This window comes from Pseudonaja textilis, chromosome 1 (assembly GCF_049901715.1).
Source record: "Pseudonaja textilis isolate UNSWEBS1 chromosome 1, rPseTex1.2, whole genome shotgun sequence".
Lineage (NCBI taxonomy): Eukaryota > Metazoa > Chordata > Lepidosauria > Squamata > Elapidae > Pseudonaja > Pseudonaja textilis.
Genome location: NC_141990.1, coordinates 57,992,509 through 58,136,687, shown reverse-complemented (window position 1 = coordinate 58,136,687; position 144,179 = coordinate 57,992,509). Strand labels below are relative to the sequence as shown.

The following is a 144,179-nucleotide window of genomic DNA, read 5'->3' as shown; positions in this document are numbered from 1 at the left end:
TTCAAATCCAATAACATTAATGAATTCTAAATCAAACCTGTAAATCCACCCGAAATATAAACCTAAGTATTATGTCATGCAAACCTTTCCATAGATAACAGGTCCGATTATTCTTCCTCTTAACATTGGATTTATATTTAAAAAGGAGCTTAGCAAGCAGAAATAAAATGTAGTTTTCCTGAAGAGCTATTGTTCGACAAAAGAAAACTGCTATTTCAGACTGATTTTGTTGCTTTTGTTCTCATCAGAAAAAAGCAGGTACTGTGCTATCCAATTTAATACACTAAGTGGAAAGTTACTATGGATACTCAATACAGTCATCATGGACTTCAGAAAATGATTAATTTCTCGATCCAATTGACTAATTTGCATTAGGAAATCATATTTATGCTACCAAGAATTTTTGAAGAACTCAAATAAGAAATATGCTCTAATATGGATGAAAGAATGGCTTCTGTTTTCAGAAGACTGAAAAGGGAATCAAAAGCAGTCATTTCTTAAAGCAATCAAGTACTTTAACATTTAATCTGAGTAAACTGAGGCAAAATCGGTTTTAAATTATCAAGCAAATAGAAGTATTATTCTGCTTATAAGATAAGGAACTTATATAAATGCAATAAAATTATACAAATGACCAAGGAACCAGGAAAAAAACAATTTAGGTCTGCAGTGCAATTCATAGAATGGAAGAGAGATTGGGAAACAAGGAAACACTTCACACACTACACAATCAAACAACAGAATCTGTGACACAAGGGATGAGTGAATGAATAAACTGAGGTGACTGAACAAATTTGGAACAAGCAGTGAAATGGCTACACTGCCACCACCTGTATTTGATTTGATTTGACTGGACTATTATCCTGCCATTCTGCCTCAGTGAATACTGAAAGTAACCAATAAAATTGAAAACAGAAAAATTTAAATGTATAAATTAACACAGAATACTAAACTGGCATATAAAACCCTGGCAAAGCATATGTTTGTGTTTGATTCCTATTCTCAGGAGTTTAGACAATATGAAGAGAGAAGACATCTCTCTTCAAACTTTAAACTGTTTAGGATTTTATTGGTCAATCTTAACACTAGTGAGCAACCAGTAACTAGTGTAGATTTTTTTTAGTATTACCATTGTATGACCCTGTACCTCACAGCAGATGGCAGCTTAAAGGCAATATGCCACTCAGTACGAGTTGTAGGAGAAATATAAGAAAGGTGCTATATTTGTCTTAAACATATGATTGGTCATTGTGGGAAAAGAATTCTAGCCTAATTAGGATTTTAAACTGAACAGCAAGGTTACTCATCTGTTTCCCAAGATTTATATTTACAAGTCTACAAAGAAAACTGGTGTATTTTATTACTAAGTATTTATCTAAATTAAGAGATGTTATAGTAGTTAAAGGCACGAGACTAAAAACCCAGATACCATGAGTTCAAATCCTGCCTTGGGTTTAAAAAAAACCAACTGGGTCACTTGGGCCATTCACATTCTCTCAACCTAACAAAGAAAGAAATGGCAAAACCACTTCTGAAATCTTGCCAAGAAAACTGCATGGCCTTATCCATATAGTCACCAGGAATCATGACAGATTCAAAGGCACAAACAAACAAATCCAAATTAGAGGTAGTTCTTGACAATGGTAATTGGGACCGGAAATTTTATCACCATGGTCCTTATGTGAGGCCATTTCCTGCCAGCTTCTCACAATCAGTGGGGAAGCCAGCAAGAATATGTAAGTCCCAGGCCAGCAAGCAGGTAAGTCTCTGCTACTAGGTGATGGAGAGAACAAGGAAGTTAGTAGAGAAGCCAGCAGGGAAGTTTGCAAATGGCAATCACAAGTTCATAGAGCACTGAGCAGCCAGTTGTGCCAGATCATGATCACATGATCATGTGGTTGCTAGGATGGCTAGAACTCTGAGGACCAATTCATTCAGCACTGTCATAACTTTGATCAATGAACAAAGGGTCGTAGGTACAGGACTACCTATAAATGTATCCACATTTATTTGATATATTTAAGGCTTAAATTGGTATTGCATGAAAAGGATGCTCATACCACTTTCAAAAAGAATGCCTTTAGAATTGGAAATCTCAATAGCCTTGGAGAAAAAAGTTTGGTCACGTATAGATACTGATTGGAATGATAATATTAAATGTCAGTACTACACACTTGGTCTTGGTTAAACTTGCTCAATTTCAAAAAAATCTTACCATATTAATCTAGGATGTATGAAAATTATACACAATATCCTATCAATGAGACAAATACAAATGAAGAATTTCTATATAGAGCTGCTACTCTATTGCAGAAAAGCTCAATTGTTGTCAAATAAAGCCAACATTCAGATTAAATCAGAAACCAGTTTCCTTTGTAAAGGTCAAAATGTAAAATATTCTTGTCACATCCTACTTATTTCAAAAGATACCATAATTAGATGCAAAACACTAATATAAATGTGAAGTAAACCTTCTGAAATCATGGGGTTTCATAATTTCATAATTTGTGAACTAGCCTGGATTAAAACCTCTTGTTCAAAGTCAAAGAAAGTGTGTTGAATAATCTGTTTTGTGAGAAAATGGAGCAGGCAACATTTTTGAGATTTTTGAGTTCTTCAATATCCTAACAATTCTAGGTATCCTATTATTTCCAAACCTGCTTCTCATTAGAAACATTCAAGCATCTATTTGGATAAGCTTTTCTTCATTTTATTTGTCTATCCAGGTGATCAAAAAGTTTAACAATGGATGTTTGACTAAGTCTTTACATAGTCTCCTTTCTCTTAACACTACAAAAACAGAATTCACATCTTCAATGTTTTTTAAAAATAAAAAAATATCACAATACATTGAACAGACAAATTATTCTCTGTAATTACACGGGCAGGTTAGGCATACAATAATGAGTTTTAGTCCTATTTATCTCTCAATTAAAGGCCGATACTGTAATTCCCTCTCAAACTGTTCTGCTGTGAGAGTTCCTTGGATAGCCTCACAGCCAGGATTAAATACAGAATATGCACTTTTTTCTCCAGGCTGCCTTTCCCTAGGACCACGAGTTCCTACATAGATCCAATAAAACATAGACAGGACAAAATATGGCAAACCAAACTCCAGTTCCACAAACAGTCCAAGTAGGACCAACCAGAGAAGAAACTTGAGAAAGAGTTCATTCTTTAGTACATAATGGATCCACCATGGCAGAGGAGAAGCAATGATTTGGGCTTCATGGTTTTCTGATCTTTTACCAGATTCCTAGGAAATAAAATAAAAATAACAGGATTGTACATTTGGATTGTCGTGACCTTGCAGAAAAGCATAATAAAAACATACCTGCAACTTTCTCAGTTTTTGCCCTTGCTTTTAATTCTTTCATTCTTCCTTCAAATAATTGTTTTCCAATGGACCTTACTTCGGTTTCTATACAATCAAGCCATTTCATAATATTGTTTTTCTACTGGTCACTCAATTTTATATTCTAAAGTTGTTTTGCTAGATCTTCCAAGATGCATGTCTTCCATATGCCATCATCAGCTACCAGATGAGCAAACAACTACTGACCTCTACTGCCCATCAAGCCATTCAGTTCTTTATATAATATTTTTAGGAATAAACCAAGTTACCAGCCTTAAACACACCTAACATCATTTCTTGCTCATTGATAGCTATTACTTAGCAATGAACTTTAGTTGTGTTCACTAACACCAAGCATTGGAAGCACATTATATTATGCTACACAGGCCCTGCACTGGCTACCAATAAGCCTGTGGAATACTACTTAAAATGCTGGCTTCAACCTATAAAGCCCTCCATGGTTACTTTCAGGACTGCATTCTCCAAATAAAATCACCCCAACCTGTATTTGGGGGCGTACAGAATCCCTTTCATTTTCTCCAAGAATTCCCACAAGCCCTATCACTGGAAAAGTACTAGTAAGATTTTGTTCCATTGCTAGCCACAGTTGTTGGTTGGTTGGCTACTGTCATTCAAGTTTGATAGGTATATTCTGTGCTGTTAGGCCTTTGCAATGAATTCTGTAAAGGGATGGCTTGGATTTTTCTTTTCTTGAAAAAAATTAACAAAATAAGGGCTTTGGTGTTCTCATAGCATAGTTGCGTGGGTGGATTTTAATTCTACCCTATGCAAAACTGGTTCCACTTTTAACCCCAGGAGTTGAGTTGGCTGGGCTAACTGACCCCTTTTTGGTGTTCCCATGATACACTGATCACTTCACTGACGCAATTTTAATATGTTGGAGGAACAAGGTCAATGCATGGAATTAAACAAAAGTAAGGCCCCTCCTAATATTTATTTATTCCATACAAGTGAGTGCATGCTACTGGAAAATAGTCACGTTCGTTTTTCTGAAACAGCACTTATAAAAAAAAAATATCCTGAGAACTTCTTAAAACTGCACCATGGCTACAGTGTTAAATTGAATTACTACTTTCTCCTACAACTCTGAGATTAAAACCTTTTCTTCCATGGCAGAATAAATATTAAATTCAGCCTCGTTTTACAGGAAGTACTGGAGCTTAGCTAGATTACCAAGAAATACCATTTTCATTAGTAACATTTCATTAGAAATATATAGTACTACCATTAATTAATAACATTTCATTATAAGGAAATATATTGTATTATCATTATAGTATAATGAAAACAACAAACCTTAGATCTGATTCTTACATGCCTGTTCAATAACCATGGATTATTTAAATGGCCATGAGCTCTTTTGTCAAACAATGGTTACCTAATCAAGTACAAGGCTAAATTTTTATTTCTAACTATTCAGCATCCTTTCAGCCACAATATTATGTAGTAGACTATCAGTGCCTATAAGCCTTTCACAACTTTTGATTAAAAATTTTACTAGCTTGCTTTCCAAGAAATTATCACCTGCAGACTGACAGCATGATGCATGATGCCATTTTGAACACATGTCATTTTTTGTATAATAGTTTGGCTGCTTTGGAACCTAACATCTATAAAAACTATATAAAACCAGATCATCTAAGACAGGGCTGAAAAAGAAACAAAATCAAAAGATGTTAGCAGAAGAACAGAGGAGACTGGAATTAGAATTACAGAAAGAACCAAACAAGAAGATTCTAAAAAAACCAAACGGACTTAATAAAACATAAATCTATTTAGATAAAGAATTGGCACAAAAAATCAAAAACGCTAAACAGAACTTTTTTGAAAACACAAATAAGTCAGGAAGATGGTTGGCATATAAATTGAAAACAGAGAAAGAGAAGAAATTGATACATAGGCTGGTAGATGAGAAAGGAACTTTATGCTACCAAAATGAGAATAAAAAATAATGATTCCAGATTATTATGAAAAGCTGTATGAGCAAGAAAAAGTTTCAGAAGAGAAAATCAAAGAATATTTGGAAAAAGCAGAACTAACTAAAGTATAAGAAAAAGTAAAAGCTATGTTAAATGAATGAATATCAATGATGGAATTGTCAGAAGTGATCAAGAGACAAAAGAATAATAAAATGCCAGAACCAGATGGGCTGCCAGCTGAACTTTAAAATGTTTACAAGATACTTTAGGCCCATCAATGTTGGAAGTCTCTAATGAAGTATTAATTGATGCGAAGGTATCAAATTCGTGCATTGACGCAAGTATTACGTTGATTCCAAGAGAAGACTCAGATTTAATCTAGATAAAAAACTATAGGCCCATATCTTTACTTAACACTGACTATAAAATATATGCTTCAATAATGGCAGGGAGACTAAAAAGGTTCCTAAATGAATTTATACATTTAGATCAAAATGGCTTCTTGCCTAAGAGACAGATTAAAAATAACATGAGAATGATTTTAAATACATTGGAACATTATGAGCACACCTCATAATACAAAGGATGTTGATCTTCTTAGATGCACAGAAAGCATTTGATAACGTAAATCAGCAATTTATGTTGTTACAATTAAAATCTATGGATTTTGGTGAGAAATTTATGAACATGATAAAGGCAATATACCATAAACAAATGGCAAAGGTGATGGTAAATGGGAGATACGACAGATAATTTTAATATAAAGAAAGGCACAAGACAAGGATGCCCACTATCTCCTTTACTATTCATATTGACGTTGGAAATGCTAAATAGAAATATTAGGCAAGGTATAGAAATAAAAGGTATGGAAATAAAAAAAGAACAATATAAACTACAGGCATTTGCAGATGATTTGGTCTTTATCTTGGAAGACCCACAAGAAAATGGACTTAACTAATTAGGAAAATAGAATATGGTGAAGTTGTAGGACTGAAAATAAATAAAGAAAAAAACAAAGTAATACTTAAAAATGTTACAGATATACAGAAAAAAGAACAAGGAAAATAGGTATACAGATAGTCAAGAAAGTTAAATATTTAAGAATCCAACTAACGGCAAGATGTGTAATGATTAAGGAAGATAATTATTATAAATTGGTGCAATGAATTAAAATGGATTTGGAGAAGTGGAAAAATCTACAACTATCATTGATGGGAAGAGTAGCCACCATAAAAATGAATATCTTGCCAAGATTACTATATTTATTTGAAACAATACCAATAAAAGTGGGGAAAAATATTTTGAAGAATTAAATAAAACAATATTAAAATATATTTGGCAAGGGAAAAAAGCAAGGATAAACTTGAAAATGTTGCAAGATTCTAAAAACACAGCTGGTTTTGGGCTACCAGATTGGGAATTGTACTATCAGGCTTCAACATTTACTTGGGTAAAAGAATGGATTGAATTTAGGAAGAAAAGGCTACTGACCTTGGAGGGACATGAACTTGAACTAGGTTACCATGCTTTTTATGGCATAGAAAAAAACAAAATACATAGTTATTTCCAAAGACACTATGTTAGGAATGCATTATTATTACTATGGGAAACTTATTTCCCAAAAACAAAGAAAGGGCTGTCAAACTCTCAGTCCACAGGTCGGATGTGTCACGTGCTGGCCACACCCATGCCCGGTTTAGTGAAGGGGAAAAAAGTCCCAATACGTCACATGACAATGCTGTGACACCGTGAGTTTGACACCCCTGATCTAAGATGTCTGGGCAAAAGGCCTCATAGCAGGTATTAGATCAGTTTCCCTTAAAAAACATGCAGGAACTATAGCCTGCAGCTGATAAGAATTACCTGTATTCAGTGCCAGAAATCCCAAGGAATTACAGTATGCAACCTAGCTGTTCTTGCAAGTATACATGGTCTCAATGCCTCTCTTTCTTACTATAACGACATACATTTAATAGCTAATATAATGAATGAAACATAGCTGCACCAAAAAGATTCACTTCTGACCAAGCTGCTAGGCCACAGGCAAATTATTAGCAATCAAGCCTAACCACCATCATAGAGACAGTGCGCTGTAGATGTAGTCCCAACAAAAATGCAAAAGGGAAGAAGAGCATCAAACTCTTCTTGTATCTCTGGATGAAATGTAGAAGCCCCTTTGCAAGAAAAACAAGTATATGTTCATATGCTGAAGAATTAAAAATTGCAAGTTTGCATGACCTTTGACCTAGCAATATCCAACTAGAGCTTTTGCAGGGACAATCATCAACATTTTTACTGGTATTGGAGAAATCCACAGAGCAAGACAATTCAAAGGTCGCAGTATCTGGTTGACCTCTACTAATCCTGAAAAAATAAGCAAGGTTAGACCTGGTTAGTTCTGAAGATTTTCTCCAGGAAATCAAAGATGACTGGAAACTGGGAAAAAAAGGCCCAGCAAAAATGTGTACTATTGTCTACCTGCCCATTATCAAGTACCTGTCACCAGAGCTGGTATTTAGCAGGTTCTGACCAGTTCTGGAGAACTGGTAGCGGAAATTTTGAATAGTTCAGAGAACCAGCAAATACCACCTCTGATTGGCCCCACCACCATCTATTCACTGCCTTCCAAGTCCCCGCTGATGGGCGAACAGAGCTGGAAAGCAGGTTAGTGGGGTGGGAAGGGAATGGGGATTTTGCAGTATCCTTCCCCTGCCACACCCACCAAGGCACGCCCACAGAACCGGTAGTAAAAAAAATTGAGTCCCACCACTGCCTGTCACCAAGCACGGGAGACTTTGAAGGCAGAACTAAGGTATTGGGGTTGGGTGGGGGGGTTAGACAAGTCAGGGCACTGTATTATTGGATTCCCTCCAGGAACAAAGTTCTAGCCTAGCATTATATGCAACATCGCTCCCTCAGGTAGACAGAAAAGGTGCAATAGTAGGACTAGCTCCGTGGCACGGAAGCAGCTGCTAAATGCGCCTGGCTCCGTTGCTCAAATCTGCGGGACTGGGGGGAAAAAACAGCAAAGGGAAAGTTGGCAACCACAATTCTCGGGGCGGAGAAACGCACCGACCTCCGTCGGAGCCTGGGCTGAGGCCCGGTCCCCGGTCTCGATGGAGGCAGGTTTTTCCGAAGCCGGCGCAACGCGAATCGGGGAGCTAGAAGCGCGGCGATTCGCCCGGAACTCGGCCAGCCTGTGCTCCATCCCGCCGAGGCAAGGAGATCAATTGCCGCTGCCTACAGCCGGCAGCGCCCTGTCGGCTTCGCCGTGGTTTACCGGCGGAAGAGGCGGGGAGAGCCAGGCGGGATGGCCGCCTTGGAGAGGACCGCCCCTGGGCGGCTCGGAGACTCAGCGGAGGGGAGAAAAGGGGACGGGCCGCCCGCCAGCTGCCTGTTGTTTGGCGAGCTGGACGCAGCTGTCCCGCCCGAGAGTGAAAGACGGAACGCTCGGAAGCGGCGGTGGGTTGCCCTTGGGAGAGTAGCTGGTTGCGCCTCTTCTGCCTCTCCGCTTGAATAGCAACGTGGCCGCCTTGCGACCGATCCCGGAGGGACGGCAAAGGAGTAAACTGCTGCTGGCCTTACTTTGCATTACTTGTGCGCTGTCCCTGGAGTTTATCTTTTTTAAGGTTACCCTAGTTCAGTTTTCAGAAAGAGGCCGGTCTGCACTGCAGAGATATTTTCCTCCCTCGAACTCTCTTGTAAATAACAGTAACAGCAAAACAAAGCCTCAGGGGATATATCTTCGAAGGAGCTCCTGTGCAGTAAATGTCAGTGTTGCACAAAAGTGTGTGCCTATTATAGAGTGAGTTAGAGATCCAGAGTAGTAAGGTAACGGTTAAGGCATCAGACTAGACCTGAATTCTAGTCTACCATAGGCACAAAGCTAGCCGGGTGGGCCAATCACTTTCTCTCAGTGACAAACCACTTTAGAAAAACCTTCCCAAAACACCCCTGCCAGGACTTGTCCAAGAAGTCACTAAGAATCAACACTCACCTGAAGGCACACAAAAAAGGAAGATAATGGATGGATTATTTGAACCGCAAAGTTTTTCCATCTTTAAATGTCTTTGATCCATATTTAAGGGTCCATATAGATTTAGAGACTTACCTTCATTGTCATTATCAGGTCCTATGCAGAGCACATTGGGCAGCAAGTATTTTCCAGTGGTTCTGATCATTTGTGGCATCTTCAACATTGTCCCAAGGGACATTAACAGATAACAGATAATCAGAGTGGGAAAGGACCTGTAGGTCGTCTAGTCTAATCCCCCGCCCAAGCGGGAGACCTTACACCATTTCTCTTCCAATCTCTCTCGCAGTCCAATCTCTTCTTGAAAGTCTCAAGTGATGACGCTCCCACAACTTCCGAGAGCAAGCTGTTCCATTGGTTGATTGTTCTCACTGTCAGAAAGTTTCTCCTTATTTCCAGGTTAATTCTCTCCTTGTTCAGTTTCTATCCATTATTCCTTGTCTGGCCTACAGGCACATTAGAAAATAGCTTGATCTCCTCCTCTCTGTGGCAGCCCCTCAAATATTGGAAGACTGCTCCCCTGGTCCTTCTCTTCACTAGACTAGCCAAGCCTAGTTCCTGTAACTGTTCTTCATATGCCTCAGTTTCCAGTCCCCTAAACATACTGGTTGCTCTTCTCTGTACTTTTTCTAGAGTCTCAACGTCTTTTTTATAATGTGATGACCAAAACTGGATGCAGTACGCTAGGCGTGGTCTTACTAGGGCTTTATAGAGTGGTATTAGTACCTCGCTTGATCTCGATTGTATCCCTCTGTTAATACAACTTAGGATTGCATTAGCTTTTTTGGCTGCTGCTGCACATGACTGGCTTATATTTAGCTGGTTGTCCACTAAGATTTCAAAATCCCTCTCACAGTTAGTGCTATTGAGCCCAGTCTATATGTTTACTTTTGGTTTTTCTTGCCTAAGTGTAGGACTTTACTTTTCTCTACATTGATTTCATTTTGCTAGATATGGCCCAGTGTTCTAGTCTGTCAAGATCCATCTGGATCTTGAGCCTATCTTCTTGGGTGTTAGCTATTCCTACCAGCTTAGTATCATCTGCAAATGTGGTAAGTTCCCCTTCGATTCCCTCATCTAAGTCATTAAAGAAGATATTGAAGATAATCTTAAGATCTTTTTTTAAGTGTTTCGCGCCAAATTTTCCGAGGTCAGTCACATTTCCTCTTTCCTTCAGGAAAGAGATTCTAGGAGGCTAGACTATTTATCCGATTGATATTGAAATAGTATTTCATGCTATGTTCTTAGTCTCTTTGCTTTGGAAGATACATTTGTTTTTCTTATGTCTATCTGTTTCCTTTTCTTTGTAAAATTAAAATAATTGGACAGAAGCTTAATTGAATTAATTGGAAAGTACATGGATATACTTCAGATGGGCAAAATAGGTAGAATTCAAGTGAGAAGATTTTGAAATAAGTAAAGTATACAATTCTGCATCTATTTGGGGCTATGCATCAAAAACTACCAAAAAGCTTGGGGTTTGACAAAATGCAACCATATGCAGGTGGATCAGGGGAAGGTGACATAAAGTAGGTTAGGATAGTTAGCAGGAACAACAGGCCAATGTTAGCAGACACAGTCATGGGTGAACTAAACACCTTTTTTTAGTGGTAGTGGTCCCTTGGCGGCGCGCCGCTGGGTGGCGCCGCCTGCGGCTGGCAACGCCGAAAAGGGTGAGTGAAGAGCGCATCCTGTTGATCCCAGGGATACAATAAAGTCCCTGGTAGATCCAGGAGAAGCTCTTCTTGCCAGTGTCAAAGAGGCAGACATTAAAGCTGCTGAAGTTGGGACAGCTCCGAAACGGAAGAGAGCAAAAAGAGAGAGAGTGCCGGTTTGGTGAGAACTTTTTTTTAATTCTAAGATCTGAAAGGACACCCTAAGGAAAAGAAAGAACCTGTAAAAGTTTTGACAGAAGTGATTAAGTGGCGATTTTAAACAGGAATGTCAAAGTAATGTTTTTTTTTCCCTCATCGCTGGATTTTCTATATATGATCTTGTATTTTGAAACTGGACTGTTTTTTTCATTTATATCTATTTTTTTCTTCTCCTTTTTGATTTTGTAATATTTTAGGCTAGAGGCTCCCTTTAGTTATTTCATTTTTTAAAAAAATCTTTTTCTTTTTTTATTAATTCTTATTATATCCTGCTCGGAAAAGGAGGGGAAAGTGAGAGCAAAGAAACTTTGTAACACTTCCAACTAGAGGCTTGAAAATATTCTATTTCCCTGTGACCAGACAAAGCTGAGAAAGAAAGAACTGAGACTCTTTTTCAAGGACATCGCTATTTGATAAGATAGAGGGAAGAGCATGGGAGAGTATTATTGCAGGTGCTCTTCTGGGTTTCTATCAACAGCTGGAGTCTGGTGTCGAAATGTAGGGGGAAAAAGGTTGATAAGTTTTTGGAGAAGAGAGTTATAATAAGAGCCTTGGATAATTAAACAAAGTGCAGTGTGCCCTTTTTACTTTTTCTAAGTTGCGCTATCCGTCCTCATAAGCTTTATTGTATTTCTTTTTATCTTTTTTTTATTGTAATAACTATATGGGTTTTTGGCTTTGTTGGAGCTTGTCTTTGTTTTTCTTTTTTTCTCTGGAAGTCCAATCTCTACGTTTGCTTTTTATTTTAAAGGGAAAGCCTTAAAGCTTTTTTTTTCCTTTCCTGGTATTTTTGTTTTTTCATCTACCTTTCTGGTTTATTCTGGTTTCTGGTAAATTAGAGGTGCTAAACAGAACTACTTTGAAGATGCAAACAAACCAGGTAGTTGGTTAGCATACAAATTGAGAAAGGAGAAAGAATCAAGGAAAATATTGCAATTAATAGATGACCAAGGCCAAGTTTGCCATGGTAGCAAGGAGAAGAAGTAAATCATTCGAGACTTCTATGGGAAATTATATATGCAAGAGAATGTTGATGAGGAAAGAATTAAACAGTACTTACAGAATGCTAATTTACCTTAGATACCTAAAGAGACTGAAAAAATGTTAGAAAGCAATATAACGATGATGGAGTTAACTGAAGCACTCAAGAAGCAAAATAATGGAAAGGCACCAGGCCCAGATGGACTTCCGGCAGAATTTTACAAAACATTACAAGAATCGTTGAATCTTCCACTGCTAGAAGTTATAAATGAAGTTATGTTAAAGAAGAAGATACCTAAATCATGGTCAGAAGCCTATATTACACTTATTCCAAAAGAGGAAGCTGACCCATTACAAATTAAGAACTATAGACCCATTTCTCTACTAAATGCAGATTATAAAATCTTTGCTTCAATATTTGCAGAAAGACTTAAAAATATTTAAATAATTTTATCCATTCTGATCAAAATAGATTTCTGCCAAAGAGACAAATTAAAGACAATATGAGAGTAATCTTGGACAGCTTGGAATGCTACGAGGCACATCCTGAAAAACAAATGGCTCTGATATTTCTAAATGCACAGAAGGCATTTGATAATGTGAATTGGCGATTTATGTTATTATTGTTGGAACAGATGGATTTTGCTAGAAAATTTATTCAAGCAATAGAAGCTATATACTATAAGCAAAAGGCAAAGGTAATGATAGAGGGAGAACTGACAGACTCTATCAATATAAGAAAAGGAATAAGACAAGGGTGCACACTATCACCTTTGTTGTTTGTATTAACTATGGAAGTGCTAAACAGAAATATTAGAGATGAAAAGAATATAAAAGGAATGAAAATCAAAAATGAAGAATTTAAGCTGTAAGCATTTGCGGATGATCTGGTTTTTATCTTAGAAGACCCTTTGGAAACAGCATCAAAATTGATAGAAAAGATAGAGACGTATGGAAAGGTGGCTGGTCTGAAAATAAATAAAGATAAGACAAAGATTTTGACAAAGAATATGCTATTAAGACAAAAGGAAGAACTGGCAGACCTATTGAAAATTCAGGTCACGAACAAGATTAAGTACTTGGGGATATATTTGACAGCAAGATGTAGTACATTAAAAGAGTTGTTGACATTAGAAGGACATGATTTGTTGTTGGGGTGGCATGCTTTTTTATGGTACAAAGGAACTAAAACACAGGGGTATTTTAGAAGACATTATATACAGGAATCTCTGTGGTTAAACTGGGAGAAGATTAAAAGACAATGTTATTTGAAAATTCCAGTCTGGCTATCGACTATTGAAGCTTTTTCTTATCCTATAATATACAAAAAGGAACAAACAGTTAGATATGGTGAAATATTGAATGAAAAGGGTGAACTTAAATCTATTCAAAAACTAGAGGAACAAGGTATAAAGATGAATTGGTTTTCATAAGCGCAAATACACTCAAGGTATGATAAAGATTCTAAAACAGAAGGTTCCTATGATAAACTGTCTGACTTAGATAAGATTTTGACAGGTACTGATGAAAAGGTGATTAAAAAATTGTATGAATATTTATTAGAAAGTAAACTAGAAGAAGAACAAGTTAAAGAAACTATGATTGCTTGGGGGAAGAATTTTGGATATGGGATCGATTTAGAGAAATGGCAAAAATTTTGGTCTCAAAATTATAAAATTACAATGTCAACAGCATATAAAGAAAATTTGTATAAGATGTTTTACAGGTGGCATTTTCCCCTGACAAGAATAGCAAGAATGTTCAAGAATAAATCCGAAAAATGTTGGAAATGTCATCAGACACCTGGCTCATATTACCATGTGTGGTGGACTTGTGCGGATGCTAAAAAATACTGGACTAAAATCCACATGTAGTTGGAAAAAATGACAAAAAAACATAAGGACTTGAAACCAGAGATATTTTTATTGGGAATTTTACCTGAAATATATAGTAAAGACTTGAAATACCTGATTGTAAATGTATTAACAGCGGCTAGGATTGTATTTGCTAAAAACTGGAAAAATGAGAAAATACCATCACAGAAGGAAATCATTAAGAAAATATTGGAATGTGCTGAAATGAGTAGATTGACATTTGAAATTAGAGGACAAGAGGATAAACAATTTTATAAAATTGGGGATCTTTTCTATCAATGGTTAGACAATAAAATACAGTAATGAAATATGTAGACTTTTAGAAAATAATAAATATATAAAGATGTACTTCTTTCTTATTATATCTACAAAATGATTTTAGGATAGATTTGGGATGATAACATGAACTGTTATAAAATAAACTAAGTAAATTATGATTATCTTGTAAAACATGAATGAATAAAAGTATAGTCAAATGATTGATTAATAATGATACTAAGTTATTTAATTTTTGATTGACAATATGAGATTATATGCAATGTAATTGTAATTGAAGACTACGAAATGGAAGCACAAAACAATCTGTAAACCAACCGGCACACTGTATGTACACCTATGGAAGATAGCTTGATGTTTTTATGTTTTGTTTGTTTATGTTTGTTTTTAAAAACCAATAAAATTTTAAAAAAAGAATGAATCACATTCTTTTTAAATTATTTTATTTCAGTACTAGGGAGAATGGAAGCACCAGAAATTTTTGAAGTTCATAGAATGGAAGGGAAGGGAAGGGAAGGAATGGAATGGAATGGAATAGAATAGACTAGACTAGAATAGAATAGAATAGAATAGAATAGAATAGAATAGAATAGAATAGAATAGAATAGAATAGAATAGAAATCTTTATTGGCCAAGTGTGATTGGACACACAAGGAATTTGTCTTGGTGCAAATGTTCTCAGTATACATAAAAGAAAAGATACATCATCAAGAGTAAAAAATCATAAGATACAACATTTAATAATAGTCATAGGATACAATAAGCAATCAAATCATACTAAGAAACAGTCAATATAGATCGTAAGGATACAAGCGACAAAGTTACAGTCATACAGTCATGTTTGCATTATTCTCTGGCTTTTTAATCTGTTGGAGTAGTTTGAGCAAACCTCTAAGTTAGGTTCAGCTGACATTGTTCTCCACAAGCCGATTTCACAAGGAAGCAATGTATTTACTTTTTGTGTACTGCTTTGGTGAGCTTTTAGCCATTTAAGTGCTGCTATTTTGAAGCTCTGAGGATAACATATGTTAGCTGTTCTACCCAATTTTGGATATCAGTTGGTTATGGAATAATATTAATGATGTGAGGAAATTTCATTTGTTTTCTTCAGGACGGATTGATCCATTTAATATTTTAACTCTTTCCTCTGAGACATATATATCACTATATTTTGAATTCTTAAATGGTGCTAATAAAACAATTTGGGGCAATCATTCTCTCTCAATCCAACTTACTTCACAGAACATAGGAAGAGAAAGGTGTGTTGGATGTGTTTCACCCTTGAATTATTTGCAAAAATAATAAAGGCAGGATACAAATAAATAAATAAATAAATAAATAAATAAATAAATAGAGCTTCATTTGGCTTTCTCAATTCTGAATTCAGAGGAGCTGAAGGAATGAAATCTACCTTTAGAAAAAATTTATGTTATAAAAAAGTTGTACGTTCAATTCTGTACTACAAAAAACCAGAAATATCAGCACTTTAAAGAAATTGTTTTAGCATAAAAGAGTTGTTACATTTTTGAGAAAATATTGTGTAATGAAAGTATTACACATCTGTGCGTTTTACTACTATTGCTAGGAGTGAACATCTGATATTATTCTTTTAAATCTGGCAAAACTAAGAGGAAGAAAATTATTGAGCTATTATTTCTTTAAAGAATGACATTCCACAAACATATTTGTACTCTGACGCATTTCAGAAAGCAAAATGCTGCAAAGTGCCATAAACTCAAAAAGCATTTTCCATCCTTTTGGATGAAATGGTGTATTGAATAATCATTCAGGAATGTAAGTAAATATTATTACTACTATTACAATGACCCCTTTGCACCTAAAAGTATAGTTTACAATGCTGCTTGCGTAGAGATTTAAGTGAAGTAAATGAGATAGTTACATGGTATGATATTTCTTCAGGTTCCTAATAGGCCTATTAGTCATATAGGTCTGACAGATTTTGGAATAGTAAACCCTTTCCTGCACCCACTTCTGCTACCAATAAACAAATTAAAAAAATCCCCAGATGATTCTGTTGATTTGGTAAGTTTACTTCAAACAACCCAGTCCTATGGCAAGGTAATAAATAATAATAATAATTCCAAAATGTGTCAGTATTCTGTGTTTTCATTGAGAACAACCTAAATATTATCACCAAAGTGCAAAATCTGAGTTTTCCAAAATGCTTCATGAGATGAGAGTTCAAAAATCAGAGAAGTAGAAAAGTTAATATATTAAACTATACGATTTGTGGTTTAAAGTCTGTTTTAAAGTTTCAGTTGTGTATTGACTGCTTGAGATGTGGATAACATATTACACCTAGCATTCTGGAATAAAGCAGAAAAGGGTCCCTCACATCCACCCATCCTTGGCCTGTTCTTATTCATAAATCCAACTGTATTTCAGATCTGTATTTTATTCTAGACAATATATGCAGTGTTATGGTCTGGAAGAAACCAAAAAATACCATAACGACAATTAATGTTAGCAAAGCTGGAGATCAGCTTTTGCAGGACATGGGCTCTGAAGACAGTATTTCTATTGTAATAGACTTCTGGCCCAATTCTGCTATATACGTTTCACATCCAGCCTCTTCTTATTGCAGGTTTATGGCATGGGGAAAAAGAGAATGTCCAAGAGAAAGAAAGAATGAGGAGAGCAAAGCCCCAGGCTTCTCATCTTGACTACTATAAATAATTATTGCTCTTTGGTGGCAGAGGTGAGCATCTCAATTATGCTTGGCAAGCAAGAAGCTGAGTTTGCCTTTTCTTTAAGTTAAGGTACACTTGCCATTTTAGATTTATGTTTGTTCTAAGAAACAGTGCTTTACAGCAACCAAAAAGTTATTCTGATTTCTTAGAAAAGTTGGATATAGGGAAAGATGGCCTGTATTGGCTCTTTCCTGAACAGTTGTTATGGAAAAAACATTTATCCTCTCATATCAGATTCCAATATATTGAGGAGAGCACATTACTACCAAGGGACTAGGACAATTTGTACAGACTTTAAAAGTTAAAACTTGTTCAAAAATACATGTTTCTGTTCAGTGGCATTTCATAACAAAACATTTGGCTACTCATTCCTTCCTGTTGGAAATCTGAGGCATAATTCTGAAACTAGAAATTGAACTGGCCTGAAGTCTGGAGATTTTTGCAGGGATTATTTTGAACCAATGCATAATTATATGTTGAATATTAATGTTTGTAGGGGAGTAAATATCTCACATTTGCAATCTGCAAACAATTATGTTAAAATTTCAATTGATTTTCAGAATATTGGAAAACTCTGGAAAGTGGATTTTCATTCTGTCTTTGGGTTTGGGCATTGAAAAATTTCTTTTCATGGTCCACTTTGGCTCCAAACACAAATACATTCTGAAAATGAATTGTGAATACATTCTGAAAATGAATTATGAACATTGCATTAGAAGAAACCTATTTTATTGTAAAATAATTCTTTTATAATTTACTTTGAGTTTTATCCTAATCTCCCCAGTTTTAAAAAGAGAGAGAGAGTTTCCTCTTCCTCCATTCAGAAGGTCTGTAATGATTGATGTTTTTCATAAAGACAATTTTATCAAATGAATATTAACATGTTATGATTTGACCCTGATAGACCATTTATCATAAGGAGGATCTGAATTCAAGACTAGCAAAGCAAATCAAGCTAACACTTAGCATCACCATTTTTAGAGATACGAAGATACAACAGGTTATCAAATAGATTAATTCTAGTTTTCCTGCACTATTCCAAGAAAACCTGACGTTCTGCACTTGCACCTTATTAAGTATTGAAGCATTCCATTCATATTGCATAGTTATATTATGTAAGAGTTGGAAGGGACAATTGGGCCATCAACCCCAATTCACTGCTTAATCAACGAGTCCAGATTAAAACATCTCAGATTAATGTCTCTGTGGCTTTTCACTTATATGTAGCCCATCAAAAATGATTCCACTGTTGAAATATACTTTCTCCTGTAAGTTTTTTTTAATCAATAGGAATATGCCTTCTTGTACTCATTTATCCACTGTTCTGCACATGTCACTAAAAAGAGCATGTCTTCATCTTTTATGTGAAATTTTTAAACATCCAGTTCCATCAAGCTAACCTTGTTGTTTTTCTCTGGGCCTACTGCAATTTCTCTGAATCCTTCTTAAAGTACAGTGAATTGTTTTGTGTGTTTTGAGCCATTCCGGTTACTAAGGCTTTAGATTTTAGTTGTAACCTTGAATTCGATTGTAGAGAACTATTGTATGAATTTATTGATATTATTTTGTACTTTGCCTGTTTATAGGCAGATGAAAAATGAAGCAACTAATATTATTGCCCATATAAAATTTCATTCCATTACTTTCAGCCAATTTCCCAAACCTCTCAAGTTCTTTTTTAATTTTTCTTCATACCATCCAATCTTACATCATCTGCAGATCTAATATACAACAAATCATTAATAAACTATTGCACAGAGGGCTGGAAAGTGTTCCTTTTGACCCTTCCCACTTGTTTCTGCTCAGAAATATAGTCAGATGGGGAATCCCTAATCTATGCAGATGCCTTGCTCATCATCTCCTGCTTTGTGCATGGTTGCTTGGTTAGCAGCAGAGATCTGCCTTCCCATTGCAAGACTTGCTGCCCTTCCAGGGTCACATCGCGATTCCAGATATTCCTGTCAAAGCACCTGAGCTACGCCCAAGAGTTTGTGCAGGGACCTGGGAGATGGTTAGGGCACATATGGCCACAGCTGAGCTGAACAGTGCAAGTGGGCATTTGTCTGTGTGCATTAGCACATTCACAGAACTTTAGCTTGGGAAGCCCACCCAGGTCAGACAACTGCTCAGCAGTCAATATGAGACAAACATTTGTTTGTTTAGAAATAGGGTCCTGCACATGAACCCTTGGCTGAGTCACAGATCCTCTGGTGCATACTGGATAGGTGAGCAGTTCATTGCATTATTGCTTCCTATTCACCTGGCAGATTCTCCAAGTGTCATGGCCAGACAATTGAAGGATGAAGGATGAGCCCAGGGGGAAAGGGTGCCCCTGCCAGTCTCTGCAGCTTTTGTTCATCTTGTCACCTATGCCCAATTGCAGTTAATGCCATCGGGGGTGCAGGAACCTCCTGGATAGACTGTGGTGCATGGCCTTTCCCTTTAGATCATTTCATATTGACACATGCATCTGTGCAAATCCATAGTACCTTTGCCTTCAGTGGAACTACAGGTGTGAAGAGCTTCTTGCATCTATGATCATTTTAAAAATTCTACTGATGGCAAGTCTAACTGTTGAAAATTTGGAGGAAACCTTGAGGCTTATCTCAGGATGTGACATCAAATATTGCGTTCTGGTAAATGAAAAAAAAATACTGACATCTAAGTGGCCAAAATGAAATGATGAACAATCTATCAGCGTAATTATTTTTTATTTAATAAGCTTATGTTCATGATGTACCATCATGTTCTTCATTTTTAACTCAGATTTTTTCACTGATCTCTGAAAAGGTTTCAGAACCACAGCCCTTGAATCTCATGCAGCCCTCGATGGTTTTAATTTGAGACCCTTACCCTCAAAGTTGGCAAAATTTTGTAAAGTTTGCAGAAATCATCAATATGGGAGAAGGAAAGTTACATCATGAATTTCATATCCACAACAGCATTGAGATTGTTACTGGGGGATTGTGTGTCTTCAAAGGCATAGACACTTGATTCAGCCTTTGGGTGGTGAGGGAGGGCTGAAGAATTAAAAACCAGATGGGAAAGAGTGAAATGGAGTAGTTAAAAAACTGAAAATATAGATATAAATATATAGACTGGGTGAAACAAGGCTTAATAGCAGTAACTGTGAGAGGGATCTTGGAGTCTTAGTGGACAACCACCTAAATATGAGCCAGCAGTGTGCAGCAGCAGCCAAAAAAGCTAATGCAATCCTAAGTTGCATTAACAGAGGGATACAATCAAGTTCAAGTGAGGTACTAATACCACTCTATAAAGCCCTAATAAGACCACACCTAGCATACTGCATCCAGTTTTGGTCACCACATTATAAAAAAGAGGTTGAGACTCTAGAAAAAGTACAGGGAAGAGTAACCAGTATGATTAGGGGACTGGAAACTGAGGCATATGAAGAACGGTTACAGGAACTAGGCTAGGCTAGTCTAGTGAAGAGAAGGACCAGGGGAGACATGATAGCAGTCTTCCAATATTTGAGGGGCTGCCACAGAGAAGAAGGGGTCAAGCTATTTTCTAAAGCACCTGTAGATCAGACAAGGAATAATGGATAGAAACTGAACAAGGAGAGAATTAACCTGAAAATAAGGAGAAACTTTCTGATAGTGAGAACAATTAACCAATGGAACAACTTGCCCTTGGAAGTTGTGGGAGTGCCATCACTTGAGACTTTCAACAAGAGATTGGACTACCATTTGTCATAAATGGTGTAGGGTCTCCCACTTGGGGAGGGAGTTGGATTTGATGACCTACAAGGTCCCTTCCAACTCTGATTATCTGTTATCTGAAAAGCCATAGGTATATGTGGGAGAGAAGACAGATAGTATTCAGTGCTGTTCCTTATTAAGAAGTGAGCCTGGTTCCATTTGCACTTTTTTTTTGGACAAGAAAATAGGAAGGGAGCAAACACTAGTATGACTCCAAAGCATTTTGCACAATATTAAACATCCACTTACATTTTTGTTGTTAGAACATAAAATATATAGTACTGATTTCACGATATAATCTTTGGTTCTATGTACCACATAAACGGTTGGATACTAATATTTAGCATCTGAATTAATAGACCATAAATCTGGTCTAATTTGACTTTGTTGCTTGATGGTAAGTTTCGCCATAGAAGGAAGTGATATTACTTGAACAATAAAGCCTCTTTGTCAAGGATATCTTAATGTTTGGCATGTTTAATCAAGCAATATTGTTTTTTGAAGGGATTTTAAAGACTCTTTCTCTCCCTTCAATTTTAATGCATTCAGTGCATTCTGCAATCTTTTAAGAAAATTTGTATATAAGAGCTTAAAATGCTAGTTCTAATGAAGTTTTTGAAAGCTGAATGCATTCTGTTTCTGCACAGGAAGTGACTTTGAAATATAAGTATTGCATTTGGATTTCAGCAAAACAAATTGATTGTGCAACTGAGGCTTAATAATAAATTAATACCAAGGACAATGAAATACAATGGAGATGCACTCATTATTCCACTGCTGCCCAATTTTTAGCTTTATCTTATCGACAGGAAAATAATAGCAGTTTTCCAGGTGTTATATTATTTGAGAGGACCAAATTAGTAGGTTAATTTTAAAAAGCTGTCAGTTTAAGTCCCAATAATGTGGTTTGTTATTCATTGTTATAGTTAATGTTTTGATATATAAAAGTTTAAATTGGGGGGGGGAGTTTCTCTTTCCCCCTTTTCAAATATCTTGAAATAATTCTGCAAAACAAATAGGTTGCCTTATTTTTCCTGGGCCATGCAGTTTGTCCTGTGAATGTTGAAAGAAACCAATGAGGAAAGGAAGCTAGTGGTGGACACCCCCCCCCCCGTGATGACCCAGAGTGTAACATAAATGTAACAAAATCCAAAATGTAAATAAATGTCCTTTAGTGCCTCCAATTTGGTCCCACTGTTCAATAATACTCTAAAATAGTCTTCAAAAGAAAGCAATACAGTCCGAATTTAATGAGCAGAGAGAGGTGAAATAAAAAACCGAACAAACTACAATGATGAAATTTCCACAATGGAACAAGAGAAGTATTTACCAAATTCAAGGAGATAACAAGGCACAGTCTGTTGGAAGGACACCAACCAAGATAACTTCAGACCAAAATAAAACACGCTTTGTTTCCAGCGTTTGCCAGTACACAGGTCCAAACTCTTATTCATTTGTCAACCTGCATCCCATGAAGAGGATCAAGGCCCTCTCCTCCCGAGGAGACCACGTCTCTCCCTTATCCTCTCCTCCCTGTGTGCCCTAGGATGGATAGGGGATGGGCCTGGGTCCCATCTGACTGCTCAGCCGGCCTCTGCCCTTCCCCAGCCTCCTCCACAACCTCCGGAGGGACACTTCAACTCCCTGTTGGCTGTTCCACCTCTCCCTCAGAGTCAATCTCCACCAGGGGCATGACATTCCCACCCTCAACACAGAGAAGGGGAGGCGGGAGATGTTGTACAGGTAGGCCTAGACATACAACCACAATTGAGCCCAAAATTTCTGTTGCTGAGTGAGTTTTGTTATGTGAGTTTTGTCTCATTTTATGACTTTTCTTGTCACATTTGTTAAGTGAATATTACTGCAGATTTTGCTTGTCAGAAGGCTGCAAAGGGGGAATCACATGACCCTGCGACCACTGCGACCATCATAAATATGAGTCATTTACCAAGTGCCTGAATTTTGATTCTGTGACGATGGGATGCTGCAACGGTTGTAAGTGCAAAAAACAGCCATAAGTCACTTTTTTCAGTGCTGTTGTAACTTCAGTCACTAAATGAATTGTAAGTCAGTGACTACCTGTATTCCATTGTGATGTGTGTTTTTCAACCCAAGTGCCTTAGAGCAGGGGTCTCCAACCATGGCAACTTTAAGCCTGGAGGACTTCAACTCCCAGAATTCCCCAGCTGGCTGGGGAATTCTGGGAGTTGAAGTCTGCCAGGCTTAAAGTTGCCATGGTTGGTGACCCTGCCTTAGAGCTTCTCCAATAGGAAAGTCTATTCAGTATGGCGTGTAGCATAGATGAGAAGAATTTCAATGGAGGCTGAATCAAGCTCTATTTTTTTTTTAACCCTTAGAGATATTTATATTTTGAAGTTTCAGTAATACATGAATATAAAAACTCCCTCAGGTATTTTTGGCTATCTAGTAAGTTCAGGACTTGGTCATTCAAAAGTAAAGGTATTTTATGTTAAGGTTGCCCACAAGGTGGCAGTGGTAGGATGTTGTAGCAGCTACAAAGTTTTCTTTATAGCACTGCTGCACTTGACTTACTTTTGCACCTTGGCTTTCCTTATTTACGTAAATCTCTTGCTCTCTTGGGTTGCAACTGTATGAGTTAATTGAATAGGCACTTTAAGCCAGATTCAGGAAGTGTCTTCTGTACTAATACTACTTCTGATTTTCTCCAACAAATCTTGTAGAATATAGCCAACAGGTTTGCAGTATGCTTGACTACAGTATGTTCAAGCATAAGATATAATTCCTTGATAATAGCATTGTAATCAGGTCTACTTCTCTCTTAGCTCTTCTAAGAGCTGGCATGACAGAATAAGCTTTATGATTAAATTCCAGACTCTTCAACTATGCGGCTAAACTTCTGTAGCATTGCACTCAATGTACTGAGGAAGTTAAAAATAATGTGGCATAAAATAGGGAGAGTTTTAATAGCTTTTACTACGACTAGGCTTGCCATAACAGATGGATTCAAAGTGGGTTTTTTAGCTACATTTACCATCTACAATAAGGAGATTGCCTTCATTAATTTGGGATTAAATGTCATCATTATGATGGAAGTGTTATGGCTACAGGCTGTGCTATGTACTATGATGGGCAAAATGGTCTATGGCTGAATGCTGGCAAAAAACAGAAGCCTCTTCCACCTATAGCTCTTGAGGTGTAGCAGTTTCCCCAAAGGACCTAGTATGCAGTCTGAGGATTCTGGTTTTACAGTTCCTGATGGAGTACCAGGTGGAAGCGATAGTCAGAAAATCCTTTCGGCAGCTTCAGAATAGCAGTCTTTCTTGGAACAAAAGAGGATTCATGCCCTTGTCATCTTCAGACTACTGCAACTAAATTTACTTGGGCTGCCCTTGAAGATTACTTTGAGGCTGCAACTGGCACAGATTTAGTGACCATGCTGTTGCAACCCATCAGTCATCAAAACAACACCAATTTTGTTGAAACTGCATTGGTTGTCAGTAAGTTCCTTGTGCCAGTTGCGATAAACAGAGCAACAATTACAAGGTTGAACATCCTTATTGCCTGGTCATAAACCTCCTGATAGAGGCAGAAATTAGGTAACTTGCCAGAGAACACTTAAGACTTGGAAAGTTCATTGAATCTGTTACTTCTCCCTTTTGTGATCTGCCAGGATCACAGGAGAGAGCAAAGACAGAGACACAAGAGTCCTGGATGCTGGTGCCAGAAATCCCATTAGCCAGTCCAAATTCAATCCTAAGGTCTGAATGCAGGAAAGGGGGCAATGGAGCCAGAGAGTACTTTTCACCAGAACGGAAAGGGCCTGGTGGTGCTCTATATAGTCGCAGCTGCTGGCTTGGCTTGTTTTGTTGCTTCCTTTCCTCTCGAGGAGTGTGGTAATTGTTGAGACATTCTTCCAGAACCTTGATTAGGTTCATTGAACCCTGGGATTGCCTCCGGTGTCAATGGCCTCAGGCTGACAGTCTACCTGATGTGATGCAAATGAATCATAGGAGACCATAACAGTAAGCTTCTAGCCCTATTCAAGGTGCTAGTGATTGCCTATTCAGCTTTATATGACCATTGTTACATGCAGGAGCATAATCTCCAGATGGGATCTATTGTCCTTACATGGTCTAACAAAGGAAGAATATTCTGGGGTGCCCACCCTTTTACTGATCTTTTTCCTGAAAATGAAAAAAAATGTTAAATGGTGATTTCTGGATTTGACAATTGAAAAAAATTAAATAAGGGGCAGAGAAGATTATTACAATGTTAAGGAGGGAGGAGGGATAATGAGTTTATAACTGCTATAAAAATGGAGGGATTTTTACTGCATTTTTTCTTCCCCCTTTTCCTCTTCTTCCTTCCTATAGTTCTGTATCTTTTAACTATGTAAGAACTTTAAATAAAAATTAGAAAAAAGAAAACATTCTCCTCTTTTCAAATATCCATGATCTTTCCGAAAATTATTGATTTCATATGTCAGTAAATAAATAGCATGAGATAATATGATCCAAAATAATGTCCAAGAATGTAAAAATATGATTAGTGACTAATTCATGTCCAGGGGCTTCCAGTCTCAGCTCATTTTATTCCCCCAAGGAAAACATGACTTCTATTGTCGAGGTCCGCAAGATCCCACAGGATATTTGTTCCTGACATAATTTCATTTTTTTCTTCCCATCCCTTTAACATTTGCACTGGACTTTTCAATCATGTGCTTCCCTCCTTTTACAAACAAAACAAAGCAAAATGAAAAACTTTGTATTTACTTTGACTCATCTTTTTGGTTTATACTTTTTCCCATGTCCCTCATCTAACTTATTAAACAATCTTTCTTGGAGACAATCTATTTTTCATAATTTACAATAGAGCATATTAGATTTTCATTTGTTTTTGATTTGGGTGAAAACTTGAAGTTTGCCCCATAGTCTCAGTGGTATTTCTCTTTCAATATTTGACAGAAGGTGGCAATATTTTCAACTTGTATTTTTATAACCTTTTAATTTATTTTGAATGATTTATTGTGATGCTATCTTAGATTTAATTATGAACACTTATGTTAGTGGTATGGACATTTTTATTTCATTCCATATTCTTCCAAAAACGCCTCTTTCTTTTTTTACACATCAGAACCAGATGCTCTATTGAAGAGCATTGCCACAGGGCATATATTTAAAAAAAGTAGAAGAGAGGTAAACATCTGAATTTGTGTCATTTAACAACAACTTGGATTTTAACTAGTGCTGAACCCAACTCAGTTTTATACCATTTGATTAAAGAGTTTTAGGACCCTCTGCTCACTGTTGACCAATGACATCATAATCACAGCAGTGGTGGAATTCAAATTTTTTTACTACTGGTTCTGTAGGCGTGGCTTGGTGGGCATGGTGTGGCTTGGTGGGCGTGGCTTCGTGGGCATGGCAGGGGAAGAATACTGTAAAATCTCCATTCCTTCCCCACTCCTGGGGGAAGATTACTGCAAAATCCCATTCCCTCCCCAGCCCACTAACCTGCTTTCCAGCTCTGTTCTCCTGGGACTTGGAAGGCAGAGAATAGATGAGGTGGGGCCAATCAGGGGTGGTATTTGCCAGTTCTCTGAACTATTCAAAATTTCCGCTACCAGTTCTCCAGAACTGGTCAGAACCTGCTGAATACCACCTCTGAATCACAGATAATTATGACTTTGATGTAGCCTTCACTTTTAATAATATAAATCACAAGTTTCTTAAAGTTTCCTTTCCAAAATATATAACTAAGACAAATTCTACTAAGTAATTCATGGTATATGTTTATTATTCCTATTTGGTGCAAAAATTATAATAAAAATAAGTATAATTAGAAATCCATAAGCAAAGAATGCTACTTAATGATTGTGATATCATCCCTGATATCAGAATTTGATTTTCATGACTTTTGTTTTTGATCAAATATTATCTAACATTTTCATAATGATTTGGAGGAAGAATTAAAAGATTGTATATTTCAAAACATAAGCACATTCTAATTTTTTAAAGATGGCTGTGAAGGCATGTTTTTTAAAATTCATTTAATTCATTTTAAAAATATTATTTCATAAGAAGTTGAAGACTTTTTTCCCTCTCTGTTTCTAGAGCTTATCATTTCAGAATGGTGCAGCTGACTCAAGCTAGTTTGTACTCCTGCTTCATAAATCTGTCCAGTGATTTTTCTAATTAGAATAGAAGTAATGATGCTCCAAATACCCATATTCTCAATTTGAATTCAGGGGGGAAAATGTGTGGGTGTGTAATTTTTTTCTCTTTCCTTTCAGCTAATCAAATATAATAGCCGGGTCAAAATGATTTGACGTGGGACAGAGGGAAGCTGTCATTTTCTTGAAATGCACTTGATACTATTTGTTGACAAGTAAGAGATAACAGACTTTTCTGTGTTTCGGCACTGCATTGTGTTTCTGTAGCTATTGCTAATTCTCCATGGTGCTTTTCCCTATACTAGTCTGATTTAAAGTAATTTAATCAAATGTATTGAGTCACATCCAGTGTTAACTGGGTATCCTCTTGCATCTTCTAATCTGATTGAAAAGTGCGCGCGCACACACACACGCACACGCACACACACACACCAATATGTAAAAGACAGTAAATATTTTGTCCAAACTCCCACTACTTCCGTTTATTTTGAGGGACAGGATTTAATAATAGATTTATTTAACATTTCTTCTAATTTACATTTAATTAAATCTGATAATTAGTTAATTTGCCTAATGTAAAAGGATACAGTAGTATATTTAAGAAATAATTTCTGGAGAAAGGAATGTAATTGTTGTATTTAGTCATGGAGCCATGGCATCCTCAAGACATATTGCTGATGATTAGGTAGATCAATTTGGTTTTTTTGGAAGAATATGAAGAGGGGGGACTCTGGGAATTGTTGCCAAAAGTAGACCATTTTGGACACTGCATTTCCCCAAATCAGAGCAGTCTCTCGGATGATCAAGAGAGTGAATGGAAACTCCCAATTCTAGAAAAAAATGTTCAATCCCAAGTTAAAGTTATGATGTCCCAATTAGAGTTTTAGCTTTTATCCTTTAACACAGAACATAAAGATAAAACTTATACAAAATGCTGCAAAACTTATTAAAGTGTATTTCCTGCATGCAGCAACATCCAATAGTAGTTTCCAAAGCAGCTGCCATAATTTGGAATCTTGGTCCCCAGTCAGAGTTGGCCTATAATTTGAGGATGCCACTAGATTCATAACTTCTCCTCAAAGTGCAGGTGGCATTCCTAGATAAGAGAAGCATTGTACCAGTTTATTCATGCATCACGTTTTTTCTTGGGCTAGGAATTCTTGCTGATGGTAACTTATATTTAGCTGTCTCCCATTTCGACTATTGGCTATCAATGGAGCTGACCTTGGAAAGCATTCAGAAGTTGTGATTGATTCAGAATGCAGTGACACAGGCACTGTTTTTTTTTTTTTTGTTATTATTATGTCCGTATAACATAATTGCCCCAAATGTTGTTCTGGATCCCTGTAAGGTTTTGGATATGAATCAAGGTGCTAGTTGTCACCTAGAAAGTCCACCTAGCATAGGGCCAGGCTATTTGCGAGATTACCTATGTCCCATTATCTCTACCTACTTCACTAGATTTAACACAGAAAGCATGCTCCAGATCTCTTCCATTAAAAATTTTCATCCCTTTTTTGTGACAGAGAGGTCCCTATAGAACAGCTTCTCTCCATGAATTCAGTGAATTGAGTTGTATTATCGTTAAATCGTTTTTAACTTTTGTACACCACTCAGAATCACTCTTATTTACACAATTTATATGGGTGAATGGATAAATAAATAAATTGACGTTTTACTTTCCTGCTAGAGGAAACAGTTGGGGCTACCATTAAGTTCTGCCATTTTTGGTCAGACCATTTTTGCCAATACTGAATCTTCCTCTGCTCAGCACGTTTCAGAAAGATATTGACAAAGTGGAAAGGAGCCAGGGCAACAAATACAATGTGAGAACTGGTAACTGAAATGTATGAAGAATGTGGGAAAGAGTTAGATGTTTAGTCTGGGGAAGAAAATATTAAGGGGAGCCATGAGAATAGTCATTAAATATCAGAAGGGCTTTCTTTTTGGCAGAAAAGCAAAACAGTTTTTAGCAGAACATTAGGAAAAACATCTTCCCAATTGTGGGACCTGCTTGTAGAACAGATTGCATTGCTTGATGTTGGGACATTCCTTCACTAGAGGTATTTCACTAGATACTGGATGGTCTTTGGCCAAGAATGCGATCACCAAATTAGTTGTGCATTTGAGTTGTGCATTTCTGTATTTCCTTACCATATTCTCATAACAGTCCTGTGAATTTAGGCTGACACAACAATTTGCCTAAGCTTGTTTCATAGCTAAGTGAGGATTAAACAGGTGGTTCATAAAATGTAACCAATAAGTCTAAGAATATGGTAATTAAAAATACTTGGTGGTATAATATGGTTCCATTTGGGTACTGTCTTTATATCAGAAGCACCTACAAAGCTAACCAAAGAAGGCTAAAGAGAAACAAAATACAAGTAGTCCTTGACTTACGACCACAATTGAGCCCAAAAATTCTGTTGCTAAAGTGAGACATTTGTTAAGTGAGATTTTCCCCATCTTGCGATCTTTCTTGCCATAGTTGTTAAGTGAATCGCTGCAGTTGATAAGTTAGTAACATGGTTGTTAAGTGCATCTGGCTTCCTCATTGATTTTTCCTTGTCAAAAGGTTGCAAAAGGTGATCACGTGACAGCAATGGTCATAAGTATGAACCAGTTACCAAGCATCTGAATGATCATGGAGAGGCTACCAAGATCGTAAGTGTGAAAAATGGTTGTAAGTCATTTTTTTCAGTACCATTATAATTTTGAATGGTCACTAAATGAACTGTTATAAATCAAAGACTACCTGTAGTGTTCCATTTTGGCCTTCTAAGTAAATACATGCCTCAGTATTCATATTTTTAGAGGGTGCTCTTTAGATATGTCTCACTCCTAAGATCCAGGTAAGGCTTTTCCTATCTCATTCCCAGGCTGTGACATTTACACCTAAAGGAGGTCTACTTAAACCCCACTATTTCTGCATTCTAGAAAAACGTGCTTTCTCATCCAGGTCTTTTCAACTGTTTTTATTGGATTTTAATTGTTTGCATTTTTTCTTTTTAATTGCCAGGTACTTTAGATCGGAGGATAGTAGAGATCAAAGGGGACATCAAGGGCCTCAAGTCTATCCCTCTGCTCAGTGCAGGAAGCCAAAATAGAGCATCCTTGGAAAAACAGCTAATGAAAAGGAAGCCACATTCATCCAGGTATTAGGACTGCAATACTGATTAAAAGTTTAAAGTATTTACTAATACTAATATCATAAAAAATGTCTTTTTTTAAAAAAAGGATTTACCAGAGCACGGTTGCATCACAAGTGCTCATTCTTATGCATTTATGGATGCTTCAGATTCATTTGTCTTTCTGTATGGGAAGCTGTTATGTCACAGTGCTCCTCATAACTCTCTTTAATTACTGGAAAATTAAATATTTAGGTAATATAAATTAGAAAGCTGAAAGCAAAAGCTTTAAATCAAACAATCTAAAGATTAACTGTTTCTTTATAAACAGTTTCTTAGTTCTGCAAAGCAACTGAAGTCTGAATGACATTTCCCAGTTTACAACTCAGATTGACTTCTGGTATTTGGTTTGCTTTAAGTATCAAGACTGTCTTTTTTTTAAAAAAAACAAAACCATTCTGCCCAAACTGTTTCACATGGAAAAAGTTTCCATTCTTTGAAGATAAACAGGTTAGCAAGCTTTTCTTTAAAAGAAGAAAAAAGTTAATGAAGTAAGGCTTGAAGAATATTTCTCCATCCAGCATAAACAGTGATTATGCTAATATCTCAGCCTATTGCAGAATAGCAATCATGAACAGATCTCAGCCAAGATGCTGTGGGAAAAAATGGAAGACAACAGCTGGAAACATTTGGCTCCTACAATTAAGATGTTAAACTCTTCAGATGAAGAGTTTGACAGCTGATGTTTCTGGGAAGTCCAATTGTGTGGGAATCTGAAGGGAATGTCTCAAGGTAGTTGGACAATTTGGAGAATACATGTAAGCATCTTTGTTGAAATTTATAGACAAAAAAGAATCAACAGACAATTTTATTGTATTACACTATTATGATTCTAATATAACCTTGACATTCTCATCTATGTGTTTGTCTGTCTGTCTATCTAATCCAGTGGTTCCCAAACTTTTTCAGTCCACCGCCCCCTTGGTGCTACAAACTCATCCTCCGTGCCCCCCACCCAGGGGTGGAATTCAAATTTCTGTGGGCGTGGCCTAATTTGAGGGTGTGGCTTGCTGGTCATGCGACTGGATAGGCATGGCTTGCTGGTCACGTGACTGGGTAGGCGTGGCCAGGTGACTGGCAAACAAATACAAATGGTCCTTACTTAATGGCCGGTTTTTTAGCAAGTGTTCTAATTTAAGACTGGACTCCCCAGAGCTACTTGACCTGTTTTGGGGAGTTTTGACAGCCATGCACACACATACACACACACACTCCCTTCTAATCCTGCTGGAGCAGGTCATTGCACTAGAATCGGCAAAGCATCTCTGATTAGATTCTAGTAGTGAATAAAATCTAATCAGAGATGCTTTGCCGATTCTTGTTGATTTGTTTTATTTGTATTTCTTTATTTTATGTTGCTGAATTGCATTGACATGTGTGTCCCTTCTTGTGCACAACCCAGAAGCTTTTGTAATTCTTTGCAGCAAAAATTACTGACCTCTGGGTTTGCTCGACTTTTCAAACGTGCAGCCATTGCCGCATTTTAGGTGCCAGCCTGCAGGTCCACCCCATTGAGCCCGCTGCACCGGAGGGACATGCCCAAGCAAGTCCGAGCAAAGCAGTGTACCAGGTCAATGGGGTGAGCCTGAGAGAGGGAAAGAGAGAGAGAGAGGGAAAAAGAAAGAGAGAGAGAGAAGGAAGAAAGGAAAGAGAAAAGGGAAAGAAAGAAAGAAAGAAAGAAAGAAAGAAAGAAAGAAAGAAAGAAAGAAAGAAAGAAAGAAAGAAAGAAAGAAAGAAAGAAAGAGGGGGGATGGAAGGAAGGGACAGAAAGAAAAAGAAGTAAAGGAGGGAGGGAGGGAGGAGAAAGATAATGAGATATCTATTCTAGTCCAATCACCTGCTCCAGCAGAGTTAGAAGGGAGTGTGTTTGTGTGTGTTCTCCTTGTAATTTACCAGTATATTTTGGTTTTGTCTTCTTTAGAATTGGCACTGTAATACATTGGGGAAAAGTAATTTTTTTAGGGTGGAGATCTGGTACAATAGATCCTGTTTAAAGCCTCAACAAAATGTGAGAGCTTTCTGACCATGTTTTGTCTTGACCATATTTCATCCACAAAAACTTTAATAGAAGCCAAAGATGTTTCAATGTGGAAAAGGGCCTCAGTCTAAACTAGGCCTCATTTCAATCTGATGCATCAGGTCTCTCTCTCTTTCTCTCTCTCTCTCTCTCTCCCTCTCAGACTGGCTTTGCTCAACTTTGCCAATGTGCCTTCAGGGCCGGCACTTCGAACATGGATGGAGAGAGGGAGGGAGGGAGGGAGGGAGAGAGAGAGAGAGAGAGAGAGAGAGAGGTAAGTAGGAAGTTAGATATATAGAAGCTTAATTCCCCCCTCTGGAAAATGAATCTACTCATCATCTAGAAGACCTTAGCTGGGTAGCAATTTTCCAATCCACTATTTTGCCTGCAGCTGAGCAAGTCCAATCATTTGATGGTTTGATACATAGCTGAATACATAACCAGTGACTGGATTACAACAATTATATGTGTATTATTATTATTACATTGATATATTATACCAGTTTCTTCCAGGATAGATGTATAAGAGGATTTATCAAAGAACAATATGCAAGAAATACTCAGACAAAACCTACCAATTAGAGTTTGAATTCAACGATTTGTTTGAATTCAATGATTTGTTTAAATGGAAACTGATAGACTTGTATGCATTGATCTTACTTGCAAACAATACCTGGATTATATATATTTCAGAAAATGCACTATCTGCTATTCTCTCTCCACTCACTCCTACCCTGCAATTCTGTTATCCTTGGCTTTACAACAAACTTTTCAAGCCTGGCATCCTTTAAATATGTTGGGATTACAATGGCCACAGGTCCTTGTCAATCAGTTCTCTAGAGACCAACTAGATTGCCTTTCTTCATCAGCAGTCACACCCACATTTTAAAACTAACTAAGGCATGCTTACCAAGCATAAAACCATGGGTTGAATTTGATCTTGTTTATACTGATTCTGACTTTTGATCTCAATGAAACTTAATTCATTTAGTCACCATAAATTTTTTCCTACCTCATGTAACAGCATGCATTTTCTGCTTCCAATATATCTAAAAATGAAAATGGAACTTTCCATGAAAGAAATAACAATCTAGGAATTGGATTGAATGCTACCAGCTGTTACTCTGAATAGCAATGGCAGAAAGATTGAGCAATTTCCATAGCAGCATTTTAATGTGTGCTTTCCCCGGAATTATTTCCCCTTAGTTTTCTGTAATGTTCTTTGTTACCATACTTATTACCCATCTAGTAAGATTTAGATTGTAATCACTCTGAGGCAGGCTTTTGCCTCTTCTACTCTTTATGTTTTACTCTTACAACTGTGAGAGAGTCTTTCTATTATGATTGTAAGTCAGTCATAAAGCAGGTCAGCACATGACTGACCCTATTTCATGATCTTTTTTTTTTTTTTGAGGTGGTAATTAAGCAAATTGTTATGATCATTAAGTGAATCAATCATTCAATGAACCCATGATTCGCTACAGGATGTTTGTGCTGAAAACAGGAAGTACATACCTGTTTTCAGCAAAAATGTTGTAAATCGCAGTCATGTGACCAGGGGAAGTTCCAAATGGCTGCAAATATGGGTTGGTTGCCAAGTGACTGAAATGTGTCATGTGACTGCAGTGGAGGGCAGCCACTGGAATATCAGAATGAGATCATAAGTACCTTTGGGGCGGGGGGGAGCATAACTTTGAACAGTTGCTAAGGAACCGGTCATAAGTTGAGGACTAGCTGTAATCATTTGATCACATAAAGCAATAAATAATCCTTCTTCAGCCTATGCCCATCTAATCTATGCATGCTGGACTTGATTATGTGGCATCAAAGTGGCATTAATTATTAGGGACCACAGGGATAGATATTCTCCAGGAGCAACTGTGCATTCATTGCCTCTCTGACTCCATCCACTTTGCTGCTGGTTGTCATCATTTTTCACAACTTTATAGACTTCTCTAGAGGGTTAGATCTTTGTACTGAAGTAAGATAATTTGAATCTGATAATTTACATCTATCCAAATTCAGGTAACTGTAGCCTTCTCCAGGTTTGGAAGGCTGCAATATGCCCTCAAAATTCATACATTCAGTGTATCAATATGCAGTAACTTTCATGGTACAATATGGAAATGTGGAATGAGAAACTCAGCAAGAGAGGGGGAACACCACACCGGAATAGTTGCTTCTCACTTCAAGAATAGTTAACTATTGAAATGCAGGGATCCCCAAACTTGGCAACTTTAAGGCTTGTGGACTTCAACTCCCAGAATTCTTCAGCCAGCTATGCTGGCTGAAGAATTCTGGGAGTTGAAGTCCACAAGCCTTAAAGTTGCCAAGTTTGAAGACCTCTGATTGAAATGGGTCTGCTCTTAGCTTATAAAGAATCCAGGCAATGTTCTGCTCCCATGATATCATCATATAACAAGATTACGAGAGGGCAAAATTATTCGGGACCAGCTCTTTAAATGTATTTGATACAATATTTAAATAATAACTTGTGTTCCAGGCTTTAGTTTGAATAAACTGTGATATGTCTTATGAAATGTTCCAAGCTATTAAATAAATAATCTTGTAAGGAAAAAAAATTGTCTGTATAAACAAAGGATGGAAACTTTGTCAATTTGCCAGCTGTGTTTTGTTTAAAAGGAAATAGAATGCAAGCTATTGACTTGGTCACTTATTCCATTACAAACAAAGACACCATAAATAATCAAATAAAGGGCCAAATCTATGAAGTAAGGACTGCAAACTTGCTTTTGTGTGTTTTTATGAGAGTGGTACATCTGGAAATGCATAGCATAATTTTACAGTAATGTTTGGTCTCAGTTCCTTGATCAGAAATGCCTAGGATGCTACTCTTTAAACAGTTCTTGAAAATATGAAGCATAGAAATATAGAATTATTCAAGATCTGTTAGGTCAGCAAAATATAAATATGAAAAATAAATGATTTAAATGAGTTAACATCTGCTTTGAAGTTTCTCTGACAGATTTTGTGAAAAAGCCCTCAAAAGATTTCATATTTTTCAAAAACCTGGACCAAAAACTAATGTAAATGCAGTGGGTGAGCTGTTGGTATTAGTCAATCTTTGCTTATCCTGGTTATTGTTTTTGTTACTATGATTAGTTGCACAGTCAGCCAGATATTTAGACTAGAATTGATATTTTTATCCACCTATTGATTCGCAGGGACATATAGGTCTGTTGTTTGATGGTGTTAAAGATGTTGTCACAGGATGTAAACTGTACCAAGTAAAGCTGCCTTTTGAAATTCACCAATGATTATTTTGTCATTGCCAATGATGTTCAAGTGGTTTTGGAATTGCACTCAAGGTGCCTATTACTATTGGTAATATCTTTGGTTTCTTTTACCACAGTCATTCTACTCCAATTTGTACTTTGTGATATTCTACAAAACCCCTGCCTTAAATGAATTATTGGCTATTGTTGTTTCCCGGTGTCAACAGCAGCTAAGATTGCAGACTCCACAGGCTTAAGGAGCTAGTATTCTTTTGCCTAGTCTAAACAAAGTCCTGTGCATTTTTATTATTTTGACATCCATGGAAAATCTTCAAGAATAAAGAAGAATTGAATAGTTACTTTTTTGCAGGTTAAAATGTCCCAGGTAATAGCTAGTTAGCAAAGGGTTAACCAGATTATTTACTGAGAAATTTTGAAGTGATCAGTGCTAGAATTTCACTATCTCATTCCAGCACAGTAGGATAAATTGTCCACCATTATTTTGGATACTTTCCTATTGGTTTGTTGCTTTTCCCCCCCAAAATTTTGTTTACTCCCAGTAGTTGTGGGTTCCCATGGGATACACTATATTCAGAGCTGTTCTGGGATAATCAAGATGGTAGCTGCTGAAACCACATTTCTTGACATTTTTCTTCTTAGTGCCAAGCTGATGCAACAGTAACTCTACATGATTAAAAAGACACAATTGAAATGCACATGTAATTATGCAATGGATAAAAATATAAAACATACCTGTCAAACTCAAGTCCTGAAGACCACATCCATGCTCTTTCTTGGAAAGTGGCTTGCCATTATAGATAGTACTTGCTGAACAATAGTAATTGGTACTGGTAGCTTCATTGCTTAGTGATGCGGTCAAAAAGCACAACCTCATATGACTGCACCTACTAACAATGGTATTTACAATTATTCTAGCTGCTGTCCTTAAGCAACTCCCACATGACTGTTAAGCACAATGTCATTTGATCGCCATTTCCAACCTCCTTCCAGCTTCCCCATTGACTTGGCTTGTTGGAAGCTGGCAGTGAAGGTTGTAAATGACAATCACATTTACAGTGGGGATGCTGCAATAGCCAAAACTATGAAGACCAGTCATAAGTCTCCTCGTTCAACACGGTCATAACTTTGAATGATTACTGAATTGTTCAGCAAGAGTTACCTGTATCTTCCTCCAGAACTTCTTCCCGATCTGACACACATCTTTGAAATTCCTTGGTAGCTTTCCATTCAAATGCTATCCAGGACCAATCTTACTTAGCTACTGAGAGTAACCAAGATTAACTACCTGCTGAGGCAATATAGCCTAGGGCAGGCATCTTCAAACTTGGCAGCTTTAAGACTTGTGGACTTCAACTCCCAGAATCCCTCCTCCAGTCATGTTAGCTCAGGAATTCCGGGAGTTGAAGTCCACAAGTCTTAAAGTTGTAAAGTTTGAAGACCCTTGGCCTAGGGATTGTCCTATAGTGTGCAAACAGTGGGAAGTTAATTACATTGATCTTTGTTATTTTACTTCAGATTTTGGGTTTGTAGAATACTTGATCTTACAATATTCATAACTTTGCAGATTGGTTTTTAATTTTCCTGTGTAAATCTCATTGTGCTGAATGATGCACAGGTTCATCACTCATGTGTCTTTCCTCCTATTTCTGAAAATAAGATTTCTGCAGGACATTGGGGAAGGCATCTTATCCAAGGTATTATTTAACAAACTGTCCCATTGAAAGTGACAATCAGTCTGGTGATAACGAAATCACATTCTGCATTATTCAAGTATATGCAGGATTCTGTTCTTAATTCACTAAGTCTGCAGTGGAAGAAAAATTATAGTTAAAGGGAAGGTGGGGCTGATCTTGAACATACTTTCTGTTTTTTGTATCAAGAGGCCCTTGGATATCTTGCATCATACTTATTTGTCCCTCTTACACACACACATACCCTTCTCCCTCTCTCCCTGCACTTTCTCTCTCTATACCAGACTTTTAAACATTTAAGGCTATATGGAGACTTAAGGGAAGCTTCTGTACAATCTCCCTTTTTTCATCCATCTCCAAAAGTGGGTTTTGGAAAGCTGTTTAGAACATGCCTGCCTGTTTGGTGTTATCTTTCAGCTCAATCATGGAAACTTTTCCAGGCCAAGGCCAAGGAGCAAAGAGTGATCGCTGTACCAACTGAACTTTCACAAGAAAAATAAACGGAAAGCAGTGCAGAGCCTGTGTAACCTTGAAGATGACGTGTTGGCACTCAATTAGCTGATCAGGAGCTGAACTTTTAAAATGGATTGCTATGCGATGTTATGTCTGAAGTTCAAAGTACATATCATGTGGCAATCTGTGATTTTTTTTTTTATCTTTGGAAGTTTTATTTTCATCGGAAGCCTTTTGTGCAGGCTGCAAAGTAGCATCAAGGAAGAACACTTTGGTGGAGCTGATTAATTATTTGCTTTCTCTTTCAGCTCGATATTATTATTTTTTTCCCCTACAAGACCTGTCACTAGAGGAGGACACTTGTGGCAGTTACAGCATTCCCCTCCTCAACAATGGATGCCTGCAAAATGGGAGCTAAACTATCTCCTGTTCAGATGTTAATTTTTCATATTCAGGGATACCTGTGCTGTAAGAATTAATCTAATTAATTCTTGGCAATCCTTTCATGACCAAGAATCACACATCAGCTTTGGAGGATAGTGTCCAATTGGCAATAATGCAAAGTTATCCTCTATGTCACATAGAGCTGGACAAAGTCAAGATTTTCTGGGTGGTGGTGGTGGGGTCTCCTTGAAGTTGGAAGGACCTCTATTTTCTGAGGTTTGTGGATGGAAATGAGGGAACCTTTTTCTGGAATGAGCTGTTCTATTTGAAAGAGGCAGTCTGGAAGATATCTGGAAGCCAAGCTATGTAGGGCTTTATATACCAGGGGTCTCCAACCTTGGTAACTTTAAGCCTGGAGGACTTCAACTCCCAGAATTCCCCAGCCAGCTTTGCTATTCTATTATTATATACTATTAGATCCAGAAGCCTATTGGAAGCAAATGGTTCTTAAGGGAACTTAAGTATTATAAGGTTTTACTGAAGTTATATCATAGGCATTCTATTCAATGGGTGCATAGGATACCTATGATCATTTTTGAAAACATATTAAACCAAAGTAGGCCTAAAAAGCCATACATTTTAAGCATTTCTATTTATTGTCATCAAGCCAAGGAGAATATCCTTTGTCATGCTCTGCATTTATATCTGTGTATTAATTCTTTAGAAAGGTTCCCATGTATTTGATCCTAGGAAGATTTGTTATTTTCTAATAAAAGGATGTATGTCCTCCACAGGGCTATATTATGGGCACCAGGTTGCCTGGAAATATGGTGCAAATGCATTAAGCTCATTTTTCCAAATTTCAAGTTTGTTATCTGATCAGACATTTTTTTAAAAATGTATGAATCTGATTATTATGTCATTCTTCCTTCTGCTTATCTAGTGGAGTAGTGTGTTCCATTGACTGATTGCTTTTTAGGACAAGAGGTTCCTCTTGACATCTATCTCTACTTTTTAACCCATTGGTTCCAGTAAAAGAGTGAGTAGAGAGTAAGAAAGTCCATCCCCTTTTTAGTGAGATAGCCCTTCAAATATTCATCTCTATTCTTATTTCCTGTAGCGTAAACATACTCAGATCCTTTAACCATTCATCATAGGGCTTGCTTTCTTATCTTGGAAATCGTCCTCTGAACTCATTTTATTTCATCTATTTTTATCTACAGTATCCAGAAGTGGACCCAATATTCTAAGTATAGTGTGACCTAAGTGTAGTGAAAAGTATAGTACATTAGAAGTTATTATTTCTTATGATCTGCTCTCTTAATGGATTCCAAGATAGTAGCCGCACTGCACTTCTGGCTCAGGTTTAACTTGTGCTTGATTGAGACACCAAATTCAGGACTGTGTTACTGTTAGATCAGATCTTTACCATTCTATACTTATGCTTTTCATTTTTCATAAATTTCCCCTTGTTAATTTCCATCCTATTTATTTCAGCTCACTGCTCAAAGGAATCCCAGATAACCTTGCAAGAGACTTGTCCATCTGGTATGCAACTTAGAATAAATACGAATAACACCAATTCATACTTTCTGACATACACCTAGCCCCTTCATTCATAATTTGATTTATACTTTCACTTTTATTTATTTTATTTGTCAATCGCTTACAAGATAATACGTATAAGTATAAACATGAGTAAGAATACAGGAAATAGGTACATTGTAGCAAATAAATGTGGACAATAGGACAGGGACGGGAAGCACAATGGTGCACTTATGCATGCCCCTTACAGACCGCTTAGGAATGGAGTGAGGTCAATAGTGGATAGTTTGAGGTTAAAGGAGTGGAGGTTTGAGGATGTAACAACAGAGTCAGGTAGTGCATTCCAGGCATTGACCACTCTGTTGCTGAAGTCGTACTTTCTGCAATCAAGTTTGGAGTGGTTAACATTGAGTTTGTATCTGTTGTGTGCTCTTGTATTGTTGCGGTTGAAACTGAAGTAGTCATTGACTGGTAGGACATTGTAGCAGATAATTTTGTGTACTACACTTAAGTCCAATCGTAGGCGGCATAAGTTCAAGATTGTCCAAGCCCAAAATTGTAGTGTAGTACTCTTCTCGTGAAATACTTCTGGACTCACTCAATTGTATTAGTGTCCAATATATAGTGCAGATTCCAGACAGATGAGCTGTATTCGAGTATTGGTTTAGCAAAAGGTTTGAATGCCCTAGTTAGCAATTCAATATTTCCAGAGGAGAAGCTTCGTAAGATTAGATTTACAACTCTTAATGCCTTTTTGGCAAAGCTGTTAGAGTGAGCTCTAGTGCTTAGATAATTTTATTTATTTTTATTTTATTTATTTTGTCAAGTGATTATAAGATAACAGGTATAAGTATAAACATAGTTATGAATACATGAAATGGATACATATAAGAAAAATAAAAAGAAACAATAGGACAGGGACGGTAGGCATGTTGGTGCGCTTATGTACGCCCCCTACAGACCTCTTAAGAAAGGTGTGAGGTCAATAGTAGACAGTCTAAGGTTAAAGTTTTTAGGGTTTGGAGAAGAAACCACAGAGTCAGGTAGAGTATTCCAGATTCATTAGATATGAGTACTCGAGGTCCTTGCAGAGTGAGGGTCATCCACAAGGTCATATCCGCCTAGCTTGTATTTGGTGAACTTATTTTTTTTTTACCAATGTGTAGGACGGAGCATTTGTTGGTCGAGATTTGGAGTTGCCAAATGTTTGACCATTCAGACACATAATCAAGGTCACTTTGAAGGACAGTAGCATTGTCGGTGGTGTTGAATAGTTTTACATCATCCGCGAAGAAGACGCAGTTACTAAAAAGGTGATCACAAAGGTCATTTATATAGAGTATAAAGAGTGTGGGTCCTAAAATGCTGCCTTGGGGGACACCACTGTTGACTGGAGCAGGGTTTGATATAGTGCTCCCTATTTTTACTATTTGTTGTCTGTTTGACAGGAATGCAGTAATCCACTTATGAAGGGATCCAGAAATGCCATAAGAGTTTAGTTTTAACAGTAGTTTGTCATGTGCCACTGAATCAAAGGCTTTGCTGAAGTCTATGTAAATTGCGTCTATTGCTTTACCCTGGTCGAGTAGAGTAGTCCATATGTTTTTGTGGTGTAGGAGTTGTAGGTTGCAGGATAATTTTTTCCTGAAACCAAATTGTTTTTGGGAGAGTAGGTTGTTTGACTCTAAGTGGAGGGTATGTATGTGTATTTATCTTTAAAAACTCATGATTTCAAGCTGCAGATGGAGTTAGAACAAATTGCTTTGATTGCTCCAATACGTACAGAATTGGAATAATTTACCATCAATTTTAATTCATTACACTGCTGTGCATTAGAGAATCTTGTCATATACATATTAGTTTTTTTTAATTGCTGAGTCTTAAGAGAAACTAAGGAAAGAAGATTCAAATTGATGCAGTGTCAGGACTTCTTTTCTGTTAGCATCTGGATGACAAACATGGGCAGTCTCAAAATAAAGACATTGCGAAGGTCATTATCTCCCAGTCATCCATTGATCTTAACCTAAACATACAGAGAAAGAGAGTTACATTGCCTCTAAGCCTAAGCAGTTCAAACGTACATGCAATATTTAAACGATTTTCCATGCATTCCTTTAGAGTTATGTCATCAAGGCTTTCTGAACTGTCCATATTTTAGCCTTACCATAAACACTACAGACACTGACAGTTTCTTCAAAGAAGCAGGCACTGTGGAACAAACAGAAGGCATCCCACCCTTATGGCACAGTTATCCCCAGTGGAAAACAGGCCATGGAATGTTTACTGTTGCTGAGATTCTGGTGATATTTTGCTTCCTGTCCTGTCCTAAAGTTCAGCTTTATAAACTGTCTATGTTCTTTTGAAATGTTTGCCCCAGGAACAGCCGGGACATTGAAAAAGGCAAACGGTGATAGCCACAAATCACAAATTCAGATTAGATCCACCAAAACCAGCTACATTGCCTTAACTTTGGTAATACATGAAACACTTTCAAGTAGTTATTCATTCAAATGGTACGGCATCTTTCAGGGGCATCTTTAATTATGGAAACTAATATATTCTTGATGCAGAACATATTTGTTTAGTAAGATGCACATAAACAGGGACCAAAATAGAATTCTTTATTGGTCAATAAATTGGCCAAGTGTGATTGAACACACAAGAAATTTGTCTCCGGTGTATAAGCTCTCACCGTACATACAAGCAACAAGTGATAAATCATAATCATAAAATACATTCATCATAAATCATAAGATACAACACTCAGTGAAAGTCATAGAATACTAAATAAGCAATCAACATAAATCATACTAGCAAACTAAACAAAACAATATAAATCATAAGATATAAGCAACCAAGTCATAGTCATAAGAAGCCATACTAGGTAGTGTGGTGGAAATCGGTTGTTTAACAGAGTGATGACATGGGGGGGGGCTGTCCTTGTGTCTAGTTGTTTTGGTGTGTAATGCTGTATAGCATCATCATGAGGGGAGAAGTTGAAACAGTTTATGTCCAGGATGTGAGGGATCTGTAGATATTTTTCCAGCTGTCTTTCTGGCTCATGCGGTATACAGGTCCCCAATGGAAGTCTGGCTGGTAGCAGCTGTTTTTTCTGCAGTTCTAACCATCTGTTGAAGTCTGTATCTGTTTGGTTTAGTTGCAAGTACCAAACCAGACAGTTATAGAGGTGCAAATTTAATAATTCCTTTGTAGAACAGTATCATCAGTTCCTTGGGCAGTTTGAGCTTTCTGAGTTGGTGCAAGAAGAACATTCTTTGTTGTACTTTTTTGATTATATTTTTTGATGTTAAGTGTCCCTTTTAAGTCTTGATATATTATACAATCTAGAAACTTGTTTAAATGCAGAACATGAATTGAACTCCAATTCACTCAAATTAAGGCCTATAATATTTGGATGTCATGGGTCAATGCTGCATTATATTAGAAGAAGTATCAAATAAGAAAATGGATGTCCAGGGCTTTACACACAGCAAATCTTATTTGTGTCTACAGGAAGTAATGACTCATTACAAATAATGGCTTTTGAGGATGCTGAACTGTAGTAATCAGAATGGCCAAAAGAAATATTTATTTATGAGTTGGATTGTTATACACACAATAATAATAATATGATAATATGAGTTCTGAGTGAGATGTACAAGAAATTATGTCTTGAAAGACAGCATGATCTTCTCACTCAAGTAATTTGTTTCTACGGTTTACCTTGATATCAGATTCTTTCAGGGTTGGGCCATCTTTTCCACAAGGCAGGAAAATCTTGACCCAGTGGATTAAGTAGGCATGGAACATTTACATTTAATTTGTCATTTCACTGATAGCAGGAGTAGATGGATTTTAAATTATAGTTTATAGATACTTTATTGCAGACTGCAATCATGTCATATTTAAAGGAGGCCCTTGTCTCTCACTGGAGTCCCATAGAGTCCAATGGGAATTGCAATCCAACAAAGAGGCTGAAAGGCCACCTGACAAGGACACTATAGTAGCTGATTTCTGCACTTGGCAGTGGATTGGATCCCATCATCTCGAAGATCCCATCCAACCCTTACATTCTATGATTTTGTGACACCTGTAGGTCATCATGTTAGAAAATCCTTGATATGATGATTGCAATGGCCTCAAAAGAAGATAATTCTACATTTGTTATTTATTATCAGAAACATTCTACATGTTCTCTCTGTAATCACATCCACCAGTCCCTTCAGGTGCCATGAAGAAATGTCATTTAAAAACATAATTAGGAACAAGACACCCTAAAACTGAAGATTAACACATGAAAATTTCAAAAGGTTTTTGGGGAAAGTATGTTTTTATTACTATCAAATTATTTCAGTGAGCTGATTTGTTCAATAAACATGGGCAAAACAGAATTAATCACTGATGTCAACATAGTCATAATCACAGAAGAAACCGCTACAGTTGTCTTTCTGATGATATAACAGTGCAAGGCAGACTTCAGTAGATATAACTTGGCAGTCATGTAAGGTGTGTCTTGTACTGTGCTCAAAAAGCAATTAGCAATCAGAGAAGAACTTTCAACACAGAGTTAAGTGATTCTCAAAGGAGTGTTGCTTACCACCTGGGTTAGCTGCAGTTTTTCAGGTAGTCTTCAAGAACACGTTACAAAAAGCTAACCTTGAGGTTATCATTGCAACTCACTAAAGCTAAGTATCTGCCAACTAATTTATTTAACATTCATATTATATACCAAGGCTCTCCAACCTTGGCTCTTTAAGACTTGTGGACTCCCAAAATTCTGGGTGTTGAAGTCCACAAGTCTTAAAGTTGCCAAGGTTGGGGACCCCTGTTATATACAGTCCAGAATCACCTGAAACCCAAACTACAGAGATGACAATATTTATATGCAATTATGAATGAGTATAGCAAGTCCATGAGTACTTTTCACACTAGTATTGTCCAGATATATTAGTAGAAAAGTAAGCCATGTTTTCAAAAATTCTCCGAAAAGGCAGCAGGTTGTGGGGAAAAGTTATTTGTATGTCTAGTGCTTCTCAACCTTGGAAACTTTAGGATGTGTGTATTTCAGCTCCCACTATTCCATAGCCATTCTATGGTGGGGAATTCTGGGAGTGAAGTTCAGACATCTTAAAAGTTCCCAAGATTGAGAACCAATGTATATCATAGGATTGAGGCTATCATTACAAGTCACTAAAGCTAAGTATCTGCCAACCAATTTATTTAGTATTCATATTATATACAGTCCAGAGTCACCTGGAACCCAAACTACACCAATGTTTACAGAGATGACAACATATGGCGTATTTAATTACATTGTAGTGATCTATATGCAATTATGAATGAGTATAGCCAGGCCATTAGTATTTGATAGACTTGCTAGCAGGTACAGAAGTACCCTGAAGGATTAAACCAAAGATTCATCTAATTCATCATTCAATGTCATGCCATGTATATCCAGGGAACTCATAAGTGAAACACAAGATCAATATTCCTCTATTCTTGCTCCTTGAGAGTTGCTACTGAAAGATATTTTTGCCTTTGAATTTAGAAATAATTTACTGTCATGAGGATTAGATGCAACTGATAATTATCTGTTTATTTGTACATTTTAAACTATCTGAATTAGTTTAACTTTGGCTGTTCACAGCATATTTCAGAGCTTAATTGCATATTGTACAAATATGTGTTTCCTTTTATTGCTTCCAAATCTTCCCACATTTAGCTTTAAGGGATAAGCTCAAAATTCTAATAGTACAAGAAACATACGAAAAAAGAGAATTAATGGATTCAGAACATTTCCGTCCCCAGCAACCTAAAACTAATAAGGATACCAGTGCACGCAAAATAGATGTTTGTGCAGGTAAGATTATCAACCTTGATGCCAACCAAAACCAAGTATTTAATAGTGAGTGCCATACCAAGTGCATTAATCAAACAGGTAGCAAGAAAGTAGGGGCAGGCAGGCACAACACAGGTTATGGAGACAGTAAACACTGTGTCAGACATAAAGATCTCAAGTGCTATATACAAATGCACAAAGTCTGGGGAACAAACAGGGTGAACTCAAACTAAGAACACATGAAGGTAAATATGATATAGTTGGAATAACAGAAACTTGGTGGGATGAAACCCATGACTGGAACATACTGGTAGAAGGATACAAACTATTAAAAAAAACAGACCCCATAAAAGAGGAGGTGGAATTGCGCTGTATGTAAAGGACCACAAAATTGCTACAGAAATGCATGAAACCAAAGATGAAAACCTCCTAGAATGCATATGGGTCAATATAAAAGAAAAAAAGAATGACATGGCCATAGGTGTATATTATAGGCCACCCAATCAAGCAGAAAAAATAGATGTCCTTTTTGTGGAATAGATGGACTCACAACTGACTGTCAAACCGAACTCAACAAGTAGTCCTTAATGGGTCTAAGTCTACATGGAGGGAAGTAAGCAGTGGGGTGCCACAAGATTCAGTCTTAGACCAAGTACTCTTCAATATCTTCATTAACAACTTAGATGAGGGAATAGAAGGGGAACTTACCAAATTTTCAGAAGATACTAAGCTGGCAGGAATAGCTAACACCCAAGAAGATAGGCTCAAGATCCAGATGGCTCTTGACAGACTAGAACACTGGGCCATATCTAACAAAGTGAAATTCAATGTAGAGAAAAGTAAAGTTGTTCTATATTAACATTCTCCAAATCCTGAGTTCTGATTGGTCCACGCGGACCGCAACCCGATTGGTTAACTAAACAACTGTGATTGGTGCACTATCACGGGAAATTCAAAGCGCTGCCATTGGCCGCCAAGCCGCCGGCCGGCTGAATAAAGCCAAGCGGTTCACAGGTCCTGGACTGAACTGTATATTCAATAAAGAGTTGAATGTGCACTTTGAGTCTCGCGTCTCTATGCGACCCGATCTACCCGGGACCGATCTCCCGGACTTAACAAAAGTCCTACACTTAGGCAAGAAAAACCAAAAGTACACATATAGACTGGGTGAAACCAGACTCAATAGCAGTAACTGTGAGAGGGATCTTAGTGGACAACCAGCCAGCAGTGTGCAGCAGCAGCCAAAAAAGCTAATGCAATCCTAAGTTGTATTAACTGAGGGATACAATCAAGATCAAGTGAGGTACTAATACCACTCTATAAAGCCTTAGTAAGACCACACCTAGAGTACTGCATCCAGTTTTGCTCACCACATTATAAAAAAGATGTTGAGACTCTAGAAAAAGTACAGAGAAGAGCACCCAGGATGATTAGGGAACTGGAGGCTAAAACATACAATGAACGGTTGCAGGAACTGGGTTTGACTAGTCTAGTAAAGAGAAGGACCAGGGGAGACATAACGGTCTTCCAATATTTAAGGAGCTGCCACAGGGAGGAAGGGGTCAAGCTATTTTCTAAAGCACCTGTAGGCCAGACAAGGAATAATGGATGGAAACTGAACAAGGAGAGATTTAACCTGGAAATAAGGAGAAACTTTCTGACAGTGAGAACAATCAACTAATGGAACAGCTTGCCCTCGGAAGTTGTGGGAGCGCCATCACTTGAGACTTTCAACAAGAGATTGGACTACCATTTGTCAGAAATTGTGGAGGGTCTCCTGCTTGGGCAGGGGGTTGGACTAGATGACTTACAAGGTCCCTTCCAACTCTGATTACCTGTTATCTGTTAAGCTCTCTTCAATCTATACATAAGTGTATTAACAATGGTCAGTTTCTGTATTAACAATTGTCAGGTCCAGTGGCATCAATGGGAAGAGAAAGACAAAATTGACAAGATGGTGAAGGGAGTATAGTATTTTGATGTAAGTTCCACTCTTTTCAACATGCATGCAATATCAGCATTTGTATAAGAGGACTGTTGATTAAAACACTCTGTGCTCCATATTGCTTTCTTTGACATACATGTATCTCCTAGTAGGTCCTCCATTACCCAGTTCTTTTTAAGACAGACAGCCTCAGCCCCAGATGTTGAAGTCATTCCTTGCTGAAGAGATAATTTAGGTTTATGACAGTATGTGTGTGTGTTTCACAGGGTCTGATGGGACAAGCTTTGAATTGAGAAGTGCAGTTATAAATACAGCTTCATGTGATTAGTTAATAGTAGTCTTTCTCACACTAGTATTCTCCAGATATATTAGCAGGAGCCATGCTTTCAAAAATTCTCAGAGAAGGCAACAGGTTGTGGAGAAAAAAAATCTTTGTATGTCTAGTGTTTCTCAACCTTGGGAACTTTAAGATGTGTGCATTTCAATTCCCACTATTCCCTAGCCAGTCTATGGTAGGGAATTCTGGGAGTGAAGTTCAGACATCTTAAAGTTCCCAAGGTTGAGAAATGATGTATATCATAGGATTGTGTTGTATGCATACAGCGGATAAGAATGCTGGAGAATCTGATATTGCACTTAGTATGAATTTAGAAACTTTAGTAATCTGAGTCTGTATGAGACTTGTTTTAGATATTCATTTCAACTGGACTTTCTTAATGCTACAGGAAAGCTGAAAGTGCTTTCTAGGAGGAATTTTGCTTAGAAGGTTTAGGAAAAAATAAGGCTGGTCTCAGAAAAAGAGCCATAAATGAAAATCCCTTTAGCTAAATGTTCTCTTGCAGATGAGAGAAAATCAGCAATCTGCATCCCCAAGTGCCTGTCCTTCTTTCAATAAAGGAAGTGAGAAAAAAAAAACATTTCTAGAACCAGAAACGTAAGCACAATATCAGGAAATAATAGTCAGGCAATTGAATCCTCAAGGGAAGCAAACTTGCTGATAGACTGTGAACCATTTTGTTCTTGAGCTGTCTACCTTCACATACAACGCGTGCCTATTAAAGAGATGCCCGATTGCTTGAGTGTAGGAAAAAGTTGTAATTTGTAATGGAACTGTACTAACACTTATCCAGCTTCCTCCATACCAAATGCATGCTTGCTGTGGAAGAAAAAGAATGAGGATTGGTAGAAATGGGCGGAACTGAGGCTGTTTATAGACTTTAGTAAGGACAACTAGTATCTGTGTGCCATTCGGAGTGGGCTGAGGAGACAAAGCTTGAACTGAGAAGTGCAGTTATAAGTACAGCTTCACCAGCTGTCATCCTACCTATCTTTATTTTTTTTTCACTTGTCTTCAAAGCTTTGTAAAGAGAGCTGAATTATTATAAAGAACAGCAAAGGGTTTTATAAGGACTTACCAGGGCAGAGGCCAAAGTCAACAAGTGTCAACCTTTTAGTTAGCCAAATGGGCATCTATGCTGGAGGTGGGGAGGGAGGGGGGTCAAAAGTGTCACATTGCATGTTAGAAGGTGACAGAGCTTTGATCCTGTAGTTGCAGTTGACAGTTTGACTTTTTTTAACACTCTCCCCCAAGATGTTCCCAATTAGCCATTAACCTCAAGACACAAATCCCTGTCACAAATGTCCATGGAGATTCTCAGTCATCCATGGTTTTCCCAAAAGTTATTTTTCAAAAGGCAACTGGACTCTTTCTTTCTTTGTTTACCCTAGAAGTTTCACTTCTCATCCAGGAAGCTTCTTCAGTTCTGATTGAATGGTGGAGAATGGAAGGTTTATATTCCTTGCAGTCAATCTGGTTGTTAGCACTCTCAGAGTCATTGAAGCCACCTGGAGGGTTATCTGTGCCCTGGGGTCACCTGAATAGTGCAAATGGATGCAGAACCTTCTTAGAACTGCTGAAATAACTTTGTGTTGTAAACAGGAGATGGGTGGTGTCATATCCTTCCCTCACTTTTGAGAGAGGGCTGTTCAATTTTAACATAGATGGCCTCTTTGACCCCCTCTTTCAAATCAGCAGTCCTCTCTGTCCAGAACGGCCATCAGAATCTTCTTGGATAAAAAGCAAAACGTCTTCAAGGGGAAAACATGTGAAAGTTCAGTTGCTTTTTGAAAAAGCACCTTTGGGAAAATCCACGGTGGATTAATCCTCAATGGATGAAGCTCAGATACAGGAATATCTGAGGATAGAATCTGCCCAAGGCTGGCTAATAGAGCCTCAGAAGTCTAAGCATCTGGTCCCAGACTCTGATGTAGTCCAAATAAATGATTAGCTATACAAGCTCCTGAGTGTATAGAAGCTTATGAAGACAAAGCCCGGGAGCTGCTTAATGGAGATATGCTTATCCAAAGAGAAGACTAATGGATTTGCTTGAGAGCAATTGTTTATTTATAAATGAACTGTCTAATTATCTGAGTTGAGTCTGCATTGGACATTGCAAATTGGAATATAATCTTTCCCTTTGCAATAACCTAGTGCTGAAATAAGAATTATTGTTCTGTGTTTGGTACCTATTCTGTAAACTGAGACCTTCCTGCATTACAGTATTAGACTTCTACTAGTTTGAGTCTAGGACAGACTTTGGATCCACATTCCTGCCTGTGACTTTGGTTGAGTTCCAGACCTGCCTTTAGGCTTAGCTGCCCAATAATGTACTGGGTTTCTTTTCTTCTGTCCTTTGCTTTTGGCCTCACTGCCCAAGAGAACACCTGAGGCTACTTCTGTAGCATAAGAAATCCTGTAATTATTACTTACTAATATGAAAATGGGAAAAATGTTTTTCCCCAATGGATTAGTTGATTCTGCTGTTTTTTTGCTGATGAATTGCAGTTGTATCTTCAAAAAGGAATGTGAAATTGGTGCAAATGACTAGCAAAGCAATAATAAAAAAGATAATTTCTGAAGGGTGAGACTTGTCCTTAGAGTCCTTGTCATAAACAGGCCCAGTTTTTCTTAGCAATAATTTTCTGATTAGACAGTTTCACTGATTATTGGGGAATTTGTATAAATTGGCAGCAGAGACTGTTATTTGGCAAAAAAAGAAATCTTGAAATTGGAGACTCCATGAGTATGTATTGTTGCTGTCATCACCCCCATTCTCTTTATGTTATTTTTTTTAACGTTATAACTCTAGATATACATTAGTATATGCAATCCTTTCCTAAGTCCAGAGAGGAATGGGTGAGCCCTTTGCTTCACAACCTTGTCCATATCAAGTCAAAGGAAGGAAGGAAGGGTTTTTCTATCACTGCTTTGCACTTGTTCATGGCTCATCAGTGTCTGAAAGCTAAGGACCAGGACTCCATCCTGTCTTCACCTCTCACTATGCATGCTTACATTGGCCTTTTTTTTTCCACTTTCTTTCTTTCTTTCAGATGTCCTGCCTATGACCATGGGTATTCCAGTTAACTAACATGGCCACCAGCTGTTGACAAATCTATATGAATATTGTCCTATCTTTGTCTAAATGCATATTCTAAGAAATATACGTCATTGCAAGAATATTGAAGTAATGCAGTTTTCTGGGAATTTACATGGAGAGCATCTGGCATTCGGACAATGCCTGAGAATGGTAATAGGACTGTTTTCACTTCAGCATAAACATGTGTAAGATTGGACTCTGCAAAGTAAGATAAGCTTTGCGAGCATTAACACTGTCTGAAATAAATGAATGTTTAGAACTGACAAGAACAGAGCAGGTTTGCAGGCCAAGTGTGTTGTGAATTGCTAAGCTTTTATTGATGAATGTGTATATCAGCCAGTTACCTCATTGTACCCTTCGGTAGCTTTTATATTCAGGAAAGTTAAATGACCCTCACCTGGTAGACAGATAATTAAAACTACATATGAAACTCCTGTGCCATGCTCAGTTTTTCATCTTGTCAATCTTGGGTTGCCAACTCAAGTTAAAACCTTCTAGAACCCAATCCACTAAATGTGAGATAAATGATAGATACCCACATACATACAATAATTGCAATGAATCAATTACTTATAAAATTACATCTCCATATACCAGACATTTTCTTTCGTATACACTGTGTCCCCTTCAAAAGGAATATATGACAGACCCAACACAACTCTCCTTCTAATGGAGATGGGGGGTCACACCCTGAGAAAGAAAAGCAAACGTGTATGTGAAAAACTGGATGGAGATGAGGCAAAGGGAAAAGATAATTAGAGATAAAAAAGAAAAGAGAAAGTCCTGCTTAGATCTTACAAAAATTCATCAGACAATGAACTTCTTCCATGCCTTCATATCAAAAGATCCAGGCTTTGTTGCCCAAATATCTATCGTCATTTGCACCGCTTATTCTTATCAGCAGATATGAGATAATCCCAGCCCCTTCACAAGTTCTCATTTGAAGAAAATGTTTTGTCTTCCTATAGACTAAATGCAACAATTGTACATTTTAAAATAATTCTTCTTCTCTGAGTTTAGCACTGATAGATTAGTATGTTGTGCTAGCGGTAGCTTTTTTAGTTGGTATCGCAATATCACCTATGACTTCAGCACATCATCCTTTTCATATCTATTAAATCATTAGTGAGATTTCATTTGTGAAATAACTGATTATGCAGACTTCGTTGAGGTGACATCCTGCAGATATATTTCACAATAAATTAATATGACTAATGACTATAACGAACTGGGAACAATCGAACTAAAGTCCAACACAAACTGAGAAAATCTGCATGAGGTATTTTAACTATTTTTTAAGGCATATCTAAAGGACTGGGAACAATTTCTAGAGAGCAGAAATGATTGCTTATCAATCTCTATGAATCTATTAATTTCCCATTCACTGTCAAAGAAGCTCAAGGCTTGTTTTCAGCTATTCTTCCAATATATATATATATATTCTTCCAATATATATATATTTTCCATAGTGGAAAAGCATTTTTCAAGTGCTTCTATTCTTTGGGATATGGAGACTAATATAGTAGATCATTGGCTACCTTGTAGATGAAGAAATATCTCCTCAACAAAGTGAACACTTACAATATTCTCTAATTGTTTAGAAAGGAGCCTTTTACAATTAATTCTCTAAAAGCACAATGTTCATAACATGTGCCTTGTTAATAAAAGCTTGTTGGTTTGAAATACAGCAAAATATTTTATTGATTTTCTTTCTTTACTAGCACTCATTACTTTTCACATTACCTTTTTTAAGCCCAGTGGAACAGTGTTTTATCATTTTTTTTTTATTCACATGAGACAAAAGAGAAATCATTATTCAATAGGGCTATGAAAATAGGGCTGTAAAAATTCTTTAAAAACAACTGCTTTGCAGTGCGAAAGAAACACTTTTCTTTCAATCATTGAATCAGCCAACTTGGGACATTCATACAAATGCATATAAAGTAACTTCTTTGAACTCTTAAGATCTTTTACAGGAAGATGATTCACAATTGGGTGTGTTAGATCAGGGGTATGTGCTCTGTTGGAGCGCGTGGTTGAGGGTGGCCTTATAATCCCCGCAGATTCTCACGGACCCATTGGTTTGATGGGGGTGACTATAGGGGTCTCCCACCGGGCGTGATCGATCGGCTCCAGCACCCCTTGCGCGATGAGCTTGTCTAGTTGCTCATCTATCTTGGGTTTGAGTGCAAATGGCACTCGCTGCTGCTTAAGGCGGATTGGGGCGATGATTGGGTCTAGATTAAATGCAATTGGGGACCCCTGGTACTTGCCTAAACTGTCGTCGAAGACTTCCCGGAAATCCCTCATGAGTGCCGCTTCCCAGTCCGCCTCATCGATGTGGTGTATGCCGGTCACCTCGATGCCCAGGGGTGTGAACCACTGCAGTCCTAGGAGGCTTGGGCGGTCTCGGTCGACAATTGTTAGGGGCAACACCTCTGTACACCCCTTGAATGAAATTTTAAAGTGTCCTATTCCAACTACAGGGATGCGGTTTCCATGGTAGTCCTTGAGGGTTAATTTCTGGTCTTCCAACTTGCGGCAACGGATGGTGGGTGCCAGGCGCTTGATTGTGCACCAGGAAACCATGGAGAGGTAGGACCTGGAATCCACCTCCATCTCGCATGGTTGGTCCTCGATACCCACCGTCATGGTACCTTTCTGGCGTCGATGGTGGAGGAATGGCCGATGATGACCGTCTGGTGGGTCTCCTCCCTCTGCCTCGCCTCGCTGAGTCGCTTGCTCCAGCCCTCTCGGCTCCAGCGGCTTTCCATGTGGCAGTCTCTGGGCTTGGTGGCGATGCCATCTCACCATTGGGGGCTGCCATCTTGGCGTCGGGGGCTGTAGTTCCTTTTGTTCTGGCGCACTTTGGCGATGTGCCCCCGTTTTTTGCAATGCCAGCAAATGGCATCGAGGAAGCAGCATTCCAAGTGGGGGTGATCGCCTCCGCAGCCGGCACATTGGAACCTCGGCTTACATCTCCTCGGTTCCCGCTGATCCCACACTGACTGGAGCCGGTGGATCTCCTCCTCCTCTTCCTTGGTTTCCGAGAAGGAGTCGATGTCGCCGTGGAGGGTGGTGATGGATTCCTGCTGGCCGGTCTCAGCGTGCTTCTCCGGTGTCAGGGTCATCTCGATGGCCGCCGGTCGGTCTGCTGTGCTCGTTTGCCGCATCCGGGCCGCCAATTTGTGGGTCGCCTTGGCGGCAGCAGCCTCAACAAGGGCATCGGCGAGGGAAATGTCGCCTTTTGCCATGAGCCGGCTCTGTAGGATGGGGTCCCTGAGCCCTAGGACGATGCGGTCTCGCAGGGCCTCGTCCAGGTCAGTGAAGTCACACAGGCCCCCGAGATCCCTCAGCGCCGCCACAAAGTTGCTGAGCCCCTTGCCCTCGCGTTGGTCCCACCGGTAGAAATCGTGCCGCCGGATGAGGGTGGGCACGGCGGGGGCATAGTGGTTTCGTAGTTTGGGCTCGAGATCGGCCCAGTCCATCTCCTTGACGTCGGCCGGTTTGGCCAGGGCTTTGGCCATCTTGAACACTGCGGGCCCACAGTGTGTTAGGAATACGGCCGTTTTCTTCTGGCCATTGGCATCCTTGAGGTTGCTGCATTCGAGGAACATTTGGAATCTATCGGTGTAAGATTCCCAATCCTCAGCAGCAGGGTTGAAGGGTGTGGGTGGCGAGGTACTGCCGGCCATGCTGTCAGTCGCGCTGTGCCGCTTCGCCACGTGCTCGGTTGGTCTCTTGTCTCATGATCCCACTTCGTCGCCAGTCTTAGATCGGGGTGGATCGGTTCCCAGAGAGACACGAGACCATAGTAACTTTCAGCTCTTTATTTTGTGTTCAGTTCAATACAAGGAAACTGGAGCCGCAGCAACCCTTCATATAGGGGTTGCTCGCGGCTCAGCAGCCAATGGCAGCGCTTTGAATCTCCCGCAATCGGCTAGGCCAATCGCGGTAGATTCCCAGCGCGCCAATCACAGCCGCTGAGTCAACCAATCCGGTTGTGGTCCGTGCAGACCAATCAGGTGCCAGGGTTTGGAGTATGCTAATATAGCATTGGGTGGGCATGTTCTCCTTTTAGTTTCAGTATCCTTTTATATAGTTACACAATGATCTTGTCTTCAGAAAAGGGAGGAAAACAGTGGAAAAACTTTTCTTTAAAAAAAGCCAATTATTGGTAGAATGCCAATTATTCTGAGCTTTATATAAATGCAAATATTTAAACTTTCACAATCTTTTTCTTAAAAGTATATGAGCAAAAATATTTTCCTCAGTTTCTCTCATTCGTCTAATCATTTGTGCTCAACACACTTTTAAAACATATTCTGCAATAATGTTTTCTTTGCATTCTCTGTTTTTGGCCACTTTTTAAATATATAGTTTCCTCTGTATTCTTATACTCATATTAGCTGGTAAAATTTTGGCAGTTGCTCTATTTGTAAATAAGTAATGTGGAAAGACTTCCCACTGCAAATCTACTGAATTAATTAGCAATATGATTACAAAGAGAAAACTCTTGATTAACCTCATGTACATTTAGACCTCATGTACACTTCCTTACAATTTAAGTATAGTTTGGGCAACGATTGCAATGGACTAATGTTACTTTATTTCAGTTAATTTTGTTATAATTATTTTATTTCTTTAATTAGTTGACTAATAGCCCAAATTCTCTGATCAGTTTATACTAAAACACACATGTGCACATATTGACACTCATAAATACAATTCAGCTATTGTGTTGATTATTCATTATGGCTCTGGATGCTGTTCAATATGAAAAAATATATATAAAAAAAGCAGTGATGCAGAAGGCTTGGCATATTGCCATCACAGTGATAGCAAGGCTCTTACCATTCCAGTTAGCATGAAACTTGGGAGAAAAACCAAGTTTTGAGGGGATATTTTGAATAAGGTCAGGATCGGGGCCTTCCAAATCTCAGCGAAAATGTTCTTCCAGCGGACAATAGTAACAGTGACAGTGATGGGTCACTGGTTGACAAGAACAAGGAAGGTCAAAAGGAGTTTTTACAGAATGATATCATTTGGACAGGTGACTTGTTACATCTTTTTTATGTCTTCATCTGTTACAACTTATTGGAGAAAGTGTTAGGCATAGGGCTGAACCCATTCTGAGGAAAAAGAGCTTGACTCAGTTCCTTTTCCAGTACCGAATTCTCCATTAAGAATGAATGTGTGGCTTCAAGGATCCAGTCATGTTTGAGCCTAGTGGTGCTGTGCTTATGATGACTAATTGATCAGTTCACTTTGGGACATCCCCAGGGAGGCCTGGCCTCTCCAACATTAGCAGTAGGTAGCCAAGCTTGAATCTGAATTCCAAATCTTACTATCTAACTAATAAAATTAGAAACATCTCAAACACTTAGGTTAATTGCAAGTTTATTGCATGCACTTTATTCAGTTTATTCACAATGCTCAGTTAAGCATTATGAGTCCAAATCAAGTAAGAATTGTAAACTTATGGTATTCGAAGATGCTTTGGTATTAAAAATAGTGCTATTTTTGCAATCCAATAGAAAGAGCAAACATATTTAGGAAAGTCCTGGCACTTACAGAAAAAAATCCTCTTAAGAATGAGGAACCATATAAACTATTTGAATAATGGCAAAACTTGCTCATTGGACTTGAAGGATTGGCTGATGGGGGAAGGGACGGAAATTTGGAGGAAAGAAGAAAATGGCATATTTTGCAAAAAGACGTGACTAGCTGGTTTCCTGTATTGAATGTGTTGTATCCAGGTTTTTTCTGGCCTCACTAAATACTCCTAATTTCATTTTCTATGTGAATATTATCACCCTAAATATGCTTACTAAGAATTCAGTCGCATTTTCTTATGCAGAAATGCACAAAACTGCAGAAATGCACAAAAGTAAATATAGTTGCATTAGTAAAATGACTTAGCAAAGGTTTGTATGTTATATTTTTATGTAGTTTCTTTTCTTGCTGCACTGCAAATAAAAAGGGGTGAATAATTATTAGGTATATTTATAATGCACTTATAATCAAAAAAAGGTTTGGGATGATATGACACTTTTCTAAACCAAACAGCTCTGGGAAATATGTTCATCTACAAGAGAGTAATTATCCCAAAATCATTGATTTTAATTTTGTGGTAACGTGAACAGAGATTTCCATGCCCTAGTTGTGTGGTTTATGATTCATCCCACACAGGTTTTGTTGAATGTAGAACATTATACTGCATGGATAAGAGGACATAGTCAGCGTTGGTTGATCTCAAGAGGATTGGTTCTCATAGATTTGGATGGGAGACCACTAGGAAATACTAAGTGTTCTGTACAGACATTTGCATACTCGAAATCCGGCAGCCCGGATTGGCTAAAGCGCACGGCCACCGGATTGGCTGAGTGCGCGGCACTGATGGTCGTTTGGAATCGACCGCGATTGGCTGAGCCGATCGTGGCGATTCAAAACGACCCGATTGGCCGCAGCACTCGGCAGAAAGTGCTTTTAAGCCGCGCTTCTTCCCCACTTTCCCCACTTGTGTTTTACCCTAATAAATGAGCTGAACCAAGTCACTGACTCGCGTCCTTTGTTCGTATGAGATATACGACACTGGCGACGAGGATGGGATTTTAAAACAAGTCCCCCACCGCACGAGGCCCACGGAACCGCAACCGGCAGCATGGCCAGCGGCAACGTGCCACCCGCTCCCTTCAACCAAGCTACGGAAGATTGGGAATCGTACATGGACCGATTCCTCATGTTCCTAGAGAGCAGCAACCTCAAGGACGCGAACGGGCAGAGGAAAAGGGTCGTCTTCCTCACACTGCGGGCCCGCAGTGTTTAAAATGGCTAAAGCCCTCGCCAAGCCGCTCGACGTAAAGGCCATGGACTGGGCTGATCTCGAACGCTGCTGAGGAGCCACTACGCACCCTCCGTACCCACCCTCATCCGCCGGCACGAATTCTACCACCGCGATCAGAAGCAAGGGGAGAGCGTCAGCAACTTTGTGGCCGACCTCAGAGACCTCGGGGGCCTGTGCGGGTTCACCGATCTCGATGAAGCCCTGCGGGACCGCGTCGTCCTCGGCCTCCGGGACCCCGTCCTGCAGAGCCGGATCATGGCAAAGGGCGACATCTCCCTCGCCGCGCCCTTGCCGGCCACCGCAGCAAGCGACCGGAAATCAGCGGCCCAATTGCGGCAAGCGGCACACCGCAGAGCGACCCGCCATGACTGAAGCGACCGCAACCCCGAGAACCAGTCCGGATTCGACCATCGAGCAGCCGCCTCCACACATCACGGCGATCTCGAATCCCCCTCCGACTCAGAAGATGACGAGGAGGACATCCACCGACTGCAGACGGGACGCGACCGGCGCGAACAAGCGGAACCGAAAATCAAAGTTCCAATGCGCGGCTGCGTGCGGCGAACACCAGCGTCGGAATGCGGTTCTTTGATGCCATATGCCGGCATTGCGACAAGCGGGGCCACATCGCCAAGGTCTGCCGTTTCAAGCGGAACCACAGCCTCCGCCACCGAGAGCGGCAGCCCACGGATAGCGACAATACCAGGCGACAACACCCCCAAGGAACGCGACCGGGATAGCGAGAGCCGTTGGAGCCGAGAGGCGAGGAGCCGCCGTTTCAACGAAACGCCAGCCGCGAGAAAGCGCACCAGACGGTCATCGTTGGCCATTCCTCCAACTGGGATGGCCGGAAGGTCCACGTGGAGGTCGCCCGCCGAAGACCGCCCCTGCAAAATGGAAGTCGACTCCGGATCTTACCTATCCATGGTCGCGTGGCGGAAATTAGCGGCTAGTACCCTCCATGAAGCTGCACGAGCTGGAGAGCCAGAAGCTCATCCTCAAAGACTACCAGGGAATCGCATCCCGTGGTAGGGACCGGGCACTTCAAGGTCACATTTAAAGGGCGCACCGAAATACTACCCCTAACCATCGTCGAGCAGAGACCGCCCCAGCCTCCTGGGACTTCAATGGTTCGCGCCGTTGGGACTCGAAGTGACCGGCACCAACCACGTCGCCGAGGCGGACTGGGAGGAGCAGCTCGTGCGCGAGTTCAAGAGGTCTTCGACGGAAACCTAGGCAAGTACCGGGGCCCCAATATCGTTCAGCCTTGACCCCACCATTGCCCCTATCCGCCTCAAACCCGGCGAGTGCCTTTTGCCCTCCGCCCCAAAATCGATGAGCAACTAAATAAGCTCATCGAGCAGGAAGTCCTCGAGCCAACGGACCATGCCCGATGGGAGACCCCTATAGTCACCCGATAAAGCCAGATGGGTCGGTGAGAATCTGCGGGGACTATAAGGCCACCCTGAACCGTGCGCTACAACAAAGCGCCTACCCCGTCCCAGTAGTGCAACACCTCCTACACTCACTGGGGGGCAGGGTTTCGCCAAACTCGACCTGGCCCAAGCCTATCAGCAACTGCCGGTCAACGAGGAAACCGCAGAAGCGCAGACTATAGTCACACACCGAGGGCATTCTGCTGCAAGAGGCTCCAATTCGAGTCAGTGTAGCCCGGGTATTTCAAAGCCTAATGGAGAGGCTCCTCCGGGGCATAAAAGGGGTAGTACCCTATTTTGACGACGTGCTGGTAGCAGCGGCCGACCAGAAACAATTGGAGGGCCGCCTAAGGGAAGTACTGCAAAGATTCCAAAGTGCAGGACTAAAAGTTAAGAGGAGAAATGCCAACTGCGCATGCACATGGTCGAATTCCTGGGGTACCTACTAGACCAGCACGGAATCCACCCCACCGAGGGCAAAATAAAAGCCATCAAAGAAGCCCCGAAACCCAGAAACAAAACTGAGTTACAAGCATTCCTGGGGTTGATTAATTTCTACAATGTTTTCCTGCCCCAAAAGGCGACCGTGGCGGAACTGTTGCATAGGCTGCTCGACAAGGCAGCCACCTGGGACGTGGGGAGACGAAGAGGGCGCTTTCAACAAAACCAAGGACCTTCTCACATCAGACGCTGTCCTCATCCAGTACAGCGAGACACTCCCCATCACGGTAACGTGCGACGCATCACCCTTCGGGCGTAGGGGCCGTCCTCAGCCACACCTCGCCGACCGGAAAGAAGCACCCATCGCCTTTTTCTCAAGGACCCTTTCAAAACCCGGAAAGAAACTACAGCCAATTGGACAAAGAGGCTCTAGCAATCGTCGCAGCCGTAAAGAAATTCCACGAATACCTTTACGGCAGGACCTTCTCCATAATCACGGACCACAAACCGCTGCTGGGAATACTGGCAGGAGACCGGGCCACCCCAATCATCCTCTCCCCAAGGATGACAAGGTGGTCCGAATTTCTCGCCGCCTACAATTACCGGCTAATCCACCGCCCGGTAAGTCAATCCCGCACGCGGATGCCCTCAGCCGCACACCATTGCCCCACCCTGGACGCTGACCCAGCACCCACCACATCCACCCTGAGCATCGAGACCTTACCCAACCTACCCGTGACCGCGTCAGACATTGCCCTAGCAACCAATAAAGACAAACGCCTGGCGCAGGTCCTAAGATGGGTGGGAAAAGGGTGGCCGGAGAAGGACGTGGACAACGAGTTCAAAGCTTACCGGAACCGACAAACTGAGCTATCAACGCAGAAAGGCTGTCTACTGTGGGGGACAGAGTCATAGTCCCAGAAAAATTGCAAAAAGAAGTCCTGAGCATGCTGCACGAAGGGCACCCGGCATCACGTTAGGACAAAAGCCCTGGCCAGAAGTCACGCCTGGTGGCCAGGGATGGACAAGGAGATCGAAGCCTGGGTGGCCTCCTGCAAACAGTGCCAGGAATCAAGACCAACCCCCCGCTGCCCGATCCTGGAATGGGAAACCCCTCGGGGGCCATGGTCCCGGATCCACATAGATTTCGCGGGACCAACCAGAGGACACACCTTCCTGGTAACCGTAGATGCTTACTCCAACTGGCTGGAGGTAAGCAACATGAAGACAACTACCACAGACGCCGTCATCAGAGAACTCAGCAAGCTCTTCGCAACCCATGGCCTTCCCGATGTCATCGTGTCAGACAACGGCCCCCAGTTCACCGCACTACCCTTCGAGAAATTCTTGGCAGAGCGAGGGATCCGACACGCATTAACGGCACCGGCGCACCCGGCGGCGAACGGAAGGGCGGAGAAAATGGTCCAATTCACAAAAAGACCATCAAAAAATCGAAACCGAGGACATACAAAACAAAATAAACCGGATGCTACTAATTCAGCACATAACCCGAGCACTACGACGAACAAGAGCCCAGCGGAGCTACTAATGGGGAGAAATTGCGATCACCGCTCGACCGCTTGCACCCCACATACAACCCGGAAAGACCCCTGACTCCACCAGCAAACGCAGAACATTCGCACCGGCAGACAGGGTCTATAAAAAACCTTACCGGGGACCCCCTCTGGATACCGGCAACGATCACCCAAGCAACAGGCCCACACTCGTACCGCCTTCAAACTACCAGCGGACGAGCGTGGAAACGCCACATCGACCAATTGAGATCAAGAACCACCGCGGGAAATACAACCGACATGCAAACACCAGACACTGAAAGGAACCGGCAAAACACCAACCAAGAGGGAGGGAAGACCCCAAAGAACAAAAAGAACAAACCCACCCAAAAGAAACCAGCAGTACTCACCACCTGAAGAACCGGAGAGCGACCCACTCGAAGCCTCACCTGGAAGGAGCAGCCGAGCCAGCTCAACCGGCCCCGGAAGCCCGGCGGGAGCAGCCAAGCCAGCTCAACCAGCCCGGAAAAGCCGAGCGGAGCGGCGAAGCCAGCAGCTCGACCAACCGGGGAGACCAGGAGAGAGCCGCGGCGAGAGGCCTGACTCACCCTTCCAGGCGGTTCCATCAACGAGGCGGAGAGCGACAGGAGTCCCACCCGAACCGGCCGACAGCCAGGAGACAACTGACCAGCGCAAGTCCAGTCAGAAAATACGGGCCCGCCTACTTACGGGACTACGTCACGTGAGACCAAACCAAGAGGGAGGGGTGTTCTGTACAGACATTTGCATACCGAAATCCGGCAGCCGGATTGGCTAAAGCGCACGGCCACGGATTGGCTGAGTGCGCGGCACTGATTGGTCGTTTGGAATCGACCGCGATTGGCTGAGCCGATCGGGTGATTCAAAAGCGACCGATTAACCGCAGCACTCAGCAGAAAGTGCTTTAAGCCGCGCTTCTTCCCCACTTTCCCCACTTGTGTTTTACCTAATAAATGAGCTGAACCAAGTCACTGACTCGCGTCCTTTGTTCGTATGAGATATACGACACTAAAATTTGTAATTTAGATTGGACTGATAATAATAACAACTCTAGAAGGTAGAAATTGGATTTTCAGTTGCAGAACTCTATCTTGCTGATCTAGTAGAGTTCAGCTTTTGGCTGGGAAAAAAAACATAAAGGTCCAGGATAAGGGAAAAAAATCAATCAAATCTTTGTTGGAGATCAGAGGAGTGATCCATGTAACTTTCCAAACAAATGGTCATTAACAGGTTGGGCAGTTGTTGTGTGTAGGTGCATATGTGTCTTTGTGTGTGTGAGGGGAGGGGAGGGAAAGAGAGAGAGAGAGTTCACAAGTAAGCAGACTCCACAAAAGCCTTCCATTTCACATGGCTTATGTTCTTTTAATATTCTTCTTCTCTTTATGTAGAAGGCATAACTCCAGGGTCCAACAAGATGATATTGTTTGATGTAGGATTCAGAGCATGCCTTCTTTACTAGGTCTAGTCAAATGAGTAGAAGAAATTGGGGACAGGCATTCCCACAAATGGACTGGTCCTATGCCATGTAGGGCTTTATTCATCTGAAGCTTCTAAAATTTTGGGGGGAAAATTGAAAAAAAAAACCTTTTCAAACATTTAATATTTTTTGTGCTAAATCTTAACATGCCCCCATTCCGTTCGTGGGCTCAGATGTTTCCTTCCTGACTGTTGCTATGGTTGTGGTTCTTTCTCTTCCTGCTTTACAGATGAGTTTTGCCTCTCTTCTTCCATCCTCCTCCGGAAAGACTTATATGACTATCTATAATAAGTACATAACTGTGGGCGGATTGCAAAAAGAACAATAAAACCAACATCAAACTACTCCTCTGTTCAGTATTTGTATTTAGTAGCTTACAGCCTCACCCTAGTCTAGGATTTGTGGGGAGGAAGGCCTCCAGACTTTCAGGACCTTCTGGAAACTTAAAAATGAAACAGTTGCTGGATTTGATGGTGAGGGTGGGGGCATCTGTGAAGAAGGCATATTGCCTAGGACTCACCCAATGACAATATTTTAGAGAAGGGACCTGAAACATGCCAATTCTATCCAATCTAGTGGTACAGGCAGATATCTTCTAGTGGAACATGCATACAATTTATTATTCCCATAATGAGTGGGTGCCAAATTGAAAACATTTTCCTAGAAAAAAAAATGCTTTTGATTGATAATCTCTTGAATCAGCCCTTCTCAAAGTAGAACATACCTCTGCAAATTACCAGCCTAGGATGTGAGGGAGGATTTGGAAAAGTTGAATCACTCTTACATTGAGTTATTTGTTGCCTTCCGTTAAAAGGTTTATAATTGGACTGTTTTAAAAAGACTTACAGAATAATTTTATGTCTAACAAATCAGTAAGTATAACAGAATAATAGGCACCTAATTGCTTTGCTTAGCTAGAGGATATTATTCATTTCTATGCAAGGTTTTCATTAAAAATCACTACAATACCTCCTTGTTAGCACCTTAGATGTGACTGAAAATACATTAGATTGAAAGTAGCACTAATGGCTGTAGAAATTCATTATTTATTACTGGCTATATTTTTATACTTCAGAATGAAATACCTCTCTCAAGCAAATATGACAGCTAATACTTGCATATATACAATTTGAAAGCAAAGAGGGAAGACAGAAAAGAAAAAGCTTTTTTTGCAATTAGGTTTGCATGGGAGAGTGTATGCCATGGCTGGTACGGGAATTCTAGGAATTGAAGTCCACAGGTCATAATGTTGCCATAGTTGCCCATCCTGGTGTATTCTGTAGGACTCGCTGTCAGCAAAAGTAGATCCAAGAAAATCATTGTTTATTTTTCCAATCTGTAGGAAGGAAATATTTCAAAGATGCTGATATATGGATGCATATTTGCACCCAAGGAAGGGTGATGCTCAAAGCATGGATGAAACCACAATGAATAATAGGTGCATTATTTGGGATTATATGAAATACTGTATATAGAACCAATATGTCTTGCTCAGTTATGTATGTGTATTTTTAAAATAATTGTTTTCTCATATGGAAATTTCTGATAAAGTATCTCAGTCCCAAATCTCTTTGATAGTAAAATAGTAAGCAAATGCATGAGTAGGCATTCATGCACATTTAACAACAGGGCAGGATCACTTCAACTATCTTCCTATACATATGTTCACTCTCCAGGTTTAAAAAGTGAACTAAAAATGCTAAAGTCAGGCTGCAGATCTACAGAAGCTAATAAAATTCTGCTACATACACACACACACACACACACACACACACACACACATACATACTCTGTGTGTGTGTGTGTACACACTTCTTTTTTGAGGAAATTATAGTTCTTTGCTTGATTGAGCTTCTGGTTTTATTGAACTAGTGGAAACCTATGTTAGATGGAAGTGCTGTTGAATAACAGGAAACATCCAACTGAATGCTATCAAATTTAATTTACTGTAAATTAAGTAAATTTTCAAGGATAACTGGGCTTTGGGAAAAAAACTTTTAAAATACAAGTGGATTGGTAAAAGGAAATTTGAAAGGGAATGTAAAGGAGATGAAATATCCCAAGAATGCTTGATGTCAACTCAAACCCACAATAACATGCCTTCATCTAGAATCTAGATTATATGCTGCAGATCAGAAATGATTTAACAAAGACAAAGAGTGTAGTTAACAAACTGTGGTAATGCAGCCATGATGGAAATGAAAGCTTCCTTTAGATACAGTGGAATTAAGAAGCATTGTACAAAGAAGACAAATACAAACATAAAAGTATGTAAGAGAAATGCAAAATAATAGCATTGAATACTAAAAAAATGCTTTGAGATGCACATCAATTATTAAGACATATGATAAAAAATAGATCAGAAGCAGAAAAGCAACTAAAGCACCAGTTGAATTAAAGAGTGTGACCAAGAATCAGACTTCTCTTAAAATTCAGCCATGACATTACTAAACATTAAAATTGGAAACTAGTTTATATAAGCACCATTAAAAAAAATTGGGGACATTAAATTCTGTTTTAAGTAAATTGATGAAAAAATTCACATATATAAGAAAAAGCAATATAACTTCTGCTGAAAAATCTTTTCAGAGTTAAAAAAAACATTATCTAAACTTTCAGGGACTGATTTTTATGAAACATCTTTCCCCAACAGACCCACATGGGTCTTCACTATTTTCACTATTTTTTTTCCTTCTAGGCTGAGACATTTCTTATCTCTCAGACAGGTTTTTTTTTAAATTAGATTTTAATTTTAAAGAGTTTATCATTCGATAAAGTCTTTAGATAGTTTTATAATATCTTCTAGTGCTATTTATTAATTTACTTTCCTGTTTTTATTGTTTTATAGATCTTCTGTGTAACATTTTGAAGTAATTTTGCAATCTAAATGGAGGACTTTGACTATTGGGTGGAGCATAATAAATAGTTATGACAGCCATTAAAGTGTTCAAACTAAAAATCATATGCAGACAGGAAGAATACGTAACAAAAGGCTTATTATATTATCCAATGCATTTTACACATATGTAGTTATTTTTCAACGTAGTTAAAACATACAAAAAGAAACACAAACTCCATTCATGTGAACACAGGATGTTCTTCTTGAATTTATTCAATAAAAACTATTAACTAAAGATCACAAATTATGAAAAAAAAATGACCTAGTAACAAACTACGACTTATAAAAACACAAGTATCTTTCCAACTGAAAATGTATTTTTTTGTTGTTATAAGACAGATTGTAACAATTACCCATATTATTCCCACAGAATAATACCCTCAAGGAGATATTTTTAGAGTCTGTCGAAATCCTCTCACCAAACTCTTTCTCTACTTCCACTAGCAGTTTGAAGCTTCCATGTCTTGTGTTCTTCAAAAAAAAATACTTCTGCAAATGATAGATGATAGATAGATAGATAGATAGATGATAGATAGATAGATAGATAGATAGATAGATAGATAGATAGATAGAGGCTAATTCAGCATATTACAGAGAAAGATCTTACTTTTGTAATAAAGGAGGTCAGATGCATTTTTAAAATGGATAATTCAACATTTTTAAAAGATTGCAATGAAAGAGCACATAATTATGCTTTGAATTCAGATATAACGTTTTCATAAGCAAAAAGTGGAATGATTGCCTTTTTGTGCATACAATTGCTACCTATGCTTGGCTACCTTTAGTACATTCCCATAGCAAGGCACAGCAAAAACATATTTTCAAACTCAGCATGAGAAGGTCAAATTCAATACAATACAAGGAAATATAAGTGATATACACTGAAGAGAAGAGTTATAATTTCCTGTATAGATTAATGGAGTCTGAACAACTGAACAATGTTAAAGAATGAAGAGGATCACCAAATAGTGGATAATCTTAATACGCAAATGTTGATAGCAGTAAATTTCATATTGATAAAGTTCATATTTTTTTCTTAATAGAAAAAAATGAACATAAATCCATCAATATTGCACTAACTTTTTATAAATAAGTGAAATATATATTTAGTATTGCTGCATCTCAGGAAGAATACTGTACAATCTCTCTGTACAGGCAGTGGTAGCATAATATACGTAAGGAGGCACTTTAACCAAAAGGTTTCCACAATTTTGGCGACTACTGTAGAGTTAGAACATGTTCAGAAACAAGCAATTCAAATGCCCAAGGGACTGAAGCAAAAACAAATGTAATTGATTCTTTAAAACTGGACAAGAGAAGAAATGATAGGTGTATAAAATTAAATATGAAAAGAAAGATACTCTATTATATTACAATTTCAGCTTATCCTGTCAAAGTAAATTGTATAATATTTTATAGATATTACTTTAATAAAAAAAATAGTAATAGATGATACAAACATTTTTTTAAAAAAAATTTCTCTGGATAATATTGTTTCCTGGGGGAGATATGTTGTGATAACAATGGAGTGGAAGCCATAATTTTTTAAAAAATGTAAATCCTCCCCCAGAAGAATCAGTACAAATGTATGTGATAAAGGGCTATTATTGCCAGTGCAATGACAGGTTGACTGCATGTCCCCTACGGAAGGCCTTGATATCACTTTGGTTGATTATAAATCACACATAAAGTCCTACTCTTGTGTTGTTCCCAAATTATGTGCCTTAGCTGTTGTCCATCCTCATTAGTTTTTATTTCAAAAGAAGAGTCAGTACTTTTTTTGTTGCTAGGCCCCTTTTGAAGGAATTAATCAGTTTTTGATTATGTTTATTGTATGTTATTAGTATCTTACACACTAAGATGCTATCTTAGACAAAATGCAATTCCCCCCACCTCTTCCTAATATTTTCCTGCAAGCACATGGTTTTTTTGGGATCAGTCCACAAAATACAAATTGAACGTGTATAATAATAATCATTGTCATTTTTTACCTGCCACAAAACCATAATTAGAGATGATAGGAAGAAGATTACCATCTTCTTATTTATTTGACTCATACACACAACCTTCTAAGGACATGGATGCATTAGGGTTTCAAAGAGCATTTCAATATATATATATATATATATATATATATATATATATATATATATATATATATATATATATATATATGTGTGTGTGTGTGTGTGTGTGTGTGTATATATATACACACACACACACACACACACACACACATACACACTACACATACACACATACATATATATATATTTTCTCTTAAGTTTTCGTGGGTACTTACATGTATGGTATTCAGCTTTGTTCGGGTATTTTCCCACGTCATTATTTAAAAGCACAACTATAATGACGTGGGAAAATACCCGAACAAAGCTGAATATCATATATATATAATTTCAAAAACATTTGAATGTTTTGCACAGGCTTAGACAGTAGGCCTTGTGAAACTATATCCAACTGCTCTTCACTGGACTCTTAGGAAAACGCAGAGTTTTCCAGCTTAAAACCTAAGCTATACAGTATCTGAATCTTATACATCAAAATTAAAACAGTCTGGCTCCTCGTGTTGTATCTTGATTGGGGGAAATTGTCTAAAAAGTCTTGCAATTACTCAATAACCCAGTAGAGGTCACTGAGTTACAAGTAGAGACTTTACATGAGGTTATGGGTCAAACTACATATTACATATCATCAGAAAGATTTTTTTAAAAAATAGTATTATTCTAATTAAAGAAAGAGGGGAAGAAAGAACTGAGCTGTTTCACAATGAAAAGGGGAAGTAGATAGGAGCCATTTAGTGAGGAAAAATTGCTGAACAAGGGGAGTTGAACTGTCCTTCATACCACTACTCTTGTGTTTAAACTAAACACAAGTAGATTTTAAAGCAAACAAAATTAATATATGTTTATACCTCTACCAACTAGATAATGTCAACATTTTAATTGAGAAAAAATATTACTTGTATACTATTACTTTCCTCCTAAGACCAAAGAAATCAGGGTTGTTATTGCTCATTTTACATACATGTTTGTTTAGCTATCCTTACACACATCTTTTTATATAACTTTCTCTATTATATGCATCTAACACAACTTTTAAAGTCTACCGTTTCTTTAAATGCAATTTATATAATTGTCTTAAATATATGCTGATCTAAAGTTGCAACAAATTTAACTTCGCTCAACTTGTACTGGTAGTGTTTATTTTGACAGAGAGTGGTAAATTACCAGAAAGAAATATTCCACAATGTGTGACCACCACAAAAATCTAATTCAAGGATTTCTGGAAAGGTGATAAATATGATCAATATTATAACACCTCCATACACATCCGTGGATTGATTAACTCCTGAATGGCATATATAAATCAGGGTTTTTTCCACATCAAGGAGATCAAGGAAGAAATGGGAACCAAAATTATCATGGTGCCCAAAGACTTCTAAAAATAAAGTCACCATATTTTTGGCTATCTGGTTTAGAGGAAAAAACAATAATAGGAGGACTGAGAGATAGATGTTTCCATCCTCCTCTTTCCATATTAGAATCTAAATTCATCCTGTGAAGTTAAATGATGGAAGATTCAGATTCAGGGCATAAAATAAAGTCTTTCCACTACAGATAGTTAAAGTGTGGAATTTACCATAATATGCAAGATAATTAATTTAAGCAGATTTAGAAGGGAATTGGACAAATTCATAAAGCATATTTCTAACAGCAATTACAAATTGTGATGGATAGTGCATATTACCCCCACATTTAGAGGCCACATGCCTCTGAATACCAATAAATAATAAGTCTGCTTATGTTCCTGTGTGCCCTTTAAATTGATTTCTCATTCTGCTGTTGTTTTACGTCTTACTTTGATCTCAAGGTTGAAGACAGAATGTCCAAGAGGATGAAAATATCTGCTTTGCATGCTCTGGTTTATAGCATTCCATTTGTGACCATTCACTTGTATTCTGAACAGCTGCAAAATGTTACAGGAAAATGATGTTGTATATAACTGGCAATGTGTAGGTTAGGAAAAGGAACCCATTGCAGAGGGTTCATCCCATTATATTGATGATAATAAACTCATTAATCTTGAAAGGTTTAAGCCTGCAGAGTACAGCATATGATTTGTTTGAGAAATATTCCAAGATTTCATTATTGGGGTTTTAATTCTGGATTTAAGATAAAAACATCGATGCTGGAGGAAATGAGGAGATGGTGTAGGGCTTCGTTGCAAAAGTTGATCCTTTGATTTATAATACTCTTTTATATCTAGCTGTTGCTATAAAATGTTGCTTATTATAGAACATTGCTTATCAACAACGATACTTTGATTGTAATAGTTTAGTCATAATGTTATACTTGTTGAATATAGGGATTGTATCAGTTCTGCTGTCAACAGAGGCTGAGTTCTCTTTTAAAATTTTCCTAGGTGTTTTGCATAAGTTTCTAAGACTCTTAGTTCTTTTCTGAGCAAAAAGTAAACAGAATGACTAAATGGAGAACAGCTTCTACTTTTTCCTACTTTGAATAAGAACAGGAAATAATAAAATGAACTTACATCTGGAACAGAACACAGTATTAATATACTGCCCGTAATGCAGGCTAACCTGTAGCAAGCAAGAAGCAAGAAGCATCACATACCGACATAAATTTATGAGATAATTATCAGAGCTTTACAAGAGCTTTACAAAAGCTCCAGCGCACCAACAGAATTGAATCTGCATGTACCCTCTGATGGCTGGCTTTTTATCAGTTTAAATGGTGGATATCTAAAATACTCCAAACAGGCTGCTATGGACTTACAGTTACTAAAAGTTACACGGGGACAATCAGAAATAGCAATAGTGGTTTATTTACTGAATTTGCTTAAGATCCATGAAGTAAGTAGTTTTCACAGTGTCCCACAATGCTCAGGATAGGTTTCTGAAATTTGTCTTAGGAAATACATATATGATTGATGGCAATTTTATCTATTGTTACCTTACAGTATTTATTCAGTGAAATAGTTATTCCATGCAGAAAGTCTTTTTATGAATGTTCTGGCTCCCTGTAGAAGTGCAATTTAATGTGTGCCTTAGGGAGAAGTACAGGCCAGCAAGAACCAGCCTCAAATTATTAGCATAAGAAAAGGCTGTTAAATTCTGGAATTTCTCTGTGATCTTTCAGTGGAAACTTACTGACCCTGGAGGCTTGCTTTGAAAAGCCATTTATGGGAAATGACACACAAGCCTTGATATGTTTAGTGATTTCTCTCTAGGGTTCAGAAATAAAATGTATTATGTAAAGATCTTCAAACAATTATTGTACAGTAATCAAGAGAAGAAAGAACAAAAGGGGTTCCCTGGATTGCTGTCTTAAGGTGAAGTTCTCAAAAGGTTAATAAGTTATTTTAATTATTAAAGAAATCTTTAGATTTGTGATAAAACAATTCCCACCAATTTGCATGTTGATCACAAATGTAAAAACAGTCCTCGCTGGCCAGAATCTGTTTATGAAGAGAGCAAATATGATTATTATTGGTAATGGATTTCTACTGCTGGTGATAATAATTGGGCTGGCAGAACAGCTTTTTCTATCTTCTAGATTCTAGAAGATGTTTGAATTTTATTTGATTCATTGTAAATAAGATAACAATGCCCTCAAGTCATATCACCTCATTGTCTGATGATGACATGTAGTCCTCCATGCAGTCATCTGACAACAGTTGGGAAGTAGTTTGACATCATCTTCCTCTGGGATGTGGTTTATATCTCTCGTCTAATCTACAGTCCTTGAATTCCCTGGGTGCCTCCCATCCCTTCCCTGTTAACCAGGCCCCATCACTGCTGAACTTCAGAGCCAAAATATAGTCAGACTGGCACTTAAGACCAGAACTTTAAAATATATTTATTTTGTAACAGAACAAAATGTGCCATATACAAATAAAGAAAAACTTAGCTGTCTAATATGTTGTTCTAAATGGCAATAAACTACAAAGTAAGGCTATTGCATTTATTTATATTTTATTTCAAATACAATGAATTTTATAATATTCATATGTTGATTTATGGTTAATATAGCCTCATGTTGAAATCAGACATATGGGTTTTCCTTTCTTCCACCTTCTAATCTAACTCTCTTCTTATAATATATAATGCTGGTTTTTGATTTACCAGAAATATACCAGTTTTGACAAAATACAGGTGAAACTCAAAAAATTAGAATATCATGCAAAAGTTCATTTATTTCAGTAATGCAACTTAAAAGGTAAACCTAATATATGAGATAGACTCATTACATGCAAAGCAAGATAGTTCAAGCAGTGATGTGTCATCATTGTGATGATTATGGCTTACAGATCATGAAAACCCCAAATCCACAATATCAGAAAATTAGAATATTGTGAACAGGTTCAATATTCTAGGCTCAAAGTGTCCCACTCTAATCAGCTAATTAAGCCATAACACCTGCAAAGGGTTCTTGAACCTTTAAATGGTCTCTCAGTCTGGTTCAGTAGGAATCACAATCATGGGAAAGACTGCTGACCTGACAGTTGTGCAGAAAACCATCATTGATACCCTCCATAAGGAGGGAAAGCCTCAAAAGGTAATTGCAAAAGAAGTTGGATGTTCCCAAAGTGCTGTATCAAAGCACATTAATAAAAAATTATGTGGAAGGAAAAAGTGTAGAAGAAAAAGGTGCACAAGCAGCAGGGATGACCGCAGCCTGGAGAGGATTGTCAGGAAAAGGCCATTCAAAGTGTTGGGGACTTTCACAAGGAGTGGACTGAGGCTGGAGTCAATACATCAAGAGCCACCACTCACAGACGAATCCTGGACATGGGCTTCAAATGTCGTAGTCCTCTTGTCAAGTGCTCCTGAACAAGAAACAACATCAGAAGCATCTTACCTGGGCTAAAGAAAAACAGAACTGGTCTATTGCTCAGTGGTCCAAAGTCCTCTTTTCTGATGAGAGCAACTTTTGCATCTCATTTGGAAACCAAGGACCCAAAGTCTGGAGGAAGAATGGAGAGGCACACACTGCAAGATGCTTGAAATCCAGTGTGTAGTTTCCACAGTCTGTTGATTTGGGGAGCCATGTCATCTGCTGGTGTTGGTCCACTGTGCTTCATTAAGTCCAGGGTCAACACAGCCGTCTACCAGGAGATTTTGGAGCACTTCATGCTTCCTTCTGCAGACGAGCTTTATAGGGATGCTGAATACATTTTCCAGCAGGACTTGGCACCTGCCCACACTGCCAAAAGTACCAAAACCTGTTTCAATGACCGTGGGATTACTGTGCTTGATTGGCCAGCAAACTCGCCTGACCTGAACCCCATAGAGAATCTAGGGGGCATTGCCAAGAGAAAGATGAGAGACATGAGACCAAACAATGCAGAAGAGCTGAAGGCGGCTATTGAAGCATCCTGGTCTTCCATAACAACTCAGCAGTGCCACAGGCTGATAGCTTCCATGCCACGCTGCATTGAGGCAGTAATAGCTGCAAAAGGGGCTCAAACCAAGTACTGAGTACATACGCATGGTTGTACTTTTCAGAGGTCTGATATTGTTCTATATGCAATCCTTGTTTTATTGATTGCATGTCATATGCTAATTTTCTGAGATTGTGAATTTGGGGTTTTCATGATCTGTAAGCCATAATCTCAATTATGACAAATCATGGCTTGAACTATCTTGCTTTGCATATAATGAGTCTATCTCATATATTAGTTTCACCTTTTAAGTTGCATTACTGAAATAAATGAACATTTGCATGATATTCTAATTTTTCAAGTTTCACCTGTAAAGCTTATGCTACTCCAAAAGAAGTCTATCTATCAATATCATCTATTTATAAGAATGAGCAAACAAAATTATTTTGGAGTAAATGACTGCAATGGATAGGATTGTAGGAAGTTAGCACCTGCCCCTCTCCTAGAAAATTGAAATATCCTAGGAAATATTAAAAAGGCAGAATATTTCCCCTAAAAAGAGTAGAAACTCAAGAGCAGAAACACCTCAGAAGCAGAAGCTCACCTCCACCTTTGTTAATGGGTGGGCCATTAAGGCCTGGGCCAGAATACTTTACATAACAAAGATCTCCAAGAGCCCTTTCAGTGCATCATCATCCAGCAAGGCTCAACCAAGCCTGGAGCTCAGGACAGCCTACAGAGTTGCCCCTGCATGGCCTCATGGGAGTCTGACAACCAATCAGAATACAAGCTCCAATTCAAATCCCAACAAAGGTTATAAAACCCAGGCACTCTCAGCATATCAGTCCTTCTTGATCTTTTCCTTCATCTTGAAGCATATGATCATCCTTTTCACTTTGGAGCTTCAAGCCATGTGGCCCTGTCCACTATTAAACCATCTCCCCAAACACCCTCCATGTTTCCACTGTCTTTTTCCCCACTTGGAACTGAACCCAGAAGGATAATTCTTTCAACAGGATGATACCTAATTAATAGGATAGTAACTTATTAAACAGAGACACCATGTAAATGGGCACTGGGAAAAATATTTAGGGGAGAAAAATGTTTAGGGGATGATTGAAGTTTCTCTTGAGTATGCTAAATCTTAAAGAAACCATCTGTATTTATTTTTAGAAATATTACTTTCATCAAAGCAATACTAAATTGTATCATTGACTTACTGACATTTGGCAACATGATTTAATTGCTCCTCTATCATTGTCAAGGAATACCTCAACAGTACCTGATAGTGCCTAGACTATTGCCATGACTTGGACTTGAGTGAGATTTGCACACTGCCAGCTTCACTATTTCTTCCCATGGCCCATCTGGATCCTCTAGTAAAAAATAGTCAAGATGACTAGAGATATGACTAAGCACCGTGGATGACCAAGACATCTTCTATGTCTTTTTGTGCTTGCAGAGACTGCCTTCTTAACCACTGTACCATCCAAGGCAGAGGTGGTATCAGCAGGTTCTGACTAGTTCTGGAGAACAGGTAGCGGAAATTTTGAATAGTTCGGAGAACCGGCAAATACCACCTCTGACTGGAGATTTTACAGTATCCTTCCCCTGCCACACCCACCAAGCCATACCCACAGAACCGGTAGTAAAAAAATGTGAATCCCACCACTGATCCAAGGATCTCATCTCCTCAATCTGCTGAAGTCTGTCTTTGCATGGTGGGGTAGACAACTCCCTATCACACTAAGGATTAAAACCCCATTGATTATCTTTACCAGGTTTAGCTGACTTGATAAAGCCATTGGCGAGGTAGTGGCCACTGTTGCATGCAAGGAGCCGCAAGGAGCCACAGGTGAGACTTGAGTGCCAAAGGGGGACCACAGGTGGGAAAACTGCCCTTTAAAAGATGGGATATCCCCCCCCGTGGTATCACCCAGCCTTGATAACTCATAAACCCCAGCAGCATTCCATACTTTGGAAAGCAGGGGTAGAAAATGAAGAGCTAATTTCATGTAGTCTGAAGATTGCCCAGACCTGATGTAATAATAATAATTCTTACAGTTTTATTGGAGGTTGATGTGCTACAGAGCACATTGTAAGCTTCCAGCCTCAGTTTATGTGGGCATCTAGAATCTGAGAAAATAAACATTGCAACCCAGTGCTACCTGTGAGAAAGTACCTGTGATGACCCAGGTGTGGCACAAAGGCAACACAATCACATAAGTAAGAAAAGTTCCTTTAATACCTTCAACTTTGCCCCCAATGTCCAGTTACCTTCGGCTGGAGAAAAAAACTCTCCCAAGAACAGTCTTTAAGTGGAGGAAATTCAGTCCAAAAACAAAGTACATATAAACTGTAAATAAAAATCCACACAAACCATGCTGCAGCAATTAACTGGACAGGGCAGGATAAGGAATTGCAGACTTCAAAGGCCAAGAAAACACACACCGTTGGGAAGACACAAGGAACCCAGATAAGCCTCAACAAAACAAGATAATACATGATTTGTTTCCAACAAGTTGCTGTGCATAAACTCCCTTTTTAAACACTCTGTTTCCAGCTGCAGCTAATGAAGGGAATCAGGACCCTTTCCTCCCCGTAAGCCATGCAAACTATCTTGCTCCCTTCTCTGTTCCTCCCTGCATACCCTAGGATGAAGAGGAGGTGGGCCTGGATCATCCTCTGAATCAGATTCCAACATGACAGTACCCATTAGATCAGGGGAGAAAAAGATGAAAATGAAAGGCTCTAATAAATGAGTGTATTTTGATTGTTGATATTCCCCTATAATTAATTTGTGAACATGGAACCCTCAGAAGCAAACGTTTTATCCATTGGCCCATTAAAAACTGACAGGTCCTAAGTTATATTGAACTACTAGGGTAGAACCCCAAATTCAAATAATGTAGCTCACCTCACAGGGTGATTTGTAAGGTCACATCCACTAGGTTAAGCTCCTTGCAGAAAAGCTCCTTGCAGCTTCGGTCTCTCCGTGTGCAAACATATAATAAAATGATTGAAGTTGACTTCTGTGCTTGCTTCAAGAATGTTTTTGGATTGAGCCACTGTCACAAGAATTCCTGCCTGGAAAAATCTGTGATTGTCTTTAAGGGTGATATATAGATAAATAGGGCCAAATGTTCTCATTCACAGGTGTTTTGAAATCAGTAAAATGTATCCAAGTTCCCTTTGCAAACAGCCAGAATTCTCTAGTGAGAAATTTTCTTTCTGATTTGATTCCCAGATTTTCATAAATGATGGTGGTATTTTGATCCACTGAAGAGGAAAGGGATTGCTAGACCATATGAGCCAAACAAAAGAATTTTTATTTTGTCTAACTAGATATACTCAAATGAATTCCTCCCTCCCACTTTCACAGACCCAACAGTGTCAGCTTGGGAGCATCGAATCTCAATACAGCTTCCAAAGCTGACAGTGTTAAGTAAGTTTTGCCCCATTTTATGACTTGTCATCTTTGTCAAATGAGTCACTGCAGTTGTTAAATTAGTAAAATGGTTGTTAAGTGAATTCAACTTTCCCATTGACTTTGCTTGTCCGAAGGTCACAAAAGTTGATCGCATGACCCCAGGACATTGCAACCGTCAAAAATATGAACCACTCCTCAAGCATCCAAATGTAAGTCATGTGACCATGAGGATGGTGCAACGGTCATAAGTGTGAAAACAATGGTCATAAGTCTTTTTTTCCCCCAGCGCCATTGTTACTTTGAACAAACACAAAATGAGCTGTTGCAAATCGAGGACTATCTGTTGTTAAGCTCTGAGTAGTGAAGGGCCGGGAGTTTGTTTCTCAGCTTGTATGGCAAACTCTGGATGGGGGTCCCTGCCATTTTTTTCATTGGGATGGCGTTGTTTTTTTTTTTTTTTTGAAAAGCATAACTCTCTTTGGCAGTTTTGGGCGTTCACTTACCTTCTTGGTCCTGTTCTTTGTTTTCCTTTCCAAGGTCACTGCCTCCTTTAGTTACACAAACGATCCTATGCCCTGGCAGCTCAGTTTCTTTTCTTTTGTGGAACTGCTGCTGATTGGGAGCCAAGACCTTATTTGTACAAGTGACTGGCTTAGTTTTCTGTTTTCCATTTCAGCGCTAAGCGATGACAGGAATGACCTGCTGCATCAGGAATGATAGTGCACCATGCATGGGAATTAGCAGCCTCGCTCTGGAGGTAAACTCCATTTGCCCCGATGCCTCAGTTTGGGGAAGGGGGTGAAACTTAGCTGAAAGTATTCCAATGTAGAAACTGGAAAGAGATAATGACAGGCAGGAAACTGCTGGCTATGAATAATTATCAAATGTAATTCACAAAACTTCCAGGAAGATTGCTTGCCACAGCAGGAAATAAGGATAGAAACTTCTCTGCTGGATTCCAATTTATTCTTTTGAAAAGTGCCTGCCTGGATAAACATAAGATAGGAGGATGCTAGTGAGACTCCCGTCCTATTCAGTCCTTTTTGTTTGCTTATGATGAAGACATTAGCTGGCCCTGGTTCAAATGTCCATGGCTCCTCTTAGATTTGATTGGAGTGTACTGGAGGAGTGTATTGGGGGAGGAAACCAGCTGTACAGTATTTGTAAAGTCTTAGTTTTATTAATTGTATCAGAAATATCAACTCATTTTTAACCCAAATTCTGCAAAGGAGAATTATTATTTCCAAGGGCAAAATGTTGTCTCTTCTATTTCACATGTCTAGCAAGACTACAGGTTGATGGTGGATGAATACAATGTGGTCACAAGCTTGTAGTTCATCCACAGGCTGTAGCTGATTCAGTTACATGTGTTTCTCCATCAGTGTGTGTTATATCTCTATTCTGCAAGTTGCAATGGTTGCCAGGGTGCTTCTGGTTCAAGGCGTTAGTGATTACTATAAATAATAATAACCTTGCATAATATGGGGTGGGGCGGGGAGTTATTTGCAAGGCCACGTCTCCCTAATGGTGGCTACCAGCCAGTAGTGGGATTCAATTTTTTTTTACTACCGGTTCTGTGGGTGTGGTTGGTGGGTGTGGCAGGGGAAAGTTACTGTAAAATCTCCAGTCGAGGTAGTATTTGCTGGTTCTCCAAACTACTCAAAATTTCTGCTACCGATTCTCCAGAACTGGTCAGAACCTGCTGAATACCATCACTGCTACCAGCCCATTAGCTCCAGCAAAAGAGACATGCTGTGGGTCTCATTGATTAAAACAGGGTGGTTCAAGTTTTGTTACTTTATGAGCTGTGGACTTCAATGCCCAGAATTCTCCAGTTCTGGGGAAATCTGGAAGTTGAAACCCACAAGTCTTAAAGTTGCCAAGGTTGTACAACCCTTGATTAAAATATCCTATCTGGCAGTACCCAGAAAGAGAGCCTTTTCTTTCATAGTGCCTGCCCTGTAGAATATTGTGCCCTGGAGATTAGATTGGCTCCCAATCATGTTGGACTTTCGTCAGGACTTAGAAACATGGCTATGTTCCCAGACATGAGGGTCAGAATCTCAACTAGAGCTCATTGTACTAAGAGTTGCTGGTTGTTTATCTTGGCTGCCAGCTCTGTGTTTGTTTTGATGTTAATTTATTGTTTTTAATAATTGTTACTTGTCCAGGGTCATCTTGTTACGATGGGCAGCCATATAAATTGAATAAAATAATTAATAAAAATATTAACAAAATAATAAAACAGAAGGGGGGAGGAGATTGAGCTGGCAAAAAAGTGTGATATAGATGTAGCATGAAATCAACATTTGGAAGAGGGCCCTTGATCTTTCTTATAAATTAATGTATCTTTCCTTGATATGGGCAGTGTAGGTCTTGCTCTGATACTCGAGGACGACTACAAAGAAAAGTGTTTGGATAACTGAGTGAGAGAAGGGACAGCATAGAATGCAGTTGTTCTGCTTCTGTGTTCCTACAGAAGTTACATCACCATCCTTTCTTATAAGAGAACAGAATAGACACATAAAAGGAAATATATGCCTACCCATGTTACATCTTGTGAGGTTCCTAGATGATAATTTCCCATTTTATATTTCAATAGCTAAAAATGAAGGCATGCACATTATCTTCCCATAATAAGATCAGCAGTTATAGTATGAGTAAAAGATTGCACAGCTGAAACTGAGAATCTAGTTCCTCAAAGTGGCTTGTGCAATGCGGTTTTTTCTTTGCTTACAACAGAAAGAAGCTTTTGAAAGCCTCTCCTTAGCAATAGACATATAAGCAACCTCTATCACTAACTGTACACTGCAAACAAGATTCATCTGCATGTTCACTGACCGTTTGTTGAACCTATGCACACACAGATCCCTCAGCTCACCACACAGGCAGCTCCTGCTCATCTTTTGCTTTACATCAGAAAAGGTGCTTTTAGTTTCAATTGAACCAGATGTATGGAGCAGTGAATCATTCTAATGTAAGTTGAGAAACAGGGGTTGCTATGACACTAAGCTACTGTGGGCTGACCCTCTGGTCTGGTTGATCATCAGGGATTGTTAGGGATGTTCACATTTTGGCAACAGGAAAATTTACTATTCCATTGGCCTTGCCAAATGACAATAACAGCAGAACAGGAGGAAAGAAGGAAGAAAGATGGAGATTTCTAGGATTCAGAAGACCCATTTTCCCATATAGAGTAGTTGAAGAGAAAAAGACAAAAGTAGTAGAACAGCCCACACCTCCATTGTAAGGTCAAAACAGCTCTACCACAGGGGTGCTGGCTACCAGGTCTCAAGGAGCTGCTGTCTAAACCTCCTGCATTTTAGGCATTGCAGCACCAAAGTCAAGGGGGAAGGTTCAGTGGTCTTCTGATAGGGTCTAGTACAGAGATCTCCAAGCATAGCTGGCTGGAGAATTCTGGGAGTTGAAGTCCACAAGTCTTAAAGTTGCCAAGTTTGGGGAACCCTGGTCTACTACAACTCGCCACGGCCAACATGCCACAGGACAAGAGTTACACTAATATTGAAGAAACAGTAGGATAGAATCATTAAAGAAAGGATGTCAACGAAGGGACAAAATGAAATGTGAACGACAAAAATTAAAATGATTTTAAATAATTAAATTAAATAGTTGAATTGTCCCACAGCTAGTCAGCCATGGTGAGTTGTCCCATTCTGCTTCTGATAGACCACTGCACATGTGTCTCAAATGCCTTCTGCCTTCACTGGGTACATTAGCCCCTTTCCATGGCTTTAGGAGTGCTGTCTTCTGAGTGCAGGAGATCTGTGGTTGTCTGCAACTGGCACCAAAGGAACTATTTCCCCACCCTGTCTCTTTCTTCCATTGGGATCTCAGTGCAGGCGGAACCGTATCCTGTTTTCATTGCCAGGGCAGAACAGAGGTTTTGAAATGCAGTCAACCTTGTTTTAAGCTGCTGTGTATTTGTGATAGCTTCTGCACAGCATTTACGATTCTTGCAGCATTGTGATTTTTTTTTTTTGTCATTTTCCAGCAAAAAGACATCCATTCGATAAACTAGATTCGTACTTATAACATGTTGTTCACTTCATAAAGACAGTCGCATGACTTGACGTGTGACCACAACAATGTATAATTAAAATTCTGGGCTTTGATTAAGATGAATATTCTGCCAAAATTTCTATATTTATTCCAGACAATTCCAATCAAATTAAATAAAAAATTTTTTATGGAACTAAACAAGATAACATTGAATTTCATTTGGCAGGGGAAAAAAGCTAGGATTAACGTAAAAGCCCTACAAGATCTGAAAAGCAGAGGAGGGTTAGCCTTGCCAAACTGGGAAATATATCATACGGCAGCCACCCTACTATGGATAAAGGATTGGGTAAACCTAACCAACAAAAGAACACTAGTATTAGAAGGCTACGATATGCAGAAAGGATGGCATGCCTTTCTGTGGGAATCTGGGAAACCCAGGCAATCATATTTCCATAGGCATCTTATCAGGGACTCTTTATTAACTAATTGGAAAAAAGTACGTAAAAAACTTTATCTAAAAATACCGATTTGGCTATCTCCAATGGAAGCAATAGTACACCCTAATAATCTGGATATAACCAAAATGATTAAGTACGAAAATTTATTAGACCCACAAGGAAAGTTGAAAACACGACAAGAACTACAAGAGCGAGGATTTATAATTGACCAGTGGGTGTACCTTCAAATTCATAGTAAATACAAACAAGACATTAAGGAATTTGGAATCTACAATAAATTACAGACTCTAGACAAAATTCTACTAGGACCAAGTAAAAAAATATATCTAAATTTTACAAATATTTATTAGAAACAGAACTAGAACAAGAAATTGTCAAGGGAAATATGATTGCGTGGAGCAGAAATGTGGGTAGGAGCATTACCCTAGCAGAATGGGAAAAGATCTGGAACAGGAACATTAAGATCACGAAATCAGCAGCTTATAAAGAAAACTTATATAAAATGTTTTATAGATGGCACCTGCCCCCTTCGAGATTGGCGAAGATGCACCCCAACACGAGCCCCAAGTGTTGGAAGTGTCAATACACAGAAGGTACCTTCTTCCACATGTGGTGGTCATGCAAGGAAACCCAGAAGTACTGGCAAAAAATTAGGCACTGGCTAGAGGAAATAACCATGGAACAAATTGAGTACAAACCAGAGTCCTTTCTTCTAGGAATTTTTGATAAACAAATATCCAAAAAATCGAAGTATATTACAATCCATATCTTAACCGCGGCCAGACTGGCATTTGCCCAGTGCTGGAAACTACCCTCTATCCCCACTGAACTTATGGTTATTCAGAAAATTTTACAATGCGCCGAAATGGACAAACTAACCCAAGCATTAAAAAATAAAGAATCTTCAACCTATTATAGCAATTGGAATCCTTTGTACATTTGGCTTAATCAAAGATAGATCACCTCTAAGAAAACTAAGGCCGAGGCCTCCGAGGCAGAGATAAAGAAAAGCACTGCCGACGATAGTTTGGAAGAAGAAAAGACCTTACAGACAGTCACAAAATATGGTTTTATTATAATTGTTTTCTCTACTTTTGTTTTCCCCACTTTCCCCCCCCCCCTTCCCCTCCCTTTCCCTCTTTCCTCTCTTAAGCTTTCCTCTCTTTCCCTCTTGGCCTATGCCAAGACCTGTTCGTCTTTTTGTTGTATATAATTTGTAGCTGTGTTGTTGTTGTTTTTTAAAAAGTAAAACTAATAAAGTTTATTTAAAAAAAAAAAAAATTCTGGGCTCAATTTTGATTGTTAGTCAAGGATACCTGCACAATTCACTGTCTTCTTCACTTTGTCAATCTCAATTGAATTTCAAGCACTTTGTTGAGCTGTAACATTGCTTAATGTTTCTAAGTAAAGCTTTTTTTCTTGTTTTCTTGTTTTGTAATTGTGGACACTAGTGACTATTCTATTTCTGTGATCCTTTTTCTGACCAAGGTTGTCTGCTTGGTGAGCTATTCTTGGTACCAACTGCTATGGGAACAGCTGACAATCAGAGCAGTAGCTGGCTGCCTCTCACTATAGGATGGAAGCATTGCTAGTGCTCTCTCCTGTGATGAGTTGGCTTAATGCAAACGTCTTCAAACTTGGCAAGTTTAAGACTTGTGGACTTCAACTCCCAGAATTCCTGAGCTAACATGACTGGAGGAGGAATTCTTTGAGTTGAAGTCCACAAGTCTTAAAGCTGTCAAGTTTGAAGATCCCTGGCTTAATGGAAGAGAAAGATTTCCCCACTCATTGATACTTCTATACGCAGTGAAACATAACTGAAGTAGCAGCAGAAGTGATCAGCTATATGGTTCTAGAAGAGTAAATCAAGGGAGTTATCATTCTTTCTGATTCACAGTGATAACATGCTGTAAATCATCACGAGAGGCAGAAGGCTTGGAACTTATTTACCGGACTGAATGCTGGCAGTGACAGGGATAGTGCCAGTGGCATAGAAAGATTCTTCTGCATTGTGTCATCTTTAAGATTTACTCTCGTAAATAAATTTCAAATCTGCCTTCCCTGATGATTCATCACAAACTACCTGTGGTAATATTTCTATTATGTTTCAGGAGGAGCACCTGTGTCCTTGATTTACACTTTAGGAAGACTCACTTGTGCTATAATATTAAACAAGTCTATCTTTGTATGCATTTACAAAAGGTGAAAATGCAATCAATGGCAATCCCTCTTAGCAAAATGGGCCTGGGAGGAGAACAAAAGCCAATTTTTGAAAGGATTGTGTGGTCAAATTTCAGAACTATAGATCTTAATTTGATTCTGGATCTGTTTTAATCTTCTTGGGGTGGGAAAAAGTGCAGAAATAAATATTGTACATCTATACTGGCTGAAATTCTGCACAAAGATAGACTGCAAATAAGTTAATTGCACACACTTTAGGCAAATAATTATGTGTAAATAATCATAAATAAATGAAATGTAACTGACTGTTCTTGAGTTCAGTTTAAAAAAAATAGATTATCTTTCTCCTGTGAATAACCATATCTGATCTGCAAAAATTCAGACAACTGCAATATAACAGCAAAGAGTGGCTATCCAGATTTCTGCATCATCATCAACAACAACAGCAACAACAACAACAATAATAATGACCAAAAAGTCTGGATAGTGGATGTGGCAGAGTCTGGAGACAGCAGAAGAGAAGAGAAAGAATTGGAGAAGATAACAAAATACAAAAACCTACAAATAGAAATAGAATGACGGTGGTAAAGGCAAACAAGAGTAGTACCTATACAAATAAGCACCTTGGGCACAATCCCAGAACAACTGGAGCACCACTTGAACATCACTGACATTGACAAATTCACCACCAGTCAATTGCAGAAGGCAGCTTTACTTGGAACAGTTTCCATCCTGCAATAATATCTGCCTATCCCAGGTCTTTGGTAAAGACTCGATAGGTAGACAAAATTGCTAAACCCAGTCTGAACATCTGGCTGACTGTGCGATGATCAACAATAATGATGACAACGATGATGATGATGCAGTGAGACTGAAAACAGAATAACAAAAGGAAACAATTGAACATCGAGTTTCTAACTGGAAAAAGAAGCATATGCACAGTCAGTACCTTAAGGACATTGAAGGAATGGTAGAAAAAGATGGTTGAGATCAGGGGTGCTGAAGAAAGAAAGTGAAGGCTTAATTTTGGCTGCCCAAGAACAAAGCCTATAGACCAATTCCATGAAAGCAAAAATTCAACATGTCAGTAACAACAGCAACGGGAAAGATGAAACCGTGGATCACCTTACCAGTGGCTTCAGCAAAATCTCAGAAACTGATTATCTACAATGTCATGATCAAGTTGCCAACATCATATATGGAAGCTTTGCTAGAAGTTTGGGTTTGAATTGCAACAAAAATTACTGGGAACACCAAAATGACCAAGTTCTTGAAAATGAACAGGTCAAGATCTTGTGGGACTTTCTAATCCAGACAGACAGATATCTGGCCCACAACACACCTGGCATCGCTATTGTGGAAAAGAAAAATGGTTCGTTGATATTGCAATACCAGATGATACACAAATTAAAAAGAAACAACTAGGAAAAAATAACAAAATACCGCAATCTGCAAATTGAAATTGAGTGATTGTGGAGGAAAAAACCAATGGTAATAGGAGCCCTTGAAGCAATACCTAGAGGGCTGCCTAGCTACATGGAAATTTTTGAACTTATCGGACCTGAATATTCTGACTTTGCAAAAAAACATCTTACTCAGAACTGCCTATATTCTCAGATGTTACCTTAACACCTCTTAGGTCTTTGTTTAGGACTTGAACTGCTAAGTTTTTTCCAGACTGTGAATCGAATTGAAGATTAAATCTCAAATAATAATTTATTAAATGTATCTATATATGTCACCCACTTCCCTGTAATAATGGTACTTTCTCTACATATGCAGTTTATTTAAATAACTGTGTTTAAGGTATTGTTGTTTTATCGTGACTATTCAGGATAAAAAATTTATCTCAAGGAAAACAATACTACCGAATATTTTATTTTTGTCATTTTTTTCTTTCTGAGCCTTGTCGAGTTTAACTCCTGCTTAACTCCAACTCCCAGGACTTTTAAAACTCTTTGGTTGATTGTATAATTTTCCTTCTTACTGTGGCCTTTACAAGATTTCTATTCTCTTAAACTTCCCTGACAAGATTAGCTGAACTGCAGCTAATGCTTTCACTGATTCCAGTCAGTCAGGTGTTTAGATTGGATTTGGCATTTTTATCTACCTATCCACTTGAAGCTGTTTTTTTACAGACCCATGAGTTAACAATGAGATTAACATTACAATATTATTATGTTTCATTGCAGAGTCAGCCAGATGTTCAGACTGGATTTGGCATTTTTATCCACCTATCAAATCCTTCCCAAGAACCTGGGATAGGTAGACGTTGTAGCACTAAAATGTACATCACTACTTGTTCCAAGTAAAGTTACCAATTGAAATTCCCTGATGGTGATTTTGTCAATATTATATTATTATTATTAAAATAATAATAATATAATTAATAATAAATTTATTAATAAAATTACTTTATCAAGCCATATGCTTTCTTTATGATTTATATATTCTGTGGTTACAATTTAATAGTTTGTGTGAATCCAGCCAGTTGTACTTTCTAAAAAACCCCATTAAATAAACCTGCCCTCCATAATTGAAGACAGTCCAACTACAATAGTACAAAATTGCAATGCTTTCAATCAGAAATAAGTTGATAAGAGTACAAATAAGTTAATAGGTTGATGATGGTATAAATTAGAAGAGAACTCTGGCTAAGTGTCAAATCTAAATGCAATATGTAGCTGTAAATGTTTCATTTATGAGCCTACATTTATCATTTTAGTCAAATTATTTATTTTCTAGAATGGAAAATGGAGCAAAAGTAATGAGTCAGGGTAGAATCTGGGTTAATGTAAAGAGTATGCAGAATAGAACCTTGAAAGTCAAAAACATCATTCTGTATAATTTTTTCCATGACACGTATCTGTCACACTACTCTCTTTCATAGTAATCAATGTAAAATGCAAAAAGGAGTAATAATCCAAAACTACCAGAGAACAGATTGGAAAAAGAAAAGGAGTAAATAACTAGAAGAAATTAAAGGTGTGAAATAAAAAAAGGAAGAGCAGTTAAATAAAATTTGCTCTATTTTTTCACATATCTTCCATATCTTCATTTATCTTTGCTTCTTTCATGTCTATACATTTCTTTCTACATTCCCTTTTGATCTTTGACCTTCTCACCTCTCCTTTTTGAAGATTTCATTAGCTTATCCAACCACAACTTTCTTGGTTTTTCCCATTCATTCACCATCATGTTTGTTTTGCAATTCAATCCTTTAATTTTCTACTGTATTAATCAAATTAAATTTAGAAGAACAAAACCTAAGTTAAATATTCGTAAAATATTTATCAATAGTTCCTACATGCTAACCTCATGTCATCTATGGAACTATAGTACTATAGCAATCCTAAACAGGTTAAACACAGACATGGTAATATGATTCACACTTTTCAATAAGCAATAGCTTGTTGGGTAAGCCACAACTGGATAGTTTCAATTGACACAGTAGCCTTTAAATCATGACTGGCTCTATATATTGTGTGATATCAAAACAAAATTCAATATTATTTATTGTAGCTTGTATTTATTGTAATGGGTATACTGGGTGTAGTCAATTGATTGATATAAAATAATTCAGGAAATGTTATGGCCAAGTAGAGGTCTATATTCAGGTTTCTTTAGTCTTAATCTGACACTCCATCAGGTATACTGATATAGCTCTGGTTGTTATTTATGTAGGTCACGTTGCCAATCTTGAAAAACAAGCCAAACATAGCTCCTTTAAACTGTTATCAATGTTAACAATCATTAGAGAGCAGTGCCTCTCAATACTCCCAGAAACTGATTACAAGGAGATAAAAGCCATAAACCTAAAATGTTTTTACTTCTTAAGATACAATCAACACATAATTATGAAGACCCAGAGTTACTCTGAAATATTTTTAAGATACAGATTGAGACCATGCATATTTCCATATTTACTATACACTGATAAGACAATCTATAAATTCTCTGAATATAGTTCTTTAGGCATTTGTCTGCGAATGTTTAGTACTGCATAACTGGAAAATAGCAACAAGGGCTTTGCAGTGTCAGAAAGCATATAATAAAAGGATGTAGCAACCTCTCTCAGCCTTTATACCAGAGTTCAGACTTTGCAGACTGGTGGGGAGAAGGGATGGTTTGCCTGCACCTACTGCTTGTGCAACTCAACTGCCATTTCTGCGACCCAGCTGCGAACAGCTGTGGCCCAGAGGTTGGGGACCCCTGCTTTATACATTTAAGAATTTGAATTGGCCCAATGATTAGTCTTCCTCCATGTTTCACCTATGCTTTCAATAATGGTAGATTTAATTTGTGAAGTTTTTTACCTTCTCTGTCTGAAAAAATATAGTCATTTGATGGTACATACTGTAGATTTGAGATTGGCCTGATTCACCCTTTATGATGGAAGAAGCTCAAGACTTCTGATTTCAAGATGTAGGTTTCTAATGGGAACCCCGCCCTGTAAAAGGAGTGTGGTCTGGTTGGAGACACCCCAGCTATGTCCTAAGAGTTGCCTGATGGAAAAAGATACACATCCATGTTATGTCTCACCTGTGCCAACGAAGTGAGAAGTCCAAGTTTCCAAAGGAATATACACAAGCAGACAAGACCAGTAATGACAGGGTTAAATTCCTTTGGCCAGGCAAGTCCTTGGCAGTCTCACGCAAGCTGTCTGCCAAGTCTGATAATAAAGCAAGAACATAAATCACGGCTATCGCCACACACACAGAATCTGTTGGAGCTGCTCTCACAAATTAACACGTCCCAAACAAGAATCCAGAACGAACACACCCACTTTTATTCTCTGTGGGGTGCGTCAGTCCCTCCTCTCAGTCTCTAATTCGTCCTTTCCTGTTACATTGCAACTTACACTTTTGCCTGTGCCGTTGCCTCGCATCAAGCCAGCATTCCTCGGCTTGATCCTCAGTCAGAGGCTCTGATACGTTCTCCTGATTAGCTGCCGACACCTGAGGCACAATCAGGGGGGAAGAACCCGCCGAGGAGGAAAGTCCTGGGGAGGAAGGCAATTCCAAATCCTCTAACAAAGCAGGCTCAAACCTCAGAGCCAAATCCTCCCCTTTCTCACTGTCCAAGTCTGTGTCCTCTAGCAAAGCAGGCTCAAACCTCAGAGCCAAATCCTCTTCTTCCTCATTTACCAAATCCTCGACCTCTGACAAAGGAGGCTCAAACCTCCGAGCCACAACACATCCACATTTCCAGAAAGTATCTGGCAGCACTTCCCATCATTCCCCCCTATATGGCATCTGCATGTGCATATGCAAATAAATTAATATCAACCAATGATCTCTTTCTAAGGAAATTGAATCTCAAATCAGAGCCATCTTCCAAATTTTCACTCCTTGCAGATTACATTCATGCACAAAATAGGGTTTATAATAATTTTAGTTTTGTGATTTTATGGTTTTGCAATTTGTAACTTTATGACTGCTGTGAGCTGCCCAGAGTTGACAATCATCATCACATAGCACCTTGGCTATATCCTTCATTCTGAAAGCTTGGCTGAAGCTCAGACCTGTCAATCTCCTGCTTCCCGCCCATCCATTTGTAGCTCAACGGATGTACAAAAAACAGGTACTGGGCCAGATTTGGCCAGTCTTTGCTTTAGCCAACAGATATTTGTGAAGAAAAACCTTTGAATTAATGTCCTTTCCAGGCACTCTTATTCAGAATTGATGAAACTATTGTGTACTTTTCTCTCTGATGAATTACAGTTCTCTTCTGCATTTGTAAGACCTGGAATGTTATCCTTTCTTTAAATCTGCTACTGCAAAGATTTCGTACATGAGAATACCCAATATAGTTAGGATCATGTAGCAGGACACATCCATGCCAGAACAAATATAAGTACTGGGATGGATTAGATCAAGCGTCTTCAAACTTGGCAACTTTAAGACTTGCGGACTTCAACTCCCAGAATTCCTGAGCTAACATGACTGGAGGAGGAATTCTGAGAGTTGAAGTCCACAAGTCTTAAAGCTGTCAAGTTTGAAGACCCCTGGATTAGATGAGTCATTAGAATTCATGGGCATGAGCCTTGTACAAAGGGGCTATAACAAAGGACACTTAATTTTGAAAGATACATTTGGAGCAGAACATCTAAGACACCAATGTGGTCTGATGGTTATGCTGCTGGGCTACAATCAGAGACACCCACTGCCATGGATTAGTCTTTCTCAGTTCATATACCTCACAGGGTTGTTGTGGGGGGAGGAATGGATTCTGTGTATACTGGCTTTCAGTTCCTGGAGGAAAGGTGAGATGTAAAGAACCACTTTGCAAGCAGTGGTTAGTCAATCCATTTTATTACTCCTGCATTGAGATATTGGAGTTGTTGCTTACCAACCATTCAGCAATTAAAGTTACGATGGCACTGTAAAGGAGACTTACAACTGGTCTATGAAGTTGAGGCTGTCACAGTGTCACAGTGTCAGTGTCCCTTTCATGTGTTCACAATTCAGGCGTTTGGCAAATAATGTGCATTTAAAATGTGTTTTTTATTTCATGGTCACGTGGGATCATCATTTCTGACCTGCAGAGCAGTGGTGGGATTGAAATTTTTTACTACCGGTTCTGTTGGTGTGGCTTGGTGGGCATGGGTTGGTAGGCATGGCAGGGGAAGGATACTGCAAAACCTCCATTCCCACCCCACTCCAGGGGAAGATTATTGCAAACTCCCATTCCCTCCCCTCCCTACTTTCCAGTTCCCTTCTCCTGTGCAGGGCAACCAAAGAAGACCCAGCTGATCAGCTGGGACTCGGGAGGCAGAGAATAGATGGGGGCGGGACCAGTCAGAGGTGGGATTTGCTGGTTCTCCGAACTACTCAAAATTTCCACTACTGGTTCTCCAGAACTGATTAGAACCTGCTGAATACCACATCTGCTTCACAGCCAGCTTACAACAAGCATTGGGAAGTCAAGAAGTCACAAGGGGTGATCACATGACATTACATCGAACAACCGCAGCCAGAATTTATATCATAAGTCAGTCAAGAGTCACGTCACATTTCAGTTTGTGACTGTGCAGCTTAGTGGTAGAATTGCTGGTTCCAATTGTAGTTGGTGAGGACAACCTGTGTATTGTGATAATGATATGAGCCGTGGTGGTGTAGTGCAGTGGTTCCCAATCTGTGGGCCGTAGTCTACTACTGGGCTATGGCCTATTTGCAAGTAGGCCACATGAGTGCTGGGTCGGCGGGTGCACGCACAGTCCCTCACACAAGCTGGTGCCCTAAGGTTTGTCTCTAGTATGAACGGAGTTGCGAATTTGTGTGCACTGGCCCAGTACTTGTATGACACAGTTCCTCTCTCACCCCCAGCCGGGTGCCAAGCTGCCTGTTCCTGATGCTCCAAAAGTGGAACGGTGAGAGCAGAGGCCAAGTGGGACAAGTGCGCCCTGCTCAGCTTCGCTGACTCACCAAGGCTGCCTGTGCAGGATACCTAATCCACTTTTGGAGCATCAGGCAACCTCCGTGAGTCTGAAGGAGCATGAGATGGCACCCCCAAAGGCTTCTCTTCTCTGTGCCAAAAACTTTTTCAAACAGACAAAAGGCTTTGGGGATCTTGTGCTGCTTCAGGCCTTCCATCCCTTTGCAAAAGCTTTTGGTATGAAGCCTGAAGGAGCCAAGGCCGCATCCCAAATGTTTCTCTTCTCTTATGTGAATGGAGCTGCACATGCCTGCACACTGCACTGGCCCACTGCTCATGCAACCCAGTTCCTCTCCCCCCCCACGCCGCCTGCAGCCAGGCTGCCAAGACGCCAAGGTTGGGGACCACTGGCGTAGTGATTAGAATGCAGTATTACAGGCTTACTCACTGCTCACTCCAGCTCAAGGCTCTCAGCCTTCCATCCTTCTGAGATCAGTAATTGCCCCCAGATTGTTGTGGGCAATATGTTGGCTCTGTAAACCACTTAAGAGAGGGCTGTAAAGCACTGTGAAGCAGTATAGAAGTCTAAGTGTTATTGTTATTGCTATAATGGTTATGTTATCCAATACCATAGTGAAAATTCCACGATTTATCCCAAATATAGTGCATTCCCTTCAAATAGCCAGTGCTGCTATTTATGACAAAACGGGCTTGTGTCCAATTGCATGGTGGTGTAAAAGTAAATTTTAAACATATATTTTATCAATGTTCATTGTCAATGCTTGTTTTCAACAATGAGCCTGGACAAAAGGTTAATTAAATGGAAGAAAACCATCACAAGTTCATTTCTCATCTAATCCCATAAAGAATGAAGACATCAGGTTTCTTTTTTTTTAAAAAAAGCTTCATTTTTATTGAAAAACGTTAAAATAAATTACATTTTATAAAGTCTAATATTTACATACAGTGTTTCCAGTGACAAATTAGCAAACAAGAACTGATTTTTTTTACAAAAAAACCAAAACCCCTGTATCTTTTATGTGATGGAGTGACAGAGATGAGTTCAAGACTGTACAGATTTTGTGAACTATTTGAAACAGTGATGTCTTAGCTCTAGTTCAATGCAGCACAGAAAAATAAAAAAATGGGTCAAAGTGGTAGCCAAAATTTATGTCTCAATAGGAGTTTTATGTATTGCTTTTTATTTCTAATTAAAACAAGATACAAAGGCTAGCATCTTATAAAAGAAAGTGATAAACCAGGTCACATTTAGGGATACAAAACAAGAAGAATGGGTTTTGATTTTGCTATGTTTTGAAATATCCATTGCCAGCAATGGAGTTAATCATATCTGCAAAGAAAGAGGACCATTTTCAAAATGTTTCCCTCTTGCTTAACAGTACTGTACTTGGTTCTTTCAGTGACACATTTTAAAATAAGTATGAGTAGTACGGTGCTTTACATAAAACTGTTATGGAAACTGTGAATCAGTTTTGTATTAAATATATTTGGAAATCAATAATAAGAGTAGTTTCCATTCTTTATCATTTTTCCATATTATTATTATTGAAAACTCCAGGAAATACTACCAGCTTTAATTAATTGTGATTATGGGAAAATTCTACTGAGTAATAGGAAGAGCAGTCACTCATCTTGTTGCTTCAACTTCTGAAACCATTTTAGTTTCCAACAACACTATGAAGTTTATCTAGCTAGCTTTTAGGTTTTTCTGATCCAACTCACAATATTGGTTATAAGAAAAAACAGAGAAAGCAGCATTATTAAGGCTTCATGATCCACAGTTTATAGAGATACCAAGGAAGATCCTTCCCTCTTGTTCTGAAACATATGCATACTATTGATGCTCTGGTGCTTTTGATAGCTAGCAACCATTTTGTTAAAAGCCTTCTGTAAACAGCTACATAACACGAACCCAAAGCTAATCTGATTAGCTTTGTTAAATTGTACAGTCCTCCCTCTTCATAAAAAAACAGTAGCGCTCTGCAAACCTTACATTTCAGAGTATTTCATATTATAAAAAAATTCTTTCCAAAATGTAGTCAAGAAGCCAGAGAATCAAAGACACTTCAAGTGCTATTGAACCTGAATCGCTGTTTCATCAAATCCCAAAATCAGAACTAAAATTGTCTCCTCTGACATCGTACTTAATGTATTTGTCCAGGGCCACAAATAAAGACTCAGAACAAAAAGTCTAGTTTCCCTTAATACATGGAAGACAATATTTCCTATCGGAATAGTAAGGAAGATCAATTCTCTAATAGGGTGAGTTTACCACCGTGTAATGCCTGCTGGAAAACTGTACTCAGATAAAGGGCAATTGAACACATTATGCAGCTAATAAAACATTGTGCTAGTCATAGTGAGGAAGTACATTTTGTCATTTCACCTGTAGCAAGGCACAAAATGGAATTATTAAGAATTAAGGCTCATGTCAATGGTCCAAGCACTTGGAATAAATCTCCACTAATGAGCTCTTCCAGCAAATAGCAAATCAAGTCTAACTATCAATTTCATTTTTATTTTAAATTTAAAAACATGAAGCTTATTTGACAGCTAGACAAATCCCTCCAATTATGGGACACTTTTAAAGAAAGGTATTAATACCCTGTGTATCAAACCTGAACAGCAGTACCAAGTCTGAATTTTAGAAAGGACCTTATCTCTAGATGCAAACTCTTTCAAACTTGTATCATTTCACATGTTTACCTGTGCAATCCAACACATAAAAAATCCCACACAACAAACACATCCAAAGCAGCAACATACACTTACCTTCCTGTTCCTGTACTATATTTAAAATGCTGTAAAACTTTAACAACATTCATTTTACACACTACTGTGTGCTTCTTTAGTGCAGAGGCAATTTTTTTAGCCATTCATTTATGAAATATATCCCTGAATACATCAGCTTTACAGGGTTACTTTCAGGAAAGCCAGGTATACTTTTGTCATTTATCCATGACACAAGTGGTACTTATAACTAAGAACCGCTCAATTGGAAATGTAAATTTAAGACACCACCTCTGGATTTTTGAGCTGTTTGATGATAAAGATGGTTTACTCCATAGCAATAAAAATCAACCTTGTCAAGGAACCACCTACTCAAATAGCTACCATGTTTTAGAGAGCAACAAGAATAGCCTCTTGAGCTAGAATTCAGCAATGGCAAAAATCATTATATAATCCAAACTGTAACACTGGAACCTTCAATGAAATAACTGTATGAAAATACAACTGTTTGGGCTCCTTAATAATCAAGTTTCTGCAGACATTTCTGCATGAACTGTGTACAATTCAAAACAGGAATGGACTTTTTTCAGCAAATATTTTAACTGTCTTTTCAAGAAGAGTTTGCGAACAGGAGTGTCTATCTAGTCAGAGACATGTTTCTAAAGATAATACATCCACTCACAACAGAGTCAAACTTACAGCACAGGAGTGGATTTGAATGTACCTTATTATTCACAATTACTACTGCAAAATTCCACTTGGCCTTATTACCATTTTCAATTCTGAAATCCTCTCAAGTTTTCAATACTCATAATTTTCATTCTATTTCCAAACTGAAGCCACTGAACATAAAAGATTTTCACTGGAGTGTAAATCGTTCAAGTACCTCCAGTACTTACACTGCTAAAATACTTGAGAATTGTTTTTCAGCAGAAAGTTACAAATCACAGGCAGCTTTCTACTTTAAAAATAATCCCAATCATTGTGAGAATTTTATAGCAATATAAAAAGATAGATAAATTTTGATGTGACAATTATTTTGTTGCTTCTGTAATACTTCTCATACTCCTTCTCTTGTGTTAAGGGAGTTCGTTAAAAATAAGCTAACACTTTAAATAGAAAGCCAGCTGAAATACTACAGTGGTATTTCAACTCATAACACAAGATTACCTACTCTAAAGTACCGGATGGAGTGGAGAACTTTATAGAAATGGAGCCACTGACAGAACAAAGAAGAAAGTAGTTCTTAAATCCTTCACATGGAACTTCAGCTATTCAACCTATTTAATATGATACATTGATTCAAAAGCAGAGTTCCTTTAAACTTCACTTAGACCTATAAATGAAGTTTATTCAAGTATTTCCTCTGGAGTATGGATGATGGTGAAAGGGCACTTCTGATGCAAAAGAGAAGTTTGTTACTGTGCTTTTCTTCATTTTTAAATGTCCTTTATGTGTCTTCTTGCACCATTCTGTTTTACCGTATTTCAATCAGTTATATGTGCTTTTTGTGAACACTAGGAGCATTTGGAAATATTTAGTTTCTTGTCCATACAAGATTCATACTTCCAGTAGACTGACCCTGTGTTTGAAGTTTAGTATTTTTGTTCATGAACATCAGCTCATAATTCAACAGAGCTATATTAGCATAGACAGATACTAGTCAAGTCACCCATGCACCTCAACTCTGGCCTTCAGAATACTCTGCTCTTCCAGTTCAAGCATCCCTTAAAGGAGAATGAAGAGAGTTTTGTGATGTGACTGTGATAAACCCATCAATAATTCCTCCTCTGAACCTTGGCATGATTTGTATTCAGTTTCTTCAGAGCTGAAGAGTTAGTGCAGTAATCCAATGCAACCATAGCCTGCAATCAACCCAAACCAGTCTGACTGCAATCTTAAGAACAGAAAGAGAGGGGGAGGGAGAGAGAGAGAAAGGGAGAAAGAAAGAAAGAAAGAAAGAAAGAAAGAAAGAAAGAAAGAAAGAAAGAAAGAAAGAAAGAAAGAAAGAAAGAAAGAAAGAAAGAAAGAAAGAAAGAAAGAAAGAAAAAGAACAGACAGGCCCAATCAGTTTAGACTTTTACTCTCTTAAATTCAAAAACCACTGAATCCCTAGAGAACCTTCAAGATTTTAGGACACTTATTTCAGTGAGAAAAAATCATCAACAGACAAGATCCAGGCAACACCTGTTTTCAGTCTGCTTAACAGAAGGAAGCGGTGGAAAATCTCTCATAGGATATTCCTTCTTCTGCACTTATGGTTGTTGATTCAGATCATCATCTATTAAAATTTTGTATCGTATGATTTCAAGAAACTCCCTCCCACCTTTCTCACGTTGCAGCATTGGCAGTATCTGATGTGTTATAGTCATTCATAAGCTGTTCATAAGGCACTGATATTTCCATCTCATTACTGGTAAAAGTAGATTCATCAGAGGATGAAAATTTCATCAGTTTCTGGGGGCTTTGAGGCTCCTCCTGTGCAAGATTGTCATCCACTGAAGACTTTGAAGTTTCTTCATCATCTGAAAGGTTCTCTTCATCCTCATCCTCATTTACAAATGTTATGTTGGCATTTTCGAAAATCAAAGGTCGATAATCCCGCGAATCCCAGGCTTCCCCTTCTTCTTCACTGATCCGGTCCAGCTGATTTACAAACACATTGCCCTCCACTGGGCTGTCCCCAAGACGTTTGTCAGTCAAATGCCTCATCATGTGATAGTTTTGCAGTCCAAGAGAAACACTGTCATAGTCAAACATATTGTTCCTTGTGTACATCACTTTGAGGTCTTTATTGGTATTCTGTAAGGTTGGCTTGGTTTGCTCTGAGTTGAGAATTTTGTCACTGCTTGTTTTCAAAGCCTTCTTTCCAATCTGTTTAATGAGATCATTGTAACTTTCTTCCTTTTTGGAAAGGAAACTGAATATTTTGATATCTTTTGTGTTAGACATCTTAAGAACTTTTTTGGTGGGAGAGTGATTTTCAAAGGACTCTTTTCTTTTTTTCCTTCGTTTCTTGATCGCTTTATGAACCTCTACAAACATGCTGACTTTCCAATTGACAAACAGTGAAAGCCAAGCAAGACCTAAGTAGATCCACAGCTCCACAAAGTATCTATAGAGGGAGTGGTAATTCATATCTGGATTCACACCTAAAAAAAAAGACAGCACAAGAAATATAACTTCAGCTATTGTACACCTGTAGGTGTTCCATTGATCCAGAAATTTGTTAACATTACTAAAACATTTTCATGCATAAGTTGTGCTTATGGCACATTTACAGGAAGTTTCTGCAAATCTCTTAGACATCTAGCTTATCCCCTTTCTGTGACCTCAGTAGTCAACTGAGGTGCAGATACTAAGCTGACAGAAGTCTACTCTGGAAATTAGAAAGAAAAGCATTCAATGTCCATTAGCTAAATGATTATACAGAGTTAGAGTTATGATTATTTCAACATCAAGCACATACAAATAATAAATAACATTTTACAATCTAGGCGTGTGTGTTTGTCAAGTCGCCCATACATTTAGACAATGAAAGCATTGTAGATATCATCTGTCTTAGAGGAAGCAGAACAGCAAAATACACATAGTTCCATGGTTGTTGTTCCCTGAGATATTTTTTTCATCCCTCTCTTTTTGTCTTGAGTTTCTGCATAGCACAGAGACCAACACATTACTTAATCTTAATTGTAATTAGTTGTAGTACTGCTCATTTCTATTTGCATGTTTTAAAATCTTTAAAGGCAAACTGCTAAAAATTCACAAAATGACACTCAAGACAGGTTTATTACTGACCAGCAACATAGTCTCCAAATCCTATTGTGGTGATGGTAATGAATGAGAAGTAGAGGCCTTCAATGTAATCCCATTCTTCAGTCACCATAAAAACCAAAGGAGGAAGAACTAAGTGGACTAAAATGCCCCAAATGATGAAGATAGCTGTGCAAGTAATTTGTGCCTTTCTCTGTAATAAATGGAAGGAAAAAAGAAGGATCAATCATACAGTGCAATCTTAATTTAGTAAATTTCTCCCCCTCCCCATATTTAGAAAGTCCATCCTATCATATTTTTTTGATATACTGCCTTGCAGCAACAGAATAACTGTAAGCTATAGGAAGTTGCTATTATTTCTGGCTATTTTGTGCAGACGGAAACAAGGTTGAAAATTTCTACTTTACTTCCTGTTTCATCTGCGTGCACGAAGTCCTATATGATAGATTAACACCATGTTATTTTTGCTTCATGAAGTGTTCTCATTAATTCCATCCCTATTTTACCAACTATAACAATAACTTGTAGAAATTCCTTGAGAAATGTCCTTTTCATAATATTTATAATTTCTTAATTTCCCTATAAAGGCTCTTTGACCTATTTCATAAGTGAAAAATGACCTACTAAATGCATTTTCCAACACTATAACCATATAAAATGTGATCTGTTAAAATAGGGTACTATTCAGGCCTGAATCATAAGCATTGCCTGCTAGAACATCCCCCCCCCCCTCCAAATCAATCTAGTCCATCAGTGTATTTATTCTCACAAAGGCCAATCAACTGCACAAGGAAACTGCTGTTTTCAGCAGATGGCCTTCAGATGCAAAACCTCTCTGGTCCTTATGATTTTTATGAATTGGTCCAGCATTTTTTTGAAGGTAGCCAAACTGGTAATGAGCTTGTCATCCCAAATTCCAAAGTTCAGTTAAGTAGTGGTGTTTTTTTTTTTTAAAAAAACCCTTTTATTTGTCCTGATTCAATTTCACTGGGGGATCTCTAGTGCTTATATTTTGGCAAAGGGAACATTGTTTCTTGTTGTCTCCTTTATTCATATCATTCAAAGTTTTGTGCACCTCAATTATGTCACCTGTCACTCACTTCCTTTCTAGGTAAACAGCTATAGCTCCTTGACCATTTCAGTTGCCTTCCTCTTGCCTTCCTCTGGCTATACTATACCCTTTTTGAAGTCTGGTGACCAGAGCTCGACATAATATGCCAGATGCAGCTGCAACATCAGTTTACATCAGGGCATTATGATATCGGCTGGGTGAAAGTTGCACTAAAAATCTAAATTGTTAACTTATTATGGTTTACAGTCAGCTTTCCTATTAGTCAAGGAAGTTATAAACAGCACCAAGGAACAGGAAACAGATAACTGACACAGCAAAAAACAGAGGTTGCATAAGATGAACAAAACATAAATACTCTGTCTGGTTGAGAAAGCAGAATTCTCAAATCTAGGGAATTTAAAAGAAAAGAGAAAAGTGGAAATCCTTTGAAGCCACATAGTGTTAATAGAAGAGCAAGAAAATGACAATTTAAGCAGATTCATTTTAGACGGTATTCTGCCTTTTTACATTAGAGATAGGTATATCTGTGTCAAATACCTTGCTATACAACAGTTAATGCAAAAAACTTAGTGGTAGTCTGAGCCAAAAATCCAAAATTATGAAAATTATGAATTTAATAGAAATTAATGATTTTTTTTGCTATTTTTGTCCAAGGACAGAGATGTGGAACTGCAAGAATATATTTTAAAAATCACATTAACTATTAGTTAGGATTTAAAGAATCCTTCCTTAAATTGGGTTTTTTTGAGATTGTTTATAATCCAATTCCAATAATTTTTATATGCTGGAAGCAAATTAAACAGAATTCCATACCAGGCTTACTCCTCTCTTTGTTAGGAACTGGCCCAGCCTCTTGGCACGACCACCAAAAAATTTCCCCAAAGCACTGATCCATGTTAAGCAGAGTGGAACACCAAAAAGTCCATAAAAGATACAGAAAAGTCGCCCAGCTGAAGTTTTTGGAGCAACATTTCCATAACCTGAAAAAGAATATTGTGATTAAAAATTAACCATACCAGGAGAGTCACATGTAACAAAAGGTGTAATTTGCCTTTTATGATTAGATGCTGAAAAAATCATAGAGCTTATTCTTAATTTTCCCCCTCTTTCCTTCCATCTTTCCCAGAATCATAACCTTCTCCAAAGTTAGGTCTTTTTCATAATAAATCCTATCTTTTTCATAACATATCCCAGTCATTTGTGCCTCAAGTGACAACTCTGGGTTGATTTCTTTTCTTGGCTGCCCATTATATTCTCAGGAGTCTTCTCCAGGATCACCAAAGTTCAAAAGCATGAATATGCTTCCTATCCTGCTCCTTCGAAGTCCAACTTTCAGTTTCATGTGGTATCACAAATAATATACTTGCCTTTGCAATTCTGAACTTTATAGTTATAGATACATTAGGGTGTCTGAATATCTTTTCCAAGACCTTCATGGCTGCTCTTAATCTGTGACATATTTCTTGACTGCTTGTTCCTTTATTACTGATAGTTGATCCTAAAAGGCACAAGCTATCCAGCACTTCAATACAGTACCTTCATTGTTTATTCCAAGGCTAGTTGTCTGTTCTAAAGCATGTTGTCATTAATTTGGTCTTTATGTTTAATTTGCAGATATCTTGCTTTTTACTGTCATTGATAGTAGCCATTAAAGCCATTCTCATCTTCAAACCAGCTTCCTTTAATTTATATTCAGCATATAGGTTGGGTAAATAATAGATTATAGAAATTATATAGCCTTGCCTCATTCCTTTGCCAACCGGGAGCCAGGTTGCTTCCTGACTTGTACAAAGGTTTCTCACAGGACAATAAGATATTTTGAGATTCTCGTTTTTTAAAGCACATTCCACAACTTGACACGATTGACAACTCAAAGGCTTTTTAATAATCTATTTGGCACATAATGACTTATTTTTTGGTATTCTTTGGCTTTCTCAATTATCCAGCATGCAGCAGCAATAAAATCTCATGTTTCTTTTCTAAAGCTTGTTGAGGATTTGGCATCTCTTTTTCCATGTAGGGTTCTAATCTATATTGGATGGCCCTAAGCATTGCTTTGCTACAAAATGTGAAATTAAGAATATTGTACAATATTTCTGATTCTTCTTCAAGTTGCTTGCCATATTTCAATGGACAGTCCACTAGTTCCTATAGTCTTTTGATTTGTTAATGGTTGGAGGGCTGATCTAACTTCATCTTCTAGTACAGAGTTCCCCAATGTTTCCAGGTTTGCGGACTGGAGTGGGGCAGAGGGGACTGTTCTGCAGCCGGTAAGTATGAGTGCATGTGGCTCCATTTGCGCGAGTGGCATGAATGTGCACATGCTGCACATGCTCGCTGGCCATTTTCCTGGCCCAGTTGCAATCCCCTCATGGACCACAAGTGGGCCATAGCCCACAGGTTGGGGACCCCAGTTCTAGCAAACATTGTGAATGCCAAAGTACAAAAATGTTTATGGGTTGTTTATGGGAAATATTGGAAAAGAGAAACCATCACATATATTTCAAATAGATTTTAATAATAGTAACAAATGAAACATGGTGCTTTATTTGATTTAGCAGCAAGGTTTCTAATTCCCTTTCTCACTTTCCCTGGTCAGTTTATTTTCCAACACTATGTGTGTTCTGCATCAGATCAAACAAACTTTGTAAACTCTTATGGGTGTGTGTTTTTTTGTATCTTACAGGGATAGCACAAAAGCAAACCCAAAAATAATGTCATCCCATAATTCCATTATCATATTTCTTCTGTGATTTTTCCAACAAAGTCAGCAATACCTTGAGAACTGCAGGGAAAACATTTCTCACTGCGGTATTGTAAAGCCACCATCTTGAAATACATAGCTTTTGAAAAAATAATCTTCTCATAAAACGTATGGCTTTAGAAATACAATTATTAGGCATTTCTATGGAAGAAAAATATTGTCATAGAAATCTCTATTTCCCCTGTGCTTTCCTCCCCTATGTTTTACACAATAGATTGATTCAAAGACAGTGAACAAGGAATCTATTCCTACTAGCACATTCATGATGCCAATATTTGTGTCTCTAAACTGCCAGTCTTAAAAAGACAAAGAGACATTGAGATCTAGAAGACTGCCAGACTAAGATAGCCTCCAGCTATCCCCTCCAGCTTTTTCCAATGTTTCAGTTTTTCATTTTATTAAATAGTATTTTCCTGTATTGTTTAATATATAAATGAACCTCCATATGGACAAACTGATACTTACCAATGGTTGTAATCACTGTAGCAGCAAAGATGACAGCATTAGGCCAGTTCCAGTAATTAAATGTATCATTAGCATCGATTGAAACTCCTTGCCCAGCAGCTTCTGAGACCACCTATAAAAAATGACACATGTCATTCAAAAAATGAGGCATGTCATTCATTTATATATTATAAAAAGAGAAAGAAAATGTGTCTTTCCAATTCTTCATATGTTTGTGGCCTACTAATAAACATGGCCACAGTAACAAATTTTAAATTAAAAATGTACTTATCAGAACAAATACCCAATGTTCAATAATTGTGGATTTTAGAAACTGAATAGAAAAACAGTAGCACATGGTAAATCATTTAATTCTGAGCAAATTTGGAAAAATATAATAAAATCCTTTTATGCAGAAACTAATAACCTAAATTTGAATTTAAATCTGACTGCTGTTATTGCTGTTTAAAACAACCAATATTATCATCCCTTGCAAGGCACAGCAAATGCTAAAAAAAATTCAAAACAATAGAACCAGAGTGGAATGGGGTTTTTTGCTTCATACCTTAAAATTAATTTTATAGTATCAGGTCAAATCTCAAAGATCAAATTGTCTCTTGGTATTTGAGAAAGTATGTGTGTATGTGTGTGTGTGTGTGTGTGTGTGTAGTTATTCATTACTGAAATTTGATTTTCAGTATTACAATCAAATTAGGTTCTGTGATTGTTAAAGCATTCTTTCCATTCTTTTCAGTAACATTACTTAAGAAAAAATCAACTACTGTTCTCCACAGGCAACTTACACCTTTTCTTATTGGCCTATTTATTTACATAGACACCATTTCTCCAGGAGCTCCAGGCACATGTGGATCAATTATATTTTATTCCCACTATAATAACTCTGTGGGATAAGATATGTCACTAACCTGGCATCATCTAATGGCTGAGAGTGAGCTTGAACCCAGTTTACATCATCGTGCTAAATCTCTGAGAGAGGCATGTGAATACATTCCAGCAGAGATAATACCAATGTAAAATAGTCTAGTAGTTTAAACATTTGACTGGGCCCGGGAAGACTCATTTTTAAGTCTTACTCAGCCACATAGTTTACTGCATGATTTTAGTTAAACATCTATCTCAGCATAAGACTTCTCTTCTGGTGACAAATTAAGGTTAGGCTTCAGTGTAAACCTCCTTAGGTTTCAGAAAATGGTGGGACAGCAGTGCCACAAAATTCACAAACTATGAATCTGTGGAAAAGGATTCATTCCTCCAGTGAAAATGAATGTAACAGACTTGTTTAGTCTCTTTAATAAACAAATGAAATTGAAACTTAAAAGATTGCAAAACAGACCACATCATCCATCCTATTAATACAGTGTGCATTGAAACTCAGGCAATGCCTATAACAACTCTTATCCTTCCTGTATATGTTAAATAATACCATCACTCTCTGTTAAAACGGTGAACAGGTAACACTGACTATAATGCCAAGGCATTCATGCAGAAACATCTAATAATTATAATCTGTCTCATAGTCCAGGGTCAGGTAGAACATTGAGCACAAAAGTTGGCTTTATAAAAAGACAGAGAGGAGTAAGCAGAAGATAAGAATAAAGTTAATATGATAAGAAGATAAGAATAAAGTTAACAAAATGCATAGCTTGGCCAAGAGATTATTGCTATAGCAGGTGAAGCCCAGGTCACATTGTTGAGGCCTATGTCCTCCACTGCAGGTGGAATGGCCAGTAGGTAGGAATGGTGTAGGTGTAGGCCAGTGTCAGCTGAAAAGGTCCTTCCCCCAGTGTCAACCCTTCACTCAGTTTCTGATTCAGAAAGGATAGCTAAAGTCAAATACATTTATATGTGAATCAGTGATGTCATGTACCTTTTATGATGTCATGTACCTTTTAAACAACTATAGCTGAAACAATGATTCAATCTAGCATGATCTATGTCATCTGGAATCAAATGAACAACTGCATTAGTGACCTTGTTTTGCACAACAGTATCCACCCATTTATATTAATTTGTCATACTACTTGCATGTGTGAATGGCTAGAGCTATTTTTCTGAATCTATAGTTAAACCACAAAAATATTAATTTAATCAAAAGAGGAGGAAAATAAAAGGAGCATGTGAACTGGACACTAGTTTCTCCACAACAATTATACCCCACAAAACTGCTTGCCTGCCTGCCTATCTATCTATCTATTCTTTCTTATGCAAGATATTTAGATATCACTTTGGCCATTCCAGCTTTTAAAATACCAGGACTAGCAGAGTATATACAGATGTAGAAAAGGATCATTTTCTGACAAACGCATAACTGTACCTCTGCTTTTGCTTCTATTTTACTGCTAGCCATTAGGTAAGAGAAACTGTGTTAAGCAGAGGTAAATTTCACTGGGCTTTGTTTGATTTATGTCATTTTTAACCGTTAACAAAGTTTCCACTCAAATGATTTACTCTGATTTCTTATCCATGAAATAGCTGAAACAATCTTTAAGTGTTTGTGTTGCGGGGTAAGAGGTGGAAAGCATAAATCAGCAGATGGAAAGGAAGAGCCCATCATTTCAGTTCATATCCTGAGGAGGCTACAGGGCCAACTCTTTTCACTGCTGTGTCAACATTTCACAAGTTTACACTCATAGCTGTTCCTCTGCCAAAGATGCACCTCCCTCTGGTCCCTATTGGCATGCTCTGACTTAGGATGAGCTGTGGCCTTGCTTGACACTGCTTTCATTATACTTCCCACATATTTTAGCTATAATACTTCTTAAAACGAGATTGAATCAACAAAAATAATTTTATAGTGCATAGAGTAGCCATAAAAAATCAGGATATTTCTGACAATTTGAAGTATGAAACAGAACAGGCATTAACTTATTGTTGCTTTTAATAGAGAATCTAATTGTTATTATATTATGTAGATTTTTTTTTCTAAAGGTCCTTCAGTTTTTATTATCTGGAAGCTGCAAAATCAAGAGAAAAATCAAAAGACTATATTTATGGAAATTATAAAAATTCATAAAAAGATTTAACTTTCTTGGCTAAAAACTTTTCCTCACAGACTTCTTGCAGATTTCATGCATTGTTTAACTCTAAGCCATAGCTATTTGCAGGAAATTCTCAAGTGAAAAATCATGCTTTTTAACATAATATATCTAAACTTATTTAGATTTTCAGAATTTTGAAACTATGTTTTGCTATTTTTGCTCTGATCAGGAGAGAACTAAAGTTGTTCTAGAGATTTGTAAAGTAATTGTGTATTATGGGAAGTAGCAACAAAACCACAATGATTTCCAAGATACATCTATGAATATGTCCAACACATGTTTAAAGCCACAGTGTAATCCATTCACATAATTAAATCACAGAACCCTTATAATTTGGATTTCATGCTTTATAATTCTTTGTTAACCACCCTATGCTATAAGGAAGTACATTTTAAGTTTAAATAAATTCTAGTTACAGAACACATTCAAACAGGATTCTTTTACAAAAATAAATCTTGCCTTTTAGCTATGCTATAAACAGAAAATACATATACAAAGCATATATAATCTCATTACTCATTACTAAAAAATCTAACAGGATAGAAAAAAATTACATAATGCAAAAGTATCAATTGGAGTTGAATTGAAAACTGCACTGTGATGAAAGAACATAAAACAACTGAACATTCATACAAGCAAGCACTGTATGGAAAGACTTATTCTGGGTCTGTGAACTCTCACCATATAAGTTGCTGAAATAATAAATCACAGACAGTAGTTTGGGAAGTGACAGGAAAGCTAAAACCTGAATTCTGGAAATTGCTCAGTCTTCTGAATGGTTTTTTTAATGCTTTAACAAAACAATAATGTAAATCTACAGTTTAACAGACTGATGGAAAAAGGGCATCAAAGGGAGCTGGCTGTTTGTTAAATAACAAATAGGACTTTTAAAATAGCAATAGCGCTTAGACTTACATACCATTTCACAATGCTTTACAGCCCTCTCTAAGCGGTATAGAGTCAGCACATTGCCCCCACCAATCTGGATCCTTATTTTACTGACCTCAGAAGGATGGAAGGCTGAGTCAACCTTGAGCCTGGTGAGATTCGAACTGCCAAATTGCAGGCAGCCAGCAGAAGTACCTGCAGTACTGCATTCTAACCACTACGCCACCACAAATTTAATGTATAAAATCTGTATAAAATAACATGAGCATTATCTGCACTGATAAGCTAAATGAGGATCTTGATGGTTGCTTTAGACAAGCAAGTTATGGACAAAATTTAAATGTTGTCTCTTATGTCCAAAATACTGGTTCAAGATTCATGAAAACAAGGTTCCACTGTAAATATCTTCTAACCTCTCAGCAACCCCAATGGTTGTAAACTTCCTTGAAAATTATGTGGTACATCCATAACCCTTGGAACAGTTATGTGACAGCTGACAAAGTGGAGGCACTAAGGTCCATCAAAGTTTTGTTATGAATGGCTGCTATTTTTCTAAACATACTAGGACATTATTATCTGAAGTTAGATTGATGCAGTCAGTTCTGATCAACACTGATAAAGCCGACTATTCCAATAATAATATTCAACAACAATGAAACTTGTTACATTATAGCCCCAACAGGTTTCACTAGATTATGTTAATAGTTTGCCCTCTTGGCATAAAGAGGCTTACATGCTAATACAAGTAGGATCAACAGCACCAGCAGCAATAACATGAGTGTTTTTAGTGCCAAGAAAGAGCTATATGGAAAGAATACAATAAGTGACTGACTCCAGATTTTGATATAGGATGGCCTGAATGTTTATCAGTGAATACTTTTAGGACAGTTATATTTTGTGATGATTTAATGTCTAGCACTATTCAAACCTTCATCTCCCCTATTTACCAGTGTTCTCTCAGAATTCAATTGCACAACAGTTGCAACAGGGCTGTCAGAGCAGATATGATCAGCTACAAACCATTAGTTTCCTAGATAGCAAACTGATGAATTTGTTCTCCAATATACTCTCCAGTACTCAAGATACAATCTTTTTTCCTAGCAGATAGGCCCACTTCCAAAGAAAGCAATGAGTTGCGACCACCTACTTTTATATTTTATTGGAGCAATGAGCCCAGGAGATGGCACTTACATTTTAATTACAGTGATATTTTAAAGTGGAGCAGGGAACACAGCAGGTATCTGTGGACCCCAACAGCACCATATTAGGATTCCCAACCATCAATGAGTACTTTAAAAAAAAAAAAAAGCTCTTCTACTACTGAGGCCAATGAAGCAAATTTAATAGGTACTCAACTAAAATTTGAGATATTTTGTTGTCTATAGCTAGCAAAATACACAGAAGTTGAGACAAATCATCGCATTGTGGGCTATACCAAGCTAACTTGCAACTGAAAAATGGGAAACACGTCGTTATTTTAGAGATGATGGCTACAGCAAAAGCCATTTCTTTATACTGTACAAACTGATTTTGTGGGGGCAGGAACATTTTGCCCATTTTTCAATCCTATATTAAACTGTTAAAATGGGAGATATTAGTCTTATTTGCTATTCTGACATGTCAGAATTTGGGGTCCTTTTTTTCAACTACAGATACAATTCTGGCATCTCATATAGCATGAATACAATGATGGTCATATCCATTATTATAAATATTTCTCCCAATATCAGATAACTATTACAGGAAATCAGCCACTTTAGGAATTGATTAATTAGTAGCTCATGTAGCCTGCACCTCCCTTAAGTGCAATTGGTGTCAGTACCCTTTTAGGCATTTCACAGGGGATCGAATATATGTAAAATGCGTACAAGCAAATTCATTTGCAGGCCTTATGGCTGCCTTTAAGTAGATCAATATCTCAGTTTCCTATACCAGACATAAGTGTAAATGTTATGTCCCTTCATGTAGCCTCCCAGTCCCCAACTGTTTCCATAGCAGCACATAATCAGGGGCAAGACAACGACTTAAGGAAGCAACTCCTGTAAATAGCTCAGTCACTTGACATACCAACCTCTCAAATGTGTAGTAGCTACTGAGATCCTATGGATGGCGCTAGATGCTAGCAGCAAACTGCAGTGTTTAAAACCTATATGGGACCTCTTGGCTACTTCTATGATCTCATTCCCTATCTTGGTAAAGGTGGAAAGTCCTGGACTTTCCAGACATATAGGCGATCTCATTTACTAACATCACCGCTAGTCTTAAGGATTGGTTGGGAGGTTTTACCAATGTGGATGGGAGGTTTCACCCATGTGGGATATATTCTCCAATCCAAATGCTGTATCTATGCTACTCTTCCTTGCTTGTAAAAATGGTATAAAAGAATAAACAGCCCAGGCAGTCGGACACCTTGGCACCCTGCACAATGACTGATTTTTGAAATCCATCACAAATGATTCTAGAAAACTAATGTAACATGGCTGATCATTTTTCTCTGGTTCCCTTCTACTTTATAGTGTTATTTTAAGTTCAACTCCACATTTGAATTCTCTAGAACATTCTATGACTTTTGGATAAGAGAAAACAAAGAAATAAACTCAAACTAGTAGGCAAGATGCTAGAAGTCACTGTCACCTACTGGGATTTTTCACTTTCATTTAACTGGCATTTATCAAAAAGCAAGACTGAAAGGTGCAATAGAGAAAAAACACAGGATACGATTCCATATTTCTTTGTACTTCATTTAGGAAAACAGATCATAATTAAAAATTGTAAAACTTCACAAACACTCCCATCTGAGAACAAGTTGCATACATCTAATCCAATATCAACACAAAATGTTTAATCATATTATTGTCTAAAATATATTCAAGAAGCATTTCCTGGTTTGATAATTTGTTTTAGCCAAAAGCTTCAAAGTAACTTCTCACTAAATTTAGTCCCATACATCTTGAAGACTTCCTCATCAGCTCTTTAAAATCTTATGCAGAGTTGGAATCCTTTCATGTATTTTACCAACCCAAAGGTTATTAATAATCTCAATCAAATTAGAAATGTTTGTTTATTCTTAATTTGTTGTTATGACTAAGTTGAACTTAACCTATTCTATATATCAGAGTTTTGCCACTTCTTGAAATAACATAACATAATCTCTTACATATTAGCTGGCATACAAATTCAGTTCACCCATCTATTTTGATAGATGCGTTTTAGTTTCTTTTGATAAGGATGTGGAATAGTTAACCAGAAAACAAGGCCAATCATGCCATCATAAAAAAAGAGCCCATCTTCACTAAAGTGACAAATACTTCCTCAAAGTGTTATGTTCCTGCTCCTTTAAAGCAGTGATAAAGCTATTTTTAATGTTGTCATCATTTGGAGATTAATTAGGTGTTTCAGCATATGTTTTTATTGCTTTAGTATCCAAAGAGATCATACACTAGCAAATAAAAACACAAAAATCACAATTAAAGTAATGAAGGAAAACTATAACTTCCAAAGTATTTAAAAATGATTAGAGGAAATATCATGGCATACTGTACAAAATATAGAATAGCAATAACATTTAGACTTATATACCGCTTCACAGCACTTTGCCCCTAAAAATCTGGGTCCTCATTTTATTGACCTCAGAAGGATGGAAGGCTGATAGAAGCAGCTTTGGCAAATTATCTATATACAGCATTGGGCAAGGCAAGTTTGCTCCTGTTGAAATTGTGATTTGGGTAGAAAGTGGGAATACACTTGTTACTGTCTTGTTCCTGTTTCATTGTCACCTCCTCATGTCAAGCATGAATCTTTAAGGTAAGGAATCATTTAAAAATTAATTTAGGCCTCCTTTATGTGTAGTACTTTGTATACTTGTGAACTCTATATTTAGTTCAAGATGTGTGGAGAACATCTCAAGTTTTAGATCAAATTTATGCAGAAATATTGAAAATTCAAACTTTTAAGCAGCACTATAATTTACCCTTGGTGCATAGATGTTAATTGAAATAAGACTGAGAAGTAAAATCAGCATGCTCATTCTCATTCACTAATTAAAATGAGAGTGATCCATCATACTTTACATCACATGAATATAAATTTCTCCCCTTGGTACTACAGGTCTTTGCAAGGACTGTCTAAATAACATGCTTCTATTTCTCTTGCTCCACTCAGACAAAGAAAGTGAAAAAAACATGCTCAAATTGTAGGTATTAACTTTGCATTCTTTGATAACTGTTTAAATTTGCTAAGGCCTTAGTCAAGCTTTCCCTGTACTGTCTTTTGTAAACGACTGATTGTTGCCAATAGATACCATTTGTTCATTTCAGCAACTGACTGCTGATTCCGCAATTCTTTCTTGTGACATGAGCAGCCAAGTAAATTTGATGAATAAATAAGATAAAACCGATTCCTTTTGTAGCTATATTTTCAAAGAATGGCAACAAAGTTCACAGTGATATTGCAATATCTCTGCTGAAACACGAATATTTCCAAGTTGTACAGGCTTAGTTAGATAATTTTATGCAGAACAATGGATTATTTCGTGAATCAGGCTATAATCAAAATAAATGTTTAGATGTATTCTTTTTCTTATTATTTATTAGGCTACTTAAATCATTAAAATGATATTGTAGAAAAAGTAAAATTTAATGTTTCATTAAAAAGATAAGGATTGCAATCTGGTTGAAGTAAATAAATTAATCTACAAGTAAATACAAATGGAGATTGCAAAGGATTAACAAATTATAGATATGTACCATTTTCAACTCGAAAAACAGCATAGGTAAGAACCTTGATGTACACTGAAGCATTTAATACAGAAAAAACATATATTTGACTATGGTTTTGACTGTTCCTTCAATATTTATATATTTTAAGCCTGCAAAGTAGACTGCCCTATTTATTATTTTTAATTTGTATAATTATTAAGGCAGCAACTAATCTTGCATCTGAAAGAACCTCCCTTTCTTATATAATGGAATGTCACAGAATTTGGAAAATTTGGAGCCTTGAAAATGGGAGCAAAAGTTGCCCACTTTCTTATTTTTTATATAACTGAACAATGCAATGAACATAGTTTTATTTTTGATACAATTTCAGAGAATATTGGAGAGGAATATTTCTTATGCTTCTTTATATCAATCTTCATCTTTTGTTCATTGATTCATTTTAATTAATGCATTTTGCTGCATTGAATATGAGATAAATTTGCATTGCTATTAATATTAGAATGATGCAAGCTTCAAGAAAGGGAATCTGCATAAATTGAGGTAAAAAGGATTAGAAATACCAGGATAAATGCCTTTAGAATCATGCATGCAAAGGTAAAGACTATCCAAAAATGAAGCTTAATGATGCCTAAAAGTCCCTTTTACTCCATGGATTATTACCACTGTTTAGTGTGGAGAAGACAAAGAAATTAATGTAAAATGACATTAGCATAGGAAAGATGCTGTTTTAGGCATCAATATTAAACTTAGCAAACAATTTGGCTTTACTGTGGAAAGGTAACTGTAGCAAAATTTCATGGATGCATAACCTTATATTTTTTGATAAATGACCTTAAAACATAATTGATTTCTTAAGCAGATTATCCATATATATCATTTTTTTTTTGTAAAAAAAATCCTTAACAGAGGAACAAAATATGACAGCCTAAGGACAGCATGTAATAGGAATTTTATAGTAGTCATAAACTTGAGTACTTTTTCATGACAATCTTGCACCCAACTAGAATTCAGACTGCTGGATCACACCCAAAGCAAATCAGTGTCATCTCTGAACTTTTGACCTACCTGCATTATCTCAGAACAAATAAGTAGAAACTAAGGAAAACATAGTTATCTCTATTTTATGCTTCTCAGTAAGACTGAACTTGCTTTCTCTTCCTGTCCTCAAATCACAGAAGCTACTTCTTGTTAATAAATTACAAGCTTTCTTGAAGACAACAGCTTATCTTGATAACTAGTCTTCTTACCAGATACTAATTTTAAAGTAAGTTTTTTTTAAAAAAGGCAGAATGTATTATTAACAAGTTATGAATCATGAGTGGGATTTTGAAATTTATGAAATTTGATGGCAAGCAGATGGGAAATGGGTCAATTTTTCTGTATTGTACAGCATTATATATAAACCTTCCATATAATTTTCTAGGTTCCTGCAAGCATTTCTAAGAAATCTGTTAGTTTGATAGATTTTTTTTAAAGCACTAGACCACTTTTTATCATTGCAGTTTTAGCTATATCTTTAAGACAAACCATCCTATGCACATTTCTCTGGCTAAGCTTCTTTAATTACATTTGCTTAGGATTGGGCTTTAATTTCTAGAAAGCTAGACACACAAGAAAAAAGTAATATATTTTGTATGGGCCACTGTAAATATAATCTCTTTCTCTCTTTCTCTCTCTCTCTCTCTCCTTCCCTACACACACACACACACACAAACACAAATAAGCTCATAGTTTCATAGAAAATCTGCATCTAACTGGCCTATGTAGATTAAGCAAGATTAAAGAAAATATAGTTTCCATATAATTATAATATAATAATAATTAAATAGAAAGGAAACATGTTTGAACAACCTATAAAAACAAGGTTATACAAAACTGGTTGCTATTTCATGGAGTTCTTCATATTTCTCTATTTTACCACCTTTAAATATTACATTTAGAAACATTTGTTTGTCAACACAAATGAAATCACAGCATGGGGAATAGGCTTATCCGTCAATATTCTCATACTGATGTAATTTGTGCATGATTAACAGTAAAACTGCAGTTGCATCATTGCTCATTAGCACAAATGCAATCAATTTTAATCCATATATGAATTGCTGCACAAAGGCCATTTTATATTTTTTCCTTCTGTTGCTTTCATATGTTAATAGCTGCTCTCATTTGCCTTCAGTAAAATATATTATTCTAAGTAAAATAATTTCAACATAGTCTTTTCCCAGCATTAATCAGCATCTTTGCAGGGATATATAGCAGAGATAAACACATCTAATTCTGTTTTCATGAACTTTATACTTCAAGGCCTGTATATATGCAGTGTGTGTGTGTGTGTGTGTGTGTGTGTGTGTGTGTGTGTGTATGTGTGTGTGATATGTGGGTGAATACAGCCAAGAAAGAATACCTCCAAGTCCTTCATAATATAGTTATTCCTCATCTCTTAATAACATAAAAGTCCCTCAAAAATAATATGTAGAATATATTCTGTCGAAATGAAGGCAACTGTTATTCATAAAATTAAGTATGTGTTATACATAACAGAACTTTTATTACCTATAATTAATGATATAATTTAGATAAAAGATTACTCCTCATTCAGTTGCTCTCCGCTCAATACCCAGAAATAAGCAAGAGAAATAAAGCACAGGACAGGACACTAAACTGTATTCTAAGCCTTGTGTGTCCACCCTAGAATCAAAATCAGCACTAGCATTCATAGTTTTTTTTTAGCGAATTAGAAATCTCATTGTACTTTGTACCCAAGAAATTCAGATGAAGAAATTAAAAGCAGTAGTGCTCTAAAAATTTCTATTTAAATTAACTATTACACCAAACTTTAGAAATGTTGCTTTAACAAAACAGAACCTTTCAGCTCATGCAAATATACTTCTCCTCTAACAGATTTCTGGTGCTCAGGGAAGAATGGTCAAGGAAAGTTATTTCTGTTCCCTGAGTTCATGGTTAGCATTAATACACAATTACTTTGTAATTTACATCATGCTCACACCTGCATTTTGATAACATTATTCAAGTGCTTTGAGGTATTTATGACATCTGACAGATATTCTAGCGCCAATATCCATGTAGTAGGAGCTCCAACTTATAGTAAATGTCTGCAAGAAACTTTCCTGATAAAACTGTTTGGCTTCTATCCATTGGAGCCATTTGGTGGAGTCTCAGTTCAGACCAAGAATTTTTAGCAAATTTCTTAAAACTGTGCATTACCTTTCACATTTTTTGACTGGGATGTTAGAGAGAAATAGCAATAAATAGAAATATTATAAGTTGGACCTCAATTTCTTATCCATGAACAGAATATAGTTCAAGGACGTTAGGGTGTGCAGGCAGAGGTGACAGGTCAACAGAAAAACAAGCCTGCTCTATAGCACTGCGAACCTCCAAATAGATGTTCCTACCACAATCCAATTAAAAGTCAGCTAATATATATAATAAAATTTAACTGATAAAGGAAGCATGGATATTTAAAGCAGTTTATAACAACGAAATAATTAATAGCCCTGCTTTGAATACTTGATTATGACTATAGTATTTTTGGCACCAAAACATACTTCACACAAATTGTGGTTAGCTCATTATATAATTAACATAGTTGTATGTTACACTAATAAATCACATACAACCAGATCTTACCAACATGTGTTCCAAGAAAGGAGACTATATTTATATTAAGAGATATTTGTATGTATGATGGCATGAAAAGAAAACCTGTTGTTCACATTTTTAAACAGGTCATCATTTGCTTGAAGTAAAAGATTTCATTTTTCCTTTTCACTTTGCTCCTATTGTAATAGTCTCCATATCTATTTTTAAAGAAAAAGTAAACATCACAAACTTCTTTCTCTTAGCCAAGTTGCATTTCCAATAACCACTGAAAACGGAACACCCTTCTTTTGAAACAAGTGCAGCTGCAAGTTATTGCATCATAAAGCCTGAAAAGTGATCATCTCAATAGTTTGCTGGTCACAAAAGAGACAGCAGCTGTTGGGACTTCAGTCCAAGAAGCAGCTATGTTGGAGGAGGTTTGGATATAAATTCTTAAGATGTCTGCAAAATGAAAACTTGAATACTGCCTAAATATTTCATGGATTATTATTGTCACACATATTTTATACTAGTTTTACATCTTAATTAAATATAAAATGTATCACTCTTTAACATTATTTTAATTGTATAAAATTGGGAAAGTAACATTGAGAAATCTCTAAAAGCTTAGCAAAACTGCTCTATGATGCAATATTCCCCCAACGTTTTATACTGATTGTATATAATCAAAAGGAGTAGACTTCATAGAGCAGATAGCAGCAATAGTCAATTGTAAATGGGAGTTATTCAGGTTTGGTTTGGAAAAATATTCTACTCCAGTTCCAACAAGGAAATGCAAGATACTTTCATGATGCAACATACATTTACTCGAGACCCTGACTTTGTGATTTTTTAAACAAAAATTAACAATACCCAGAAACAAATCAAATGTAGGGCAAGAAAATGCTTTATCAAAGACAGCATCCTCTTCTTTTTAAACTACGAATATGTTACAGTATTCACATTTAGAATTAACTGTAGCTGCTGCAGCTACTTCTTCCCCACCCTGCAGCCTAATTCCAAATGAGACAATCAATAGTATGGTATGTCAATCTATCTTAAAAGGCTGTGAAAACCACTGTCCTTAATTCACTGTTTGTAATATACCAGTTGCTCCGCTCTGGATTTATTCAGCTTAGTAGATGATTGGCAGGAGTTGGCGTGAAGGTTTGCTAACCCTTTAAAAGAATCATTTCTCTTTGGAACAGTAGATGCTTCTCCTTAAATTATGTCAACAAAATAAACCTCTGTAACTTATCTGTACACATGCTTCCAATTTGGAGTTGGGGAAGGCAATACTGACAAGTGTTTTATAGCTATTCTAATGAGAAACTTACAAAGACTAGTAAAGGGGACACAAGATCATCATGGCCTGACCTTTCAGTGGCTTGATTTCATGCAATACAGAAGAATTCTCACGACATCAGTACATAGCCTGATCCATCACAAGATTTCTCATGGAATCCAGAGATTAATGGAAAATAAAGTTATATTCACAGTTAATTTCATAAATGAGCATAAGTAATGGAAGGTTTGTAGTTTTCACAATACGCTAGGACAAATGTCTTAAGCACAGTTGCACCATAGAGAAAAAAATCTGCTTTTTACTATCCAGCTGCATGGTAAAAGCTCACAGTCTTTTCTCTTCACGTATCTATGCCAAACATGTCAGGAGAAAGGCTAAGGTTCCAAATGGTCTTGGCTCCACACCCACTTTCCACATGTAATCTGCTTTCATAAGAATCGTGGATGAACCAAACTTCTTTTAGGTATAGGGTTGAAACAGACTTTATGCATGCCATCAAAATCAAATGACTACCTATCTTATGAAATAATCTTGTAACAATTCTAGATCAGTTACTTATTGCCCAACTCATACAGAGGAAAGAGGATAAGATCTATGCTAGTGTTGTTCCTCCTTGGCCCTGCCAGATAACATGCACTGTAGCACACAAGAGGGGAAGTGATCATCCAACAACTTGTGGGCAGAGAGCGGGACTGAAGCTGATTATCTTCATTGCAAGTTTAACCAAAACAAACAAACAAAAAACCCAAGCTGTTCAATTTCTGGAGGGAAGATTTTATTCCAGTCATGAATGATACCTGTACTAGAGAAAGGGATAGCCTGAAGGGAAACTGGTTCTTTATCTCTTCTACAATTACATTTTCACATAAGACTGGAACCATAATTATAGAGCATACTTTAAAAATAATAATAATCAAATATAATTTCCTAAAGGAAAGACAGGGAGGTGTATTAAAATAAGTTTTCAATGCTATGCTACTTTAAAGAAGACTCAGCTTCCTCTAAAAATTATCAATTTGTAAGTCATGACAATATGATAGTCTCTCTTTCCTCCTTTTTATATGTTTTCCCATTCCCATGCTATTCTGACCATCACTGAGGTCCTTTCCTTTACAATGCTAATAAAGATCCTTTCACCAATTTATCTAACTGAGAAACAAACCCTAGCCTATTCATTTTTGCTAAAAGGGAAAAGTCTGCCAGCTAGGCTCCAAGAAACGAATGGATTATATGGCTGCCTGCTTGCTTCTTTATTCCCCAGCATGTTTAATTAAACACTAGTAATATATTTTTGCTTCTGTATAATTGCCAGACCACAATAAAAAAAGTTAACCAAATTTAAGTACACCCATGTTAAAAAAAAAAAAAAGAACAATCGGCAAACACATCCTTATTTTAAAAATACAAGACAGGAAATGGAGAGAAAAGGAATGCAATACTGTATTAATTTTATGCAAGATGTAATGGGAAGTGTTGCAATATGCAAATGAGACTGTGACAGAAATTGAGGCAGACTAAAGTGCTTTAGTGGTATATAGCAAGTTTCCTATCAACTAACAAAGCTGTAAACTAAGATAGATCGGCGTACATTCAACTTGTTACTATAGAAGTTCAGAAAATTTATCTTGCTCACATTCTGAGTAAATTCTAAGTATGTCACTTGATTAGTTAGTAGTATCAATCACACAGAGATACCAGAAAAAAAGAAAGCAAGTTCCATTTTCCTAGTTGTTGACTGCTGACAAAGTGTAAATTGCATCAGTTTATCAAGTGTGAAAAGACTCTAATTCTTTTGATACAAGAAAATATAAACCATCTATGATATACTCAACTCATGACCACAATTGAACCCAACATTTCCATTGCTAAACAAGGCAGTTTTAAATGAGTTTTGCCCCGTTTTATGACCTTTCTTGCCACAATTTTTAAGTGAATCACTTCAGTTGTTAAGTTAGTAATATAGTTGTAAAGTGAACCTGGCTTTCCCATGGATTTTGCTTGTCAGGTCTCAAAAGGGGATCACATAACTCCGGGACACTGAAACTGACATAAATACATGCCAGTTGCCAAGCGTCTGAATTTTGATCATGTGACCATGAGGATGTTATAATTAAGTGTGGAAAAACTGTCATAAGTCACTTTTTTCAGTGCCATTGTAACTTCTAACAGTCATTAAATGAGTGGTTGTAAGTCAAGGACTACTTGTATGCTAAGATTCATGACTAAATGATACTGTTCAGTAGAGTAAGATATAACTACTCTATTTTTGAATGTATGTCATTGTTTTCATAAATATATGTCTAAAGGCAGTCAGTCACTTCAGTTTCACAAATGATAATTACATTTTGACAACGTGAAGTAATCAGAGGTTACAAGGTTGCATTTATAATTATTTTTGACATAAAGCCAACAAATTTCTGGAGAAGCTTTTATTCCAATGTTGTTATTATACTTAAGTCTTCACTCTTCAGAATGAATTTTTAAAAAGACACCTTCAATTTTGACATATGACATGATTTAGTTTGATTGACTTGAGTTTAACATGTTAAGAAATTGAGGCGGGAAAGGAGAAAAAAAATATAAATAACTGTGGAATTCAAAAAGTAGGAACAAAGCTTTAATATTTTTGTAAGGAGCCCAAACATACAGTACATCAGGTAGCATGACCCATTCAGAGTATCAGCCAATGTAACTGTACACAAATAAGTTAAATTAAGCCTAAGTTAAAAAGTAACATTAGTCTAGTGAATAAGCTAACTGTGATGTTATCTTCCATACACTATTTATTTTACTTTATTTATTTATTATATTTATATGCCACTTATCTCACTCTGCCAGCAATTCTGCATTACTGTTCTGTATGAAAAAATCATGGACTTACAATTTCTAACTGATAATGCTTCATATATCTGAGAAAATATGACCTAATCCTTGGAAGCTTTGGAAGCCACCCTATGCATACTTATTAGATAATAAGTCCTTTTAAAATCAGTAGATATGATCCAAAATAAACACGCAACATAAGATTATGCGGCTATTTTAAACCCACCCCTCCAGACATATAGAGAAAAATCTTTTCTAATAATCCCATTCAGAAGTTCATGACATCTTTTAAGAGAGAAATACACCCGTGATTTTAAAGAATAAAAAAAGTTTCTTATGTACTGTGTTACAGGAAATGAAAACCAGTTACTAAGTTAGTTTATGACTCAATGAAGCCACAAAATAGGGACATTTTATCATTACAAACTATGTCTATGTTACTTCATTATCAGCATAAAATGTAACAAATTATCTATTAAGAAAAATTTAGCAGCAACTTTTAAAACAATTCATAGAACAAATCTATACACGCTAAGCTCTAACAATACCTGCTGTGAAGTAGAAAGCCATGGAAATTCACTTAGTTACATTTAAGCACCATCTTTCAGATTTTCAGGTATAGGATTAAAGACTAATTAGGAGTGGATTTTTTTTTTTTTGCAAAAATTCAGAATTTAGAAGAACACCTACCATATTGAAACTAGCATCTTCTAGCATTTGATTTTGAACTTGTTCCTTTATGAAACCAATCAGTTTAAGGGGGAGGGAGGAAAGAATATAACTTATTTGTAGCTTCCCAGAAACTGAGAATAAAATAGGAGGAAGATAAGTATTTTTTTTAAAAAAATAGAATATATAACTGGAAACCTAATAAAGGCCTCCCAGAAATTGGGGGAGTGAAGAAATGTAGATAGCATGTACAGTATATGCAGAATAGAATGCAATTGTGCAAAACAAGAAACAAGTTGTGTCCAAGTTACATATGAGAGCTACTAGGGATTTGAACATGGGTGTGGCACAATAATTTGACAAAGAGAAAAGGAGATAGTCATTCCAGCAGAATTCCTGGATTCACTTAAGAACTTTTTTAAAAAAACAGAACAGTATTAGCTAGTCCAATACAAAGTGTCCAAAATTTTCATCAATGAAAATGGAAAGCAAATGGTCAATTTGTATTGGGGAAAAACCAACAACAACCCCTCAGAATTTACTACATGAGTAAACATGCTGTGTGTGAAAAAGCATACTTGCAACACAAATTTAAAGGTCTTAATTATCATAGGTTTAGATGATAAATTCCATGCAATTAAGCTGCATGGACTCCTCATTTCATTTAGAATGATGCAATATGTGCAGCAACTGATGTAAGGTCAGTAGTACTGAAACTTGACTTCAGGAAGCCTTTTCCCCTACTTCCTGGGTACATTTGGTAGCCTGTTAAACTGCAATGAAAAAAGAGGAAATGCTATGAAGTAGAGGTTTCTTTTGTTTCCCAAAAAGTTTTTAATTTTTAAATTTTTACACATCTCTTTGTGTGGGCAACGTGGTTCCATATTATATCACTTGTACATAATCATACTTTCATTTCCACCAATTTTATATGATGTCATCTCATATCATTATCCATTTCACCCATCTTTAAATAAATTTCCATTTCATATTTCAATTCATTAATTCAATATCAATATCATTTCATTCCTATATAGATTCCCAGTTCTTTATCCCCTATTATTTCCATTTTTAGAGGTTTCTGAAGAACGTCTTGCTTTCCATGTAAATACTTACACTTCAAAGTGTATAGATTTGCCTCTTAAACAGAGCAAGCAACTATTCTGAAAATTTTGAAATCGCCATCAGCTATATGAATGGTTCTATATATGTGCCCAATCACTTCAGCTATATGCAGCAGTAGAGTTTCAATTTGGAAGTCTACCAAGCATCCTCCCATGTGGGTGTAAGACAAGAAAATACAAGTCTATGAAAAACAAGCAAGCAGAGTAGCACTGTTTGATGCATCAAAATGTAATAACTCCAGAAATAAAGGACTTTTTCAACTACAAGTGGACAAGAGGAAAATCCAGTTTTTGAATAATTTGAACAACAATATGGAGACACAGAGGCATCAAATTCATTTTATGGACAGAAACATCACGCTATATGTCATAATCAGTTCTCCCAGATCATGACATAGAGATTTATTTGGCTTACATCACGGGTGTCAAACTTATGGCATCACATTGCCATTACGTGAGGTTTTGTGAGGTTTTTCCCATTTGCGGAGCTGGGGTGGGCATGGCCTACGTGTGATGCATCTAATCCGCGGGCTGCCAGTTTGACACCCCTGGCTTACATTATAGGTGTATCCAGTGACTTTTGCTCTAATTTCTCCTAGTCTCAGTTCACTCAACTTAAGTAGGATATTAATGACCATAATGACATAAGCCAAATTTAAGACAATTCAGTGATTATAAAGCACTGTGCAAGGTTAATGATGCTACAATGCAAAATGTGACATATAAATACATTATAACAAAACTATTTGCCTCTTTTCTTCTTACCTCCAGAAAACCCCTCCATCTTCGAGAGGAATGGAAAGAGGAAAATATATAATATTACAAACATGCAGCCTTGGCTAAACTCAATAACTGGTTCAGATTGTACTCATTTGTCACAGTTCAAAAAAGTTAAAAGAACAGGTGGAATATTTGTACTGGAACTGCATTGCTTGTGCCTGCCTTTCTCAAACACATGATCTCCTAGAAAGTATGGCATTTGGTGAACAATATTTTTTTCTATAATTTTAAAAGCAGAACCTGAATCTGGCAAATGCTAGGAAGGAATAAAATCATTCAATCCATATATATATATATATACATACAGTAATGTAAATATCAAACAAGTTGTTCTTTTACAGGAGAAATGAAAATGTTTTTTCCTTGAAGCATGTAACATCTTTTAAAAAAAGATTTGCATTCTTTAAACATTACAAGAATCAGATTGTAATCCAGAAAAACTTTATTTAAAAGGCTACTGCAGAACAGCTAACATTTCTATGCTAAAGACTAACATTTCTATGCAAAAGGGAAAAAGCTATAGAAGTGCAGCAAGAATTTGGCCTATATTGTGACTCACTCAGTCATAACAAATATATTGCATTCTTTATTACACTCTCTGGCCTCTGTGCAAGACAGAGCTTAACACAAGTGCCAGACAAACTTTCCTACTTAATGGAGCTTAACAGATAAGAAGGGGCAGGCAAAACAAAGATCAAGAGAAGAACACATCCTTTGTTTTCCAGATCCTTACGAAGTTCAGCCAATCAGCTTAAGCTCTCTTGAAGTCTTCAGCCTTTCTACCCATTCCAGATGTATCTCACTGAATCCAAAGGCTCATATGAAATCAATCAAAAAGTTGCAAAACCCATACCACATGGAGGATAATTTCCAGTGAATTATTTTACAGCTCACCTTTGACCTTTTGAGAACCAGAGATGCACCAGCAGTTGATGGGGTTAGGCTGCCCATACCCATTAGCTGCCTGTTGACATTGTAACCCTAACTTTTTTGGCAATGATCTTAAAAGTCACCATTCAAGAACTGCAAGAAAACTTAAAAGTACAATTTGATTACAAAGTAGGCCTCCCTTGCACATTGGTCTCATAAATACATTATTTTCACCTGCTCACATGTTAAATTTTGGAAATATTACTGTGCAACATTTGGGGGGTGGGGGGAAGAAACTGGAAACAAAGCACCTGCTATTGAGATAAATGCTCCAAAATGGCACTCAGTGTGTTCTTAGCAAAGCATATAATAATCTGCTAAAATATGACCGGCTTGGTTTTTCACAACGTAAGGGAATCAACCAAATGAATCTGGACACTTCAGAAGTAACCTGTTTTTAAATGTAATTTCAGAGATCAATATTTGCACAGCAAATCCATACTTTCCACTACAGCAGAGTTCAGCGACTCTGGGTGTTATCCATGCCTTGTTAAGTTTGTGCAATTCAGTGCAGGAAGAGGCACATACCTAGCAGTAAAGCCATCAGAGTCGAACAATGTTTTTACTGTGTCAAAGAACTGGCTCCTGCCTCTCCGAGAAAAACAAACAAACGCGTCTCAATTCGGAGGACCATATCCCTCTTTTTTTCACATTGCAAGGTGTGTGTGTGTGAGAGAGAGAGAGGGCGCGAATTTTAATTCCTGCAGGTGCCATTTGCTCAAGCCCACAGTGTAACTGCCGCCCTACAACAATTGCACATTTGAAAGGAGACAACCCATTTTGTTCGAGTCTAAAGAGATGGCGGGAAAGAAGCTTTTTTAAAAAAAATAAAATAAAAGGGGGGCGGACTCACCCGCAAGATCTTATCTAGCCCCTCCTGGCCCAGACAGGGAAACTCTTTCAGGAGCTCTGACTTTTTCTGCTTGTAACCCTCGGCCGCATTTTGCAAATGGGGATGCTCCAGTACTTCGAAGATAGCTGCTCCGATGGACAGGTAGAAAATAATCGCCGACGTTAACAAAGGACCCCTATCTACCATGGCGGTGCACAATGGGTAGCCTCGGCTCCAGAGGAAAGGAGAGGAAACGACACGGGGATGCCTCAGCAGGAGAGCAATAAAGCGCGGAGAAGAGTTCCGTTTCGTCGCTAGGGAATGCCAGGGATCCTCACCCGCCTCGGCTTCCCACCTTTTCCTCCCGTTTTTAGTCTCCTTTCCTCCCAACCGCCACCTTCTTTCTTCTCTCTGGTTCTCGCTCTGCTCCTCGTCCGCTCGGCTTCGGGCTACTCCTCCGGGTTTCCTCGCTGTTGCCTCCGTCGTTTGAATTTGGAGCCCTTCTCTTCACCCACTCGCCTCCTCGAGCGGCGCATGCGGAGCGTCTCCCAGCCGGCCGCCACCAGAGGCGGTCCGAAGAGCGGCCAGCGAAAGAGCGAGGGTCCCCTCCGCTCGGGTCCCTGGTCGTAACACGTGGCCGGGGGGGGGAAACCCTCCTCGCGGTGCCGCGTCTCGGCAGCTCCACGCGAACTTCGAGCGCAACAAACCCGCCGCGGAGCACTGAGGCAAACCCGAGCTTCCGCTTTGACTACTTCGGCCCCGCACGCTCGGCGGCGCTCTCGCAACTGAAGCGTGGCCTTAGTCTGAGCGCCGTCTTTAGTACGGAACGCCCACCCCGCGGTGCCAGCTTGTGGGACGGCCGGAGCTCTTTGCTACTGCCACCGCCTGGGTGGGGTGAGCTGCGAGCAGCGCAGATATAACTGAGATAGAGCCTAATTCTTACCTTGAAGTAGGTGGGGTCCTGCGTAAATAAGTCGTGGCGACTGACACCCACGCCCGCGTTTACATTCTCCTGCCCACTTTTTAAGGGTTGCGCGCAGGATAAACGCCGGTCAGTTGATTCGAAACGAGCGAAAACCGTCAGATTTGGTCCCCTCGGGTGACTGCTGAGCCTGTGGGATGAAGGGAGCCGCTGAGTGTGCCTTAATACAGTTCTTATTAGTATGATATTAACTGAGTATTTGAGGGGCTGCCAAAGAGAGGCCCTGTGATTGTGCCCTAATGAAATTATCATCAGTAGACTCCGTATTTGAGGGGCTGCCACAAAGAAGAGGAGGGGGTGGGGTATCAACTTATTTTCCAAAGCACCAGAAGGCAGGACAAGAAACAATGGATGGAAACTAATCAAAGAGAGAAGGAACCTGGAATTTAGGAGGAACTTCCTAAGAGAGGACAATTAGCAACTTACCTTCAGAAGTTGTGGGGGCTTCATCACTGGAGGCATTTAAGAAGATACTGGACAGCCGCTTGTCTGAAATGATATAAGGTCTCCTGCTTCGGCAGGGGGTTGGACTAGAAGACCTCAAAGGTCCCTTCCAACTCTTATTCTGATTGGATTGGTCTACTTTTAACACCCCAACTCTCATTGTTCTTCTGGGTTTTGCAGGAGAGAAAATAGTGAGCCAAGGCCAGGATCTGTTGGATTGCATGGGGTCAAGGGCTCAAGTTATGAGTGATACTGTAATAATTAAGGCTCTGGTTCTTTCATTGGCAGAGTAGATCACATCTTTTCTCAGTGTTTTAAGAAAATGTTGCAATGATAAGGATGAGTCTTTTAGAGTGCCCCAAGACTTTGTTCTTGTTGTAATGGATGAATGTGGCAGGAAGTAGGTAAATGCTTTGTTTTAGAGCTATACTTCATAAATGTTATTTTCCCCAGAGCTATATTGATAGGATGGACAGTCCTCATTCCACATTGTGGGTGTCCTTTGCCAATAGACTTTGATGGTATCACTGTTTTCTTTTCTCAGTCTTCCAGCCACATCACTGAGGGGGTGGGTACATAACAGGATCATGTACTGCCTTTTGTTAGGCAGTCTATGGGGACAATTTGGGCTGCTGACCGTGTCTGCAGAGCAGTATTGTGCCAGTCTGTATCCTTGTCTGGACCACTCAGTCACCACTTGTGTCAGGAGTACGTACTTCATTTGCTTTCCTCCTGGCTGATGCAGCATCAACAAGGGCAGTTTTCCCTTCTCTCTCTCATGTCCTCAAGTGCACTGGGGCTGAAAGTCCAAAATGACATGCAAGAGGAAGCAGTGGCCATCTCTTTTTCTGCCCATTTTTTTTACCCTTCATAGCTAAGATAATTAGGTGAGTGATAGCTGCACCTGCTCCTTCTGATTACTCTGCTGCAGTTTAATTTCTGTACTCTGTGATCCAGTAGCTTTTACATATGTTAAAAGGATAATTATTAATTAATTATGGAAAGATGTATAAAAATACTGATGAATGTTCATCAAACACATCAATCCATGGTTCATCGAACACATCAATCCAAAGTTTTCACTCAAGGCGCAAGTTATCAGGCTCAAAATTATCATACTTTTTCAGACATTTTATGTAAGGACTTAACTCCTTGGAAAAAGCTCTAATGCTGGGAAAGGTGGAAGGAAAGAGAAGGGAATGACCAACGCAAGGTGGATATATTGTACTCAATCAAAGTGGCAATGAGTGTCCTAACCCTAACCCTAATTCTAACCCAAAACAAGAGGTTTGGGAATAGAACATCAAGGAGAAAATGTATTTACATGATCACTAGGTCTCAAAAATAACTCGGTAGTACATAATCAACCAACCAATCAATGCAAAAATAATTTCTGGTCTTGGCATCCATATGTAGAGCTCACCTTTTTCATAGTAGTTTCCAATTTTTGGCATTGTGGATGCAAAGCTTGAACTACACGTGTACACCAAACCACTTTGACACAAAATGTCAGGCTAAGGTCAGGAAAAAATGCAAGGAGGAAACTATACTTGTACAGAAAGAGAGTCAAACACATACTGAGAACCAATGTCACCGGTCATTTAAGGGACACCAGAAAATGAAGTGCAATTTCTAAAAAAAAAATTCACCCAACTATCATTGCAACTTTGTTGAACGAAGTGTAACTCCTCAAAATAAAACAAATCAGTGCTTAGTAACAGGAGCTTCTTCCTATCGTTTTCTGTTGCCTTTTCTCATGTACAGTTCAATGCTGCAGAAAGAAAAGAAACATATGGAATCCTTGGAATAATTATTCTGTGGGTAAACCATTATGCGATTTGCACAATTTTTCCCATTAGTTTAGAAATAAAACTTTAAATTTGTTATCCTGACAAGCCCCATACAACGAATACAACATATAATTTAAATAACTCAGTCTATATAGCCCTACATTATCAATGTCTACATGGATGAGGCAAGCAAAGAAATGTGCATTATGACATATACCTCGTGACTGACATATTTGTATCCGACAGGAAACACAAAAGGCTGAAATTTATTGTGGCGGGAACAGTTGTTACATAATTTTTGCATCATAGTTTGTACTGTATTCTCTGCATTGTTTTTTGTTGTGTAAAATCATACAGGTGACTCAATTCTCATATATAATCTGAACTTCTCTGAAGTAATCAAAGCACAATACCGGTAATTAGAATTGAATTTTGATTTGTATCTTATATTCCTAGGCTCAGGCAGTCAGTGATTTGTCCTTATCCTCCATCTACTTTACAAATATTGTATTAAGCAAATTATATATGTGTGAATAATCCTCATAACTAGCATGTATCATCATACATGTACATTTATTATAGGAAGGTTGTCAGAAAGTGAGGTGATTTTAATGCTTATTCTTGACCAGTTTCTCCATAAGCAAAGCTTGACAATTTTTCCTTCTATCAGCAAGGTGTGTTTTTCTGTTTAACTCTGGAATTCATACATCAGTAGGAAATCCAGTGCTGTTAATATATTCTTTATTATTATTTTTTCCTTCTGAAAATTTAGTAAAGTCATTATTTTCAGATAGACTGAGACTGCCTCTGTCTTTAGAAATAAGAATAATAGAATATTATTCTTCAAGAAATTAGAATAAATATCAGGTTGTCTATATTATACATATGATATCTGTATGATACATAACTGGTAGGTGGGTAGATTACCTGTATTATTCTTATGACTCGACTTATTCTCATAGGTGTGCATGGGAATGCAGCCTTGATTATAAAGTAATCCACCTGGATTGAGGCAGGGAGTAAATTCCATAAATAAATCCTTTGTTTTATTTAATCTCTTCCTTCATATGTTGCTGTTTAAATATTGGTGTTGCATTTAAAATATTTTCCACAGCATTCTGTGACCATTTAATGACAAATTCTTATTTCCAATTCATAGAAGAACTAAAGAGTAAAGCAGTAATGCTAAGGTACAAAAGGATCTCAAACTCAAATTGCTCCAAGAACCAGCAAATACCAACTCTCACTGGAGATTTTACAGTATCCTTCCCCTGCCATGCCCATGGAACCACAGTAAAAAGAATTGAATCCCACCACTGAACCACACTGCTATACACAACCTCCCCAGGCCTTTCAGGCCTACCCACTCCTACAAGAGAATACTTGCAATGCTCACCTGAATTTGGTAAGCCACTCTCCCTAGCTCTGTTGCCAAACTACAAGCTGAGAATTTGAGTTTCCTGACTTATGTCCAGGGGTGGGATTCAAATTTTTAACTGGTTCTGTGGGTGTGGCTTAGGTTGTGGGCGTGGCCTGGCGGTCATGTAACTGGGTGGACATGGCTTGGTGGTCATGTTATTGGCTGGGTGTGGCCAACTCAATATCACTCACATCGAGGCACGCATCTCCTTGCCTGGCCTCTGATGACTGTGGGGATGTTGCAACTGTTGTAAGTGTGAAAAATGATCATGTCACTTTTTTCAGTGCCATTGTAACTTTGAATGGTCACTCCACACAAGCAAAGTACCAGCAAAGGAGGAGAAAAAAAACTCCAGAGATGTTCCTGAGACAGGAAGTCTAGTTCTGCCAAGAACATAATAAGGGTTAACAGAGAGGCAGTTTCTGTAAGTAACACCAGAATGGTCCTGCCTTCCTTACAGGATTAGGCCAAATTTCTTCTAACAAATGGTTCTCCAAACTGCTTAGAATGTTAACAACCGGTTCTAGCGAATAGGTGCGAACTGGTAGAATCCCACCCCTGCTTATGTCTCTAATTTATTTGTGCTGAAAAATGTGATAATCATTAAATGCCAGCAAAGAGATATTAGGAGGGGAAAAAAGATCTCTGTACTGCCATTTAGTGATTACCCAAACATTAGCAATCCAGATGTGGTAAGCCTAGCAATCATATTTACAATGTAAATTGTCTCTAAATCTGTACTATAGTCAGTAAAATGGCTAATGAATTCAATGTTTGTAATTGTTAAATAATACAGTAATAAAAGAATTCCATCTTAATATGTTAAAAAAGTTAGAATTACAGCAATTTAAGAATTCAGAAACCAAATTTGTTAGAAGTTGACCCAGATGGTCATGGAATAGGCCATGGGGTAAATAATATTAAGGAGCATAGAAAATTCATGGAAATTTCATAGAGCTCTTAGAAAACGTTTTATTTATTTTAGTGGCTTTTTACAGAGTGAAAGCTAAAATAAATTTATATTATGGACAGGACAGGGGGATGATGCCAAAGCTAAGAGCTAATTGATGGAGTTCAGTTGTATTTAAGTTTAATTATATATATATATATATATAACCCCTTATATATATAAATATAGAACCTCAGAATATATATATATATATATATATATGTGGATCTTTGGTTGTTCGGGTTTTCTCCCGCGTAAGATTCAAGTATCTAGGCAACGTTTCGATGAAGTCTCATTCATCATCTTCAGGCTTCTGTCTCCGGCTCTGTGCTTTTCAGAGTAATGTGAGATTGCAGCTGCTTCCTCCTTTTAACTGCCAGTGGGGGTGGGACTTGATTGGGTGGGGGCTTGGCCGAACAACCAAAGATCCACACATAAATATCCGCGAGAACCTCAGAAAACATATATATATATATACATATACATATACATATACATATACATATACATATATATATATATATATATATATATATATATATATATATATATATATAAATTTATTAATCTTTTTAATTACAAATATATGAATAAAAACTAATATGAACTACAAAAAAAAATAGAAAGTGCAGAAGGAAAAAAAGAAAAGACAAAATATAAAATTAGAAAAATAAAAATAAGAATACAGCAAAGAAAAAGAAAAATATATGAATGTATAAAGAAGTAACTTTCCTCTTTTTCACAACAAGTAATTTTAACAAGTTAATATTTTCTCTTAGAATGCAACAATAATATCTTTTTTCAGTCATTCAGTCCTGCTCTGTAAAAGTCTATTAAGGGAAATAATGATATATCTCTTTTAACCTAGATCATATAAACCCACTTTATATTCCTTCCTTTTAATTTTAATAATCTTGATCTTTAATCTCTTCGAAGATTGTTATATTTAAATTCAAAATCTTACTCCATTTTTAACTTTCCAAAATCAGTGTTCCAATTATTGTAGTTCACCATGATCCTCATTGGTAGTCTAGACTTAATTTCCTTATAGAGTAACTAACATTTGACTTTTAATTTGTTCTTGATAAATATTCCTCACTCTTGACTATGATGACTAAAACTAATAGAACATGGAATTAAAAAGATTTAAAAAGCTTCATTAACCCATTGTTGCATAATGAATGGGAACCAAAGGTTTGTACAAAGTCTTCGTACAAAAATTGAGCTCTGGAAAGAAGTTTGAAGAAAAATAAAAAAAGCATAATAATGTAATTCTGTTAGGGAGTTCCAAGAATAAGGCACCTTTGTTGGGTTTGTAGAACACAAAAACTAAAGTGTTTGATTAACTTATGGCTCAATATGTTGTAGTAATCTAGTTCATGGTTCAATTTATTCTATAAACTAGGAGTACAAACAATGTATGCAAATAATCTGAAGGAAATCAAGCTGAAGAAATCACAGGCAGAAATATGCAGAGAATGGGAATCTCCCACTAACAAATAAATATCACATGCAATCAGGAAATTCATGATACCAACAATTGGCTAATGGATATATACAAAATATTAATATTGGAGACAGCTGATTGACACAGTTACCTCTTTAGTTATTTGCATGACAAAGCTACGTGGTCACAAAAAAGAGATGCTGCAGAACTGCAGGTGAATTATGACTATGGGCTGGTACATTTTTTAAAAATTGTGAAATTCAGTTGACAAAGTTAAAACATGTAAAATGTGATTTTAAAAATATTACATTGGAAAAAGTAGAAGAAAGAAACATTAAATAATGACAAGTTGCTTTAATTCTTGTGAGGTTTTTCATGTTTTGAATTAGAATATTTAATGCTCCAGGCAGCTATGGAGTCTTATGCAAAGCTGTTTGAGAAGATTGGGCAAATCATTTGACAGGTCTCATTCATCATATTTTTAGGAGATAATGTCTTTTATATCCAAGTCAGCTATTTTTCTATAGCCATTTCTCTTAATTAAGCCAATGTTTTCCATTGCTTCTCTTTGTATGGCACTTACTAGCTGTATTTGTATGACACCTTCAGTAATATAAGCTTTTGTAGGGTTGTGCTATGCTGTGCTGTACATCAGTGGCCCCCAATCATTTTTGTGCCACGGCCCGGTACCAGCATCACAAAATGATCTGCGGCCCGGTATCGGCATCAGCACGCATGGCAAGGCCAGCCAGCCGTCCCCCGCTTCTCCCCGCCACCTTCAACTCATCCTCTGTACCTTTGTCGATGGGCTTTGGGACGGTCGCTTGGCTGGCCTTGCCTTGGGTTCTGAAAGAATCCTCGCGCCTTAGTTTTGTTCGAAGCCACACATACCCCTTCAATGAAACTAAGGTGCGAGGATTCCTTCAGGACCCAAATGCCGCTTTCCAACCGGAAAAGCTCACCAGAAGCACTTTCTCATCAAAACAAGATGGCGGTGCCCAGCAAACTGGCGCCCCAGTAGAAAATGTTCCACGGACTGGTACCGGTCTGGGGACCGGTGGTTGGGGACCCCTGCTGTATGTGGTACTCTGAGATTACACTGCAGTAGTGGAGGGAAATTACACTGCAGTAGCTATGTACTGCCATAAGATTTCAGGAAAAGATGCAGATGCTTTAAGGAGCTGCCAACAAATATTTGCATGCATTTCCAAAATATCCTTTCCATATTGCATCCAAAGTGCTGTACGACTCTAACATATAGTGATACTTTATCATGTGGGCTCATTCACATATTCATCATATTTTATATGCCAATTTTTTTAAAAAAATCCAAATCATGATAAAACTCAAGTCTGCATTATGATAATTTTGAGGTAACAGAAGTGACCTATGGGCCCTCCAATTTCAAGCTTATCATATTTGAACCTGAAATAGCTTCTATCTTGCATCATCTTAAGATTCTGCTATTGATAAAGAGAAGTATCCATGGAATATTCCTGAAGAAGACATGACTCTTCCTCTGAGACCACAAGATGCACCTATATGTATATAGTAATAAATGAATGAAACTGTATGAATGAAATGAATGAAACTAATATTTTTTATCTTTTGTTTGTTTTCAATTCCTTTATTTTATTTTATTTTGCATTTTTTTCAACTGCAACTCAGCCAGAGTTGCTCTTGTAAATTGAGAAGCCACATCAATCAAATAAATATATAAAGCCTCAGACTTGTAAGTCTAGGCTATGGAAAGACAGATTCATTGTATCTGATTAACATTATAGCGTTTACCTTAATAGATGTTTACTTCTCCTATTGAATATGTTATATAATTTTAAAGAAGAGGCACAGTAAATATTTCTGCCTTTTTATTTTTGTCTTTGCAGCTTGCTGAACCTGAATAAGTTTCTCAAGTGTCAACACCAACAGTAGCTTCTTGTTGTTTTTGTAGTCCCTATTCCATGTTTCAAAATGGAATTCAAATGTTGATTAAATTTATATAGTCCTTTGCAGGGGTGGGATCTGACAGGGTTAACTACCAGTTTGGTCATTTACGAGGTTCGGTGATTTAAGATATGCTTCCCTGCATGCTGCCGGCGCACACCTGTAAATTGTCATCAGCATGCTGCGTGCAAAGAAGCAGCCTTTCAAAAAGCCCTTTTTTGCTGCTTTTTTAAACTGCAGCTATGCCTCTCACAGCAGCTGAAGTTGAAAAGAGAGCCCAGGTGGGCGGGCGGGCAAAAACATCAGCAGACATAGAACTGGTTCTATGTCTGCTTCTCTTCTACAGAGGTGGACAGAACCAGTAGAAACCTACCCCTGGTTCTTTGTGATTTGATGCCACCTTCAGGGCCACCTCTTCCAATCATATTTGATCCATTTGAAAATCTCCCAAGAGAGGCTGTCAATAATGTTCCTTATTCCAGTAAAATTGTCCTAACCTCTGGAATGAATTTCCCTTGGAGTTATGATTAGCTCCACTGTTAGTAGATTTCCTGAAGCTGGTTAAAACTACATTATTCCATGTGGCTTTGGGATAAATTGTGATGACTTTATTGCTGTGTTTTATAACTGTTGTGAACCACAAGAGACATGGCAGCACATAAATAAATACATGAAACTGTTCTTTGCAATTTAATGGCATGTTGAAAAGAAATTACGTAATAAATAAGGCTTAAAATTCTGTCTGTCTATCAACAGGATAACTCCCTGAAAACAGAAGAGACATGACCAAATTTGGTAGGACAAGAGAAGCTAACAATAGCAACAAAAGTACATTTGAAAATGGACTGGAGGTAGAAAAGTAATAATAATCCTCAGTGCATTCCTGAGGGAGAGAGAATTGGGCAATGGCTCAGAATGTTGGTGTCTGCTCCATTCTAAGTTCTCTTTCTTCCTGGTCACCTGCTCCAGAGTGTTGCTGCTATTAAGTGGTAGAAAAGAATTCCGGAAACTTGTTCTGCAGCTTTCCCTTACTTGGTCATCCTCTCATTCCCGCTTTTGGGTTCTAGGTATTTTCAAGCATTGGTTTTCATCACATTCTTCCCATGCCCAAGTTAAAAGTCAACAAAGTTGTGTCTACCAAACATGCAGAGAATTTATATATGAAAAGGAAACTTACCTGTATTTTTGTTTTCTTGGGACAACTTAAACAATTTTATTTGCACCTCTGCAGAAATGTGTAATTTTACTTAAGCCCTTTTACACTCCTAATGAATGCCTTAATACCACATCACCAGACATGCTAAATTTAGGGAAAAAAATGTATGTAATTTAGCAAGAATGATTTCCCACAAATCACTGTTGAATTCAGAGAGCAATAATGAATGGTTACATGACCAATTTTAGGTAATCAAATGGTACATTAATTATGCCTTCAACTATCATAATGATTGTAACTGTTCAGTTTTGTTCTCCATTTTAGTTTTAACTAACGTTTGACCTCTTTGATATGGGAGATGATGGAGCATTTGTGAAAGGAGCTAAATAATCCCTCAAAATAGCAAGCCAATTGTGTAGTATAAATAGAGGGTAGATGTATTTATGAGCAGTCTCCTTTCCGGCCAATAAAATGAAATACGCTATTGAGTGTTAAAATGAATAACATTGCATTGATAGACAATGGAAATACTTGAAATCAAGTGTGAATTTTATTTATATTCAGTGTAATTCTAGAAAAATTAAGAATTTTAGACAGAAAGTGTTTCAGTGACTAGCATATCTGAAGAATCATAGAACTGAAAGGAAACCAGCAGTTCATTCAAATAAAACCAAGGAACTGAACCTCAAAGGTTCCTTGATTTTTATTTGAATTAACTGCTGATTTTGTGCATTTGAAGTATTTAAAGCAAGATTCTACTTATTATGTTTTCCTTGGATGATAATCGTATACTTGGCTCCACAATTTTTTTTTACAGATGTCAAAAATACTATGAAAACTAGGAGAAGTAGAGTGAAAACCTAGAGATAACATTTAATGGAATCAAAGAAATTTAAATAATTATTTTGAATCTAGCTTCCCACTCTGAAATTGATATATATTACATTACCTCTTTGCTATGTTAATTAGATTTAGTGGTTTTCAGCTAAATAGAACACATATGTGATATTGAAATATAAGTTATATTAATTACAATATTTTGTTATAATTTATTTAATTATTTGTTAGGTTTATATTCCCTTTTCATTCAGGAGTTTTAGGCAGTGTAGATATGGCTCACTCCTGTTTTTTCCACAAAAGTAATCCTTTGATGTAGAGAAACTGAATAGTGCAAAGTCACCTAGTAAATTTGTGCATCTGGTTCTCCCTGGTATCATTCCAACAATTCCATCACTACACTTGCTCTTTTTTTGTTGTTTTAATAGCCATTTTAATATTATTATTGTCAGCCAACCTAGACAGCTAGCTTATGGCTTATATAAGCTATAAATAAATTTTAATACTAACGAGTTTCAGAGATGGAATGCATAAATAGGAATACCAGGTCTTCTTATGTGCTGTATGACTAAACCTATTGACCTGTTCTCAAGTTCTTAGAACAAGTGGTGATTGCTAGCCCAAAGGTCAAATAAGATGGAGGATGACAATATATCGCTTATTATGTCATCTATAAAATCAAACATATCTACAGGATTTTCAAATAGAAAGTTATATAAATTTTTCTGAAATTAAATCTCACTGAAATTAATGGGACCTACTTCTAAGTTAGCCTAAACAGGATTGTATTTCAACTGTGTCTAGATTCACACAGTGCACTACACAATTTCATTTTGCATTGATACCAAAATGCAAACAACAGTGGTTGCATTCACTTACTGCACTGGGCCAGGCAAATGATATTATGTATAGTTTGCTGTACGAACACTGTGAAATAATCTGTTTCATATGGAATTATGATTCAGTTCATAAATTTTATAAATTTTATTTTTGCTTAAACTTCAACACATTTTCACTAAATAAAATTAGAGTACTTTAAAAGAGACAAAATTTTAATGTTTCAAAAAGTGATTGCAAAATAAAAGGTTTGCATTGGCTAGCATGCTGTCGGTATGTGCTCCTTTCAAAATCCAAGAAAGAAATACTCAGACTCCATGGTTCAGAGCAAAGTTCTTCTTTTACTGGAAGATGAAAAGGAAGCTACAAATGGAATTCCGAAAGTGAGAATTTGGCGCGCAGATCACACATACAAAGAAATGGAATTGTTCCCACCCCCCAAAGTCCAGAAGTCTCTGCCAATTAAAAGTTCCGAATATGATCATGTGAGCATCTTCAGGTAGTGATGAGGCCTCTGTCCGTTGACCTTGACATATTTTGATAAGACCTCGCAGCTGCGCAAAAGGATAGAGGCTAGGAAAGAAATGGAAAATTGGAAAGAAGAAATCCCCCTTCTTCTGCCCACAGTAAAGAATGCAAAACACCTCCAGCTCTCTTCCCCCACAATTACCCCTCCCCCGTTGCTAATGACAGCCGAAAGAAGTAAGCCTAGTAGTAGAGATACTAAGGGAGAAATAAAGGATAATAGTTGGGGTACCGAAGAGATCTTGAGGCTGACATTCGGACCCCCTAGAAAAAGGACATTAGTCCCTGTAAGAGAGAATAAAAAGATATGTTAAGCATTGCATACATTCTTATGGTTTATCAGGATACTTAGTATAAAATTTCTTTAGCAGGTCAGGAGCCCTAACGTCTTTTTCGCTCACCCACTCAGCATGAGAGGGGGAAAATGTTTCCAGGCTACAAGATATTGTAGGCGACCCTCCTTTTCGAGAGTCTAAAATCTCTTTAACTTCAAAATGTTGTTCACCCTCAATCAACAATGGGACGGGGGATCAGTCTGGGTCGGTCTCAATGTACAGGTGTGTTCGGTTTTAGCAGGCTGACATGGAAAACAGGATGAATGCGACGAAGAGTCTTTGGTAGCGTCAATTGAACTGTCACGGGATTCACAACCGCTCAATAGGGAAAGGCCCCACATACTTAGGGCCTAACTTCTTTGATCTCTGAGTGGTTTGCAGATACTTGGTTGAGAGGAATACTTTGTCGCCTACTTGATACGACTGTTGTGGGGCTCTTTTCTTGTCTGCAAACTTCTTATGGGATTGATGCGCTTCGTCCAGAGCTTTGCGAGCGACTGGCCAATTGAGTTGTAGTTGAGATATCCAGTCATCCAATGACTGGATATTGGGTTTCTCGCGAGGAAGTTCAGGTATGGGTACAAAATCTTGTCCCGTGGCCACTTTGAACGGGGTAAAACCAGTACTGCTGTGAACGGAGTTGTTATACGCTACTTCGGCAAAAGGTAGCAGGTCCACCCAGTTGTCTTGCTGATAATTTATGTAACATCGGAGATATTGCTCTAGCACCCGTTAGTCCTCTCGCAGGCCCCATTAGTTTGGGGGTGGTGGGCGGAGCTTAACCCTTGGGTGGAGCCTATCAACTTCAAAAATTCCCTCCAGAAGTTCGAGGTAAATTGAACTCCTCGATCTGATATTATACGCTCAGGAACACCATGCAGTCTGTAGACGTGTATAATGAACAGTTTGGCTAACGACTTCGCCGAGGGAATCTTGGTGCAAGGTATGAAATGTGCCTGTTTGGAAAACAAGTCGGTCACCACCCAGATCACCGTGTGCCCAGCACTTTCAGGTAAATCTACTATAAAGTCCATAGAGATTTCCTTCCAAGGAGCAGTTGGCCTGGCCACATTCTGCAACAGACCTGGCGGCTTACCGGGAGGTCTCTTAGCTGAGGCGCAAACTGGGCAGCTTGCTACATAAGTTTCAATGTCTTTTTTCAAAGAGGGCCACCAGAACTGCCGTTTCACCAGGTGTAAGGTCTTCACGAAACCAAAGTGACCCGCTGCCTTGGAATCATGAGTTTGTTGTAATACTTGGCTCCTCAATGTTTTAGGTACATACAGCTTCGCTCCCATCCAGGCTAACCCATCTCTAACAGTGCAGGTATTTGCATTTGCCTGGAACCATTCATCTGTTTTCAAAGCTTCTTTAAATTGTTCGATCAAATCATTGGACAGATCTGCCTCTTGTTTCTTCTTTTGCGCCCTGGTGACCACTGGTGCTGCCAGCTGTGTGGTGGGCACAATCGGACTTATCACTTCTTTTCGAACACTGTTGTATTGTGGCATCCTAGATAAAGCATCCGCCATAAAATTTTTCCTCCTGGGATGTACTTCAGAAAGAAATTGAATCGCTTGAAGTACTGGGCCCACCTAACTTGCTTAGGAGATAGTTTCCGAGGCGTTTTAAGGCCTCCAGGTTTTTATGATCAGTCCAAACCTCAAATGGGTACCTCGCGCCTTCCAGAAAATGCCTCCAGGTCATTAGAGCCCAGCAGACTGCAAAGCTTCTTTCTCCCAGACAGCCCATCTACGTTCAGTGTCAGTTAATTTACGGGATGTGTAGGCACACGGTTGTAGTGTCCCCTTCTCGTTTAATTGAAGTAAGACCGCTCCTACCGCTACATCACTTGCATCAGCTTGATCACGAAGGGGACATCCATGTCCGGATGCTTTAGCACTGGCTCGGCAGCAAATAGTCTTTTAGCTTCTCAAAAGCGGCTTGGCACTCCATAGACCAATTCAACGGCTGGCTAGGCTTTGGCTTCGCTTCTCCCTTTGTTTTTAGGAGGTTGGTGATAGGCATGGCTATTTTAGCAAAACATGGGATGAATTGCCGGTAAAAGTTAGCAAATCCAAGGAAACTTTGAAGTTGTTTTCGGGTTCTTGGTGGGGCCCACTCCAACACGGCTCTTACCTTCTCCGGGTCCATCTCAAGACCCTCGGGTGAGATACGATATCCCAGGTAGTCAATCTTTTCTTGATGGAACTCACATTTGGACAATTTGGCGTACAATTTGGCAGCGCGCAATTTGTGCAGCACGGACTGCACCAGTTTCACATGTTGGTCTCTGGTCTCCGAGTAGATAAGGATATCGTCAAGGTAGACCAAAACCCCCTTGTATAAATGTTCGTGGAGCACTTGGTTGATCAATTGCATGAAGACAGCTGGTGCCCCCTGTAGGCCAAACGGGAGAACATTGAATTGGAAGCAACCTATTGGGCAATTGAATGCAGTTTTCCACTCGCCTCCCTCTTTAATTCGGATTCGGTAATAGGCCTCCCTCAAGTCCAGTTTCGTGAAGATCTTCCCCTTGGCCAGGTGAGCCAACATGTCCTTCATTAGAGGGAGGGGGTACACATTTTCCACGGATACCGCTCAAATTTCGGTAGTCCACCACCAAGCGCTTGGAGCCATCTTTCTTCTCGCGGAACATCACAGGGGCCGCCACTCGAGGTCTGGCAGGTTGGATGAACCCTCGTTTCAAATTCTTGTCGATAAACGATCTCAATTCCTCTAACTCCTTTGGGGTCATCGAATACATCTTTGGTTTCGGTAGTGTCACCCCGGTAGAAATTCAATGCTGCAATCGGTTGACCGATGGGGAGGAGCTCATCGGAGGCCTCTTCGCTAAAACTTCTCTTAGGTCCCAGTACTCTTTCGGGATTTTCTCCTCCCCTTCTATGCGTTCGCCCTGTGGAAGCTGTCTCAGCAGGGGTTTGGGGCTTGGGATGGGGATTCTCCCCGGTTTAAGGGGGTTTGCTCCTCCCTCCCTGGAGGTTGGTCAGTACGAATCCGTATCCACCCCTTTCTCCAGTTTACTTGGGGATTCCATTTCCAAGCCAGGGCAATCCCAAGATTAGGGAGTGTTCCATCCCGGGAGCCACAATAAAGCACAAGGTCTCGCTGTGGGTTCCCATGGTCATCTCTAAGGGCTCCGTTATAAACCGTGCAGGGCAACCCCCGCTTCAGACCCATCTAATTGGTAAAAGGATATGGGCGTTTTCAAATTTCTCAGTCCAATGCCCATGCCTTTAACTACTTTCATGCTAATTAGGCACCTCGTGCACCCCGAGTCCAATAAGGCCAGCATTTCCCCTCAGTACCCGAGGTGGGCACCCTTAATTTAATTGGAATGGTAAGGGGGCCCCGGTTAGGACTTACCGAGACGTCATCTTCCGAGTCGGTCTCACTCTCGCCGGGAGGAGTCGGGGTCCCAGCTCTTTTTCCGCTGGGGGATTGACTTCTACAACTCCCCTATTGTTAGCCCGGTTTCGCGAGGCCTGGTTGGGGAGGATTCGGGCTTCCTTCCAGGCCCCGTCCTTTTTGGATCTGGTTTGACTCGACAATCCGCACTCGGTGGCCTTCCTTCCCACAACGGAAACAGGCAGTGGATTTGGCCCTTGTCATCACCCCCCCTTCCGGGCTTAGGGATCTCTCGGAGCCGAGGAGGGAGCATGGTGCTCCATGCGGAGCCTCCTCTGCGTCTACTTCTGGCTAGATCTATTTCCACCTCTTCCGCTAACAGGTACCACAACTGCAAGTCATGGGGATCCCTTCTGGAGATGCACATGTGGTATACCTCTTCATTTAGGCCATCTTTGTAGGCTTCTATTAGAGCTTCCTGGGACCAGCCTCGAATGCGATATGCCAGCTGTCTGAACTCTTGGGTGTAGTCAGCAACTGATCTTCCCCTTGAGTTATGGTTTTCATCCTGATCCTGGCCCTTCTCTCTGCCAGAGGGTCTTCAAACCTCCTCCTCAAGGCAGTCATAAAAACATCAAGGCTTCGCAGTTGGGGGAGTTATCATTATACAGAGTCACCACCCAGTCAGCTGCCATCCCCTCCAGGGTTCTGGTAACACATCTTACTTTGGCTGCTTCAGAGGTGAACTCCCTTTCATATTCTGCCATATAGCTTCCAACCTGCACCAGGAAAAACCCCAAGTCCTTGGGATTTCCTCCAAACTTCACATCTAAGGAGGGCAGGTGGCGTCTTCTAGGCATTACCCCGCTGCTGGGGCTCCCCAGACGGGAGCTGGTGGTTGCGCCGGCGTGGGATGGGCCAGGGGGTGGTGGCAGCCCGACTTCCCAGGCTGAACTCGCTCTCTCTTCCCCTCATATGTTGGAGCCCTGCCGGGTTTCTCAGAAGCATCCTTAAAGCTTTTCCCGGCTTGATCCAGCCTGCATTCCATCTCCTCCCCCCTGCCACAGCCGTTCCTCGCACCTCTTCGACTTACAGTGATTCCAGGAGGGGGTCTTCCGGATTTTTCCATCCAACTCCTAACGACCATCTGGGCATCTCGGTTGGAGTTTCTTCCAGTGTAAGGTCAGCTAACAAATCGGTGGCTGGCATCTCTGGTAACAGCATTTGCTGCCCCCACAGCTCCCTGCTCATCCTCCTCGCTGGCTGGAGATGACATGATGTGAAAACCCCTCGGAAGAAAAATTGGTGTTTTCTCCGGGTGGGCTGATGGGGACTTTCGAATAATGTCGGTATGTGCTCCTTTCAAAATCCAAGAAAGAAATACTCAGACTCCATGGTTCAGAGCAAAGTTCTTCTTTTACTGGAAGATGAAAAGGAAGCTACAAATGGAATTCGAAAGTGAGAATTTGGCGCGCAGATCACACATACAAAGAAATGGAATTGTTCCCACCCCCAAAGTCCAGAAGTCTCTGCCAATTAAAAGTTCCGAATATGATCATGTGAGCATCTTCAGGTAGTGATGAGGCCTCTGTCCGTTGACCTTGACATATTTTGATAAGACCTCGCAGCTGCGCAAAAGGATAGAGGCTAGGAAAGAAATGGAAAATTGGAAAGAAGAAATCCCCCCTTCTTCTGCCCACAGTAAAAGAATGCAAAACACCTCCAGCTCTCTTCCCCCCACAATTACCCCTCCCCCGTTGCTAATGACAGCCGAAAGAAGTAAGCCTAGTAGTAGAGATACTAAGGGAGAAATAAAGGATAATAGTTGGGGTACCGAAGAGATCTTGAGGCTGACACATGCACTCTTCCTTCCCTTGTCTGTTTCCCTGAGACTTCTTTAAATAGCCTGAAGAGCCCTGGACCACACCTGGTTTCCAATTATAAAAGGAACATGCCAATAGCACTGGAGAGTTGACTGTGTGAGTATCGTGTGGGAGAGAAGAGAAGTTTTTTTTTTTTTTAAATCTAAGGGAGTAGAGCAGCCATTAGTTCAGATGAACTAATGAAAGAGGACCTGATTTAGACTTCAGCAAACCAACAATAAAAATGAAAGGTGAAGCAAAGATGCTGTGAGCCTACAACGAGCTGCTGGTATATCACCTTTATTTCCCTTTGCCCCAAGTCCAGACTGAGAAACTGCAGCTAACAGCCGCAGCATCCTGCTAACTTGAAGCTGGCTAAATGATAGCTAAAGCCTTATTACAAATTCAGAAAGCAAAGAACAACAGAATATTTCCTAAGACTATTTAAGAACTAGATAAACATATCGGCACGGAAATATTTGTATCAGTACACCATAACATAGACTTAGTGATGTGTTAAGGTAGGGGTTAGGAAATGAATTCAGTAATTTTTTTAATATATATAATAAAAGCCTCCTGGAAACATAGGGAAGATACCAACAGTGTTGGTGATCTGTACCATTTCTCAAAAGAACCCTCTCACACTTGGTATTAGCGGTAGGATGGTGCAGCAGCTGAGCAAAGCATGCCAGAGTTTTGAATGAAAGGAAAAAGAATCTGCACTCAGGAAAAGGGAGTTTGGACCTAGAAGGGATAGGGCACTACAAGGCATTGCCCAGGTTCTCCCCCTAAGCACATGTACATAGACTTGTGCTTATGTAAGGAACTTGGAGAAGAAAATGGAGGAAAGCAGATGCTGACTCCCAAGTCCAAGATAAAAATAAAGAGATTTTTCTTGGCTACATCTTATAAGAGACATGATCAAGCAGCAGGATGAGGAAAGAAAAAGAATGAAAGGATGAAGATAATTGTGGAGAGAAGCTGAATGAAGAGACCAATTTGAGAAAGAAATACCAGCTAGAAAGGAAAAGAGGAAGGCATTCCAGGAGATGATTGCTTTATTGAGGGAAGCTTAAACCCTTCTTGTTCCACAGTGCCCAGTATAAAGAAAATTAAGGACCCAAACTTTTACAGAGGAAGAGTGTATAGAATTTTTTTGTGGCATTTCAATGTGTTGCAGTTGCTTGCAAATAGCCTAAGAAACAGTGGGTGGTTCGGCTAATTCCATTCTTAAAAGCAGAGGTGGTATTCAGCAGGTTCTGACCAGTTCTAGAGAACTGGTAATGGAAATTTTGAGTAATTTGGAGAATCGGCAAATACCACTTCTGACTGGCCCTGCCCCCATCTATTTTCTGCCTTCCAAGCTGATCGGCTGGGTCTTCTTTTGTTGCCCTACACAGGAGAACGGAAAGCAGGTTAGTGGATGGGGAGGGAATGGGATTTTGCACTAATCTTCCCCTGGAGTGGGGTGGGAATGGAGATTTTACAGTATCTTTCCCCTGCCATGCCCACCAAGCCACACCCACGAAGCCACACCAGGGCCACCAAGCCACGCCCACAGAACCAGTACTAAAAAATAAATTCCACCACTGCTTAAGTATATACAGGGCTCTTTTCAGAAGTGATCTCTGATTATAATTATGTTAAGGAGGCTATACTGTATAGGCATGGATTGACTAAAATACATACAGACCAAGGTTTAGACAGTATCCCTACAACCACAGGAAGGTGTAAGAGAGTTATTAGCAAGGTTAAAAGATATAGGAAGAAAATAATTAAAACCAAATGATAAGGAGGATCATATTGGATCAAATTGTTAGGACAGTTTCTCCCAAGTTCGTACTTAGCTGCACAAAAGGCAAAGAGATCAGAAAAAAGTTAGAAATTGGAAAACAGCCACAACAGCAAAAAACTGGACTGGCAAAGTCAACACTAACAGGTGATAGGGGAGATAAAATTAAGGAAAGAGAAAGAACAAAAAACGTTCTCACATTCCCAATAAGATACCTACTAGAGGTATAAAAGGCCGTATCTATGGTAAAGCAGGGCATTTAGCCAGGGGGTGGGGAGGTCGCAATAATTTTTCAAAAATACAACAGCTGTTAAAGATTCTGTAGGGAAAAAAAATGACTATGTCTGCAAAAGTAAATGAGACAAATAGTCTAATTATAGATACTGTGAATCCCAATGTAATTCACAAAAATAAAGAAATTCTTCACAAGTTATATAGACAGACAACTACAGTAGTACAGACTCCAATTAACATAGAAGGAACTACTAAGGAATCTTCTAGTCAAAAAAGTCCCAAGACTTCCTTTTGATCTTCTTACAGGAACCAATTTTCTTTCCTACTGGAAGTTAATTAAAAGTTTCAGACAGAAGTCCTCAGAAGTAGTTTGAGTCACCACAAGAGCTCAGGCCAAACAAAGAGAAGCTAGAAAAGGTTGGAGTATACTTCCCACTAGAAGTGGTATTCAGCAGGTTCTGACCAGTTCTGGAGAACCAGTAGCAGAAATTTTAAGTACAGGTTCTGTCCAGTTCTGGAGAACCAGCAAATACCACCTCTGACTGGAGATTTTACAGTATCCTTCCCCTGCCATGCCCACCAAGTCACGCCCACAGAATTGGTAGTAAAAAAAATTGAATCCCATCACTGCTTCCCACCCATTCAGTGTTAGTGCAGGGGTATCCAAAGAAAGAAAAACATTTGCTTAAGGATGATAAAATTAGAAGACACCCTACAAATAATTTAACTGTGCCCTGAAGGTAAACATAAGGGAGGAACAACAAAAAGGTTGGTAGGTATTATAGTAGATTTTATTCCTCATTTTGCCACCCAAACCAGGTCCTTACAGATTTAACCTGAAAAAAAGGAACTAGTTGAAGTAAATCCCCAACAACAGCATAGATGAAACAGGGAATTGGTAAATGTTTATGTTAAGGAACAAAAATGTATGGGAAGATGTTTGTGTGCTTTTAATGAAGGAACAGGTTTATATGCATTGCATACTGCATTTGTAATTTTGTATATTGTGTTTTGTATATTGGATATTTGTATACTCCAGAACAATATTTGCCCCTGATACATGGACAATGGATTGAGAACATTAATCTATTTCCTGACATTTAAAAGAAAATCAAAATATATTCAATTATTTAGATTCTGTTTTTTCCTTTAGAGGCTGTAATAAGCGGATTCAGCATACATTAGAACAAAATGCATTTTATGACATTAAAATTATTATTCTTGAAGATTTACTTTTTATACATTATCCTATAAAACTCATTGCTAGTTTAGGATATTTCAATCCACTGTTTTCTTGAGGTTAAAGAATATGGTAGTAGGTATACTGAATGTGTATATTAGTACTTATATATGCACAGTATACAGGTATACAGTATGTGGGGCATACACATGTGTGCGCGCACACTCACAAATACACACACAGAGAGACAATGCACACATATTTGGGGGCAGTATTTCCTGGCTTGTTTTGGAACTTCTACCAGTACATAATTCTCTGAGTAATAAATACAAATGCATTTCATCATAAGATTTAAACCTTAAATTACATACTCAGGAAAAGTGACTAGGCTACACCCATTGACGTGATCATGAGTATTCTGAAATAGTTGGCTTGCAAATTGCACCAAAGCTTCAAATTTTGATACATTCTATTGGATTTCTCATTGGCTTATTGAAACGTTTGGAGATGGAAGACTGTGATTGCTTATCTACATCCTGAAGCTTTACAAAATGAAGGAAGTTTGGTTTTATACTGTTATAAAATGTACAAAAAAGACTGATTCTTCGGAGAAAAATGAGCTACTGTAGTTGCTTGTCCTTTTTCTGAAGATGGCCAGTAACTGAGTCAGTTGACATTTAACCAAACAGGGCAATAAAACCCACACATTAAGATTCTTTTTCTTTGATGAAATATTATTAGGTGTACCACTCCTTGCCAGATTGTTTCCTTTGGGATTTTCTTTTCTTTTTTTAAATAGCCAATCCAAAGCAATATGAAAAAAAATATTTAAATATAATTTAGTGGGAAAGAAACTCCCAGAAGCAAAAGTAATGTTATGATTATGTCAAGTATCCTTTTTTTCTCCTGAACTTTCATTTCAGTCTTCCTTGTCATTTGAATTACAACTAGCTATTTTCCCCCCTCCAATTCTCACAAAATGAGTGCCCCTGGCAAGAAAGAACCTGTCTAAGGCAGATACTTTTATTTAACATTCTTAGGGGTGGACTTTTTCTTAAGTACTTTTCCATGCTAGCAGCTCTCATTATGTCTGCTGATTCAAAGTGCCTCTTTTCTTGACCTCATAAATTGTCCATTCTTTTTTTAACCTTCTTTTCCCTGCCTCTTTCTCACCCGTTCTGTTTAAACAGTGTCTTTATTATTCACTCTGAGCACCTGTCACATGGGCCCCACCGTTTTTCCTGTTAGTTGAGTTAATGAAAAAAGGCGAAAATGGTTCATTTAAATGGCTAAAAATAAACTAAATTAAAACAGAAAAAACA

The 144,179-nt window shown here is 38.3% G+C and overlaps 2 protein-coding genes and 1 long non-coding RNA gene across 3 annotated transcripts; 1 reads left to right on the top strand and 2 right to left on the bottom strand.

The window, feature by feature from the left end:
• Positions 1-2,694: 2,694 nt before the first annotated feature.
• SAYSD1 (SAYSVFN motif domain containing 1) lies at positions 2,695-8,586 on the bottom strand. The gene is made up of 2 exons (XM_026695591.2): positions 8,372-8,586; positions 2,695-3,256 (listed from the first exon to the last, which is right to left on the bottom strand). Exons 1-2 carry the CDS (start codon positions 8,501-8,503, stop codon positions 2,921-2,923), a joined length of 468 nt encoding a protein of 155 aa, XP_026551376.1. The 5' UTR covers positions 8,504-8,586; the 3' UTR covers positions 2,695-2,920.
• A 21,360-nt stretch (positions 8,587-29,946) lies between these two features.
• LOC148127629 (uncharacterized) lies at positions 29,947-85,075 on the top strand. Its single transcript, XR_015743924.1, has 3 exons — positions 29,947-30,075; positions 50,630-50,826; positions 85,033-85,075. It is a non-coding gene; the product is annotated as an uncharacterized LOC148127629 (long non-coding RNA).
• A 6,024-nt stretch (positions 85,076-91,099) lies between these two features.
• KCNK5 (potassium two pore domain channel subfamily K member 5) lies at positions 91,100-122,576 on the bottom strand. The gene is made up of 5 exons (XM_026695592.2): positions 121,776-122,576; positions 101,044-101,155; positions 98,628-98,794; positions 96,767-96,935; positions 91,100-96,120 (listed from the first exon to the last, which is right to left on the bottom strand). Exons 1-5 carry the CDS (start codon positions 121,959-121,961, stop codon positions 95,300-95,302), a joined length of 1,455 nt encoding a protein of 484 aa, XP_026551377.1. The 5' UTR covers positions 121,962-122,576; the 3' UTR covers positions 91,100-95,299.
• Between the last annotated feature and the right edge of the window lie 21,603 nt (positions 122,577-144,179).

What these genes read in the sequence shown, in the direction of transcription:
- SAYSD1 (XM_026695591.2), bottom strand. Translation starts at nt 8,503, where the DNA reads ATGGAGCACAGGCTGGCCGAGTTCCGGGCGAATCGCCGCGCTTCTAGC. An exon ending in CAGCCCAGGCTCCGACGGAG is followed by an intron (nt 3,257 to 8,371) that starts GTCGGTGCGTTT and finishes TTTATTTCCTAG; the next exon opens with GAATCTGGTAAAAGATCAGA.
- KCNK5 (XM_026695592.2), bottom strand. Translation starts at nt 121,961, where the DNA reads ATGGTAGATAGGGGTCCTTTGTTAACGTCGGCGATTATTTTCTACCTG. An exon ending in CAAAGAGAGGAGTAAGCCTG is followed by an intron (nt 96,936 to 98,627) that starts GTATGGAATTCT and finishes CATTTATTACAG; the next exon opens with AGAAAGGCACAAATTACTTG. An exon ending in ATTTGGAGACTATGTTGCTG is followed by an intron (nt 96,121 to 96,766) that starts GTCAGTAATAAA and finishes CTTTTTTTTTAG; the next exon opens with GTGTGAATCCAGATATGAAT.